The following is a 128117-nucleotide window of genomic DNA, read 5'->3' on the forward strand; positions in this document are numbered from 1 at the left end:
TTTGAAAAGTTTGAATTCTACACACATGTAGAATGCAGATTGGTGAATGATAGAGCATGCGACAGTCTAGACTCAAGGTATACGCATATCTGAAATGTCCTTTTTGTATCATATATCTGAACAGTGCATCAAATATATCCTGTTTTCATGATCAAAGAATATACACGACTGAAGCTAAAATGTTGAAGAACTAAAGTGTTGAGTTGTTGGCCTGTAGCCCCATGGTCTTAATATGCCAGCCATATGTACTTAAATATTCCTCCATTAGATCTGTTTGTTAGTGAAGCCTTTTCCATAATTAAAAATTATTCAACAATTAATCATCAATTAGTTGCAACCTATGTAATGCCGAGTTACCCATCTGACAAAACATTTTGGGTTAATATAGAATTAATCAAGTCACCAAGATGTCACATTTCTTATGCCGTAAGATTGTCCAAATATCTCTCTTGTTGCCTTGTCTAAACTGTATTTTAGCCTTACAAGTTACAACACTGGAAAATCCATAAAGGTCCTGTACTCCTATCCTATGTACCAGAAATATTGAAACTCCACTCCCTAAGTGTGATAACCAATATCAAAACTAAAATTATTTTAGTTGTTTATCCATGTGAGAAGGAAATCATCCTCGGATAACTGAATTAGTACAAACTGAATTAGTACAACATGTCAATTAATCACCTTATACTAATGTGTACAAAACTCACATACATGGAAAAGAGCATGTAAACAAAAGATTGCAACAAAACAAAACTGTGGATATGCAGAGAAGCGACTTTTTACTTTCCCCACTTTGAGAGGATCAAGATACCAACTATTGTGAAGCATACCGTGGCCACAGATCCAATCACAAGTGCAAAGGCATACATCTGGGTTGGAAGGTTAAGTTTCTCCTGGACACCCTTCAAGCCCTTGTCAATCACCGGGGCCAAAGCAGTTGCACCAGCGACTCGGAATGGCCTTGTAACGTTGTTACCAGTCCACATTAGGATAACAATCTGACAAAAAGAAAGCAGATGAACATCGATCTTAGGACACTAACACTTCTGCATTTGGGGAAATATGCAGACAGTAACATGGCTAATGACAACTACAACTAAAACTTGGCACCTGGGAATAACTAGAAAAAATTGAATCTAATACAGAAAGAAAATAGGCGTCTTTTGTCAAAGAACTTCAGATGAGCGTGAGCCCGATTTTGGCAAGTCATCTGCTAGCAAACAATCTCAGAACTGTTCTGTACCAACTTACAAACATCAAGGGTGCAAATGATTTCAGTTATTCGTGGTTGTCAACTGTGGACTTCTCCATCTAATTTGCCACTAGCAATAGCAATGGAGATCGAAAAGTGGATTGCAGTACCTAGCTGAAAGATACTACACCATCAAACAACACAGCAAAGCCACAGGGAACATACCCCGAGCAGAGCCTTGAGATTGGCCGCAGGGTTCTTGCCGGTGCTCTTCTCGTAGCCGAGGAAGGCGAGCACGAAGAAGGTGGTGTAGGTGACGGCGTCGAACAGCCCGTAGGCCAGCACGGCGGCCAGGCCGAGCTTGGCCACCCTGGCCCTCGCCTCCGCGCTCCCCACCTGCGCGCACATTCAGTCACACCGGATTCCCACCAAGCCAATCAGCAACTCCCCTTGATTCAATAGTGACCACGAACTCACCATCCACTTGGTCCAGAACCCACCATTCCGTCCGGGCTCGCCCTCGCCCGGGTCGGGGCGTGGGCTTCCGGTGGCCGACGCGCGGGGCACGCAGGCGAATCTGCTGCTCTCCGCGTGGAGTAGGAGTGGTGGCGCGAAGCGGCGGCGGCGCGGCAGCTTTGCTTGTCTGTGTGGCGCGGTGACGCGGGCTTGTAGGCGGCTTGGGTGTAGAGTGACCGCCTGGTGCTGCAGGTGAAGGTTATACATGGCGGCGGGCGGTGGAGGACGAGGAAGCACAGCAGATTGGGCGCCCCTGATGGCGAGAGGGGTGGGCGAAGTTTTTGTACGGTAGCCACCTGACTGCTACTGTCTGCCACTGCCATTTGGACAAACAAAAATTGCGGCCATCCGTTGCATTAGCCACCGTCCAAAGTGCATCAAACACCATTTTTTTTTGAAGTTAAGACACCCTAATTTTAAACTAAAGAAAAGGCAACCAATTATCACAATCAATCATTTGCAATCCAAGATGCGACCTGAGTGCCTGATGCAGAAATTGCACATATCAGATCAAAGAGTCAATTCAGCTAAAAGGGCCAACAGAGGAACTTCAAGTGAAAAGCATTCGCAATCCAAGATATGAGCCAAGTGTCTACATATCAGATCAACATCAGATAGCCAATTCAGGTGAAATGACAGAACAGACGAACTCCAAGTGAAAAACGCCCAAAAAGCACCTGTACATAGCTATGTAGATTAATCTTTTTCCCCCAATAAAAGACTAAGGTGTAAATAGGTTTCACTCTTAAAGAAATGGTTCAAACATATCCTGCTTGCAGTAGTAATACTCATAACTCATCAGCACGCTTTCCCTTAAAAACAAAACGCTCATTTTCTTATTAGCGATGCAAAATTCAGCAGAGCGCAATCAGCCTCAGTGGTATCCGATCGGCGCAGGGGACTCCTTCAGCTGCATGCCCTGGCAGTGGATGTCCTGCACGCCACAATCAAAGACCGAATCAGACATCAGAAGTTCAGAACCAATCCATAAACACAAGTAAACATCTGTGACCAAATGACATGAAACAGTGATGCTGATATCAAGCATTAATTCGTACCGATGCGAAGTGGTTGACATCACGGTGGTGAGCCTCGTCAGCGCGCACCACGGTCACGACGTCCTTGAGCGTGGCGTTGGCGGGGAGGCGCCAGTAGTCGATGGCGATGGCCGGGGCGGGGACGTTGTCGATCTTGCCGGCCTCCAGGTCCTTGAGGTACTCGGTGTACGAGTGGATGGCCTCCTCCTCGAGGTAGCCGACGACGCGGTGCGCGAACTTGGGGGAGAGGAGGTAGCCGAGGAAGTAGGCGTTGAAGAAGACGCCCTGGACGGTGATCACCAGCGCGCGCTCGTACCACCTCGGCTTGGCCACCTCCATGAAGGTCATGAGGTGCATGCGCTCGTTCTCGGCCTCCTCAAGCAGCGCGCGGATCCAGCCGCCGCTCTGCTCGAAGCGGCGGAGCGAGCGCAGGTGGAGCAGCATGCCGCCCACCATCCCCGGCACCGCGGCCACGGTCTCTAGCATCATCGCCCGGCAGCCATACCGCCTCTGCAGACAATTCGCAAAATTCGTCGGTGTCAGCTTACAAGTTTGCAACACATAACCATGATGATCGGCCTTTGAAAGTACTCATATTATTTTCACACTAAAACGAATGGAACGTGTTCTTCTTCTAAAGTGATCAGTGGTAATTAAAGTAGAAACCGTGGTTGCGCTAAAATACTCAATTTTATCCAAGTTGCACATACAAGTTGCCACTTCCCAGAAAGCAGGAAAGCAGAACAAAAATATCCAAGCGCCATTGATACTTAAACCCCATGCCACGCCATGTAACTAGTAAAGCAGTACAGCTAGAAACACCGAACTGATGATCAATTGAACAGCAAAGGCGAACCTGGAAGAAGACGTCGGTGGGGAAGCGCAGTGACTTGACGGTCCAGTAGGCGATCTTGTCGAGCATCGTCTTGGGCTCGTGGTGCCTGGTCAGATCGATGGAGGTGTCCGCCGTGTACGTCTCCCATGGCTGAGGCAGATAAACAAATTAATCACGCACTGTTAGCATGACGAGTTAGCCCCGGCGCTTGCTGCATGAACCGATCTAGAGATCCGTCCACCGCCAGGACGAATCGACAGGGGCAAAGGCAAACAAGGCGAACAATAATCAGAGCGTGTAGGAACGCAGAGCACGTACCCTAAAGCACGTCCACTTCCACTCGGTGCCGTCCTCCCGCACCAGCTTGTTCGTCTGCTCGATGCCCCAGTAGCTGTTGATCACCACGGCCTTCTTGTCCCCTCCGTCCTTGGCCGCCTTCACCGCCTCCTCCTTCGCCTTCTGCGTTGCTGCCGCCGCCGCGGCGGGAGAGGAGGAGGACGTGGACATCAACCGCACCATGACCGCCGGCGGGACGCCGTCGCAGCCAGCGAGCAGTGCCGGCCTCGCGGCCGCCGCCGCTGGGGAGACCGCCCCCGCGGTGAACAAGCGGGCGCCGGCGTGGCGGAGGAGGAGGGATCCGGCCATCCGGGAGCTCATCGCCGGTGATCGCCGACCTCGCGAGCCGCAAGTTTGGGAGCAGATGCGACGTGAGTCGTGGTGGGCCGCTTGTGTTGACGGTGATTGTTTTCTGGTTGGAGATTGGAAATGGAGCGGGGATTTTTGGAGTGATTATTATATAGGGTATGTGGGGCCGCTCCGTCAGCGACAGGCGAGGTGCCTTGCTTCCCCGGGCTTCCAGAAACTCAGGAGGTCCTTTCTTCTTCTCCAAGTCGACCAGCTGGATGTTAATTAATTACCCGTGACGATATTTTCTCTCGTTGGAAACAGCCTGTGATTTAGATTCACGTGTCTGCACGCTGAAACCTACTCCTATATCTGTTTGTGATGCGAAATTCGTACACGCATCAGATTTCCCTGCAAGACTTTTTCATTTTTTTTCATTTTCTTTTTCCCGATTGATGATGATAGACAAAAGTGGTCTTATTTTTCTTCTAGTATTAGATGCTCTGTCAAGGTGATTAATGGGAATATATTCAGTATATCGGTTGAATATTCCTTTCACACCATACTAGTGCTACTGTACCAGTATATACGTGTAGTATAAAGAAATCAAAGCAAAACGGGACATGTTTTCCGTTCTGTTGTTTGTCTTGTTGACCAAGAAAAACTCCAACCATCCAAGACCAGGTTGTCAGTCAAATGAGGTAGCTACTAGTAGTTCGCTATATTTAGGATTTTTTATTTGCAAAAAATTGCTGTGATTAGATCCGTAACCCAAACTACGTACAGGAGTTTACAGGATAAACTAAGCATAAGCCAGAAACTTCCCGCACCTTTGCTTAATTATATTAATCCTTGCTGGCATTGTGCATGACACGCGAACCATTTGGCTGGATAGACAATCATGCTGTCAAATGATAGGCTTCGATTCCAAGTGGCAAACAAAGTAGTTAAGTTGCTATTTGTGTCTTTGTAGTGTAGTGGTAAACTCCTGAATCGAAGGAGACACCATCCACTCCAAATTTTTTAGCTCCACTCCTGAACCATCTTGCCAAATATCTCTAGCTCCAACAATTCAAAAAAAGGTGGATCTCGAAGCTAACTCTAAATTTTTTCTGGAGTTCCTCAGAGAGTGCTCTAGAAACCATCATTTTAACTACCTCATGAAGTTATGAGGTAATTATCCACTAACACCACTATTTACATATTTCTCGATACCGTTTCACCAGAAAATATTATTAGAAAGTCCGTCCGCCCCTTCCTCCGCCGCTACTCTTGGCCTCATTGGCTCGAGTCACCGTCGGTCGTCCTAACCTACGGAATGGATCCCCCTGGACACCCTATTCAAGATTTATGTCCAGATAGATTGGGACTGGACGGGTTTCAACACCCAGGTCGCCGGCCATGGCTGACTGTCGTCCATGGCGTGGTCGTCCTGTCTTGGCCGGTGGCCGTTGCCCGCTGTCCTCGTCGGCTTGAGTCGCCGTCGGCCTGGGGGACTTCCATCCGCCCGCCATTGTATCACCATGCACAGCTCCTCGCCTCTCCTTCCTCCGTGTTGCATGCATGCTCTTGCTGCCTAGATGCAAATATGGTGCGCACAGCTCATCCATCGCCAGCCACCTTTCATGCACGGTGCACCTGCAGATGCAAATATGCAATCCCAGCCTGCTCTCGCTGCCTCTAGCGAAGCTAGAGCAAATTGAAGGGGTGCGCTTGCCTTGTGGATGCAGAATCAAATTTTGGAGGGTGCACATATGGTGAAATTTTAAACCTAATCACTGATTTTTCTTTTTTTTGGGGGGTGCATTAGCACCCTAAGGACACTCTACCTTCGCCCTGCTTGCTGCCCAGATGAGTACGCGATGATGATGCTGCGGTTGTTGCCGGAATGATTTACCGTTCGAGGCTTTTTATTGACAGAAGGGGATAATAATCAGATAGCCAATTGCTTTGGGAGCGTAACAGCCCTTCGTTTTGGCATGGTTAATCTTGCTCTTGAATCGATTCGAGCACCTAAATTTGCCCCGGGCTTGATCTTTCTCTTGGATCGATTCGAGCAGAGGAGGAAAGGACGGATGGAATCGCATGGGCAGAGTGCGAGCGTAGCTGCAATCGATGCTGGCGAGCGCGAGCAGAGAGGAGGTGAAAAGAAGGGATAAAAATGCAGAGGCTGACATGTGGATCCCATTCACATGTTTAAGAAAGATTATTCCTACCAAATCTATAATTTTTAGAGCTGGAGTCACATTGTTTGTCAAATATGTTGATCAGCTCCCATGTTTTTTCTGGAGTTGGTCGAATAGAACTGGAGAAAAGTGGAGTTGGTGGAGCAAATCTATTTTTTCTGAAGTGGAGTGCTCCCAAACAGGCTCCAAATAGGGTTCAAATCCTGGTGGCAGCAAAATTAGAAAAAAACTCCCTCGCTAGCAACCCAAAAAAATAGTGGTAGGGTGCCGACATGTTGCATCTATGGTTGGTTTGGGTCCTCCTACTAGGGGTAGTTGTCGTGGTTGGCTAGATCGACCCTATAAACCCTATAAAGGGAAGTTGAGGGGTTCGGAGGTTTTCTCGACCGACTGAGCTGAAGTTTTTTTAGTACAATAACGTGGGGTGGTCTTTCCCCAGCCAATCGAGTTTTTATTTGTATCTCCCTGATAATGGTAGCATGACTACTCACGCTATGGTTTGGTTCAACTAAACTATTTGGTTTGACTTGTGGATCCCCTAATTTGACGGTAGTTTGGTGTCAAGGATAACTTTCATAGCTTGCTCTATCCGTTGATTTTTCTCGTTTGCTAAGAAAACTCAACTCAATTTTTGTTCCTCAAATTTACCCCCTTATATTTTTAAATAGATGACATCATTGGCTCCTTTATGAAACTTTGACCAACAACATTTATTTAATGAATCAGTTGGGTACCACCGTGTCTAACATTTATTTAATGAATCAGTTGGGTATCACCGTGTCTAGCATCAAAGTATTTTAGATTTGGAGGTTAGGTAATATAAACCTCAATTAAGCAAAGGCACAGCAATAGGTTTGGAGGTGGAGAGATGGGAGTACACCAATCTAGTTCATTCAGACGTATCCCTGTAAATAATAAACGTGTGCTACTTGCAATGCAGGGCATATTTCAACTACTCGTACTGAAGAATAATTCTTACTTACAAATGTCTCTCGTTAATATGTACAGACTGACAGATTACATACAGACACAACCAACTCATTCGCGTATAGGTGGTAAATCGGACTCGAATGTGTGGCACAAACTATGCAAATACTGATCATTTACGCGTAAACCATGCAGACAAAATGATCCCAAACAAGGCGTCCGAGGGGTAGCAGGTAATGTCGAGCATTGCTGAATCGAGCAGGCCATGTCGACCGATCAGTGGTACCCGAGCGGCGCAGGCGTGTCCTTCAGCTTCATCCCCTGGTAATGGATGTCCTGCACGACGTATCCATCAAGACGAACCGGTTAATTAGCTGATGAGATTGGTCAAGTTTGTTCACAGAGCAGGTGGAAATCCTTGCAAGCTGCAGAGGAATATGCACGTACCGACGCGAAGTGGTTGACGTCGCGGTGGTGCGCCTCGTCGGCGCGCACGACGGTGACGACGTCCTTGAGCCTGGCGTCGGCGGGGAGGCGCCAGTAGTCGATGGCGATGGCCGGCGCCGGCGTGTTCTCGATGAGGCCGGCCTCGAGGTCCTTGAGGTACTCGGTGTACGAGTGCACGGCCTCCTCCTCGAGGTAGCCGACGAAGCGGTGCGCGAACTTGGGCGACGCGAGGTAGGCGACGAAGTAGGCGTTGAAGTAGACGCCCTGCGCGGCGAGCACGAGCGCGCGCTCCCACCACCGCGGCTGCGCCACCTCCAGGAACGTCATGAGGTGCATGCGCTCGTTCTCGGCCTCCTCCAGCAGCGCCCGGATCCAGCCGCCGCTGTGCTCGAAGCGGCGGAGCGAGCGCAGGTGGAGGAGCATGCCGCCCACCATGCCCGGCACGGCGGCCACCGTCTCCAGGAGCAGCGCGTGGCTCGCGTGCCGCCGCTGGAAGAAGAGCTGCTTGGGCACGATCAGCGACCGGACCAGCAAGTAGGCCAGCTTGTCGGGAAGCGCCCTCGGCTCGTGGTGCTTCTTCATGTCGATCGACGTGTCGGCTCTGTACGTGTCCCATGGCTGCACATGCACATCAACCAACAGCAAACGATATCAGTGTCAGATACTCAGATCACAAATCGGAAGGCGTGCACCGAGAAAATCGTGCGTGGTTTCAGTAAAAAAAATGCGTTGGTTGGTCAGTGCTCTGCTCTGCTCACCCTGAAGCAGAACCACCTCCACTCCGTGCCGTCCTCCTTCGCGAGCTTCCGCGGCTCGATGCCCCAGTAGCTGACGATGCCCTTCTTGCTGTCCTGCCCATCTGGCGCCGCGGGCTTCGGCTTGTTGGTGCTGCCGCCGTGCTGCTCCGTCGCGGCTGGTTCTTTGGCGGCCTCCGCGGCGGTGCTGGACATCCGCGCGGGGAGAATCCTGGCGGCCGCGGGCACGAGCCCTCTCCCGGCGAGCCCGGACACCGGCTCGGCCGTGAAGAGGCGGGGACCCAGGTGGCGCAGGAGCGCGGTTCCGGCCATTCGGCAGCTCATGGTTGTGCAACTACAAAACCTGCTTCAGAGCCGGCCGGCAAGTGGCGCGAGAAATCTTCGGTGAAGGAACGGGAACAAAACTATCAGTGAGTGTGTTTGTGGCTGTGTTGAGATCAGATGGCTTAGTGCTTTTGCTGTTCTGGTACAGCGAAACATCCTTAGATTGTGGAGTGGTTTTATAAGGGAGCAGGGGAGGCTCTTGGCCGCTTGGGCTCCATCACCCGGCAGTGAAGCTTCTCCGACAGATCGAGCAGCGCCGCCGCGCGCGAGGTGGTTGCGCGCTGAGGCGAGCTCGATCCAGCCCGGTGCTACTATGATTTGACCGGCCAAACGGAGCACGACAGGTAGGCGTCGTGGCGCGGGACGGGATATTTCTATTCTACTGCTCGCAAGGTAAACGACAAGGTCAGCGACTACTGTACGTAAACAATCGCAATTCTATGACGCGTAAAAAAGAATAGGGTGGCTACCCAATGAAGCATGTGCCACCGTGCCAGTATAAAGTCATGGGTCAATACTAGAATCCTCCGGACCTCCGCTAAAAAAAATTGCAATACAGACACCACCACCAGTAGTATAGCATAATCTTCAGGGCTAGAAGCCTTTTTTAGCTCATTTCAAAGACGGATATTTTAAAACACGCACTGAATTTAAACCTTTGCTTGGATAGTTCTCTATATGTGGTCGACATTTTCTTTAAGATTTCTCTCAAATGCCAACTGGTCCCTCAGGATTTGAACCCGGCATTATGCTTGCACGCATAATGTTCTGTTCACAGAATCTCTCCACGGTGTAAAGAAAGAAAGCAAACCAAAACTGGCGACGCGTGCTCTCACCTCTGTTGTTTGTCTTGTGGATCAAGGAAGGCGTACTACACCCTTCCGCTACTTGCCACAATTAATTAGTGGACCCTTAATCTAATCACTAACAATACAGAACGTGATTAAAAGCGTACCCAAAGCATAAGCCAGAAACTTCCAGGACCCTACTTGCCACAATTATCCTCCTATCTTGCTGGAGCTGCCCTAGAGCTAGAGTGCAGAATTAAGGACGATGTCACTCTCACCACTTGGGCACTCATCAGATGAATATTTTTTGAGGCAATGGTTACAACATGCAGGATTGCAGGAACAAATCATATAAATCATCTAGTCTTAGGAAAGACTAGATGATTTATATGAAGTCTAGGTACTCTTTATGGCGTATCATTTGCGTAAGCTTTATGTGTCCATCTTCTGAACTTTCGCCTGGTTCCTTCAAGGGTATCTACAATAATCATCTCTGTGTGCGTTGTCTTTGCCTCTGGCGAAGATGCTGTCATCTAAGAGCATGGCAAGGTTTGAGTTAGCTCGACTACTCGAGTACCAACATTATCATAATGGTTTGAAGGCATCACCACAACAACGATGATAGGGTTGGAGCTAACTAGAGCAGTGGCAAAATTTTATGAATTTCTTGAAATTTCGGTCTTTTTTCATGATGGAAATTACTGTTCACCGAAAGATCTCACTTTTTAACTCAAATTTCGGCCGTAATTTCATGAATTTCGCTCATTTTGATGTGGACAAAAAAAGGGGAAACGAAATTTGAAACCGTGAACTCGAGTACCAACCTTACTACCATGGTGTGGAGTCATCACAAAGAGAAAATGGGGCAATGGTGCTTTTTGTTCTATTAGGTGGCCATAGACAGATGATTTAGATGGTGTCATTGACAGTTGCGATGACTGAAGGAGGACAATGGAAAATTGTGGTGAATCCTATAACACAACAACCTTCGATAAATTATATGAAACTTCATTAGAAATTTCTTATAATTTGTGATCCGACGTAACTCAGCAGGTAAGGTTCCTTCTCACCAAAGTTCGAGTCCTCGACTCGGCGCTAGTGATCGTATTTTTCTGAATTTATTTCAGGATTTAATCCTTGATATTCCTTCAGTGGTATGCGCCCGTCGATAGAGAAGCGTCATGATGCCTTCATCAATCTCGAAGATCTACTGATTCAGTCTCGCGGAGGTGCTCATAGGGTAGGGTTGCGTGCATGTATTCACAGGGTTGAGGGCGCATGCGTGTATGGGAGCATCTGCGTTTGTAATGTGTTTTGCCAAAAAAAAGAACTTTCTTATAATTTACTCTAAAAATTAAGTGTAAAAATTTATGGAGAAAAAGGTTTATGGAAAAAGTTTATAAAAATAGAAAGTTGGGGAGGAGAAAAGTTATGGGAAAGTTTATAAAAACAGAAAGTTACGAGGCCAGAATCATGAAGTATTTGTTATTTTGTTGTCACGGAACTTGCTCCCGTGCGCTAGATAGCTGGCTCCCAATGCTTAGGACGGAACCAAATGATGTTATTGTTTCTTATAATGTTTTCTTTATTTTAAATAGCTTTAAATATGTACAAAGTACAACCTATATAACCAACTGGTTCACTTACAAGTACAGTTGGGCGGAACCAGTCCTGATCTGCTAAGCAACTTCGGCTAGCACAAAATATTGCATGAACGATATGAGCGAGCTAGATTAGTGATAGCTGAGTGGCGCGGGCGTGTCCTTGAGCTTCATCCCCTGGTAATGGATGTCCTGCGAAACGTATCAAACCACTAAATCAGTTCAAACTGCTCATAGTTGCTCAACACATACAGTGAAAATGTTCTTGGCGACATGGTGTATCGTACGTACCGATGCGAAGTGGTTGACATCGCGGTGGTGCGCCTCGTCGGCGCGCACGACGGTGACGACGTCCTTGAGCTTTGCGTCGGCGGGGAGGCGCCAGTAGTCGATGGCGATGGCCGGCGCCGGCGTGTTGTCGATGACGCCGGCCTCGAGGTCCTTGAGGTACTCTGTGTACGAGTGCACTGCCTCCTCCTCGAGGTACCCGACGACGCGGTGCGCGAACTTGGGGGAGAGCAGGTACCCGACGAAGTAGGCGTTGAAGAAGACGCCCTGCGCCGCGAGCACGAGCGCGCGCTCCCACCACCGCGGTTGCGTCACCTCGAGGAACGTCATGAGGTGCATCCGCTCATTCTCGGCCTCCTCCAGCAGCGCTCGGATCCAGCCGCCGCTGTGCTCGAAGCGGCGGAGCGAGCGCAGGTGGAGGAGCATGCCGCCCACCATGCCCGGCACGGCCGCCACCGTCTCCAGCAGCAGCGCGTGGCTCGCGTGCCGGCGCTGGAAGAAGAGGTCCATGGGCACCCGCAGCGACTTGACCATCAGGTACGCCGCCTTGTCCGGGAGCGTCGTCGGCTCGTGGTGCTTCTTCACGTCGATCGACGTGTCCGACGTGTACGTGTCCCACGGCTGCACGAGTCGTCACACGCTGTTAGAGATCGCAATTGCTAAAATCATGTGCAATGCAAGCGTTGTCATGAAACAGAGTGTGGTTGCAGAATGAATAATGCGCGGCGCTCACCCTGAAGCAGGACCACTTCCACTCCGTGCCGTCGGCCTTCACGAGCTTCGGCGAGTCGATGCCCCAGTAGCTGACGATGGCCTTCTTGCTCTGCCCGCCGGCTGCCTCCTCCGGCTTCTCGGCGCCGCCGCCGCCGCCGCCGCCTGTGCTCCCGTTGTGTTTCGCACCGGCGTCCTCTCTGGCGGCCTCCGCTGCCGTGCTGGCCATCCGCGCGGGGAGGATTCTCGCCGCCGCGGGCATGACGCCCCTCACGGCGAGCCCGGACACGGCCGGCTCGGCCGCGAACAGGCGCGGGCCCAGGTGGCGCAGAAGCGCTGCCCCGGCCATGCGAGAGCTCATGGCTTGCGATCAACTAATCACGATCCACTCCTTTCCCTGTGGGACAATAGGCCGCTCGAAAGGGAGATCCTTTTTTTTTCCCCTGCGAGTTTCGGGACTGCTGATCTGTATGTGTTTTGTTGGCTGGTTGCTGTTAACATAGGACGATGATGCTTTCCGTTGGGGTGGGGTTTTTTATACAGGCGCGTCTTGGCCTCGGGCGCTCGGCCGGGCGGCCGGTCCGGCGGGATGCTTCCCGGACGGAGCGCCGTCGCGGGCGGTGGCTAGCCGTGCTCTCCAAGTGCCGTGCCCGTGCAGGAACGCGACGTGACCGAAGCAACCAAGCAACAGAGAGAGACCAACCCACCAACGGCTGCGCGCACGCGCGCGTGACCAGCTGAGCGAACCTTTGACGGCTTCCAGGGTCATTCGCGAGAACTCTTGATTGGTTTTGCCGTGGTTGACCTCAACGCGAGCGATGAGGTTTCTGCTGCTGCCTGCTGGATCCCATTCCCAATCACATCCGTTGAGGCGAGCACGGGGCTATGCGAGGACGGGTCCTGGCCGTCAGTGCCCGTGAGGTGAACGTGGACTAGTCGTCCTCGTCCGGCTGGCGGCGACTTGACCATTCGCCGTGGCTGGAAAAATGGCGATCGGATACGGAAACGTGCACTGGATCCAATCGGAAAGAAATGGAAGTAGAAGGCGGTCAAGCTCAAGCAGGTCTACTGAGAATTCGAGAACAGGTGGAAATTGGAATCGTTCTCATCGGTTGGGAAAATTCAGTGTTCTTTCCAAGGAAATTGCTCTCTTCTAAAGGATTCTAGACATGCCATAAGACGAATTTAGCTTGGCCGAAAAAAGAATCAGGCTGTAGCAGCAACAGAATTTTCTCTGACGAATGCAGCAGCAGTCGTTTACTACTTTACTGCGAAGTTCATGTCTCAGGTATTCCAAACATGCTGAGCACTTTTGTCAGGTATTCCAAACATACTGAATTCGAACATGTACTATAGTGGACTACGGTGATCACTTCGACAGAATTCTGCAACTAGATCTGCATGGCCGCAGGCAGAGCAATTTGTCATGTTCGAATTCGTTTGATCCCAGCTTGAGCACGCAGAAACGAATCGCAATTCCCAACGAACGAATTCAAATCCGACGAGGACGTCTGCCGAAGACGATCTCGACAGAAAGGGAAGGCGCAATGAAGAGGAAGTTGGTTGGTGAACAAGGAGAGACAGCCAGAGAGGGGAGGCAGAGGTAGTGCTTTCGGGAGGTGCTTGAAGCCCTTGAAGATGAAGTTGGTTGGTGAACAAGCGACGGCATTGAGGCGGCCATTGTACGTGGGCGCGGTGCTGCTGCCTGCGTGCTCGCCGCCGCCGTCATTTCGTCTGCTATCTTCTACTCGCTCGAATGCTGGGGCCTCGGGGGGGTTGTGAATCGCGCGAATTCCCTGTATGGATGGGTCCTGGAGGCGATCTGCTCTGATCGTCAGGGCGGGTTCACGGCGGCCGGAGCCGCCATAGCCACGCCGACTGGCGAGGTCGTGGCACTTTTTCACAAAGTCCCATCGCGATCCAAATTAGGGGGGTTTGTGTAAATAATATTCACAATATTTTACTTTAACCCCCTATCAGGCCATGACTTTTTCCAACATAGTCCTCCAATGCGCTGGCGTCGTCCACGCTCTCTCCCCGTCCCCGATGGATCCCGGTCCCCGTCCGGCGACGGCGACGGCTGCCTTGCCGTTGAGGATAGGATTCTTCTCCTCCTGGGTTGTCTCTTCCCGGTGACGAAGAGAAGCGGCGCGGCAGAAGGAAGACGAGAGGTTCCGTTCCGGAAGATGGCGGTGGGCGACCTGGCTACGGCGTCTCTAGTCTACCTCGCCGCCGCCGCAGACCTCTCATGGCACGCCGAGCAATCCGTAAGCGGCCCCCTCGCCCTAACCCCTGTTCCCCTCATCTTACGGCTGGATCGAGGATCCCAAACTCCGCCTGACCAAATTGCTGCCCATTTGCGCAGGCTGAATTCGATCGAACTGATGCTCATGTTGCAAGTAAGCCATGCTCCTTCACAAGTGTGAGCTTTCTCCTTCCACGATCCCATCAATTGGGCATAACTCACACTATTCGCTGTTCTGTATACATTACAGAAGCAACAGATACTTGATGTGAATTACGGCATTCAGCAGTGGATCTACAGATAATTGGTTCGGATAGCGGTTGTTGGTCAGATTGGATGTCAGTGTACACTGCAGAAGCTTTGAGTTAGTTTTGGATGCCATTGCCAAATGTCGGGGAAAAGAAGGAGCTTGGAAAATTGGAAGTGGATCCTAAATGTCCTGCTTGTGCGAGATTTGTTCGATGATGGTGCCAGACTGGAGTAGTATCTATTGTCAAAAGGCTAACGGTACTTCAAGAATCCACCTGCTTACAGCTTGAGGAGTGTGGCGAAGCGGTTTTCAGAACTGTGCAGCTTGAAGGTAACGCGAAGTCATTACCATGTTATGATTATGGCTTTGGTGAATGGAGAGTAAGAAAACAATTGAATCAGTGGATGAATTTCAGTTTACTCTAAGTAGCTGTATGCATTTTTTTTTTTTGCATCACCTCATAAGCCTGCTAGTGACTGAGCTCTTAGATGGAGCCATTGGCCTCCATATTTTATTAAAATCAATTTTGATGGAGCTTACTCAGAAAGCAATCATACAGGTGGCCGGGGGTTTGTGCGTGATCAAGAAGCCCAAATTGTTGCTGGGGGTTCAGGAGCTCTCAGTTTCTACCATGTTTATGGTGCTCTCCAAATTGAAGCTACCACTATGAGTCATGCGATCTCCAGAGCTGCAGAACTGGGAGTAATTTGGAAACTGATGATGCAACTGTTCTGAAACCGGATGTTACAGCCAACAATTTCAACCTGACGGTGCACAGGGTACTATTTGGCGAGGGTGAAGGGAAAATTAGGCTTGTATTAGTGAGCTGTCTTTTTATTGAACTTGTAAGAATGTTGCTGATGCCACTGCTGCTCATGATATGCAGCTGGGGGCTTCGAGTAATGTATTCTGGCTCAACGCCTTCTCTGAATTTGTTACTATGTCCTTTGCTAGCACTGCCAAGCTTGTCATTGTAATGGAAGTAACGTGTTCAATAAATAAAATTTGAAAACCAGTGTATCCCTGATTAAGGATATATGCATCGGATGTTCCTCACAGGTCCAATATTAGGACCATATGGTGCTTGGAATTTGAAAGCATGCCTGATTTTAGGCTACAATTTTCAAAATTCAAACTAGGTGCTGAATGCTGATACCTTTTGAGCTAGAGCGTCAACTAAAGCCAGCACCTGCTAATGATTAGGTGAATCCTACTACCAATCAGAAGGGTTCAGATAATTATCTACAGTTTGAGTTCTTATGAGGTTGTTTTCTTTAAGTTTACAAATATGGCTTGAACACTTTCAGCAGTTATTGCAATGGTCTTGAGCTCCATCCGGACTTCACCATCCACAATAACGATTTCGAAATTCACTTCTCTGTAGCAAAATCAAGTTCAGTTTTCAGGTTTGCTAAAACATGTAAGAATTAGGCAATTCAAATTATGCACCCTAGGATCTGTATGGTCCAAAATGTGCATGGAGCAAAGACAGAAACAGCTCTGATTACAGCAGAACCGTGTCATTGCCATGGCGGTTCAAGACTTGGACACACGACAGGATGAGAATCATAGTTCGGATGCTGGCAAATAAGCATCGTAAATTATTTCATTTCCTGCTCTCGGAAAATCATGTGGACTATAATGATCACTTGAGCAGAACTGGCACCACTACAACTCTGCAAATTATACACGCCGAAGGACTTGACAAACAGAGCAGGTGGCTGGGTGGCTATGGCCATAGATGAACAACACAGAGGAGACGGGAGGCCGGAGGGAGGGGGAGATGGTGCTTACCGGACATGGTTGAACGCGAATCAGACCATGAGGGCGGCGACGCTGTGGCTATCCGTATTCTCGCCTCCGCCTCCATCTCGTCTCCTACCTTGTTCTCGTTTGAGTGCGGGGGATATGAGGATGTCAAGGCGAGCGGATGCTCCGGGTCGGTGGGTCATGGAGGCGGTCTGCTCTGAGCGCCGGGGTGGGCGGTGGCCGGAGCCGGCTTTGGCGAGGTCGTAGCATTTTTCATAAAACCCCCTATCGCGATCAATAATCGCGATCCATATATTTACATATACCCCTAATTTGGTTCGTGATTAATAGGTGCGATCCAAGTATTATCAGAAAACCCCCTATGTAACCTGACATTTCGCAAAATAGCCCTCCTTGGCGCCCGGCATCCTCCGCGCTCCCCCGATCGCTGATGGCTCCCCCTCCAGGTCCGGCGACGGCGACGGCAACGGCTGCCTCGTCGTCGCGGACAGGCTTCCATTCCCCTCGGTCTCAAACCACCTGGTGGGGAAGAGAAGCGGCACGGCGGAAGGGAGAGGAGGAGGGTACTGTTCCGGAAAAGTGAGGTGCGCGACCTGGTGTAGGAGGCGCTTTACGGCAGCTCTGTACTCTTCCTCGCCACTAAGGGGGTGTTTGGGAGCACTCCACTCCAGAAAAACCAGCTCCACTCCACCAGCTCCACATTTTCCTAGCTCCACTCCACCAACTCAAAAAAATATGGAGCTGCTGCACGTGTTTGGCTAATGGCAGTACTCCAGCTCCAAAAACATTAGCACTTGTTGTGAATGGTCTATTATACCCATGTGAATGGATCCCACTTATCAGCCTCCTTTTCTTCTCCTTCTCCTTTCTTCTCCTTCTCCTTTCTTCTCCTTTCTTCTCCTTTTCTTCAGCAGTACATGGACACCTTGCGCTTCCGATCCATCCTGCTCATGGATGTTGGCGCAGCTGCCCACAGTCCAAACTCCAGACTTCCAAATACCGAAAAAGTGACGAGGTGGTCAACACTTTTCCATGACCAACGCCACACCTAGCGTACTCCCTCAAGTCATCATCTCCGTCTCCATCTGTATAACATGCTCTGCTGCAGCTGAACAGCCCTGCATACTTGGGCGGAGGGGAAAGGTAGGCGACGGAACCAACGCAATCTCTGACCTCTCTTTTCGGCAAACCATGGCGTCGCGGCTGTTGCTCCAGAGGATCCAGTCGGCTGGCAGTCTGTCCGGCGGCCATGGCCGGCGGCAGCTGCTCAGCTTCAGCTGCGGCGAGGGGCTCTGCAGTCCTCTTCCACCGGCCGGTGATCGATCGGTCTGCAGCAGTGCCTACGGGCAAATCAAGATGGACACCAGGATCACGGTTCGTTCCTTTTTCTCCCTTTCTCAAGTTCAATTCCAGAATCTAAACAAGTCTAACATGTTTTCCATAAACAAATAAGAACTAGGTACAGGGGAAGCGCACGAGAACCCTCAGTCTCAGCTGCTAGCTTATAGGGTACTCGTGGTAATGTAGAGTAAATTTGAGAAATCAGAATATTATCATGCACTACAATTGCCAGGCACAGCACATTTGGAATTCGGATTTGTGGATTGTGAACTGTTCAGGTTACGTTTGTACCTTTTGTTAGGTACGTCAATATTCATTCCAAAAGTTCCTAGATGACAATTTGCAGATGTAGTTACCAAATCTTGCAACATATAACAAGAGCTATCAATTCTATGAGATGTTTCTGGGCAAATAATTAGGTTATTCTAAACACCTTCCTACTCCATCAGCTGACAATGAATTTGACAGTCTACAAAGTTAGCAAGTGGTCCTATTCAAATATGAATCGGCGCCAACTGCAGGTCAGGACAGCAGACCAACAATCCCCAGCAGGACAACCATAATTTTGGCAGAAACCAATCGGACAGTGGTTCCACAACCAACGCAACCATGTAACAGTGCTATAATCTCAAATAATCAAATGCACCACAAACTTCTCAATCAAACAAACCATATCAACTACCATTGTCGACATCAACAGAGTTCCTAGGTGGCTAGGTCAACCTGTTGAAGCACGAACCCCCAGTGCATCAACTAGTTACTAGTCCACGATTTAAAACCAAGGCATGTCGAATTCACCGCGCCGCTGCTAAACCATGTGTAGCCCGCCCCAATTCTAGACAAAGTTGCAAACCATCGAGCTCAGCATTACAAGCTCAACTCACTGGAACCCGAATGGGAACTCCCAATTGAGCACGCCTGGCCACAGGAATCAACCTGCATTTCGCATCACACAACCCAACAGCTCCATCCCACAACAGCCTCACCAAACGCACAAGGTGAACACATCGCAAGCGACCTGCAAACACCCCACCCTTACACCCAAGCAGCAGGCAGCAACGCACGCCACTCACCTCCGCCCCAGGGGTCGGCGCGCGCCTCCTCGTCCCTCCGCCGCCGCGCGGCGAACGGCGGCAGCCAGAACAGCGCCGACAGCACGACGGCGGCGCCGAGCAGAACCGCGGCCGCGCAGCACCACCACCGGGGGGGAGGGAGAAGAGATTGGGGGTTGGATGCGCTAGTGAGCGAGCGAGCGCGCGAGAGAGAAGGACAGCGAGGAGGCGGAGGTCACTACCGCCGAAGCGCAGCGGCAGCGAGCGAGTGCTCGGGTACTGCCGCGAGTTAAATCCCGGAGCGGCTTCCGAGCGGGCGGGCGGCGCGGCGGGCGCGCGGCGGCGGCCGGGCGAGCCGCGCGCCGGCGGGCGGGCGGCGCGGCGGCGGCCGAGCGGGCGGGCGGCGCGGCGGCGGCCAAGCAGGCGGTGCGGCAGCAGCTCGGACGGGAGCTTTTTTTTTTTACGAACCGGTAACCTGTGTAACGAGTGGCAATGGTGGGTAAATACCCACCAACTCCACGAGAAGGTCTGTAAAGTGGGTTTTTGGAGCACCTCTTGAGGTACTCCACAAAAAACGTGGATCTACCCCCTGCTCCACCTTTTTTCTGGAGCCGGAGTTGCTGGAGCTAGACGCGTTTGGCTGCGAAATTTTCGGAGTTGGTGGAGTGGAGCAGTTTTTCGTGAAGTGGAGTGCTCCCAAACACCCCCTAAATCCTTCGTCAATGTCTACCGAGGAGGGTCCCTCGTCAATGAACAAAAATGAATTCAGCTCAAATTATGATTATCTGTGACGTTAGCTAGCTATGCATATGCTTGATGAACTGGAGCAACGAAACACTGTAGGAACATAAGATGCAGCTGGTGCGAAGCAGAATATTTTTTTTTAAATGAACCGCAAGAGAGCTGCCAATTATATTAAAAAGGAGCTTCCAGATGGGAGGGATTACAAACTAAACACTCTAAATAAAGATTTAGAGAAAAAATTTTTAAAACATCTCATAGATCCGGCCGGACAGAGATGATATGTGCTTAGCGCCCGCCATCATCCAGTTGTTTAACTCATCCTTAATTTTGTAGCGTATTGTGGCAACGGTAGACTCTTTGTGGTTGAAAATCCTTACATTTCTCTCCTTCCACTCCTTCCAGATTATCCACGAGATCAGCATGATCAGTGAACGGAAGCCTTTCCTCGAGTTGCACGGCCTACTCACCATGGCCGTCCACCAGTCCTGTAGGTTGTCCGGCATCGGCCCGTCCGCCGGCTGCAGAGCCGGGATGGCCATCCTTTCCGAAATATTCGTCCAAACCCTCTTCGTGAATCTGCATTGCGCAAATAGATGTAGGACTGTTTCCGACGACTAGCGACACAGTAGGCATGTTGTTTGGTTTGGCCATTGCCTCGCTTGTAATCTATCTGCGGTCCACAACCTATTCTGCAGCACCAGCCATGAAAAGATTTTGCAGCTAGTAGGTGCCCACACTTTCCATACTAGCATGTCAAAACTTGTTGCTGCCGAACCAAGGAAATTGTATGCTGACTTTGCCGAGTAGTTCCCATCTATGCTGAATTTCCATTGAATTTCATCCATGATCCCTGGGGACAGCTCGATGTTCTGGACCGCACGCCAAAGCGCGATGAACTCCTCAAGGTGGTGCACCGAGAAACTTTCATGCTGGATGTTTAGATCCCTGATCCAGTTTTGGTTCATTAAGGCCGCTTTCAATGTTCTAGTTTTCTTCTTCGATATTACGAACAGGTGTGGCGCCAAGTCAGCCGGCCTCTGCCCATGAATCCATCCACTATTCCGGAAGGAAATTTTTTCTCCGTCGCCATACTTATGGTCGTGGCTGCAGCGAAGAGGAGTTTATCAGTTCTAGTGCATGGGGTTTCTGACCCTATCTATGTTTTATCCGGCGCTTTCCACTCTTGCCACAGCCAGCACAGCCGGAGGCTTCTCGCAAATCTTTTCAAATTGAGGATTCCCAGACCCCAAGCCTTTTGGTCGCGCAGAACGAGTCCAGTTCACCTTGCATTTGCCACCCGTGAGAGCTGCCGCACCTGCCAAAAAAACCTTCTGCGTTTTGCGTCGATTTCCTCCGGTACTTCGTTGGGAGCGTTCAGGGCGGTGAGAAGGTAAATTGGTTGAGAGGTGAGAACTGTTTTGGCCAAAGTGAGACGCCCTGCTGGTGCAATGTTTCGTGCATTCCATGCTGTAAGCTTTCGGTTGAAAGTGGACGCGTCTCAGCCGCCCCGTGGTCAACGGCAAGCCCAAATATTTCGTTGGGAAATGAGCCCGTAGAGCTGGCATGCCAAGCACATGATCGAGATCAATCCCGCCGCATCGGATGGGGATGACACTTGATTTTTCGAAATTTGTCTTCAGACCCGTGGCGTCACCAAAGCTACGCAGTAGAGTGGTTAGAGCGTCGAGGTCTTCCCTGGGTTCATAAAGGTTGCTGTGTCGTCCGCGTACATTGAGACTCTAATGTTGAGACTCCGCCCTCGCAGCTTGCTTATGAGGCCTTGCTCGGTTGCCAATGCTAGAAGGTTTCGCAATGGTTCAATGGCTATGACGAATAGAAGTGGAGATAGCGGGTCCCCTGCCGTAGACCCCTACCATGGTTGATTGGTGCATTTGGGATTCCATTGAGAAGTACCCTGGATGAGGAAGTTGAAAGTAGCACGGCTATCCAGTCCCTCCACCGTGCGGGAAAGCCCAATCGCTGAATCAGGATTAGTAGGTAATCCAATCTTACGGAGTCAAAAGCTTTAGCAATGTCGAGCTTAAAAAAAAGGGGCCGGTATTCTGTTTCGGTGAGAGCGCCTTGCCATGTTGCAAACTGTTAGAAAGTTGTCATGTATGCCTCGACGCTTGATGAACGCGCTTTGCGTCGGCGAGATAATGTCCTTCATTTGTGGGGCTAGCCTGAGAGCCAGGGCCTTTGTGATGATCTTTATGGGAATGGATCATACTGATTGGTCGAAAGTCCGCCCCATCTTTCTTTGGCAGGAGGGCGATGTTTGCCGTGTTAATAATGGAGAGGCTTGTTATCCGCAGATTGTGAAAAGCATTTGCCGCCTCCAAAACATCATGCTTAATTATTTTCGAGCAATTCCTGAAGACGCCCATGTAAAGCCATCCGGACCGGGTGCTTTGTCTGCCGGGTGAGCAAAAACGGCATGCTTGAGCTCCTCCTCAGTGAAAGGATCCCCCAATCCTTGCAACTCAACTTGTGGCAGCGGCAGCTTGTCCCAGTCAAGATCAATGCTGCGCTGATTTGGCCTACTCATGACCTTTTCGAAGTGATCCTGTATCAGCATGGCTTTCTCCTCATGCTTTAAAGCCCAGCCAGCTCCTTGCTTGAGCCTTTGTATGTGGTTCCTTCGCCTTCTAGCATTTACTTTACGGTGGAAAAAATTTGTGTTTGCGTCCCCCAGCTTGAGATTTGTTATCCGCGATGCTTGCCTTTTCCTGGCTCTTTCAACCACAGCCCATCCCAACACTCTACGTTGTAGCTTATGCCTTAGGTTGATTTCAGCAGGGGAAAGTGCTCTGTGTTCTTGCGCCATGTCGAGCCTCATAATGATGTCTGAAGCCATTAACAGTTGCATCTTTGCATCCGAGCAGAAGCTCTTACTCCATTCTCTTAGGCTCCTCGCCACAGCACCAAGGTTGTGGTAGAGCCGGTGGAAAGGTAAGCTTGTGGTGGAGCCGGTGGAAAGGTTCATGGTGGTCAGTAGGCGCATTCCAGACGGACTGGACGGTCTCGATGAAGCGTGGCATCTTGGGCCAATAATTTTCAAATTTGAAAGTACGTGGTCTTCGCGGTCCATTTTGGTCTGTAAGAAGTAGAGGGCAATAATCCGAGTGCGTCGTGGATAGAGCGTGAAGGACATGCGTCCCAAAGCAGGCATCCCATTCCGCGTTACCGAAGAGGCGGTCTAATTTAACAAGAGTTGGATTTTGTTGCTCGTTGCTCCAGGTGAACTTTCTATTCTGCAAATGTATCTCTTGTAGTTCGCAGTCACTCAGCGCTTCACGGAATTGCGCCATCAGTTGCCGGTTAAGGTTGGAATTGTTCTTGTCTGTGGCCTTGTAGATTAGGTTGAAATCTCCTAAAATCAACCATTTTGTTCCCCTTGTTGGAGTTATGGATCTCATCTCTTATAGGAACGCGATTTTGCGGTTGTATCTCGATGGGCCGTAGACATTGGAAAGGCGGAAGGAAGTGCCACATTCATGAAGTGTTATCGTCGCAGAGAGGTGAAATTTCCCAATCGTTACTTCTGAAACTTCTACATAGTTGTCGTTCCAGAGGAGCAGTAGGCCTCCTCTATTGCCAAGTACCCATGTGGCCGGCTTGTAAGTGTATCCAGCCATTCTGTGGCCGCCCAGATATGATGCGCAGTGGGAGCTAACTTCACGTAGCTTTGTTTCTTGTAAACACGCTATGTGACAGAAAGTATTTGCAATGACCTGAGCCTGTTGGTTAAGTCCTCGAACATTCCAACAGAGCAACTCCATATCAGAACATTAGGAACGCCGGCCAAATCAGAAAAGGCCAAAAGGTCGAGCAAAGTCTATTCAGAATTGGTAATCAAGTATTCAAGTGGAATCATTCCCAGCAGTTTGCAGCATACAATTCTTTCCATTCTCCAACGGAAAAAGATGCATCATCCGTGACTTTAGCTAGCTATCCTTGATAAACTGTGGCACGCAAGACGTGTCTGCGACATAGCAGCAGCGTTCCTGGCATGCACATCCTAGCACAGCACTACAACAGAGGATTGGTTCAAGGTCAACCGAAAAGACCTCTTCCTTGAGAACCGAGTGGTATTACAAGTACAATATACAAGGGCATACATCTACAGTTCAGAAGAACCTCTCCATGAGTTCAGAATCCGACAACAGTTCTTTCAATCCAATAAATTTGCTATACTGCAAGGTAATCCAACCAACAGCAGATACATATGCGACAAGAAGGCAGGCACGCTTCAGCCGGCTAGCAAATACCCTGATGCTATGCTTCCTCACGGCCCACCTGACGGCAGCAAGCAATAATCCAAAGAAGCCTCTAAATAAGACGGTAATGATCATCGAACTCAACATGCCAAGCACAACACCTGCTGCTACATATCCAAGCATTCGTTCTGAACTGAAATCTTCTGACGTGTATGACTTTGAAAACCTGTAATATTGTTATGGAAAGTCAGCAAAAGGAAATGGAAAACAAATGCAGTATCCATCTAAATGAGAACAAGTAACCATTTTGTAATAATACATATGTGAAAGTAATTAGTGTAGGTCTAGAAAGAACATAAATAAGTTGCTAGTATCATTTAAAATATATTGAAAGTGCAGTACGGACATAACTGACTTTGTCTATCTCATCAAGTAACAAATTAGAAAAGAACCAGGAAGAAATCCGCGCAATAATCTAGCAACAGATTACACGATTCTAGCTATCTAAGTTTCATTGGGTGGTATTTAGATTAGCTCAATATTGTCATATGTTGCAGTGCCAAGTAGCTGACAAGCAAGATTTTCGGAGAGCATAATACTCACAGTGTAAGTATCCTTTTGAGAATCTCCCTTGTTGAAGGTTCCTCAGCAGAACAATTGAATAGCTTGTCCGAGTGAATATCAGCCTTGTTACTACCTAGTGTATATCTGCAGCTGTACGATTCATTGACCTACAAATGAAGGAGGTCAAGAAGCAACACTGAGGAAATGACAGTTGACAGCTGAACATGATACAAGCAAAAGGTGGCAGAATAATTGAAGATTCGCATAAAAACAGGAGAAATCATTAAAGAACTTATGATGTTTTAGGACATAGGAAGTAGATACTACATGTTACAAGGAACTAGATAACTCATAGTAAAATACCTTGAACTTTGATGTTGTCGACCATGCAGCACCAAAATCAGGTCGACAATTATGAGGAAGAGCCTCCTTCGGGGTCTCTGCCACAGCATAAGATAGTTGGCCAGAAAAATATTCTGTGTATTCAACCTACAATCCAATCCACAACACAAATGAAAACAGGTCAACTAAACACATTCCACAAGCCTTCATGAATATTAAAACCATGATAAAACATGAAACAGGCTATGCAAAACTGAAAATTGGTGCATAACATGTCAACATGTAAAGAAATTTTGCCTTTTTCTGCGTATTTTCAAGCTTTTTAAGCAAATTAGAAAGTATGCATAACATATAAACCTAGTTAACAAAATAGAGTACTGTACAGGCTAAATCTAGAGGAACTGAGTGCGGTAATGGTCTTAACTATACCCAGTTAACATTAGACTCAACGTGTAAAATTTAGCCAATCACAGCTTTGGCATTTTTAGAAGGTTGACTGGAGATGCAACATAGTCCATGGAAGTACATTATAGCACAAATTCTCACCTGGAAAACTGAAGCCCAGTAGTAGTCATCATGGCAGCGGAATCTTCTCTTACTCGATGGGTAAAAGACATGCTTAGCTCTATAGTTCAATAATCCAAGCTCACAAACTTTTGATGACCTGATGTCAACGCCTACAATGTAGTACCAGCAAACACATCAAGCACAAATAGTAGATATATATCAAGAGTAAAAATTTAATCTAAACAATTGAAAGGCTAAGCAAGCACATTATAAGCATACTAGATGTGGTACAATGAAATTTATCAAAATTTAATAGAAGGATACTAGTCGTGCATCACAATTCACAAGCTAACATAGCAAGTTCACACCATCTGAACTGTGTGAAATCAGACGAATGATAAAACATTATGTACATCACAAATAGACTAGGCTTGAACTTGCAGTTAGATCTTGGAGCTTATCACCAGAGCAGCTAATCTGTGGTATTAATTTCACCAACCTTAACAAATCACTAAAAGCTGCAGCTATCTTACTATTACTAATTGGAGGCTCCTTTTGAAGCCTCCAGGTGAAGCCACCTAGGATTCCTAGGTGGACACTCTAGAAAAAGAGAGAAATCCTAGAAATTCTCACAAAAAAGCAAAACATCTGACCATCAATCGATGAAATAAATCGGGAATGGAGTAGCGACTCACCAGTGGAGAGGATGCGGCAGGTGGAGGGCATGGAGACGGATGCAGTGGATGAGAGGCCACCAAGCGCGAGCCCAGCGAGCCCGACGAGGAAGGAGAAGAGGAACGAGGCCGCGATGGGGAAGGCCACCCCGAGGGCGCCACGGAGAGCAGACCTAGGTCGCCGCTGGCTCCGCTCCTCTGGTTGTGCCCCCTCGACCACAGGGGGCCGCGGCGAGGGTGCTGGCGGATCCATCACGTGGACGGATGATCCATCCTCGGATGCCGGCGATCGCCGGACGCCGGCGATGGGGGAGGTTGTGGGGAGGGGACGGTTGGTAGAGAGGACAGCCACTGTGGACCTGTGGTTTACTTGGGCTTTGGTGGCTGCGACTTGCAAGAGTATTTTGGGCCGTAGGTGGAATGGGCTAGCATGCCCACATAGCGTATGTCCCGCTGGACGGACATTTCTCCTTTAATCTTTGAAATTTTTTATTCTAACCCTTCTTAATCTAAAATTAAAAAAATATACCAACTAATATTTACAAGAAGTAGCCCTTCTGTTCGCATCAAAAGCCGCGACGTGATTAATATGGCGGTCGCGCCAAAGCATATGATGCGACCGGCCCTCCACACCGGCACAGCGCGCGTGGGGAGGACGACCTGAACGCTAACGTTGCGATGCTGAGTCGCGTCACATGCTTTGGTGTGACTCGATCTTATACATACCGCGTCGGCACTCCTTTTCTTTCTCCTCACTTCCTTTCCCCTTCCAACCCTAGCCCAAGTTCTCTCCCTCCTATGTGACCCTCCTCCTCCCCCTCTAGATCCACTCCGTTCCTTACAGAGGATTGGCTCGAAGCAAAAAAAAACATGCTGACTTCAAATCAATCAGGACAATGTGACATCTCCCACTTTTGTTCTAATGAGTCCAAGTTTGTTCAAGTTGCCGTGAGGACTGTCAACCGGATTGGCTTGAAGCCTTGAACTGCCAATATCACGACTTCACGAGTCAGTCGTTGCCTCTGTACATCCTTATCCCAATTTCCCTTCAAATCGGTACTTCATTCATCTTATTGAATCCTAACCGTGCTCTAGAGTTTAGAGAACATGAACATCTACATTCCTGCATTACTCAGAAACCCCACCACCATCTGCCATCATATATTTTCACCCACAACAAAATGAGGACTACTTACATAAACCCAAGCAAGAAAATGGACAAAGTTTAAACCAATTTAACCGACGGAAGGAACCAAAATCTGCATAACAAGGTAACTGAATGAGAGAGTAAGCACGTATCCACCTAGATACCCAAGTTGAACCAACGAAGCTCCATGTACACGCTTAGCCAAAGCCAAGTAGCATCACCTGTTTCTTTCACCCTTCACACTCTTTTCGCCACGTATAGCGGTATTATCTCCCTAATATCTAATATCCCCCCAACACGTTTGATTATCCCATCAGAGCCTGCAATTTTGCATTGATTTCTCTGTCGTCTCTCGCTACAGAAACTCCGCTTGTATCCTCTGTTTGTTCTGCTCCCACCACACCTTGGCCCTCTCCTCGCCGAACCTCTCCCGGCTGCAATGCGACACCAAACGGAAAACATGCATGAGGTGTGCGATCAAGAAGGATCGAATCCATGATGATTTTCGCAAGTCGTCCATGATTACTGATCAGTGGCATACCTGAAACGGATGCGGCGGAGCTCGCGGGAGCCGTCGCCGAGCTCGCGGATGGTGAGGCACACGCCCGGCTCGATCTCCTCGATCCACTCCATCGCTTCCAGGTCGCTCACGTTGCTGAGCGACACGGAGGCCTCGTCCCGGGACGAGGTGGTGGCGCGCGACGGGTCGTAGAACGAGGCCGCCCCGCCGCCCATCGCCGACGTGCCGGCAGCCGCCGCCGCGGAGTTGAGCATGTTGAAGTGGTGCGCCCAGACGTGGTCCGACGGGTCGGGCACGGCCGCGGACGGGTAGTACGCCGCCCTGGTGGACGGCGCGGCCGCGTACGGCGCCGCAGGCGTGGACCCCGGCGTTCCCTTGCACGACGCGCTCCGGGCGATCGGCTCTTTGCTCGCCGCCGCCGGAGCAGGAGGAGGTGGAGGAGGCAGCGCCGTTGTGATCGGGCTGCCCCTGCTCGTCGAGCCGCCATGGGAGTAGGACGACTCTCTCTGCGTGCATCGGCAACAACTTTTCACGTTGACATGGCGCTGCGATGATCAATTCAAGTGAACGAAGGATGCGCGCGTGTACCGACCAGCACGGAGTCGTCGACGGAGGACATCGGGGTGGAGCACCCCTGCTGCCGGCCGCTGAACGTCAGCACGTTGTAGAGCTCCACGATGCGGTCGTAGTTCTCGCCCCACCACCGCTGCGCCTCCCACTTGTTGAACATCTCCCGGCTACGCACGCACGCAGGCACAAAAGGGCGCGGCAACAAGGACACTTACGAGTTAGTCGCAAGAATCAATGATCACCTGATGCCGGTCACACAGCAAGCCGAACAAGGAAATTAAACAGTGATGAGAATTATAGCGACAGCACCTGAAGCGGATACGTTTGAGATCGTTGCCGCCGCCGGGGATGCTGCCGAAGGTGATCTGGACGCCGGGCTCCACCTGCGCCGTCCACTCCCTGGGCACATCATCAGCCTCCTCCACAGCGACGTCGGCGGCCGCCTCACCCTCTGCGCTCGGGATCCAGCCGCTACCGCCGGGGCTCTTGCCTACTTGCCTCTTGGTCACGTCCAACGTATCCTTGCCGCCTGCCGCTGCCAATCCGGTCCTGGGGTAATAGTCCTCGCCGGGAACCTTGCTCGCCGCCGGCGTGAAGCTGGTGTCGTCGATGAAGCCGGGGTAGGGGCGGCGGTAGCTACCCCCACCGCTCCTGAACGACGACGGGGTCCTGCCCGCCCCCTTGTAGTGATGATGCTTGCTGGAGCCGGTGAACTTGAGGAGCACCATGTCCTTGAGCTGAAGACAGCACATTGCATCGTGCGAGCCGAGTTAGCCACCACTCACTCAGAGTCTCACAGAGCCATATCATGGGTCAGAGCAGCGAATAAGTGTAACTCACGTAAGCACTGACTCGAACTAGCATATAAGTAGCTATCAAGTATCAAAGTATAGTGTACACTGTATACATATGTGAAAAACATATACCCAGTTCTGAAATGTAAATCGTCTTAGTTTTTTTTCTGAATCAAACTTTCTTCTAACTTTAACCAAACTGTATATAGAAAAAAAAAACATCAATGCAACATCTACAACGCATCAAATTATTCTCATTGAATTTAAGATAAAATATGTCATGACAGTGTATTTAATTTATTTGATACTGTAGATGAAATTTTACAAATTTAGTCAAAATTAAAAAAGATTGACTTAGAACAAACTTAATCGACCTAAGTACACGTAGAATTGCTAAGAACATAGCCTAAAAAGGAATGTTCTCCTACTACTGAACGAATCTTGCATGAGTATGTAGGTAGGTACGTACGTATGTACGGCTTTTGAGGTTTGCACATGACCAAGAAGGATGCTTGTTGACTAATATCTTCGTAACATGGCTATCGCCTAGCTAATGATGGAGCACTCAACAAAGCATACCCGTAACGCACACGCTTAAATCGAAGCAGCTACCAGTACACGCTGATTAGGCCGAACACGGCTACAGATAGAGAATTAGAGATAGAACTGCAAGTCTGCATTCCAATGGGACAGAGGACCACTCTAGCTTAGGGACACACAGGACGGTAGCAAGCAAATCTTTACCCTTTTGTCTGCAACAAGGAACCATGCCGTGCCACAGTCTCATGCATGCAAGGATTGCGGCCTCAAAGGCGCGTCTCATAATGGCAGCCACGCAGCAGCAAATGGCCATGGGCCATGGCCCCCCCTCCTGCGTGCTGAGCCGCTGCAGTTGTGCAACGCGTGCATGTGTGTTGTGCGTTGCGTGCGCCTCCGGAAAGACAGCGGCAGATCACAGATGCCTTCTCGGCCTTGGGTCGCCGCGGCACGGCGCGGCATGATCAGCGCTGCGTGTCTGCGTGGCCCGGGCTGCGCGGCCGGCCGGCCGGCAGGGGGAGGCCCAGGCGGCCGGGCCCTGGCTGGGGTGGGTCGCGTAGCCAGCAGGCCGAGGACCACGCGGCGCCGGGCTTTATTCGATGGCGAGCGAATGCCGAGAGCGAAAGCAAATCCCACCAGTCCCAGGTTACGTTGAAGTTGCAGCAGATACAGGAAAACACAAAAGAACACGGCCGCGGCATGGCTTTCCACGAGGGAAAACGGCAGCCGTGGCGTGATCCCCAGTTCCAGGGCGGGGCGCACACAGCGCGCGCCGTCACAGTGGCGGCAGGCCCGCAGCATAGCCCTGGGCCCTGGCCTTTTCCTTTCGGGCAAAGGGAATGAATGAGTGGTCGCGGCGACCAGCGATCGCCGCCGGTGGCGCGGGACTGGCTAGTGAATAAAGCGTAGGGGAATGTTTGGGAGCGAACTCAAATCCGGCGTAGGCAAAGGCTGCTGGCACCAAGCTGCAAAGGCGCCAAGGGGACGGTGACCGGCTTTATCTTGGGTTGCCGATGAGGCAGGCATGCAGGCAGGCAGGCGAGGGACGCCGTGAGCACGTCCTGCTTAGGCCGCGTTAAAGGGATAGGGATGGATTGATCGCTGTCACCCTCATCTCGCGCTGCGCTTTTGGGCGTGCATGGTTTAGCAACAGTCATATCGCTGCAGCAAATAAAGCTTGACAGAACAGCTGCTCTGTTCAAACACAGGGGTCTCCCTGTCCAGGCAGCGGCATGCATGCCGTCAGACTCAGAGCTCATCGATCTGGCTTCGAGTGTACTGTGACACGTACGTACAAAGGTGGATAGCTAGAGGCTGGCGCCGTGACACAGGAGCTCGTGGCTCAGCTGCAGCCTACTGCTGGGACATGGACAATGACGATGCATGTGGGATCGAGGACCTTCGAAGACGACGACGGCGAGGTAGCTGGGCGCGTGACCGGAACGGAACGGTTGAGGGTGACGTGTAGGCGTTCAATTGATGGCGGCTGCGTGGGGCGGCGGAACTACTCCTACGACTCGGCACTGAACGCTAGCGCCAAGTTAGGATGCGTGCAGAGAAGACAGCCAGGGAGTCGTCGTCGCGATGGCGTCCCTTGTCGTCTCATGCGCCCTCATCAACCACCCGCCCTTTTGGATGTATCGGCGCCTTCCCCTGCAGAGTTGGACTAGGTGGAATTCAATTCGGTCGCGACACGGCCCGGCGCCGGCCGCACGGCGTCCCGTGGCCTGCCCTGACCTGCTTCTGCTTGCTTGGGCAAATTCCTAGCTAGCCGCAGGTTAGCACAGTGCGCAGCAGGCCACGGTGTGCATAGCTCGTGACAGAGCGTGATAGCAGCAGGCGTTTCAAAACAGTATTGTGCTACACGTACGTATGGTAGCAGCAACATGTACTATAGCTGAGATAAAAAAAAAACCATGTACCATAGCTAGTAGAGAAGAGATTGATAGATAGAGGGATGGGTACCTGTGAGGTGAGAGACTTGACGGCATCTTTGCCGTTAGGCGTGGCAGCGGCACGGGAGCCGTCCTCCCCGCCTCCCTTGGAGGAGCACGCGATGCATGCCAGCATCTTCAGTTTCCGCTACTGCTAGTCACGCTGCTCTCTCTCTCTCTCTCTCTCTCTCTCAGTAGTGTTTCCTGGCCGTAGATCGATCGCGCTGCAGCCTGCAAACAGCAAAAGGAGGAGTAACTGAAGATAGCCCATGCAGCCAGTAGAAGTGGAATTGTAGAGACGCGTCCGCGTAATCTTCACGGTGAACGCATGCATGCAATTGATGGATCCATGGTCAAACTCGAACCAAGACAAAAACTAGCGCGTCCTAGAGATACTGAATGATACTGTGAACTAATGCAGCACGCAGGACCTGCATGCAGGCCATTTGTATGTCAGTGTGTCTAGCAACACAACACTACTATTCAAACTTGCCCTGCTTGCATCGATCATTGCACATAGGTAGAAGTACAACGACAAGTACTGTGACTGCGCACTATCACTGTATCACTATACTGAGTAGCACAACAGTGTAACAGGCTAACACAGCACCGGCCAGTGATGACCACGCACGGTGACCTCAAGCCGAGCCGAGAGCAGTACTGCACGCACCTGTGCGTGGACAAGGCCTCTGTGTGTCACGCACCGGCAAAGGCATCAGCCTTGTCCCGTCCAGGAGGCAACCCCAACTGTGCAGATGCGAGCTAGGCCGCGCTAGGGACCGGACCAGAGCTTGCATGCAGTTCCGCCGGCGCTAAACGGGGGCAGATCAGATCAGAATCAGATATCGACCGACCGCGAGGGGCATAAACAAATGAAAGCGAAGCGAGCAAGCAACCCATGCCGATGGCAGTGTATCATCAGCCTACACACACGCTGTTCCGAAACAGTAGAGGCACTATGCGATGCAGGCCATGGGCAGATGCAACAACTGTTTCTGTAGCTTCTCATCCGCGAGGCTGCATGCACGCCTGCATGTATACGATGCACAACAGCGGCAGGTTAAATACTCCACAGCGTGGATGCCGGGCAGCGAAGCTTCTGATGTTTTGTTTATGCCCGCGTGTAATCTAGCGGCCTTGCCTTGCCTGCCTGTACGCGGGCGCGGGGTGCCCCAAGAGTTCAAGGGCCAGGCAAGCACCACGCTGGACAGGCGGGTATGGGGAAGACTCCAAGCGACACCAACAGCAGCAGCAAGGCGCTCGCCGCACGAGGTGGCGTCGACAGTCTCAGTCGCAGTCTATGGTGCTGGGTCCCGCGCTCGTCCCCGAGATCAACGTATTGCCTGGACTTTATTGATCTCCTCCGTTCCCAGTCGCCGGCCAGCCGGCCCGGCCCGGGCCCCGTTAAAGCGCCCTACCGGCCAGTGAGCGAGGATCGTCGACTGGCTGCAGGGTGGGACCTGGCTAAGATCTACTACCAGCGGTTTTAGGACTTCCCCTCCTTTTTAGAAAAAAAAAACTTGAATTTTGAAACGTTTTTCAGTCCGTTGAACCTTAAAACATGCATGCGGATATACTACTTTTTTCTCAAAGAAAAAAGGAACATGCAGATATACTACTATACTAGTGCAAGCCTACTGATGCAGTATGTTGTATGGATCTGCCCGATCGATCGATCGATGTATCCGGCTTCTGCCTGCAATGCCAACCAACCTTAAACCCACGAAATGAATGTGGGTCCTTTGGCCAGGTGACAATTGAATACGAGAGGGGAGAGGGAGAGGGATATGCATTGATGGAGTTATAGCATACTCCGCGGCCGGCGACGGCGAGATACTTACAGCCAGGTAGTAACTGACAGCCACAGGCTAGGGAGTGTCCGCGGCGGCAGCGTCCGCGAAGTTACCCGCCGTGCAAACAGTGTGCGGCGGCCACACCCGCGCCGCGCCGCGCCGCACCACCAGCGGTTTGCCGGCCGCGTCTTCCTCCTCGAACGCGATCGGCCAAAACGATCTAAAAAATTATCGGAGGTATCACCACCCATTACCCAACCAGAGAGAATCACGAAATGCCCGGCTTCCCCGGCTCAACCCTGAACTGGGGGTAGAGTGGGCTTCAACTTGTAACCAAAGCATGCAGCCAAGAAAACAGCAAAAAAAAAAGGAGAGAAAACAACAGAAAGAGATAGAGAGAGAGAAAAAGAAATGGCGTGGGACGACTTACTATGGTGTCCAGTTGTGTGTCGATCTTGAGCGCCCAAGAACAACAGCGACGACGACCAAAGTCAAGCCATGGAGCTGAAACGGAGAGGATGAAAGGGAAAGATTTGGATTTGGTTCAGAACAAAAGCCACACTTGCAAGTTAGACCCAAGAGGTCATGGGTGAATCCATCCAAGCAAGCAAAGCTGGAACGACACGACGACTTACCAGCGGAAGAAGGAAGGAATCCACGTCGTTCCCGTCGGATGGGATCTCCACGGCGAGAAGGGAGAGAAGCGGCACGGGCGCGGTGGAGCGAGAGGAGGGAGGGAATGGGCGAATGGCGGCCTCGTGCGCTCGGCTGCGCTGCAGCTGCAGCCTCCCTTTTAAGCTGCGTCCTCTCCCTTGCGTGCGTCGAGGCTGTGACGCTGGCAGCCGGATTGCAGCCAGTCAGTCGGTTTGTTTGGTTTGGTTTTTGCAGCCTGTTCTCGTGCTAGTTAGTCCTTATGAATGTTGAATGGCTGCTACTGCTAGACTATATTACCTCGAGATAAAAAGACTGTTGCCTGTTGCCTGCAGCCTCTCAGTCTAGCTGAGCAATACAAGACTCGGTTTTTTTTCATACCACACAAATAATTTTGAATTATCAAAAATTGACACTGTTACCGAGCTTAGCCAATACCCAAGTATATGTATCAGCGTGGCACCAACAACAAACGTTACTAAACTTCACCAATGCTATGGCCTACGTATTAGTGTGGCGTCAAACATCGGCAGTTACCAAGCTTAGCCAATGCCACACTGTGCTAGGCAATCGCTCACCTTGAACGCACATATATAATTTTTTATCATAAGCGTTGCATTGGATCATCTGGTTACACCACCATTCCGTGTTGACTACAATATAGAATATTTATCGTTAGCGCGACATTGGCTTATTGTGTTAGCCAATCACTTCATTTTGCCAACATAGCATGTTTGCCATATGCTTAGCAAACACCAAGTTGTCGGATCCATCACTATGCCACAGAAAGCTCTTTGGGGCGCAGGCCACCTATGTGTCGACATAGTTCATCAAAGTTGTATTCTAGCTCAATTGTCGTGCTTAATCTTCTTCAACGTCTTTGTCGCAATCCTATAAAATTGGACCCACAAGGCTGGAAAGAATCCTTACTAGACGACAATGAAATGATAGTGCCAGTGAGTCACTGGCAGAATTAAAAAACTTTTAATCGGGGTGTTAAATCTAATTCAACCCTATTGTATCTATCCCTTGGATGGTAAAATAATATCGCAACTCCATACGAAGGCATAGACCAATAAAACTAAAACAATGGGATGAGAAAAATTAAGAACTCCATATTCTTGAGCTCATTTGAGGTGATGGATTACTCACCACGACTTGAGTGGTGGACAACCAATATTTTTTCAAGGTTTCATGTCTTCGGCTATATTGAATACTTGGAGTCACTAGGTAGGCTAGGTCATGCTACGTTGAAACTTGTTTCGTCATTCCTTGGCATTTCGCCGGGTAGGCAATGTAATGGATTTAAAGGAGATAACCTTTGTTGCCTTATACCTTTGAAAATAACTTGCTCGATTTTCATGGACGGGTTTGTAAAACTGGATTTTTAAGCATTCCTACAACCCTGGTAGTATCACATAAGGCTTCCACCCCCTTCCAAAAATAGAATATATGTGGATTTTCTTAGATAGAAGAGAATCAAATTATATGTTTCTAAATCGAAGTGTGTTTGCGAAGGTGTACTTTACAAGTGACCAAAATATACAACCATTTCTTCATCTATTTGTTACTGTAGTAATAAAATCTGACCTCGACTCGTTACAGCCATGTTGTCATCATAAAAAATTATATAGCAATGAATATTTTGAAAAGCAAGAACTTGCATCCAAAATGTTTGTTATGCATCCATGGACATACTAACGCGTCATGTATTGCTGAGTACCACTACTCAATATTCATTGAAACAAACATTACAAAGAATCTGTTAGAGGAGTAATAGATATGGATTGCCACGTAGTAGCGTGTGTTGGAGACCCTTTTGTTTGTTTTGGAGGTGTGACTCACCTGGCATGCTTTTTACTAGATGGGAGGGGAAGTAGACATTGAAGAACACATCATTAACCCTATCTGCTGTGTTAGTAAACAAAAGCAGTCCAACAATGGCAACTAAATTTGTCACCTTACAATTCGTGTTCCAACAAAATACAGCTGAAGGTTTGGCACTTGCATTTGCATCCAAATACACTCAATGCTTTTACGCCTCGTGGTCGTACGCTCCAACCGCACTTCTGTCGGGGACACACGTTCCCTTTCGTTTTGTTGCAAGTATTCTTCTTACAAACTGTTCAATACACGATTTAACCCACTCATTTAGCACTTTGACTTCTAGAACTCTTGAACGGGAGGAGAGAGGGACAGGGCAGCGGAGTGGACCTCAGCCGTCGGATCGTTCGCTCCCCGTACGGTCATTGCCAGTGCAAAAGCCGCAGACCATATGTGTGGGCACGAAGAACTGTGGGTCCATTGAGATCGCCGCCGTTCGATCTGGGGCGTGTGGCGAGTTCACGTCTTGACGGCTTCACCTGAGCCCGGACCCACCGAAGAAGGATTCGGTGTGGGGGTGGCAGCCGTGTGGGCTGGGCTGTCCCCACCTCACCTGAGCCTATGATAGAGTTGTAACGTTACGCCGTGGGCCCCGGCCGTAGCGATGGCGGAGCGTAGGAGAGCATGCGCCCGTGGCCGTGGCATCATCCTGCCTGGCTTCTGTGACCTGACGGTGAGGAGGGGGATAGGCCGTCGTACTCGTCTCCACGTCAACGGGCTTCCGTGACGGCGAGCGGAATGCTGGTCGTCCGAGGCGCTACGTGCATGCGGGCATGAACATACGATTTACGAACTGGACAGTTCGGGAAATCTCGTTGTTGCCGTCTGCAATGGAGTGACCGTTTTTTTCTTGGCATTGCAAAATGCAGCTCGTTTACTTCAGAAAAGATGCAGCTCGTCATTAATTTTTGCTTCCATGAACGAACGAAACATTCGACTTTGTTAAGTGTTTTTTTCCCCATTGCTAAAATGGATACGATTAGCAAGCGCCACTGCTCCTGTAAAAAGAAGCATTTTTTATGTAGTAAGTACATTGGCAGCACTGATCCCTACTGATTACCGAAGCAGCGCTGAGGAAAGGCTACTAGTCTAATCCGTTCGAGTTCGACGAGCCGTCGCACACATCTGATCTGATCAGTTAGATTCCCACTTAAATGCACGAGCCTACGACGCATGTACTCTCGTGCGCCATTGGCTCCAACATTTTTTAAGTGAACTTGTCGTCCCGGCTGCATGCTCATGTCATGTGCTCGATCACAAGACAAATAGACAATATTTGGGACCCTTCTTTCCTGTACGGCGTCGCAGGCCGCCGCTGCAAACGTGTAATGCCCCTACAGGGACCGAGCAGGCTGGACGGCGCTTCGTCCAGAACTCCAGATACTGCTTGACCGTGACCAACGACCCAAGACAAAAAGGAACGAAAAACCATAAAAAATAGTCCAGAAATAGTATTTCCACATCGCTTTCTGCTTTCGTCCAGTCAGCAGAGAGAGCTCAGCGTTCGAAAAGGCCACGGTGAATATTTGGGCCGTGGTGGTCTAGTCTTGGTGGCGTGCATGGTTTCCGGAGAAAGGTCGAGGGAATGAAGTAAAGCATATACTTGTGTGCCAACGTTGGGACGACAGAGCAAAAGCTAAAGATGAAAGGTGGCAATGTGACTGAATGATAGTTTCTTGAGAAGGCAAAAAGGAGCAGCTCGCGTTGCATTGCATTATCACCGCACGGCATCATCATCAGTTTCTGAGTTTAATTTCCCCCTCTAATAACCTCTGCGCCACTGCAATCACGAAATGGTAAGTTTTCAGAGGAAAAGGAACAGACAAACAAATACTACTCTTCCCAGGTGGAGGATCGATCCCGAGTTCACAACTCCCCAACCCCAAACAGAAATGTTTTGTGATCCCGACAAGCATCGCGACTCGCGAGCAGGCAGGCGAAAGCAGATTCCCCAGTCAGAGACACCGAGACCGAGCCGGCAGATCGATCACCTCGCACAGGCGGCCGGCCGGCCTGCCACGGGGCCGACGCATGCTGGGGGGGGGGGGGGGGGGTGGGGGGGGGGGGGGGGCCTAGCACGGCCATTCGCCCGCCCCGCATTTTGATGCCGTCGCCATCCAATCCAATACAAGCAGCGAGGAGCGAGCCCCCCACCCAGCACACGGGTGGCCGGGCGTGGGCGGGCACACCGCGTACGGCTACCCGGCTCGGCGCGCGCCCCGGCGCCGCGGGGCGCGGTCAAATTGGCAAATCAGGCGCGTCAGTGCCGGGTACGGATGGACCTCGCCGCGCGCGTCGGGTTCCACGGCGATTTGGATCGTGCCGGGCGGGCAGGCGCGCAGAGCGCAGGCGAGACCGCGAGAGCGAGTTTGGCCTTCTGCCCAGCCGCGCCGGCAAGCGGCAACGGCCGAGAGCGGCTGACTGGCAGAGCGGGGGCAGGCGCACCATGCATGCAGCGAGATGCAATGCGATGCAAGCAAGCGCGGCCAGGGCCAGTGATCCAGCTGAGACACGCTGCGTGCATGCCGTGGTCGCAACTTTTGATGCGTCGTACGTAGGCCGGGGCTACGTACCCTGGCTCGGTCTGCTTCTGGAGCCTAGCACCCTCGTAGCCCCCTGTGCCGAGCTTTGACTCCAGCGGCCGCTGGGCATCTAGCTCCCTGCTCTCCTCTCCGCTACTACCAACTGCTGTAGCCACCCGGCGTCTAGCGCCTCGCCAGTCGCCACGGATCGGATCGATCGGGACGGAGTTTCTGGTAGTACCTCCTGACGGCGCCCGGATGGGGGTAGGCCGGTAGGGTACTGGACCGCGCTATTGGAGGCTGGAAAGTAGATGTGCATCGACGCGTCATGCCATGCATGCCCCTGGTTGGCCGTGTTTGTTCTCTCTGTTTTCGCGCTCGGCGATGCGGCGCCAAAGGGAAGCGGATCGGGGCCGAAAACGACTAGACGTCGCGGTGGAGGCGCGTGTTGTTGGTGGAGCGGACAAATCGAGGTTTTTTCTCGGTGACCAGAAAGCAGGGGACGCGAGGCCGGGCGGAGATCCTTGTGGCTGCCCGGAAAGGAGGCGTGGCGAGAGCAGCGAGGCGAGGGAGATAAAGCTCCCCGCGCGGCGGCACGTTGCGACGAGCCCGAGCGGTGTGCGTGGGTGGGGGCTGGAGCTGGGCTGGAGCCTGGAGGGATGGCCGGATGGGTCGCGCGCCGCGCGTGGGTGCTGCCGCCGGGTGGATGGAATGGTGGTGGATCACGTTGCCGGGAGCAGCCTTTGGCAAAAGGCCACTCGAGTCCAGTCCAGCTCAATCGAGTCGTGTTGGCTCGCTCGGCGGCCGCGCGCGCGCGCGCGCGTTCCCAGCGGGACTGGACTGACTGTTGCCACGAGCGTGACTGATTGGAGTCCACTCGTGCCGTCGTCCGGCCGGTCCAGAGCGCCCCACCCGGCGTCCCCCAGGTGCCGTGATGACACGCATTTGAGCACGAGACAGGCATGCACATGTCTAAAGGGGTATTTGGGAACACACTATTAAAGTTTAACATCTATCATATCGGATGTTTCGATGCTAATTAGGAGTACTAAAAATAAGCTAATTATAAAACTAATTGCACAGATGAAGTATAATTCGCGAGACGAATCTATTAAGCCCAATTAGTCCATGATTTGACAATGTGGTGCTACAGATAACCATTTACTAATGATGGATTAATTAGGCTTAATAGATTCGTCTCACGAATTAGCATAAGGCTCTGCAATTAGTTTTATAATTAGCTCATGTTTAGTCCTCCTAATTAGCATCCTAACATTTGATGTGACACTGTTAGAGTTTAGCACCTCGTATCAAACCGACGTCGCCTCAGGCCGCGCGCACGCGCGTCTCGTTCGCGCGCCTTTTCCCTCGCGACGCGAGCGAGGCTGCCCGGCTTTGCGTCTTGGCCAAACGACGCGCGCGCTAGGTCGATCCACGCCGTACCACCGGAGGATCAGCTGTAATCCCTCCGGCCGTGCTCCTTAGATCGCGCTCGCAGCCTTTGGGCGAGAGTGACCTCGCTAATGAACACCACAGCCGGCAGCAGCAGCCATGGACCATGGCACCTGATGTGCTGGAGTGCTTGTTCCCTTTGTGTGTTTTCTTAATGACTTTGCCCGATTGCTCTGCGATCCACTGGCACGGGCGTCAAATCGGTCGCGCCATTTTTGAGGGGGTACTTCCCCCTGCGAGAAGTGCTGACGGCTTGATGATGGCCGATGCAGCATTGACCGTGTCAGGCGACACGCACGGCCCTGGGAGCGAAGCGAAAGTCGCTGCTGCGCGCACCCGTGTCGCTCGCTTTCGCGTCGCTTAACTACACCACTTCGATCATCTTTCCCTTTCCCCTGCCACAAAAGTACCTCAGCTCCCGTACGCGCGTGCTTCAAAAGGGGGCAGCGCCGGCCCAGTCGTATCGCTGCGAGCATCAGTAGCGGGGGCCGTCAATGCGAGCGTGCATGCATGAAGACGACTGGACCGTGCACTCGCGGTGGATCGACGCAGCTTCTTTTTTTCATCGAGAAGACGTGTATGGCGCTCAGGTAGTCAGGTGGTGGCAGGTCTGCCATAGCCACTCAGGCACTCAGCGGCGTTGGCCGTGTCTCTTCAGAATTGCAGATTCACAAAACTGGACACATATCGGTCGGCACTTGCGCGGCACAAGCAGCATAGCACGGGGACAAGTAGTGCAGTGATGCTACTGGTGTTACTGGTGTCATGGTGCGCCAGTGTCAAGTCATCCCGTGCTATTGTCTCCACTGCCCGGCAAGGGCTCTGGGAAACCGGGAGTCTGGGACATGTACTCTTTGAGAGATTTCTTGCTCAGCGATGGATGCTGAAATCGGCATGTACCTGCCTGTAGCCTGTAGGTGGGAGATGCAGGCATTGGGTGGGTACGAACCAAAACTTGCTGAACCATCTCTAGATCGTTCCACTATCTATCAAGCACAAACTGCAGTATTTACAGCAACCAACTTCTTGCATGGAAACTGAACAAAACGTGGAGGGAAGCAGTCAAACAGACAAAAATCCGGAAAAAAAGTTTCTCCAGCGAACTGGATAAATGATTAGATATTTAGATTACAAACAAATGGGGGCTCATACAGAGATCAAGGACAAGAATAATGGGTTATCTCCGCATACAAAACTTGGATATTTTTTTCCATTACATGATAAGGAATTCAAATAGATAGAAGAAAAAAAAGACTTCTGTGTAGCATTTTTGTGTGTACGTATGATTATGGAGAGGAGGTATTGACACGGAAGAAGACATCGTCAGTGCAATGGATTTTCTTACAGATTACTTCAAGTACCATACAAGGATTCAGCTGGAGACATCGTCCTGAAGAAAACCACTTGAATAATAGATCTACGTACCAAAGTTGTGTCAAATGTTACATATAACAGCCAAAAGAATCATCAAACCCATACAATCTAGCACGCTAGTCTCAAGCTATTTTACAAAGTCATACTCCATTCCTAATATGGGATTCCTCAGTTGTCTTCGGAAAAAAAAAAGTGTACTATCGTGTGCTGACAACATTACAACGGATCCCATTACAGCATCACCACAGATGATTCGGATGATTGCTATAGACGTGCAGGATTGGCAGAAAAGTAAACTTCCATACGGAGGAACTGTTTACCATGAATCGTGCTGCCGGGAAACATATTATGAAATAAAGAGATCCATTCAATTAACTGATGTATTATGTTCTGTAACTGTGTATGGAGGTCTAGGGAGAAACAGTGCCTTTGCTAACTGTGGTACAAAAAATGGGTCAACCTGACAAAACAAGCAGGATAATATCAACAGAAGCTAGAACAGTCAATTGGTGCAGTGTAGGGGATAACCACATACCTCGGATAAATAGTGGTTAAAAGACTATGCACAGAAGGGGGACAGATGCATCAATCGATTGGATGCTTGTCTGTTTGCCTGGTGGTGTATTGGGCTGAAATAAGAAGCAAGGACAGGAACGCACTTGCCACGAATATAGCATCAAACCAGCGGTGGTAGAAGTCAAATTGGATATCACCACCCAAAACATCAGTAATGATCACCCTGAGCACAAATGCATTAACAGACATAAATTATGTTGATGGAACTTGATCATGATTGAAAGTTTCAAACTATGAAACATAAAAGACATCAAAAGAAGCATAGCATCATTTCATTCAACAAGGTTATTCTTAAGGGGCCCAGAAAGCCAGAATCGCTTTATTTGTGACATCAATTGTTAAATTGACATATTTACTGTTCTTTAAATCTTCATATAAACTATCACATTTTAAACATCACTTCCTGATCGTACTGGATTTTAAAAACGTAGTCAGGGATCATTACTGCAAATATAAAATGAAAATCAAGCTAAATTAATGCAACATGTTCAGTTATGGAATACCTATATTCATTTGCCAGGCTTTTCCTTATAAGAAGAATGGAAGATATGAAGTACATGCCCATAATCTCTGATAGGAAAAGAACAACATTGGTTGTCGAGCCACTCCCAACCCTAGAGACAGCAAAGAAGAACTGCACATAAAATGAGACACGACAGCTCAAGTTTAGAATAGATGCTAAATACAAGAGAAATCAAGACCCCAGATCAATGGATGGCACCATAAAGTCATAAAACAGAAGTAGCATGCACAAATTATACTCACCTTCATAACATTTGCCAAGAAACCTCGAACAGATATGACAACCAACATTCCGATGAACATCAAAGATATGTACTGCAAGTACAAGGCAGAAGCAGGACAATGTCAGAAACTCGATGAAAAAACAAGGCAATCCAATATTACATATAAGAAGAACAGAACGAGTCATTCATATTCTATCTATATAAAGTATACTGCATACAGGCAGTTCGAAATTCATTTTACAATTATTTAAGCTTCAGTACACTTACCTGCGATAAAAGTGCAACATCAATGCCAATGTCAAAATGCCTCAGGAAAATCGTTATTGTCATTGTTACAGGATCAACAGAGCCTGACTGCGAGAAATAAAATGTAGGTAAAATAATTAAAATGTTCATGGATTGAAAAATAGAAGGACTTGGATGTAGATCCACAAACGCCATGAAGTTCGTACCTCCTTAAAGACTACACTCTGCAAGGACTGCAAAAGAAAAGTAATACACTTGAGGTTAATTCACAAGTGCGATGTGCGAACATAAGACTGAAAACAAGGTTCCATAAAATAAAATAATCTTTGCAGCAAAATGGTTGAGCTAGATACAGCTGTTCCAAAATGGAGTGATTAAACAGGTAATAATGGTGGTTTGTTTCATGACTGTCATGGACTTAAGATACATGAAATACGATGATTTGATGATGCGTAAATCAAAATAATACATGCAAGATTATGTATAATGCAATTTAGAGTAATACCTTAAGCATCTTATAAACAGAATAGCGAACCTAAGACTGAAAACAAGGTTCCATAAAACAATCTTTGCAGCAAAATGGTTGAGCTAGATACAACTGTTCCAAAATGGAGTGATTAAACAGGTACTAATGGTGGTTTTTTTCATGACTGTCATGGACTTATGGTACATGAAAGACGATGATTAAACCGGTACTAATGGTGGTTTTTTCTCATGACTGTCATGGACTTGTGGTACATGAAAGACGATGATTTGATGACGTGTCAATCAAAATAATACATGCAAGATTATGTATATTGCAATTTTCAGAAATACCTTAAGCATCTTATAAACACAATACACTGACAAAGCATATCCAAGTAGATTCTGAAGATGCCCTCTCCATGTTCGGGAATATGCAGCAGCTATCTGCAAAGCAAATGTAGACCACAGAAACACTTAGATTAATTAGCCTAAGAAAGATCTGCTGCAAGAAAACATGCCCAATAGTCGCTACTGTCATATGACATGCAACATGCAAAGGACTGCAATGTTAGCAACTTATTCTCCCTGAACACTTACGAGAGGTCAAGAGACATGGCAAAAAGAAAAAGAGTAAAAACAGTCATGTTATAAGCTTATAGGACACAAAACAAGAAAATAACCCATCTACATGCGAAGAGACAGTGAAGTTGTATTAGAATGTTTTTTTTACTGGGATTTTACGGCATAGAGTAGTAACAGCTACCTCACTTATTAATCACCGAATACTTATGAAAGCATCAATACCAATATCAAATGAGAATTGCAGCTACTAGATGATTTGTCTGATAAACAACATAAGGTTGAGAAAGTAGTTGCGTGTATCCCAATAACTAGTAGAAAATGTTATCATCGATCGTACATGACACACTAAAAAATACCTTAGCTTGACGGAGTTCATATATCTCAAGAAACAGCTGTTTGGAAAGCTCTTCCAGTGCCTGGACTTCTGCTTCTAAGTTCTTTATATCTACAAGATTGATCTGGGAATTAATGCTTATCACCAGCAAATAAACACATAAAGCAAACAGAAGAAGGAAACAAGGATACAAATACCCTGCTCAGTTTGATCTTCCTGCACAGATCGAACAACTGTTCCCACTATACGCTTCAGAAACGATCTGGCCTTTAGCTTCTGCATGTAAATGTCTGTATTCAATCATGCTGTACATGTATACATCAAACAATAAAAGAGTATGCCACTAGAAAGTTGCAACCCTAAGTTTGTTATGACTTTTTCCATTGCGTGTTAGTTAGAGTGAACTTTTGCTCCTTCGATGCCACTAAATGATCACATAACAAAATACGTAGTTAAATCTTTTAATTTCTAACATTTTGTACCTAGAGTATATTCCAATGTTAACCCAGTGTGAAGATTGGATTCTTTTCTCTGAAACATAAGGCAGTGAGTAGTGAAATAAGTACCTCCTCGGATCCTTGAATCCTCTCCATTTCCATTTGGGACAAAATAATTTTCTTTTTCTTAGCAGTACATGACTCGATGGATTGCATCAGCTGCCGTTCCAAAGTTTTGATGTCTGTTTCATCAATTTCCCTGCAAATCATGATTGTTAAAATGACCAGCATAACAACGCAAAGATTTTAATCAGAAGTGAAAATATAATGTTGATGAAAGATATGCTCCAAACCTGATGAACAGCGACAGATAACTGTATGGCAGATTGACGGCACCAAAACCAGAAAGAACAGCCATGACAGACACTCCTATAACACCAATCCTACTGACCAGCTGTGGCATTGTAAAAAAGCCTGCAAGATGAGCAAGGAAGTCAAACCCAATGACACAACTAGGTCCGAATTAAGCAACAAACAGTTGGCTAGCATATAATGAGTCAGAGCTAGAAATCCTCAGCTGTACGAATTAGTACTATCAATAATAACATTGTAGGTTTGCAACGTCAGACCTTTCTCAGGTGAAGGCATGGGGAAGTGAATCCCCATGCGCCAGAATCCGTAGAGGAATACCAGTAGGAAGAGCGCCGCGACAAGCCACGCCCGCTCTCTTCTCACCCCTGCAACCACCAACCGAACCGATCAGCCGATCAGGACAGCCACACACCGCACAGAGGCAGACAGCAATCGAGGCAATGGGAGATTGATTTAGGGCCGGAACCTGAGTTGCGGAGCAGCAGGTAGCAGTGGTAGTAGGGGAGGACGAAGACGAGGAGGAGGATGAGGCAGAAGAGGTCGAGGTGCCAGTTGAGGAAGCGCGCGTGCTTGGAGAGGACGGGGAGGATCTCGAAGAGGACGAGCTGGAAGAGGTTGCAGGAGAAGGCGAAGACGAGGCCGAAGAGGATCTGCACCAGCACCCGCCGCTCCTCGTACTCCTTGTACAGCCGCCGGTTCAGGAACCACAGCCCCGCCCAGCCCAGCCCCACCAGCGACGAGCCCACCACCGCGCCCTCGTAGACCACGGTGCCCCACCCCATCGCTCCTCGCTATTCCTCGCGCGCCGCGGCTTCCCGGAGCGGAGCCGGCTGCCGCGACGGTGGCCGGCGAGAGGGGGGTTTCGGTCGGAGTCGGATCTCGTTGGAATGGGAAGGAGGCGTCGGCTAGACTCTGCCGGTGGCGTCTCCCCCACCGGGAACCCCTGCCGCGGTGTTGCGCTCGCTCTTCGTGGGCCGGGCTGTATTTTAAGCCTAATGGACAGCGGTTAAGTAACTGCAACTTTGCAAGGCCTTTTTGCGTGCCCGTGTTCCTTTCTTATGGGACCTGGGCCTAATGGAGGCCCATCTATGTTTTAGTGGACTCGGTGGACCGACCCAACAAGATGGGACCAGGCTCTTGTGGTGCTGTGGTCCATGCCGCCGTGTTGTCGTCTGAGTGAGAGTCGTCGTCACTGGGCCAAGTTGAGTCCGGGCCCGTTGATCTTCACGTGGACTTCTTGTCGTCGACACTTGCATGAATCATCGCCGCCGGGACCAACCCCCGTCCGTACACCGGAGACCACCACTGCTCCATGCCGCGAGACGCAACGAGGCGGCTTTTCTCCCTTGTCGCCAACGGCGGATACCACATCATTCCAGCCCCGCCGGCCTCCCACCCAGATCCAGCCTACCCTACCCAGCGTCCGGCCGCCGGGCAGCGTCGCACGCGACACAATGCAGCGGCTCGAAGCAATCTGGATGGATGGATCGCACGCTCCATCAATCCGGGGGACCGTTCGTGCTTTCTAGTCACCACCAACCAAAAAAAGCCCCGGCGACCTAACTCCGTCCAACACTAGGCAAGCCAGTGTCATCGACGTGCCCTCCTCCGATCCCGGCAGGCCCGCACTAGCCTCCGCCCCTACGCGACCCCGCCCTTGGCGCCGTTGGTCGTGCCGGGAGACGCGAGACGACCACCGGCTCGCCAGAACGCGCTCCAACGCTCACATGCGTCGGCACCAGGTACCCACGAAACCATGTGTCGTGTCCGTGTCCAAGGTGATCCACTCCCGACTCCCCCAAGGACAAAGGCGTTAAGGCGCCCTACCCTATCGATAGGACACGCGCGCGATGCGAATCGCACCAGGCAGGTCTCCACCTGCCGTTGCCGATTTGCCATCGTCGCAGTACAGTGGCACCGCCCCGTGCCGGGGCTCATCGCAACAGTGCCGCGCGCCCCTCTGCTCCCCGGATCAGGGAACAGGTGCGCGCGTGGCCCCGCCCCGTCCCGGGGTTCCAGCCTGTTCGTCCACCAACTCTGGAAGAAGCCTTTTGCGGGCAGATCCAGCATTATTGCGCTTTTTCTACCCCAAACAGCCAGCCCCGGCCCCCTTTTCGATCTGACCCGTGCCCATACGAGCGAGCTTGGCCTTGTGTGTATCATGTTCCCTTCCGCCTCGGCACGTCAAGGCGATCACCGAAGGAAAGGAAGCATGGCGGTTGAGTTTGCCCATAACCACAAGCAACAGGCAAAGCGCAGCTGGGTTGGGAGATGCCATGTCGCTTTTGGTTCGAGGATTGCAACTTAAGCTATCTATATGTGCAGATACGCAAAGTTTTGTTTTCAGTGACCAATATTAGGTCGAGCCGAAAGGCCCCAAACCCGTCTAGAAATTATGGCTTGCCGCCCCCAGCAAGGCAAGAGGCTCTACTGTTTCTACTTTCCAGTCATGTGAAGTACAGTATTGGAATATCTTCGATTTGCTGAAGCACGCGGCGAAAATCCTCACATGCAGCGGAGACGGGGACAGAGAAGGAGACACTGATCATGGATGGAGTAACTCGAAACTGAGCTTTCGATATTAAACAGGTCAAATAAACAACGGCGCCACGCCGACCATGAACTTCATACAATTCAGATAGGGCAAAGAGTGTAACTTGGGGAGGAGAAGAAAAAAAAAATATTACAGAAGCATCGTTCGAAAATTTAAAGGAGCATAATAGTGGTAGTGAACGTGTTTGTTGACGCCTCACGATCAGATGAGGTCAGCACCAAAGAGTCGTCAGCTCTGAGACGTCGGAATCCACATGGTACGATCGCTCATCTGCAACGATTTCGGGCCTGCCTCGTTAAATTTTAGAAGGTTTGCAGATCAAAATACTCGAACCTGAGAAAGGAACTGTGTGCTCACCTTGATGGTATTCCGCTGGGCGATCGGGAGCTGGTGTTGGAGAAGTCGGAGGTCGCCATGGGGATGGAGATGGAGAGCTGCGTCGCCGAGAAGGACGCGAGGCTGTTGTCGTCGCCCAGCTCCGGCCACGAGTCCCTCGCCTTGGGCCACTCGTCGAAGAAGGGGCGCAGCGTCTGGTTCTCCTGCTTCGCGGCCGTCACGAAGTCGCTCCCGAAGAAGGAGAGCGGTTCCCGCTGGGTCTTGGGCAGTGAGGCGATGGTGCTCTCGTCCAGGCCGCTCAGCGTGCCGAACAGCGGGTAGCTTGTGGCCTGGAACGTCGAGGTCTGGGACGGCAGCAGGCGCCATGAGTTGTCCATCGAGGTGTCCATGGCGGCGGGCATCAGCTGGCTGTGCTCGTCCGACAGAGATCTCACCCCATAAGCAGAATACCTGAATTTCAGATGCCACAAGAAAGTGTCAGAAAAATGTGCATACAATCAGTCTAGAGATCATGATGATCCACCAGCAAATGAACAAACTGTCATTTTGTGCTGTGCAAAACATGAGTGTCAGATGTGTACTGCAGCAAGCGATTTTCTGAAGTGCTTAGCTGTGCACATATGCAAGGACAGAGAGAAAGCAGTCTAGGATATTCTCCAGGCTTACAGATTTTAACCCCATGAGAGGACACAGATATTATTGACTCTGACAACAGAAAGTGAGAAAAATAATACTTCGCAAGAGAAAGGGGAAAAAACAATGGGATAACCAATCATGTAAGCAAGCAAACATCATGTGCCAACACCTGCCCCGCAGGTAACCCTACAATCGCTGCGCTTGAGCTTGGGTAAAGGCCTAAAGCATTGTAAACTTGCAAAGTAGTGAGGGGTGCAAAAAAGCTTCGGCATGGGCGTGCAAAAGGAGACGGGCTTGGGATACTATCATGCTAGCCTTTTCAGATATAGATTTCCAGGCACATGGATGAGACGTTCCCCGGCCAGAAAAGCAAGAAACAGGCCAGTTTTCCGTCACCGAACAAGCAGCACAAGAAAAAACAGTGGCAGCATGCAGAAGAATAAATTTTGGAGGCCTAGGACGGCAGAGCAGTAGCCAGGGAGTTGCAGGCACTAGTTCTGAACATAGAACCCGGATGTGTTTCATCATCACGATCTAGTGAAGGATGGAACACCCTGCTCTGCAGTACCAGAAGAGCGTAATCTTCTCCTCTCAGATGAAATCCGGTCCCAGAAAGCGTGGCCAGATCAAAGGGAGCATAGATCACTGAGGTTTTGTGGCAGGGGGCAGAGCGCAGAGACAAAGCTTTCAGTTTTTCACTTCTAGTCTGATCACAGATCTCAGATAGTCTGAAGAGCAGAAAATAAAACGTGCTTCTGGTGCTGCACTGCTAGCCTGATCCACACTGCTGTCAAGTGCCTACTGACTACTGATGCAAACCAATCAAGCACAATGATGAAACAGTGCACCACACATTAGCAGCCATGGCATTCATCATCCAGTGCAGCCGTAATCCGTCTGACACCGATCAGGAGCTAAAAACTAATACTGGCACTAAACAGTTTGAGTATGTGACAGAGGTTGCAGAAACGCACCTGAGATCTTTGCTCCCTCCACCAGTAGCGGTCGCGTAAGCGGCGGCACTGTCCATGTGCAGCTGAGCGGTGGACCCCAGGCCGAACGTGCCAGTCGCGAGGCCACCTCCGCCACCGCCGCCGCCGCCTGCACGGCCGCCGTTTCCGGCGAGGACCGCCGGGTACAGCGATTGGTTCTGGAAGCCGGCTGCGGCCACCGGGGGCTGCTGCTGGGCGTGCGGCGGGGTGACGAGCTGCGCTTCCACAGGCTTTCTTGAACGGTTGCGGCCGCGGTGCATGTGGCGCTCGCAGTACTTGGAGTCCGGGGCGGCCTCCTTGGCGCACCGCCACTTCTTGCCGTCCGTACGCCGGCACCGCCCGGGCTCCGGGTCAACCTTCTTGCCGAAGTAAGGCCCGTACCCAACTGCAAGAACACCACACGCAAAGTGAGCAGAAGAAACCCCAGTCAATGGCTGGCGCGACGCGCAATATATTGTGTACGTGCGTACGAACGCGTCTGTGTCGATGCGTATTTGGAAGCCGGGGAGCGACCCCGGAATGGGTACTTTTCCAATAAATTCAGACGCAAAGAATCAAAAAGCAACGCGTCGCCGTCGAGAAGTTACAGTGCATCACAAGTAGATCTACTGAGTCTAATTAACTATGAAGAAAGCATCTGAAAGCGATATGGTTGGAACTGTATTCTTTTGGGGTCCAACTGATGCAGGATGGCTTCATCTCGCAGCAGCAGTGGGAGCGTGGTTAGGCTCCCAACAACCAGACAGAAATAATCCCCAAGAAAAGGACCAATCATCAATAAGCTAACCACCTCCTTTGGGCGGGGCCAAGCATAGCATCTAATTATCTAATCCCATCAGACCAATAAAAAACCCCATTAGAACATGAGGCTAAGCTATAGGGATGAGCAAATCTAGAGTTCTGGATTCTTTTTGGGCCCGAATCCGGGATGAGATTAACAAATGACCGGACCGGATTAACAAAGGAGTTCGAGGACACCTGAATCCCTCGATCCGAATAAACAACCAGATCGAGGGCATGGACTCCGACGCCATCGCTGCGCAATGCGAAACCGTGCATAGGATGATAGGAAGGAAGGCGGAGGAAGGGGCAGAGCGCTTACGGGCAGGCTGGTGGTAGACGAAGCCGCGGCGGATGGGGAGGAGGAGGTCCGGCGGGACGGGCACGCCGGCGACGAGGTACTTGTATATGAGCGCCTGGTGCTCCAGCTCCTCGTACTGCGCCGCCGTGAAGGGCACCGGCCTCGCTGCCCACCTCCCGCTCATCATCGCGTGCTGCTGCGCGTCGGCCTCCCCCACCCTGCAAAAGCAAGCAAAGCTCGTCGCATTAGATACCTGCACTGCGCGTCCCCGGAGCATAAAGAGGCAAGCGAATAAGAGCGGGGCGCTTCCGTGTGGGAGAAGACGGGCGGGGGCTTACGCGGAGAGCGGGGCGGCGCGGCAGAAGGGGAGGAGGGAGGAGGGGCGGTGGTCGGCTGCCGGAGACAGGGAGGCAAAGGGCATCGCCATATATGCTTCTCTCTCTGTTCTCTCTCTCCGCTCTGCCGCTGCTCGCGGCCTCTCTTTTAATGTGCTGTGCTTTTGCCTTTTACCTGGCTGTGGCTGGCTCTGTCTCTTTCCCTGTGTCTCGCTCGCTCTGGGCTGTGCCTGAGGCCTGAGCCTACGCCGGCCGAGCAGGGCGGCTCGCTGTGCTGTGCTGCTACCTGATGAGGGAGGGAAGGAGGGGGGCGCGGTGAGGTGAGGTGAGGGACGGACGGACGGACGGGGGGCAAGGGCAACGAGAGCTGGCTGGCGGGGTAGCTAGCCTTATAGGCGGCCGCAGCCGCGCAGGCAAGGGCAGGTCGGTGGGATGAGGCCGACACGGGAGGGTTCCAGCTAAGGGACAAGCACCTGCCCGCACTGCATCTCTCTCTCCCCCTCTCTGCCCTTTCTGATCGGTGATATTTCTCGGCCCCTCCCTCCCTCCCTGATCCCTCACCCTCTCCACATGCACCCCCTGCGCGGCTTGGCTCCGTTCGCGGTCGCCTTGGGCCGCGTGCTGCTCGCTTTTTCCCATCGGTTTTTTGTTGTGCGCAAGGGGAGCGAGGCTGGGAACCTGGGACGCCGGGCGCAGCACGCGCACGGGCCGGGGTAGGTTTGGCTCCTCGGTTTGGTTCTCCGGGTGGTTCTACACTTCTAGCCCTTGTTTACTTTGTGAATTTAGGAGGTGCCAAATTACTGTAGCAACACTGTAGCGTTTCGTTTGTATTTGTGAATTATTGTCCAAATATTGACTAATTAGGCTCAAAAGATTCGTCTCGCAAAGTACAATAAAACTGTGCAATTAGTTTTTGATTTCGTCTACATTTAGTACTCCATGCATGTACCGCAAGTTTGATGTGATGGGGAATCTTCTTTTTGCATAGTGCCAAAGTTGGGAGTTTGGTAGGAAGTGAACAAGGGCCTACTTACAGGGGGCCGAGCCGGGGGCAGCCGTTTCCTCTGCCTCCCCGCGGTTCACACCGTCTAGACTCTTAGAGATCACAGGCCCATACAGCCATACAGGTAGAATCATGCTAGCTGACCAAGACCAACTGGTACACGTCGTAGTAAATACAAGGGCAGCATTAGTAAACTGTGGTTAATATAAGAAATGGGTATGCGTTTGAACGTCGAGAGAAGTTTTGAACAACACTGGTAGCGATCGTACATCTCAGTCTCAGTCAATTTCAACTGAGCGGTGGACAAAGCCAAAACCGATGCGTACGGGGCTCTTCACGTGCAGGGCAGAACCGCAAAGGCAGGCGCCCGACCGCACTCGCCAGTCGCCACCACCAGCAGCGATCACAGGCGCACGACTAACCGCCGGATGTTTTCCCTCGCAAACAAGCTCTCGGCCCCGCGCGGTCGCAGCAGCAGCCCAGCAGAGGGGTACCCGAGCGACAAAGGTACGTGCAGGCTAGGCGCCAGGGCATCAGCTGACGCATGCGGCCGCCTCCCGTTGCCTTTGACGCCTTGTGCAGCTACGCGCCAACGCCCGACGGGGTGATCCATGCTAATCGCAGACCTTTCAAATGGTTCCGTGCTTGAGTTGCATGCCGGGAATGGACACTTCTTTGATCAGGTCATCACGAATTCACGATCAGAGCAGATCACAGGATGGCCGATGTTGGAGCTGAAAAATGAACGTGCCAAAGCACCCAAGCTCCAACCCATGTCGCTCTGCTGCGTGTTCCGTCTTATCGCCTTTACGATCGGGTGCATGCGAGCGGGCGCGAACTACTCAGATCAGATGGAAGTTGACGAACTGGAACCCAGATCCAAAAACAAGTGGTGGCAGCAGGCCAGTTCAAGGTGCCGATCGCCTCCTTACTGCGTCTTGTCAAATCCGCCTCGAAGCTGCTTGATCACTGATCAGGCAGGCTCCAGGCAGGCAGGCATTCACTTGCAAGTCAGAAGTCAGAACAGCATGGAGCCATGGAGTGATGGACGCATCATACAACGCAGCCGCGTACGTATGAAACCAGGCAGCAACTTCTGGTATGGAAACGAAACGTAAACGCTGCTCTTTATTTGGAGGACTGTGCAGTACGCGACATGTACCCGCACAAGACATGCATGTAGTATCGTCGCAGACGCGCAGCATCAGCTAGAGCTAGCTACAATTGTGTAGCAGTAGCCTGACCAGGCAGAGGGGCGGGCCTTGAAAAGCAACAGTACCGTAGCCCGGATTGACGTTGACCGCCAGTCAAACGCAGAGCTCTGCAGAGACAAATGTAAAAAGCTGGAACCAAACTGCGCGGCTAGTATTTTTGGATCGCTCATGTCACATCGAATATTTGACACTAATTAGAGGTATTAAACATAGGCTAATTACAAAACCAATTTCACAACCCATAGGCTAAATCGCGAGACAAATCTATTAATCCTAATTACTTCATGATTTGACAATATGGTGCTACAGTAAACATTCGCTAATGATGGATTAATTAGGTTTAGTAGATTCATCTCGCGATTTAGCCTAGGGGTTCTGCAATTAATTTTGTAATTAGTTCATATTTAATTCTTCTAATTAGCATCCGAATATTCGATGTGATACGGACTAAACTTTAGCTTCAGGATCCAAACACCCCTAATATCTTCTCGAGGAATAGCTTGCACTTGCTGCCAGTTGCCACGCCTCCAAAAGATCTGCATTGCAGTCGGATAAGATCATAACTCACAAAGAACAGATAGATTATCGACAGGGTTTTCTAAAGGAAAAAAAAAGGCAGATAGATAAGACGATAATGGACAGCGGCATGCATCGCATCCGGTTTCGAATTCCTGGATTAGCATGGTCCATTGAGCCCCACGGCCACCTCATCGCCGGGGGGTATGATTCGTGGTACGCCGCTGAGGGCACCTGTACGCGAGACGGGTCCGTGTGTCCTCCGCCCGCGACCATGTGGGCGCGCCGGGGAAGGTGTTGGCCGCTGGTTGGGCATCCCAGGACAGCTGGTACACGTGATGGGCCGGGAGGAGGCATGCTTCCTTCCAGCTGCGGACAAACGAGGCGAGCGCCGCCGCTACGGTCAGCCGCTGTTAATTTTGCTGATCCTTGTTCGTACGGTGGTTTACAGTTGCCAAATTGGCTGGTAAAAATGTTAAAATTCATCTTACCGTTTTACCACGTCCAGGGCATGCCATTACTTAATGGCATCACGCCAGGTCGCCTGGACTCGGTGGTTGAGAGGATGAAGAAAAAGGATGGTTCTAAAAGCAAGCCATCGCTCCTGGCTGTACCCAAGACCCACAGGCAAGGCAACTCATGTTCTTATCGAACCAAAGCTACAGGGCAGTACCACGTGTACTCCTACATCATGTTGCTTTCTCAGTGCATGCGCGACGAGAGCGACGCTACGTTCGTGACATCGAAGCCACACCCGCTTTTGTTGACTTGTAAGACAAGGGAGAACCCGGTGTGGTGTAGATGCCCAAGTTTCCATGTAGACAGTTGGCATGTTAAATTGGGGGGCACTGTGCGAGAGTAGACGGAATAACTTGGCCTTGCATCAATTTGAGGTCGTTTTGGGACGTCGTGGTCCAGCTGTTCTCACCGTAGGGGTGGGGCCAGCCCGACAGAGCCCACAGCCCTGCACCCGCGCACGTGGGCCCCGCGGTGATGTCCTCCTCGAGAACCGTGCATGTGTATTGACCGCCTTGACTTCTCGTGTGCAAACTCATGCGGTCCTGCTGCCCTCGCGCGTCCGATCAATCCATGGACCAGATCAACGACACGGCTGCGTGATCCAAGCCCGTGGTAAACCGGTTATTACTACCGCTAATACTGGGTGATCCAAGCCCGTGGTAAACCGCTTATTACTTATTACCGCTAGTACTCCAGAACCCTAGTAGAAGCCCGCCGCCGAACACATCCAGTAGTAGTAGACTATAGTAGTAGGACTGTAGCTAGCCAGAGGACTTGCACGTCTTGTTCTATTTGCCTCGGGCTGGGCATGTGGTCGCCGCCGGCTGGCAGCACGCGGCGGCGAGCAAGCGCGGCCCACGGGGCGCAGGGCCACAACACACAACTCACGAGCCTTCCGCGCTGCCAACCCCTCCACACGTCGACGTCGCCCAACCGCATCGGGTCGGGGCCTGAGCCCTCCTGCATGGCTGCATCTGCATGCCACGACAAGACCCAGCGAGCTGAGCTCGCGGCGGCGGCGCCCGGCGCGCGGTGGTTATAGCACGTCATGGTCTCATGGATTTCATTTCACGGTGGTTTGCCCGAGGGGCGTGGCGAAAACAGCGCCCCAGCAGGCCGCGGCGTCGCGTTCGCGTCTCGTTGGCGAGGTAGCGTCGTGGTGCGCCGTGCGCCCGCGGGGTGTGCTGCTGCCGGTGGCTGGCTGGCTGCGCTGCGGCGCGGGCCAGCCGATCACGTGACGCGCGCTAAAAGCCGAGGAGGAGGGTTGGGGGACTTGGGGTTCGGGCGGGGTGGGTGTGGGTGATTGCCTGATTGGATTGGATGGTTTGGTGCCTGCCGGGTTACTTCTCGTCTGGATGTCTGGTAGCAGGAGCGGGCGCCGGAGCTGGGGCCTGCCCGCCGGGGGAATCGAGTGGAGGCCGGTGTGCGTGTCCCCGGCCGGGCCGCGCACGTCGCTGCTGCCCGCGCGCCGACAAGCCGGTTGGCTACCGTTAGGGTTAAAAAAAAAAGGAAACCTCTCGCAATTCATAATCAAAGGACTGATAAAATTGAATTACACCTAGGACTAAATCGAAGGCGAACTAGATGCATCATTTGAACCAGGATCACAGTACACTTCGTGCAAGAAAAGGTTAGCATAAAATCGGAGGTACTCCGGTACATCTAGATCCAATTAGCCCTTGTTTAGTTTACCCCCAACTCTCAACTTTGACACTATGCAAAAAGAAGATTCCCTATCACATCAAACTTGCGGTACATGCATGGAGTATTAAATGTAGACGAAATTAAAAACTAATTGTACAGTTTTGTTGTACTTTGCGAGATGAATCTTTTAAGCCTAATTAGTCAATGTTTGGATAATAATTCACAAATACAAACGAAACGCTACAGTATGCTACAGTGCTGTAACATTAATTTGGTACCTCCAAACTTTGGCAACTAAATAAGGTCTTAGTTTATGATCGTTGTGACGGCAGGCAGTGATCATGGGACACACACTGTAGCTTTTTGAATGCCAGGAGAGACGCCACCCCGGGGGCCCTGGCCATGGCCGTACTTCGATCATCTTTACCGGGTTGCACACTGGCACTGCTAGCTCCTTTTCTTGCAGTCGTGATAGGAAGAGCCCGGCCTTCGCTGCAAATATGCAGGGGTTGTGGTCCAGACTCCAGAGAAGGGAGCGGCAAATCTTGCTGGCTCTGCACTACGCCGGGCGTCGCCCCACGGGCGCACAAGGGCCGAGAAGACTGCGCTGCGCTGCGCCTCCCTTCAGACCAAGCTGATGCGATCGATGCACCTGGAAAATACAAAAAGGGTTCCAAACACGAACGCGGTTTCACAAGCATGGCCAGGCCCCAGAAAAAGGCTGAGCACGCAGCGCTCCCTGCAGCGCGCACCCTGCCTCCTACAGCTATACTGACCTCTCTCTGCCCCTACGCTACCACCGGACACAAGCACTGCTAGAAAACAATTTGTAGGGCAATCCGTTTTTCTTCCAGCGGCGGGCTACTGTAGGGGCGGGTCCTCCCGTGACCGCCCCAGGAAATGAAATGGGAACCATTTCTCCTGAAATGATTTTCAGGAGTGGTGATGACACGTGCTTTGTTCGCTTCAGCTTATCAGTCACCGAATAGTGTTTTTCTCTCACAATAAATCAGTTGTTTCAGCTTTTTAGCCGACTTATAAGTCCAGCCGAACAGGGTGATGAACTACTCATAAAAGTGGTCCGTAGAAATAAATTTATAACTTTCTCATATGATCTCGAATGAAGACAAATTTTCAATCAAAATTGTATAGCTTGATAAGACCTAAAACTTTGTAGTTTGACAACTTTTTTATTTAAAATTATTTAATAGCTCAAAATGTCATTCTAAGCTCTCTAATTTTCATTTGATGTTAAGGACCGGAAGGATTAAGTTTAAAGTATGTATTTTTTGAATAATAGGTGAGTTCAAACTTTATATAAAGTTGTAGATTTAGATTAGATCTAAAACTTTGCGGTTGACATACTTTTCATTAAAATTGTTTAATAGCTCAAAACGTTATTCTAAACTCTCTAATTTTGAAATCTTCAATTTTAAATTTTTCAAACGATCTCAGATGTGAACAAGCTCTATATCAAAGTGGTAGTGTTTAATGAGATACAAAAATTCTGTAGTTGACAAGTTTTTCATTTAAAATCATCTAGTTGTCATAAACATACAAGTTTTTTTAATTGATGTTACGGATTGGAAGGGTTAAGTTTGAAGGATGTATTTTTTCCTTTTCATATGATCGCCGGTCGAGCGGCTTAGGAAGCGCAGGCGGTCGGCTCGGCCCCGGCGGCGAGGCCGGCCGGCGTGGCCTCGGCAGCCCGCCCGGCCAGCGGCAATTTCTCCTTTTTTTTTTAATCAGCCCCGCAGTGGGGGTGGCGCGGGTCCCAATGTCTCGGTCGGCCGGCTCCGTTGCAGCTTCGGGGGCAGCCGGTCGACACGGACTTGGCTGCTATTTTTTTTTAATCGGTTACTAGGGGCGGGTGATGGCATAATCCGCACATGCCATTTGCAGGAGTGGGTCATCCCCTCAACCGCCCCTTCAAATAGGGTTTCCAAAGACGGGCTACTTCATCATCCGCACCAGAAAATAGTTTGCAGGGACGATCCTGTTACCTGCTCCTGCAAACAGCTATTTGTTGCTGCGAAAGTTAGGTGCGGGTAGCAGGATCGCCACTTGAAATATTATTTCAACCGTTCCTAGACCCTTTTTGCAGCAGTGAAGATCAGATAAAAAAACTTCACGAGCCACGACCGACGACCGCAGGCGGCTGCTACGCGACATGGATGGTTACGTAATTTTCCCAGGTCAACGAGTGGTAAAAAGCTGATCGAGCACAGCCTCTCGTGAGATGCCGGCGTGCGTGGTGGATGGCCAATGATGCTCGCGTGGATACATGTTAAAGTAGCGTCCAAGCGAGCCTGTCCCTCCGAGGTTCTGAGCCATGCATGGACGTACGAAGCGCTCACATGTCCAGTGGCGTGCACAGTGTACAGTAGAGGTTAATCACGAGTTGGAAGCAGTAGCATGTGGCGGTACGAGCTCGAATCATCATTGGATGATGCGTGTCCAAAGATCTGAGTACAATGCGGTTCGTTAGGCATGACGTGGGGGTCCTGTACATCTGTGGAAGGTGTAGAAGAGATGTATCTATAAACCCCACGAAAATTCATTATTGCACGCCGCAGCATAGATCAGCAATTGCGCGTCACCCAACACCCTACCGAAAGCCCACCAATATCTATTTAACTGAAAAAATATTGTCAACATTTTTTTTAAAAAAAGTTACACCAACATTTGTTGAAAAAAATTGAACCAACATTTCTTCGAAAAAATTGATACAACATTTATTGGAAGAAAGTTGAGCCAAACATTTCTTTAGAAAAAGATGAATCCAACATTTTTTGAAAAAAACTTGCATCAACATTTTTTAAAAAAAGTTGATCCAACATTTTTTTCAACCTTCTTCTCCAGCTCCAGCAGCTGCCGGTGGGCGGGCAGCGGATGGCGATCCCACGCGGGGCCACGGTGGCGGGCGCCGCGCGCGGGGGCCGGCACGAGGAGGGGCGCCAGCCGGCCGTGGCGGCACGCGAGGCAGCAGGCCGGCCAGCGGCGCAAAGGCGCGCAGCCGCGGGGCCGGCGGCGCAAGGAGGGGAGAAAGGGAGTGAGGCTAGGGTTTGGATTTGATGCAGATCTGAAGGACCTCATTCGTTGCACGAATCTTAAACATTGGAAGATGGATAGGAATTCCGGGTGAGGTGTCCATGGAGTCCAAACATACAGTAGTAGTAGAAAGGCCGGTGGGCCCTGTGTGATGATGTGTATCAATACGCGGCGGGATAAGCCCAAGTTCTTCCCCCAAGCACCTGACGGCTCGGCCCAGGCCCATCAGTTAGGAACGGCACGCACGTGACGGTGCTCTGTGCATATCTGCATATCAGTGGCATGTGCAATGTTTACTGACACGTGGGCCTAATCTGACAGTTGGCTACATATTGCAAATTTTTTGCGGAACCGTACGTACCAGTAATCCAGTATCCCTGTGCCTAGAAGCGCAGGTGTAGCCGTGACTCAACTGCTCAAAAAAGGAAAAACTATTTGTTGGAGATTAGGAGGCATCTCTGAATCTTCAGTTTGATTGACTCAAAACAATGATCAGATGCTACCATACTACGGCTATAGGGAAAAAATAAGTTAATTAATACTATAAGAAACGACAAAATCGAAAACAACTCTCACCCATACTTAACTTCCCCCACCCTCATAGAGGACCCACCAGACAGACTAGGGGAGGACGAAAAGGATTGCCAAAAGGTGGGATGACGAAAATTTTGGATGAAGGAAAATGTTTCTGACGAAATCACCTATCCTTTTTCACCGCGCCCGCCCTTACCCGCCCGCCGTACCCACCCAACCCCGCCCGCAAATCATGCTTCTCTTTCATGTTTGTTTCCTTCCTGTCGCGCCCATCCATCCGCACCGCCCTCACCAGTCACCCCTTCCCTCCCCAGCCAATCTTGAGATCACCTCCATCCTGAAAGCCCAAAACGCGGGCAGGGTGGTGGCGGCGACGGGCGGCAGAAGTCGGTCCACTTCGACAAGATCACCGCGCGGGTCAAGAAGCTCAGCTACGGCCTCAGTGCCGCACACTGCGATGCACGCTCGTCGCACAAAAGTTTTGTGACGTCATCTAAAGGGCATCTCCACCAGACAAATCGGCGAACTTGTAGTGATGCTATGGAGAAGATTGAGGAATAACAACAATAATGGAATGGAGATTCATACATGTTTTGGTTATAAATGAGATTTGTCTTGTGTTGATTGTGAATGCTGGAAAAACATGTAATGGATAAAATTGTTGTGCCTGCAGACTTCTGTGAGGTCTTTTTTTTCTGGTTCGGATGGGAGGAGTGCTCAAAATGTTGCAGGTAGTTTTTGAATGGCAGCTATTTATGGATTATACATGATACAATCATCGTGCTCAAAATGTAGCAGGTGGTTTCTGAATGTCTGAAGCATAGTGTTGCTTTTATTTAACAATAATAAGAATGGTTGAAATATTATTATTTTTTATTTACTTATTAGGTCGCTGTCATAGTTCCGTAGTCATTAAAGGAGTGTTTTATTCCTATGTAAGCTATTTCTGCATGTTCCAGTCTTGTTCTTTCTGAACATGAGAAGAAGCTTGTGGCGGTGCGAACTTGACATTATGCAGCAGTATGAGCTGCCAAGCTCCAATCTTTCAAAAAATGAAAAGAAAGCCAAGCTCCATGTTGGAGATGGAGGCTCGCACCAAGCCACTGCCCTATAACACCCCTTAGCGTTAAGTCCCATCGGGATGCTTGCTGCTTGCAATAGTTTTTTTTATCATTTTCACAATCAATAGGTCTATATCAATAATTCTATTGGTTGTTTAACTATGCAGTTAGAATTTATTTTATTTGAGTTAAATTATAAACTTTGTCTACTTGTTATGTCTTTTTAACTCTAGATTGCAGTTTCATATGGTAGGTCATGATGAGAAAGTACACTAGAACTTCAACGTGATGCATCATTCTTACTCAGGATTTTGTGGGATTTGCTCAATTTTCTCTTTTAAAATAACCTTCGTAAAATGATTTCAGTGGAAAGAGTTCACGTGCTTTATAAAACTCCTTTTATAGATAATGTTTATAAATGAGAAGAGGTGTATCAGATTCACCTTTTTATTCTAGGGTTAGATGAAGAGAGGTGCTTGAGAGAGGAAAATAAAAGTTTTCCCACCAAGTAATATTTTGTTTCCTAATTACTTTGTGATATACATTGTCATATGCATTTTCAAGGAACATGATATTGATGGAAAATGTGGTGGACAAAGCACCAGAGAGAGGCTATCAGAAAGTGCAGATTTTTTGTAACTTTATTCAAATTAAGGACTCAACATTCTATGGATCATAGGCATCTCCCATCGACAGACTATTTTAGGACATGGTGGTTAGGATTTAGAAGTGTGGAACCTCTTGCTGTGACCTGACTTTGCGAATGACAATGAAAGAGTGTGTCAAAGTTTGGATGGTTGAATCTTGTGGTTACATAGATACCGAAATTTGTATTATTTTATTCGTATGTTGTTCAGGTACATGCCTCTAATTTAAATGGAAATATATTTATGATTTCCATGTGCTTAGAAATTCCATTTAAAATGTTGTGAGAAAATATCAGAATATTACGTAGTGATGCTAAAATTTATGATGTTTTTAGAATTCTTGCTTACTAGAATTTTTGAAATCATTTTTGAGGATCTTGTATAAATCATATGTTAAGTTTAACAAAGATACCTGCAAAATGGTTTGGATTAAGTTTTTTGATACTGTGGTTTCTAAATATAAAATTCTTCCTATCAAGTTTTTTGAAAATATGTTCTCACCGTTTGGACATCCTTGCTAAAGATATAAAATTATTATTTACTAGATTTTTTATAAATATACATTATTGTTTAATGATTCCACTAGGGGTAGAGTTTTATTTTGAATTGTTATATGTTATGATTTTTTCAATAATATAGTAAACATCCAATAAATGGTTGGAACCAGTTCTTAGTAAGTCTTGTAAAAGTTTAAGTGAAAGGATGCAAATAAGGACCATAGCTAATTATGATGGAATGTTGACATATCAATAATTATGATATATTATAGCTATATAAATATTTTGTATGTAATCTTTTTTATATCACGTGTGTGTTTCACTTCCACTAGTGAAATAGAAAAGGGAGTTGGGGCAGCTGGAGTTATGTCTGCAAGTCGGGAAACAAGAAAAGTACCAGTACCAACGTAGCCAGTCAGATGGTCAGATGCATCATCAGTGCCAGCCTGCTAGACATGTGAAGCAAAGCCCAATAAGCAAGTTAAGCCACGAGGACAGCGATCAACTCTGGCTATGGCTTGTAGTAGCTCTACCTCGCTGCTGTCCAGGTGTTCAGTTCTTCCACCCAGATTTAACACCGTGCTGTATTCGATGAACAACCCTTTTTACTATAACTTTTACCTAGATCTGCTATTAAAATCGAAGCAACAACCCAAGCTAATGATTCAACGCTTTGCCCCAAAGCTAGTGTCGCGCGGTACTCGCCTTTCACACTGCATCTGATCCCTGAACCACCCCAAGTTGACGGCACGTCCCTTCAAATGATCAGGGATGGCTGTGCAAGTCCCGTCAAAATGATGGTGAAATGGGCGGGGCGCTCAGCGCGGGGGCCACTCACGTGGATGGAAGGGAGCCGCCTTTGATCGTATCGTACCGCGACTGCTGCCTGCGCTGATCAGCAGGCCGGCAGCGCAGTGAAAGTGAAGGGGATCGGAGGCGCCGGGTTGGTTGGGGAATGGGGATCGTCTTGTCATCTCGCGTCGCGCGGCAGTTACGCTGCCGCTGAAGCACCGACAGGCTCTCTCGAGTCCCAGTTGACGGCCAGCCGGCCGGCGGCCTATCCCGCTGTTAGTTGGCTGTCCAGGCCACAAGCCACCTTTTTCAGTTGGGAGGAGCTAAACAACACTCGAGTGTTTTGAGAAGCTCCACCACTTGAATTTTTGACCAATCGACGAACGCCACGTAGCTGCGCTTCTCCTCCTCCAACAACAATGGAGGCCTCCTCCGGCGAGCTCCTCCGGCGAGCTTTTAGGGTTGGGGGTTTCGGTATTTGGGGCTGAGGGTTGGGGGTTACCTGTGCCCGCGGACCTAGAAGGAGTTCTGGGTGGCTCGTCGGCCGGCGGTGGAGGCGGGGGAGACGGCTGGATCGGAGGCGGCGAGGGCGCCGCCGGAGCTGGGCGGTGGGGACCCCCGGTGGGCTGTGGAGGCGGCGGGGGCGTAGGATTCCGACGATTTAGCGTCGGCGGTGGTCGCGGCGGTGGCGAAGGCGGCGTTGCGTCACCGGAGCCGGGCGGGGAGCCGTCGGCGGCGGGGGAGCTCAGCGGGAGTTGATGTAGATGTGGAGCGAGGAGCAAAACGGAGAGAGCTTCGTGTTAGGCCGCGGCAGAGGGTGGTTGCTCCCGCGGCGGGCCGCCGCCGCCGACGGGGGCGGCGAGGGCGAGGCGCCGAGAGTCGCACGGGAAGGAGATAAGGCCGGAGTGGATAAGGCTGGTTATTGGAAAGAGATGAGGGAGAGGGAGGTTCATCACAGCCTTCCGTTTTTTATCCTGTGGCTAGAAAAAAATCGAGTGCTACAAGCCCCTAAAACACCCGGGTATTACATAGACAGTCCCTTTCAGCTTCCTGGTTTCTGCAGTGTTGATCCCGCGGCAAATTCACTACTCCGTGAGAAAGCAAATCACATGGTTTACTGTTCAGCAAGCATAATAGTCACCGGACGCTTAATTACTGTGCAACATGTCACTCATGCTATTATTCAACGATAATTCATCCGGAGGCATAGCCTGCACCACTTCTCGTTGAATACTACTTTCTCCATTCCAAATTAATATTCGTTTTGACTTTTATAAATACATAACGTTTACTATGTATCTAGATATAATATATACTACATCTGTCTTTAAATATATGACATTTAAGATAAATTGATTGTCCTAAACGTCATACATTTAAGAAACATTTAAGAATGGAGGAAGTATTTAGATGCATGTTACGGACTACGTAGTTTGGGACGGAGCGGCGCCCCAATCCCTGCAACAACTAACGCGGACGTAGTACGACACGCGACAACGTAAACCCAAAGCTAGCATCAAACAGCGTACCCGTCGGATTCATGCTACAACTGCCTTAGCCCGATCGAGCGTGTCCCCGCACGTACCGCGGTACCGGTGGCCACGACGAGGTCAGGAAGGTGGTTAAAAATTGATTCGGACAATATCCATTAGTTGGACAGCCAAAAATTTGATTTCCTCCATTTTCACAGTGGCTACTCTTTCAAGAGGACGTGAAGCGGGCTTTCGCATTTCAGGTAGCTTTGTTCATGATTCGATGTCAAACCCAACTAAACCATGGAACCGAATCAAAGCAAACCACTTGGAGCGCGTACGTACGGGTTGGGAAGGGCTGGTTCTAAACCAGTTAACCCGTAGTTAGCAACACGATGTTTGACGACGGAAGGGGCTCACCGTCCTATAGCTTCGACTGTTGAGCACGCCATTGTCGTAGCTGTGCACGCACCACCAGCCCGAGCACCACCAACTGTATCCGACCTCGGTGGGCAGCTCGCCATCGTGGGGGTGCTGCTGATGCTGAGAGAGGCTCGATCTCGTCCGCAACTTTCCCAATCCTCCAATCTTTCACTCCGCGACATTGTTGAGCACCTGACATCCCTTTACATCCCCTACCGCAACAATCGACCACTGCCGGACAGCAAAACGACGTCGCTGCCGCCTTGCAGAACGACGAGCTCTGTAGCGCCAAGAAGGACCCAGCAGCGGACACACAAGTCCAGGACGGCAAGAAGCAGAGCAGCTTCAAGAAGCAGGACAAGAAGCAGAGAACGGTGATACGAAGCAGCATAGCTAGAGTCTGGAGTGGAGCGTGACCTGAATACCGGCCAGCTCATCAAGCTCTTCCTCCCGTTTTCTCTGCCTGCGGCTGGCGATAACTCATTCATGGCGCAGCTAACCGGTGAAACACATGTAACTCGCGGTTTCCAAACCGCTCGACTTGGCTGTCTACCGCATGGCTTGGTTTGGTTAAAAAAAACCCCGTGGAAACCGTATTTGTACAGGCCTACTTTCAGGAATACTGGGTCAGTCAGAGAGTGCGTGTGCGCTCAGATGGCCCCCTGGCCTTTCTATTATTACTTGGGAAAAATCTAGGCCTTTGGTTAGAAAAAACAATGCAAGCCCAAGTCTGCTGGTTGCATTTCTGAACAATTGCAAAAACCAAGCCCAAGAAAAGAGCCGAGAGCATTCTGCTGGCCCAATAGAACTCGGACAACAAAAGAAGGGTAGACAAAAGCTCTCTGAAGTTCATCAAAAGAATGGCCAAAGCAAAACTATATGAGTTCCATGCACATGGTAGTGGCGTTTTGAAGATCGTGTTGTGAGAGAGTTGAATCGAAAAGTGAGTGAGACTACTCTTCACGTCATGCTAGTTTCATATTATTGCACTGTTTAAATATTATTGCACTGTTCAACTAAGTAAAAAATTGACTGAGTTAGCTATAAGCTAGACCAGACGCCCTTTGTCTGCAACTTCCTAATAAATTGCTCATGACAAGACAATCCACGGGAACCCACACAATTCTGCAACCCAAACCAGAATAAAACACATCAGAATATGCATCCCATGAACAATTCGAAAGCAGCAACTTAACAATCCTAGATACCCTGCTGTCGCCTGCCTCGGCTACAGCCTACAGCACACACAACAACGGTGTGCCGCTGCTCTGCTTTGCGGACTCACTCGACGCCCTCGGTGGATTTCTGCACCAGCACGACGCCGAGGGTGATGGCGGAGGCGTAGAGCGCGTTGGGCACCTTGCGCACCACCTTGCCCACGCCGGGGACGCCCTCCGTCGCCCGCTTGGTCGCCATCGCAAGCGCGGGCGCGGCCACCAGCGTGATCGCGAGCTTCAGGCTGATGGAGCACAGCGAGTCCGCCGTCAGCTTCCGGATGAACTCCGCAAACTCCTCGCGGTCCAGCAGCCCGTCCAGGTTGACGTCGTACTCCTGCACATTTAAGAAACCAAACCTGTAATGCTAAGCAACCTGTAGCAGCTGATGCGATGGGGAATTTAAGAGGAAAAAGTTATGCTTCCATTGCAAAGTGCAAACCACTGACTCACTGGGAACAGGTAGCACTGTGCTATTATTTATCAATTCTATGATGCATCCTAGGCTTCCTAGCAAAGCTGATGGCACTGGAATTGAGGTTACTGAACATGGGAACCAAGAACACTTTGCTTTCAGTACAAGGAACAGCTGGAAGAAGAACACGATATTCGATCGGCTATACCGAAACAACAAAATTAAGCGAAAGGGAAAGCAAGGGGAGAGTCTTCTTACATCCATCATGGCCTTGAGCTTCTCCTTGGACGGGGGATCGTGGTGCGGCCCCGGCAAGTACTTGTTGATATCACTGCCCAACAAGAACAAAACCAATCAGAAATAGCGAAAAACCGCAGAGTATTACAGAACAGGGATATCGGCTGCTGTACTTGTAGACGCAGAGGACGGCGATGTAGACCTCCTCGAAGGTGAGTGCCTCCTTCTCGCGCTTCTGGGCGTCCTCCGTCAGGCGGTCGAACACCTTGTCGGTGATCTTCCGCACCTGCCGCTCCTTCCACCGCCGCCCTGCACCAATTCGATTCGTCGTTCATTCCCAAGAACACGAGTGCGGATCGATTGCTACGATCGAATACGATGCGAACCGATCGGTTGGAGGGGGTTGGAGGGACGGGTACCTTGGAGTTTATCGTGGAGGGAACCCCAGGCTTGCCCCATGGCCGACGGCGGAGGGGCTGGATGGGGCTTTGGAAAAGGGGAACACAAATAAAGGTATCTTCCTGGAGTGTGCGATTCTGGGTTAACGGACCCCTAATCTTGGACTAGGTCCATCTTCTCGTGAGAATCTGGTGGTTTCTTACGGGATTTTGCTACGGGTACCAGATATTTAGGTACCCAGAGATACAACTCTGCTCACAGAATTTGCCAAAAAAAAAAAACCCTCCGTTCACAGAATCACAGTGCTCACACAGTTTTTGTGAAAACAAATGAAAACTGACATTTACTCAACCAAGTGTGGTGTTGAACGTTTTTCCAAACTTGTGCAAGTTATGTATTTTATATTGAAAAACGCACTTCCATAGTCCCGTACTCTAATACGGACAGCCGGTCACACTATGTGCAATTGACATTGATTTTTCTTAAACATAGTCCCGTACTCTAATACGGACAGCCGGTCACACTATGTGCAATTGACATTGATTTTTCTTTAAGATAATAATGAAAACAAGAACGTTTCACTTTCGTCCTTCTCGGAGAGGAGGAATCACACCACACTTACAGTTCGTAGCATTCGATACTCACCCACCAATAGCACACTGCCCATGAAGAAATTTCAACTTAAAATTGATTCTAGAAGAAAATGGTCACCGGTGGGACAGAGAAACGCACTGCCGCTGTTTCAAGAGCGTGGTGGCATGCCTGGATGTGCGATTGGCATTGGTGCATCAGCATTTCAAATCACGGCATAATGCTACCGGGCACACTAGTTTCTTTAGACAAAAAGAAAACCACATATTAATCGTATAAATAAACCTGTATTAAGATTTAAGAACGAACGTCACCGTCCTTACAGTGCTCCCTTCCCATCATTGTCGCATACGTGCCATTCAGGTGCCAATTGCGTAACTTAAGCAATAGTACATCGCTATCGATCAGACTTTCAGCCTACCATCACGCAGCAGCAAAGCATTGGGACCATAACTGTCACTCTGTCAGCCAGTGCCTGAAAGCGAAAGCCTCCAGAGCGACGAGCGAGAGCGATCCAAAGCGATCTCTTTCAGTCCCTCTGCCTCCACAACCAGACGTCCTGCAGGAACAGGAGCCCGATGGAGAAGGCGGCGGCGATCAGCGGCGTGGGCACCTTGTCCACCGCGTCGCCGACCCTCGGCACCTGCCTGCCAGCGCTCTTGGCCGTCACGGCGAACAGCGGCGCGGCCATGATCGCGAAGCCGGCCTTGTTCACGAGCACCAGCCGCAGGTCCTTCTCCACCCACTTGAGGATCATCTCCTGGAACTCCGTGAACGCTATCCCTTCCTTGGCGCGGTACTCCTGCAGGCAGGCAGCGCGGTCAAGCGACCAACTGATCAGTTAGTTGTTTGGGCTTGCGAACACGTTTGTTTTTGATGGGCTGTCTATCGTGGGCTTAGGTTTTCTCGACCAACTTAAGAAACCTGAGTGGGCCGGAATAAGAAAAATAGTTGCGCTTTACCTCCACTTTTTCACCGATGATCTTCAGACAGGGAGGGTCCTTGTGAGGGCTGCCTAACTGCTTGTTGATCGAACTGACGAAATAACCAATCAGAACGGACAGATTACACAAAAAGATCCAGCGTCGAAACCGTTTAGTAAAGGGACGCAGTATCAATCAAGCAGATGTGGCATCCTCACTTGTAAACCATCAGGGTGGCGACGTGGAGGGAGTCGATGTGCAGGAGCTCCGTCTTCTCGTCCGCCAGGTCGTCGAAGACCTTCTTGCAGATCCTCTCCACATCCGACTTGCCTGCAAGCGGCGGGCCGCGTTAGGATGCATCGGTGTACATGATGAAGTGTCGTTTGATCTATGCTTGAATTCGCCAGCATGGGCAGAAAAAAGCAGACGGGAGGAGAACAGGAGAAGATCACGAGATTGCAGAAAATGGCGAGGCGAAATGCGTATGCAGGGCAGGGGGACGAGGCTACCGCGTGCTCTGTTCCAGGCGCGGCCGAAGAAGTTGGGCTTCGACGACGATGACATTGTTTGCGTTGCCCTGTCGGATGATCGATGCCGGGAGGAGAGCGACCACACGACGAGCAGAGAAGAGAGGATGAGGATGGTTTGCGTAGCATATCTATCATCTATGCGGCGGAATACCTTTTTCTGGTTGTGGATGAAGTCGTCGCTTGCAGGGTAGGTCAGAATCAGCAGGCTGTGACCTGGCGAACGGTGCCTTTGTCCTTTCTCTCCATTGCTGGTGGCGCTAGTACTTTCCTTGCTCCTCCAGCCATTAAAAAAAAATCTGGATTCCTACCTTACCTTACCTGCTGCTTCAAGCTCATACTTGGAACCAGTCCTGCCAAACACCAGCTTAATCGTCTCGTCTGGTCACTTCTTGCATTATTGGGCGAAAAATCATATTGGGCTGGCCCACACATATTGTTGACTCCAGCCGAGCGAGTTAGGTTTTTGGGCCCATGCGAACAAGGCCCATGTACACGATGAACCAACCGCCCGCTGCTTCGGCGACGTATATATTCACGCCCCCTTCCTCCCAAACGGCCTGTCCCTTCGTAACAAGAAGAACCGCCATTGTTCCTGCGACAGCATTACCATTTCGATTTCCTCCCCAAGCAGCTTTTCGCAAACTCTTTCTCTTGCTTCTGATTTCGATTCCTCGATCTTGATTTGATCTCACCCCCAAGAAGATGGATCAAGCAAAGACGTCGGTTTCCTCATCTCGCGACGGCGGTTAGTTTCTGATCGAATCTTCGTTCGTTGCTGTCGATCTTTGCCGTCTCTGCATTTTTCCTTTCGGGGAGAGGAGATACATGTCGGTGTGACGATGAGTTTCTTATTGCAATTTTGATTTGAAATGGAAGCGCCAGAAGAAACGGGGATGGAGCAAGTTATGTCTGATCTACAGGCGCTCAAGAGGCTATACGGTCTGCTTCACAGGGGTCCGGCAGATGAAAATGTAAGAATTCTTTTACGGCTTCACTGCTATTCTTGTGAGAACAAGTCAAAGATAGACCTCGTTTTTCAGTAGAATCGTGTTCAGATATATCTGAAGAGCGACGTATTGAAGATTAGGCATACTAAACCGAAGCTGTCGTTCTGCTTTCAGAACCTAACTGCAAGGATGAGGGAAACTGCAGCATTTTTTATGTCAAAGTTACAGTTTTTCTGCAGTAGCAAAATATGTTGGAAAATCTGACGCGTACGATCGCAAGTTTAATTTGTTCTTACATTTGTGCAGTTAGATGAGACATCCAGGGATCTACTGATGAAGATGCTAGATGATGCTACCCAGCAGACGCTCCTGAAGCAGGCAAAGGTAAATTTATTTCCGTGCCAGTAATCGTAAAGAACATCATTTCACCTTCACTTGTCTATGCTCTCTTGGCAAACGCTGATCAATAGGACACCTGTTTTTCAGATGCTATCAGGTTCTCTGATGTCGCCTGTGCTGGAGAGGAAGCTCTCCATCCGATCAGATCGCCGGACACGCGACGCCGAGCCACCCCTAACCCTGAGGCCACTGGTGTCACCGTCACCCAGCCCCAGCATCCCACCCGGCGAGCGATCCAGCCGGCTTAACCAACAGTACTCAACAGTGTCAAGCCGAGCCGGCGGCCACTTCGACGGCCATCGCCAGACGGCGGAAGAGCCTCTCCTTGCCCGTCTCGCCTCCTACCGCTCGTCGAGAACTGCGGTATCTGCATTGACGCCGCGGCACCGTCCAAGCGGAGAGCAGCGGAATTCCGGCCTCAGCCTCTACCGTTTGCCCGTGGCTGCGACGTCGCAGCATGGCACGGTGACCGGAAGCAACCGGCACGCTGATCGCCGGGACAGAACGCGCCAGAGCTCCGGCCGTGGTGACCTTTCGTCGCTGGAGGGCAGCAGCCGCCGGCGCTCCGTGTCGCGGGAGGTGTCCCTGGGTCGGGCATGGCTGCAGCACGGCCGCGGCACGGGGCGGCACCCGGGAGCGGAGAGCTCCTCCTCGACGCGCCGTTTCGGGAGGCTGGATTCCGGATTGTCCTTGGGCATGGCGTCGCGCCGTGGCTCGGAGCGAACCGGACGCGGCGTGGCTGCGATGTCGCGGCATGGCACGGTGACCGGAAGCAATCGGCACGCTGGCCATCGGGACAGGACGCGTCGCACCTCCGGGCGTGGTGACCAGTCGTCGTCGCTGGAGGGCAGCAGCAGCAGGCGCCGCTCCGTGTCGCGGGAGATGTCTCTTGCGCCGGCACGGCTGCATGGCCGCGGCACACCGCGGCACGTGGGACAAGAAGGTTCCTCCTATTCGACGCGTCGTTTTGGGAGATTGGACTCCGGGCTGTCCCTGGGCGTGGCGTCGCGCCGTGGCTCGGAGAGAACCGGACGCGGCGTGGCCTCGCCGGAACTCTCTTCCTCGAGCAACACGATGGTCACCGTACGCAGCCGCATCAGGCACAGGCAGGACCGGGACCTCAAGGAGCGCTGCCTGCGCCGAGCTGAAGAAGAAGCAGAAGAAGAGAACACTCCGCGGCGGCGAGGGAGGACGAACGCCTCCGTTTCCAGCGCGGGGCGGACAAGTAGCAGAATGCCCCGGCGAACGCTGAAACGCGTCGACTCCGGCAGCATGTACATCAGCAGGAGCAACAGCTCATCGGGCGCCGCCGTTTCGTATCCTTCCACGAGCCCTACAGCGTCACTGGAGTCGAGCGCTTCTGCTTCCTACTCACCGCCGCCGGTGTCGCGGCGAGGCATTGCGCCGCCGTTGTCGCTGCATGGCTTTGCACCCGCACCGCCGGTGTCGCTGCGTGGAATTGCGCCGCCTGTGTACGCACCTCGGGTGTCGAGATCCATGAGGAGGCGCCGCCGCCAGGAGATCCTGGAGAGGCGGGTGGGGCGGCTGCGGATGCTCAAGAACAAGATCGACATGGTGTTCCACCATCGCCACGACCACCACCACCACTTGGGACGCGGCCTGGAGGGCCCGTCTTCCAGGCTCATCCCCGGCGAACACCACCGCAAGTCGCCATGGAGGCATCTCGGGGAAATGTTCCACCGCACGAAACGCCAGGATAAGGAGATCACGAGCCGGACGGTGGTAGGCGGCGCACCGGCGAAGAGGCGCGGCGGCGGCGGGAACATGCACGCGTTGTTCGACGCCATGCGGCGGCACTTGCGGGGCAAGCGGAGAACTCCGGCAAGCGTGAAGATGCGGGGGGCGGCCAACCGGAGCCGGGTGCAGGCCAAGAAGATGCATTGGTGGCAGCGGCTGAGGAAACGGCGCGGCAGGAAAGATGTGACGGCGGGCATACCACGGCGCCGTTTAGGTCTTTAGGACGTGGAAACACAGTGTGAATGTAGAGCTTAGTTGCCTATTGCGGCATTGCCACTGCGCATTCACTCTCACTACTGTTTCCAGTTCATTGTTTCATGAGCTTGGATTGAGTTGGTGTATCATATATGTTCAGATTTTTGTCTCAGACAATTTCATTTTTTTTTTACAATTGCAAAAGATTTATTGTCTCAGCAAGTTTCGGTCTTCATTTCAACAGTAGCTTGTGGGTGTTTCAGTGTTGTGAATGTGGGTGTTTCAGTGTTGTGAATCTGCAGCTCTCATGTAAGAACGGCTACTCATAGTATGTGTATTAGCGCGAAAGAAGGTTCCAAAATCAATCATGTGCAGGAATCGCCTCTGCCATTGTTCTTGCATTTTGCCCCGTTTCCTTGTAAATTGTTTACATTGCTTCTGATTTCAACCCGTTTCGATTTGACTTTCCCAAAGAAGATGGATCAAGCAACTACATCAATTTCCCTCGTATTCGCAGTTTCTACCCTTTTCCTTTAATGATGATTCATGATTGCCAGAATATGTTCTTACTTTTTGTGCAGTAAAGTAAAATTTGTTTATTTCTATCAGCTCCAAAAGATCTCTCACAAATCTGCCTTTGTGCCTAAAATGTTGGAAGAAGATACTTATCAATTTATCATGTAAATAAAATACTTACCAATTTATCATGTAAATAAAATACTAGTGCATATAAAATCTATAAATTCATATTGATTGCAAAAAAAATTAAATGGTCACTACTATTTTGTGATCCATTATTAAATAATAATATGTTATAATATTTTTAACCAAAGAGGAAGATGCAAACAGATCAAACGGCGCCAGCACTCGATCGCCGCCAATGCCCCTCTAATCTCAAAAGCTCCGGAGAGAGAACCCTAACCAATCCAGGCCCTCAGGCGGCGGTGGGGAAAGCAAAGCAGGGTAGGCGGCGAGCTTCCGATGGAGGTGCCGTGGGAGACGGAGGCGGCGGGGGATCAGGTGAGGAGAAGCAGCCGCCTCCGCCGCAGCAAAGGGAGGCCATCTAGGAGCCGGCGTCGCGAGGAGAAGTTGCTTCTCAGCAGGACCGACAAAGAAAAGCCAGCGGAGGAGAAGAACAATCCACCTCCACCTGCTCGAGAGAAGGAAGAAAAGGGGGAGGAGGAGGGGAGATTGCTGGACGAGGACGAGGCCGCCCAGGATTGGATGCTTTCGTTCCGTCGCGGCTGGGAAGAGTGCTTTGCTGACCTCTATGGCTCCTTCGAAGACAACAGTAAGTTTAATTTACCATCCAAATTGATGAATTGTCGCGACGAGCCTGATCATTTTCTGTGGAAAGTACAGATAGATTAATTGGCTTTTGAGGTAGCAGTATCGACACGATTTGAACCCTGACGGTTCGTTTGGTTGGAAGTAAGTGGTCGGGAGGCCAGGAGTTTAGATGGAAGAGATTAAAGTTTTATTGTTTGTTTGGTGGGCACGAGAGTTTTAACGGGATGAGTAATGGAGGAAATTTAGAGGGGCAACTCGCACCGATCACTTCCCAGGAAGAGGGGTGGGAATTTATTTTAAGTGGAAGATACTTAAGATATAATTTCCCACCTCTAAACCGTCACACCAAACAAGGGATATCTAGTCTTACTTAAAACTCCCACTCTTAATTTTCTCAAAAAAAACAAACAAGGGAACGACACAAAAATCATATCCCAAGTGAATTACCTCCGCCAACTCCCACCACTAATTCCCATGCCCCTTCCCGTTAGTCGCCAAACACACCCTAATAGTCAAAGAAACTCGACCGCTTGTTTTGGTGATTCGCAACTGCGTATGCTTCAAATGGTTTATCCTGTTACGTCTTGTAATTACAGCCTCTGTTCCTCCCATGCGATATACGGAAGGAACTATCCCGAGATATGCTTCGTGCGAGGATGTCTTGCAGATCTTTTCAGTCGAAGTGATTGAAACAAAAGATGGCCTAGAGTGGCCACTGCATGTCTATGGCTGGGTTGCCACCAGGGACTCGGTAGATCAAAACCGGAACCTTCTTTTTAACCGCACAAGGGATAACTGCCAAGTCCTAACTCAAGAGGTGTGTGTATATATATATATATATATATATATATATGCATCGCTATGTATGCATTTTGCTTTGCCTTTTCTGATTTTCTTCAGCTGTTGTTGTGTATGCATGTTTATATATTTGCTGTAGGGGCTGGTGTTTCTTCTTCTTATGGATCTTCGGTATATCCACAGTTTGATCAAAAGGAGTTCCTGATCGAGTAATCAATAATCTTTCATCCTTAATGCTCTTTTTGTAGAGAACTCATTGGTAAAAACTGAATGCATGAAGTTGCTTGTTGTATAATCTATACAAAGTGAAGTTTGTGACTGATTTTTTACATGCTTATCACCTGATCCACTGTATAGTCAAGCAGACAATAATAACTATTGTTGTTGATGCGGGTTGGCTATACCATTTTTGTTTCTTATAAGGAAACATCAACCATCTTTTGATCAGTTAACTGTGACGCTTGCAGGATTCATATCTGCTGTTGACAGGCCCATCCCGTGCAGTTGTATTTATCGATCCAGTAGCGTTCGAAGTTCAGCTAAAAGTAAAGGGAGAAACAGAGTCTGAGGAGAAAGTTTTGTGCTTGGAAGTCTTCGAGCACTCTGCAGTTTATTCCTTTGCCCACGGCCCTTTCATAATTCGTAAACGTTACTCTAGCAAGCGTTGCACACTTGAGGTCAGATTTGCACCACTTGATAATACAGTTGAGGCCACTCTAGTCAGAGTCTGAGTTACCGATGGTTCATGGCCGGATCATCTTCGAGGAAAAGTTACTGCCCGTACTGCCAGCATACACATTGGGGATATCGTGGCTGCTTGATTCTCGAGATGGAAGAATGCCAACGAGTTGTGAAGGTGAAATCAATCTTTCAAGGAATGTTGTTTCTGTGGAATTAAGTGGGCAGCTGAAAGTTCGTGTGGTGGCTTCACAAGTTGATAACAGATCAGACGATGTTGTAGAAGGCAGCGTTGTCTTCACACCTTTGAAGGCCGGCTGTAGCAGCGCTACATGTGGGCTTGGCTTCTGTAAGGTGGAAATTACTGTGGCTTGGTCTCTTCTCGCGACTTTGGCGAAGATGCGCTTTCTATCTGTTTATTAGGCGTGGCTCTAGCCATAATACTTGAAGCTGGTCAGTGGCATTTCAAAGCTCTCATTTCAGAGCTCTCGATCTGTGTTTATTACTCGGCATGACGACCGTCGATCTGTTCAAGCTGGTGAGCTTATCTATTACTCGGCACGACGACCACAGGGACGTGCTCCAGGTGGCGCTCCACGGTGACGCCGGCGTGGTGACGCTGGCGTGGTCGCTTGGAGCACTGTCGGGAACGCCAGGTAAGTGGCAGGGGCGACTGCGTAGGGGTTCAAGAACAGGATATCTATGTCGGGCTAATTTCCATCGCAGGACAGGCCAGGAGAAGAAGACGACGCGAACGAGCGGGACGGCAAGGCGACGGCGCGGCTGGGCTGGTGGCAGGTTGCAGGCCACGGCGCCGTTTGGGACAGAGGAAGGCAGTGTCGGTACTGTCCACGGTTCCCTTTTTCATGAGCTTCGGTCGAGTCGTTGTATCAATTCAATACGCGATCAGAGTAATCAATTAACCTCAGCAAGTTCTATTCCCCATGTTAATCTGAATTCTGACAACACGACCTAAAGCTTCGTTTGGTCAACAAACAATAATTACAAGTTTCCTCAAAACTTCCTTTTGAGAACAACAGCAGTGTCAATAGTGTCTGTGGCTTATAAGCAGCTCTCTTATAACAGCAGGATGCTTTTCGTGCGCAGAAGCAGTTCGCCCCAGGGAGAGCTTCTGATTTGCGAGCCTCCAAGACTGCTCGTGAACCACTCAGAAGCCACGGGCGCGCGCGACACTGCAGGAGGCCAAGGAGCAGAGCCGCAGAGGTACCCGGCGATTAATCCGTATCCGAATCGTAACAGAGATCGTCGATTCACCCCTACGCCACGCCTACGAGGAAACGACCCACCGAATCCGACACGGGTGCGACTGCGAGACCGTATCACCGAGTCGAACAGCCGATACAACGCAAGCCGCTATAAAAAGCGAGCCCGCCCTGCGTTTCTTTCCACCGAACCAACCTGATCAAGACCAAGAGAAGCCGTAGTCATGGCGATCAGGGCGAAGCTTCCCCTGGCGCTCGCCATCTCGTGCCTCGCCGTCCTGCAGCTGCTCCTGCCGTGCGCGGCGCGCCCCGTTCGCGAAACGGGCACCATCGACGGCAGCCGGAGCCAGCACCTCAAGCTGCGCGGATCGTTCCTGCGCGGCCCGGAGAGCGTCGCCTTCGACGGCGCCGGCGCCGGCCCTTACAGCGGCGTCTCCGACGGCCGCGTCCTGAAGTGGAACGGGCACGCACGCGGGTGGTCGACCTACGCCTACAGCCCGGGGTACAACGCCAAGGCCTGCACCGCGTCCAGGGTCCGCCCGGCGGAAGTCACGGAGAGCATGTGCGGCCGCCCGTTGGGCCTGCGCTTCCACTACGGGTCTGGAGACCTCTACATCGCCGACGCGTACAAGGGGCTGATGCGCGTTGGACCCGGCGGCGGCGAGGCGACGGTGGTGGCCACGATGGTCGACGGCAAGCCGCTCCGCTTCACCAACGGCGTTGATGTCGACCAAGTCACCGGAGAGGTGTATTTTACGGATAGTAGCATGAAGTACTCACGGTCGCAGCACGAGAGGGTGACGGCGACCGGGGACTCGACTGGCCGCCTGATGAAGTACGATCCGAAAACGGATCATGTCACCGTGTTGCAATCCGGCATCACTTACCCCAATGGCCTTGCCATCAGTGCTGATCGGACGCACCTCGTGGTCGCGCTAACCGGACCGTGCAAGTTGATGAGGTACTGGATCACCGGCCCCAAGGTTGGCACATCGGAGACGCTTGCCGATCTACCGGGTTACCCTGATAATGTGAGGCCTGACGGAAGAGGTGGTTTTTGGGTGGCGCTGCACCGAGAGAAGATGGAGCTGCCATTTGGTCCTGATCGCCACCTACTTGCAGTAAGGATTGACGCTGACGGGAAGGTGCTTCAGGTGATGAGAGGACCAAAGAACGTGAGACCAACAGAGGTGGTGGAGAGGAAAGGTGGCAAGCTATATATGGGTTCGGTGGAATTACCTTATGTCGCTGTTGTTAGTGCTTAGGAAGTAATCATAATATTTACATGCATTTTTAGTTATTTTGTATCTTTAGACTTTAATGCTTGGCTCTATACTAAGGGCCTATTTGGCAACCACCTGTTAAAGTTTAACACCCGTCACATCGGATGTTTGGATGCTAATTAGGAGTATTAAATATAGGCTAATTACAAAACTAATTGCACAGATGGAGTATAATTCGCGAGACGAATCTATTAAGCCTAATTAGTCCATGATTTGACAATGTGGTGCTACAGTAACCATTTGCTAATGATGGATTAATTAGGCTTAATAGATTCGTCTCGCGAATTAACACAGGGTTCTGCAATTAGTTTTATAATTAGCTCATGTTTAGTTCTTCTAATTAGCATCCGAACATCCGATGTGACACTGTTAAAGTTTAACACCTCGTATCCAAACACCCCCTAAAATTATTAATGTTCAGCTTTTGGTTTCTACAAAATTTTGTCAATAGTATCCTTTCGATTTGTACGAAATTTATTAATGTTTGTTTTGCAAAATGAACTACTGATGGATCCCCGGACTTGCCTCAACTCTCAACCCCGGACTTGAATCCTGTGGTAGGCCATAGATTTCCTCACCATATCATGGGGCCGAAATTGGAATTGGTATACGAAAGGAAAAAATAATGGTAGATATCATACTCATATATGAACTAGCGGCCACAAAGTTGATCTTTCAGAAACACATGAAAAATAACATTTCCTCAAAAAGAAACAAGAAAAAGCAATATTTACTGTTACCAAATGATCACCAAGTTCTGATAGTACCAGGCAGGTTTGCTGCTAAACTGCAGCAGCTTATTCTGTGATCAAGAACATGGGATTACAGCTATAAGTGACAAATCATTTATTAACACTCTGATATAGATAAATATATAGAAAATACAAGGTTGCAATCATATTTGCCGCACATCAACGTTTAGTTCTTCACAGTGGTCACATGCCTCAGCAGCATCTGAATAACTTCAGGGGAGATGCTTGCAGCCTGTTGATTGAGTTGCTCGATTTTTGCTGCTGTCTCTTGATCAAGACGTTTAACATTTGCACCGGAATCACCACTTTTCTGAGAACAACAAAGAAATAGACTCATTCCCTGCAATCTTGTGAACAATCAAGCAGGATGGGTAAGTGACATACCTCTGCAACCTTTCTCTGGAATTCAGCCTCCATTTGGGAACGGTATTCAGCTATTTCCCTCTCAGCTTCCTCCTTGGCTTGCCTAAGCCTAGCCGACTTAGCTGTTGAACAGAAAACGTTCAAGTTCACATCACAACTCATCAAAATCAGATCCTTTTGCTTTAGTTTCATGAATCATAATCGCAGATATTACCCATTGAAGTTCAACAGATATTTCTAGACCAAGGGCTTCACAATGGAACATGATTCAGTCAAAGAAAAGTAATATTTTAAACTTTTGTTTTCTGACTTCGATTATGCAAATTTGTACAGCTAGTCAACATGTGGCTTTGGAGTGGTATGGTGTGTCCTAAGAAGTAAAAAGAGTCACTAGACTGAAGCAAAATAAGCAGTATACCAAAGGCAATTCTACAAACTAGATGCTGATCTCTCTAAGGCACAAAGTGAACATGGCTTTACCCACCATTTGAAATATGTCCATAAAGATTAATTGATATATCAAATACAAGGAGGAAGCTCTTAAGCACACGGTACTTGCTCTTGAACACTAACTTGATCTGTAATAATTTGTGCCAAAAATAAGATAGTACGTATTACCAGCTCTAGCTGCATTTACAATCTGCTGAGCCTCTTGCTCTGCAGCCAACAACTGCTGAATTCCACTCTGGCGCCTGTTCGCATCCATCTTTCAGCCGCTGCATCAGGAACGAAATTCAGAATCAGCAAAACATTGTAGCCTTGTAGGTGAAACGGTCATGAGATCGCCAGTTAAAAGACACCAGCTATGGCGCACAACTCCACATTCACGTTGAACGGAAGGGAAGAAGCTACTCTGCGTATTGCGTCCCTATATTATCTCAAATGGGGGAACTCAATTGAACTTGAACACACAAAAGATTCAGAAAAATAAACCGGTATTAGCACTCGTAGACGAATCATGTTTCGATTTCAGGACTAAATCCTGCAGACCAAAACGAGCGACCCGCCCAACCTAGCTACGCATCCTAACCAATCGAGGATGGATCTCCAACCAACCAACCCGCGCAAGTGCAGAGGATGATGAGGACGACGACGGGGGAAGGAAGAAAGGTGACCCTGTTGCGGAATCGATACCTGGATCTGGATCGAGGCGTGGAGGGCGCTGAAGATCCTGCAGGTTGCCAAGGTTGTGGGGAGGAACGCTCCAGATGTCCTTCAAACTCTTTTAAGATCTGGATATCCGAATCATTGAATCAAGTTATTAATATTTGAAAGCAACAGAAGAAAAAATAAAGAAGAAGTTGGAAAACAAAAACCAACGGGCCGGACGTATTGATTGGGCTGTTTATTTGGGCCTCCAGTCTGAGAGCGCGCTAGTAAGCAGGCTAACGGGCGGCCCACTGGAGGTTCACTGCCAACACGCTCTCACTCCTCAATCCGCAGCAAATATCTCCTCGTTCGTCCTCTTCCCTCATCAAAACCCCATCCAATTCGAAACCCCTCTCGCCTCGCCATTTCAGCTTCACCTACGCCCCTCCTCCACTTCGCGGCCGGCCAACCCACCTCTTCCCTCGGCAGCCATGGCCACCGCAGCGCGCGCCGTCGTCGCCGCCCGCCCGGCGCGGCCGCTCCTCCCGTCTCGGCGCCTCCCGTCCTATTCCTCCGCCCGCCCCCCGCGGCAAAGCGGCGGCGGAGTCGGGTCCGTCCGCTGCATGGCACGGCGGCCGGACTCCTCCTACTCGCCGCTGCGTTCGGGGCAGGGAGGTGACCGTGCGCCGACGGAGATGGCGCCGCTGTTCCCCGGGTGCGACTACGAGCACTGGCTCATCGTCATGGACAAGCCCGGGGGCGAGGGGGCCACCAAGCAGCAGATGATCGATTGCTACATACAGACCCTTGCCCAGGTCGTAGGGAGGTTAGATGTTCTTCCTGAGTCAATCAAATTTCTCCATGGGCTTGGATGCTCCGCGGAGGGAGAGTTAATTTTGGCTAATTGGGTGTCTGTTGTTGCAGTGAGGAGGAGGCGAAGAAGAGGATATACAACGTGTCCTGCGAGCGCTACTTCGGGTTCGGGTGCGAGATTGACGAGGAGACTTCCAACAAGCTCGAAGGTACCCTATTTTGTTTGTATGGATAGTTATATAACTTGATGACACAAAAATTTAGAATTCTGTACATGAAGAGGGCTTAATTATTTTCATATTACCAGTAAGTTATGTTGTGCTATACAGATTAGTATTGCTTAACTTGATAACAGAACTAAGACTTCTGTATATGAGGACCCTCAACTGCATTCTACTAGTTCAATCTTGTAGTCTTTATAATCCTTTACATAACTCATTCTCTTTATATTTTCACTTAGGTACTATTGCATTGTGTTCATTTTGGTCACATCAGGAAAAATGATGCGTTGCTTTCTTTAGTGACATGTTTTGCGAATATGTGCTTCTACAAGTAATTGCAGCTATAATAATGTGCTGAACATTCAGTAGCTAGATTGAACATCACTGGTTCAGTGTGCACTAACCATGCTTTGTGATTTCAATAAAACAGGCCTTCCAGGTGTTCTTTTTGTGCTTCCTGACTCTTATGTTGATGCTGAGAACAAAGACTATGGTGGTAAGCTTATTTCTTGAGTGTCCTGTATCTGTATGTTTTTGTTCAGTTGAGTCATTGAGTGTGTTCATTTCATGCTAGCTCTTGATAGATAACTGATTCAGCATTTGCCTGGCAGAAAACGTCAGTTTGTGATGTACGGTTCCGATTGACACTTTTGCAATAGTTTATGCATTGTTAGTTAGACAGAGTGCTACTTTCTGCATTCCTTTTGGTTTTTAGTCTGGCGATTATAGGTTTCAGTGTTGCTTGTCGTTCTAAGACGAATGATGAAATGAAGAAATTTTGTTGAAAGATGAGATATGAAAACGAAGTTGAATATACTTCTTAACTTTTCTGTCTTTCAATGTTATACAGTTACTTGAAACCCACATTTCCTGATATTTAGTTCGGTTTTGATAGTTGTATGAAATTTCACTTGTATTAAGAGCCAACCAGTCATTTTATTCTTTCACTTATACTGAAACACTCTACAATTCATTGCATTTCTGTCAATTGTCATGTTTCCTTCCCAATTTCCTTAAAGTCTTGTTTCCTTCCAAATTTCTTAAGTGCAGTACATTTCAATCCTTTTGGAGTTCGGACTGTTATCGATATTTTTAATTAATAATCATTTATTTCTGACCTTTGGGCTGTCCTCCAAAATGCGAAAACATATTGTCAGGTTTTCATGAAGCTCTCTCTCTTTGCAGCTGAGTTATTCGTAAATGGGGAAATCGTTCAGCGATCACCAGAGAGGCAGAGAAGGGTGGAGCCAGTACCTCAGAGAGCCCAAGATAGGCCACGGTACAGCGACCGGACCCGCTATGTGAAGCGGAGGGAGAACCAGTCTTACCAGCGGTGATGTTGCCCTTTTTGAAGATAGAAGATGTTGTCATTTCCACAAAGTGTCTAAATGCAATGCTGGAGGTGCAGCAGCAACTTCCACAAGGCCACAACCCACATGACAATCACTATTCACTCCCATTGTGTTAGCTGGCCCTTGTAACGTTGCGTGCTTATGCATTTGGACTTGTATCCCTAGTCTATATGAAGTTATTATGAACTCCTGAATGTTTTTAACCTCTGTCTGTCTGCCTCCTTGTCACCCTCCCTTTTGTGTACTTGCATTTGCATGTTGTAGCAAGTATTAATAATAATCAGATATTCAGATGACATGCTTTCGATACTGAGCTCAAATAAGCAGATGCTGTGACATCGTCAGGTTTCACAAGCTGCTCCACCCGTTCATTTCTGTTCTGCAGGAGCCGTGATGAACTGATGCTGCTGCCACATTGCTGCTGACAGTCGGATGCATCCTGTCCTGTCACCATCGAAAGCTTCTAGGCAGCTCCAGCTGAGCTGACAGCGTGGAGGCAATCGGACGCGGAGGATGCAGCCCGCGATATGCAACGTGTGGCGCAGACAGGTAACCTACGATTTCGCCGCCTTATCCTCGCGCGCCACTCCGGCACCGCCACGCCAGCCAGCAGCCTGAAGCACTGAAGCAGCCAAGCGTCATCATCTCTGCATCAGCCGCGCGCGAAGTGGCGAGCAGCTGAAAATGGCGGGGGCGGCCTTCCTCTCCACCGCGCTGCTCGGCGCCCGCGGCGTCGCTGCCTCCTCGTCCTCTTCCGTCTCGTCTCCGGCACGGAGGCACGCGCACGTACGCTTCTGAACTCTGCAAAATTCTCGCTGATTCAAGCTGTGCGTTTCGCGTGATTCTTAGTTGTTTTCCCCCCCACACGTTTGTATGTAGATTCAAGTCTGCTGCAAGGGCAATGTTGAGGGCCTCGAGGCTGCTGGTCATGACGAGCGTCTGCGATTCCGTAGGAGGGATTTCATCGGCAGCTGCGTCGGGACCGCCATTGGTCTGGTACGTGCTTGCTTTGTTAGCGGTCAATGCAGCTCTCGATTAGCGCAACAGAAGTGAACAACAAATGTAGCATAATGGGAAAGTTAGTTTTGTGAGGTAGCAAACTGAACTTGGTTTATGCCTTGGATTAGGAAATGATTGAGGGCTCTTCCAAATTCACGGGAGAGGCAACTGCAGCTGATCTCATTGAGCGTAGACAACGCTCTGAGTTCCAATGTAGGTCACGTAACACTGTTCTTTTCCCTTCAATGATACTCTATATTATGCTTCTTAAAAAAAGGTAACTGAAGTATTTGATTCTTTCTTCAGCAAGCATCAAGGATACCCTCTATACAGCCATAAAGGTGAGACACCTTAGCCCATTATACTCGGCATTTCTCCTTCACCTATCAATCACTCCTGTCGGCTGAAATAGTGAAACTGAAAATCTTTTGAAGGCTAAGCCAGAGCTCGTTCCATCTTTGTTGACCTTGGCACTGAATGATGCCATCACATATGACAAGGTCTGGTCTCTGAATGGCTTTCTGTCATTAGCATTTGGGCCTTTCTGTACGTGGTACACTTGGAAAGTTGGAAATAACCTTTGCCACTGGGCTGTTTAATTATTCCGCAGGCCACAAAAACTGGAGGTGCAAATGGATCTATCAGGCTAGGTAGCATCTTCTTTTTTTCTTCTGTTCTTTTTTTGTTTTGAGGGGAAAAATGCTCAGCTGAAGATGATCTAACAAGTAAATAGTTTCTTGACCTTGTTGCTCCATCATTTGATACTTATTTTTTCAAATAAAGCCCAGAAATAAGCAGACCTGAAAACAGTGGGCTCTCTGCTGCCTTGGATCTGCTGACTGAAGCCAAAAAGGAGATAGATTCCAATTCCAAGGGAGGTCCAATTTCATTTGCAGACCTGATCCAGTTTGCAGGTTTGGCAATTTCCAGTGTAACTATACTAGCATTATTGAACCTGTTGATCTTTACTGGCGAGCGCTTCTGCACTTCTGCTAGTGTTAAATTAAGAATCGTGTTTTTTCTTGAAACAGCACAATCAGCACTGAAGAGATCATTTCTTGATGCGGCCATTGCCAAATGTGGTGGAAATGAAGATAAGGGAAGAACCCTATACTCTGCATATGGTTCAAACGGGCAGGTATTCGCTGCGCCATATTGCTCCTTATGCCACATGATACTGCATATGTTCAGTCTGTCCTCGCTCCTAATTTAATGCGCTGATTTATTTTTCTTTTTGATTTTGTGTTGTGATTATTTAACATCGCAGTGGGGCCTGTTCGACAGAACATTTGGGAGAACAGATGCACAAGATGCTGACCCAGAGGGAAGGGTACCTGATTGGAGCAAAGCTTCTGTGCAGGAGATGAAGGATAGGTTCGTTGCTGTTGGGTTGGGTCCTCGCCAGGTGACCACTACTCCCTTCACAGTGATCACATTTTTCCATGAAAGAATGCAAAAACTGTCATCTAGTGTCATGCTTAACAGATAGGTCTCCTTTTGCAGCTTGCTGTGATGTCAGCCTTCCTCGGACCTGACCAAGCCGCTACCGAGGAACGACTGATTGCTGATCCAGATTGCCGCCCATGGGTCGAGAAGTACCAAAGGAGTCGTGAAACAGTATCCCGGACAGACTATGAAGTAAGCTACTGATTTTCGTTTGTGCACGAACTGCCAGTGTATCAGGAGGGTTCATCTCTCTCTTGATTGATGCTAACTTGTGCCTCTGTGTTCTGTATGACAGGTTGACCTGATAACCGCACTCACAAAGCTGGGCTCCCTAGGCCAGAAGATAAATTATGAAGCCTACACGTACCCTAAGCAAAAGATTGACCTGGGCAAATTGAAACTGTGAGAGAGATGCTTGCCGGGTATCTGCATTGGCCAGACTCTTCTCATGATCTGGTGGTTCCGTCTGCTCAAGAGTGACTCATTCGGCGGTGGTTCTGGTTCATGTATTGGCGGTTCATCAGCTGTCTGACTTCATTTTCGGACATTTCTCCATTGCAATTAGGACGGTCCGTCTACTAGATGGTTAGATTTCGAATTTCATTGTCTGGTTTCGTTTTCCGTGGACTTGAAAGTGCCAGCCATGATTGGGAGAAGCGAGGTGTTGTGTAAATTCTCTTCTTGTGCAGTATACATACATGTGACTCTGAGTATGTGACGACTGAAGAATCAAGAACAATAAAAATGTAAGATATATCTGAAGCCCCCTGAACTACCGATTCTGATCAGAAACAGCGCAGCGCAGCAGGCGCCCTTCTGCCTGCCTTTCCTGGCTGGCTCGGCATCTGTTTGCTCGACACATTCTCGATTTGGCCGGGCTGCCTACGATGATAACCGTGGCAAGGCCGGCCTCGCAATTTCAGATCTTTGGCGCACGAACGGAATACCCGCCCCCGTCTTCCTCTTGACGACTGATCAGCATCACTGACCCAACACAGAATTATGACAACAAGCAACACTACAACACAGAGAGCAAAAAGCTTGGTCAAGTGCAGTACACGAGCTCTATAATCTTGATTTCAAGTCCAATACACTCGATATCTTTTGCAACGCATTCCCGAACAGACCAAGCCGTGGTCTCTGCATCCTCGATACTAGCCACTGGTAATCCTCCAACGCCTTGCCCGACAGTGGTTCTAAGAACTCACATTTCTCCAGGATCTCAGGTGGAGGCACTCCCCTGACGATGTTCGTGTCCAGCTTCGGCTTCCTCTTGTTCTTGTCTTGAGGGACCTCCGGCACAGGGTTCTCCAGGTACAGAGGTGATGCTCCTGGGATGATGTCTTGGCGGAAGGGTAGGCTCCTAGCGCTCTGCAGGCAGAAGTCAAACCATTGGTGGATGAGTGGAGATGGGCCTCTGGTTCTGCCACCGATTTGGTCGGTCTGAAATCTAGACGCGCATGGTACCACCTACAATGCACAAAACAAGGCAATCAGTAAGATAGAGAGTTCGTTACCACAAATTCACAAGGCATTGTTCATGAGGCAACTGTATCATACCCATAGATCAGCCCATAGGCTGCTGCCTGACTTGGGAACTACCACAGCGACATTAGACATTCGCTTTGCAGCAGGGATCACATCACTGCTCCAGCCCACTGCAACCCATACATCTCCAACACTAAATGACTTCAGGTAGTTCATACTGTCGAATAGTTGGACCTACCAAAGGCAAAGAAAATCAGATCCAGCCCAGCAAATTATAATTCAGAATTTTGGGTGGTCAGCTACTATATCTGGGGCAAACCTGCTTTTGTAGTTGCGTAAAGCTTTTCAAGACTGCTTCTCTACCACCACTGACATCTGTTTCCATGTCAACTGTGTTGTATGATGAACCCAGATGCTTCAGAACTGCACCAATGACCTCTCTAGGAGAATCAACCATTGCAATCTTCCCAGCAAGTTCAGGCCTCCACAAATCCTCCCAATCCTGCGGATAACAACAAATCTATATAATTAACACCTACCAGGTTCATTAGTGATACATTACACAGGACACCACATCACAAGAAAAATGCCTGTTTCAGTACCTAGCTTCACATTTTTATTTCACCGAAGAAAAGGGAAGTTGTATGTCCCCAAAATAATTCAATTTACACATACTTGTCCTTGTAAGTTTAACATTGCACATTTACTCAAGAAAAATGTTCACCTGTATTGGTTTCAAATTATGCCTTTTGAACTTGTTTTTCTTGTACGCGATGACCATGGTACCCCATCGGTATGGAACTCCCCATACTGAGCCATTAGGATCTGCCTCTCCATTCTGGTTCCTGCACAAATGAACCTGATAGACTATAATGAAAATGCAAACTAAATAGCGGGGCATCTTCACAGCCAAGTTACAGAAAATCTTAAGGAATTGGAGATGCTGTTTAATGACTGCCTGACTGGTACCAAAAAACTAAAAGTAGAAATTCTATTAGTTAGTCCTACACCTAGCTGACTCCCCAATGTTTGCATACTAACAACTCAACAGAAAATTTTGCTATTGATTGCATGTAAGGACAGAAGGCTAACATAATGATTGAATCATAATTCTTGCGAACAATTCTAGAATGATTTATAAACAAAATCGAGACTATTAAGAAGAATACATAAGCATCCAGTCACAAGGCATAATGTTTTCTTTGCAAATATAATCTAATCAAATTTAACAATCTATTTTCCAAGAGCATGCGTCAATAGCCATTCATCGTCAGACTCAAGAGAATCTAAAAGGTTTCAGTTCTCACCTTCCATCTGTCACTCAGGCTGCGAAACCAATCCTGTTCTTCAGCATTCTTGACAGGTTCTAACAATCCCTTGCGTATGGCATAACCAAGCCAAGAGTCCCCAATCGACACAATATCAGCTGCCATTGCAGATTTTGGCTTAACTTGACCCTTGTCCATACATTGTGACATCTCAGAGAATATCCCATCAAGATTAGCACGGAGCTCGGGGCTGAATTTGATCCTCTTGCCCTGGGCCTTAACGAAATCCTACGAGCACCAAAAGAACGTATCAGAAAATCTGATAAGATACACCATACCATGCTTCCTTGCTCCCATGAACTTATAAAATCATGCTACGCCATGATTTTTCTATTGTGACAACGGGGAGGCTTTGCTTCTGGTGGATGAGGAAGATCGGACCTTAATCCACGAGGGAGGGAAGGAGCCGCGGAGCGCGACGACCCGGAGGGGCACCGAGAGCGCGTAGGTCTTGGTCTTCCACTTCTGCAGCGCGGCCTCCCACTCCTGGTCATCCTCCTCCTGCGTCGCCTCAACGGCCGCGGCGGCGGCTGCGGGGGGCGGGGGCGCGTGAGCTCGGGCGCGGGAGGGGAAGAAGAACAGGAGCGAGCACACGGCCAGCTGGAGCACCAGCGCCGCCGCGGCGTTCGGCGCCCACTCCCAGCCGGGCGCGTCGGCCTGGCTGCCGGGCGGACGCCGCGAAGGCACCGCGGCGAGCAGCTTCGGCCTGCGAAGGCGGACGCGGAGTCGGAGGCGGGAGGTGGGCAGGTAGTGGGTAGGGTGGTTGGGGAGGAGACCGGGGAGGCGAGGGTGGTGGGGCTGGGCGAGGAGGAGATGGAGCGGCTGCACCTCCATCGCCGCTGCCCGGTTCCCTCTCGGAGTCGCCGAGCCGGGCAATGGTCTCCTGGCCTCCGCCGATGAGCTTCTTATCTAGTTGTTCTCGCGCAAAGGCCCGGCTCCGAAACATAGGATTATCACGATTTACGAAGACTATCATCAAATCTTAGACTCACAAATTCAGGTCAATTTTTGAAATTTTTCTAATTTACTAGGCAATTAGGCATGTAACTGTGCGTTAGACGGCAAAATATTTCTAATGCACACTTAGGTCAGTCTCAGTGGGGTGTCCCGGATGGTTTTATAGGTATCATGTGCTCAGCAATTTTGCTGACATGTCAACCTAATTATGAGGAGAGAGAAGAGGGGAGTTTTATCCCATAAAACCTACCTAGCTGACATAGTTACCTAGTCTCATGAAACCTAATGAAACTTGCACTGATAATGTTATAGTATAATCGCAATACACATTTGATCATAACTACACGCAAAAAATAAATGATACAGGTCATCTATAAAACTGTGCAATGAAACTATGTATTGAGAGTGACAGTTTCATTTCATTGAAAAGATGACATGGCAGTTTTGATAACGGTATGATAAAACTATATACTGAGACTGATGTTAGAGAGACAAAAGAATGCCCTAGCACAAGCATCAACACGTTACAATAGATTTGTATGGTGGTATACTCTACGTTGCTAGATACTGACGGGTGAGTTCCTAAGCCTAATTAGTCCCTTCTTCTCGTTCTTCTCCCGTCGTAGGATAACTTGGCCACGAGCATGCCTTCTGACGCAGGGCGCAGCCGCAGATCGGACCACCAGCCCGCGGTCCGGGACCTCCGCGGCAAACGCGTATCCCACGCCCCCGTCCTTCCCGGCGATGGGCATGTCCACCATGCCATCGTCGTCGGTCCGTACACGGTAATGCCAAGAGCGCACTGCCGCATGGCCGAGGAGGGACCGCAACAGGCCAGTGAGCGACGGGGCTCAGACCGCGCCTCCATGCGGCCGCTGGGTGCCGGTCGTCTCTGCACCGCCGGCTGTGCTGATCGATCCTGCTCGCTTCCCCCGCCCCCTCTATCTATTTCCCTCATCTTCTAGCACGATTCCAGTATTCCACCATAGTCAAATACCAATCGGCCTGAAGCTCACGGGTACATGTATTTGATGAAGCTCCATCCGGCTTTGGCTCCACCTGACACAGCCACTGTGGTGTCAGAGAAGTCGGAGCTGGTGAAGCTAATTTTTTTGCCCCCAAGTTGCTTCCGAGCCCGTAGCCAACCGGATCCCCGTTGCTCCCTCCCTCCCTCTCTCTCAACGTCTGCCATCATTTTAATCACCGGTTGCAATCATTCAGAGGATAGTTATTAATTATGTGATATCTCACTGCAAAATATCAGGTGAAGTGATTCTGTCAACTTTTGAGGCTACCTCTCTTCCACGCCCTACTCCTTTCCCATTATGTAAAAACAACAAAATCGATTGTTTTTCCACCGGTCTTGATCCCATATCCCATCTAAACTTCACGTTGAAAACAATTAGAAATAAAATCACACAATATGTGAAAGTCAAATTCAAAAAAAAGAGCAGCTACAGCAGCTGAGGTTCCTTTGTTACATAGTTTTACAGAGTCAAAATAGGTTGATCAAGTGAATCATGTAATCAAACTCTGCCAAATAACTATAACACACACATCATGAGAGTAATCAAATGGTTGCATAGTCTTAGTCCTGATATTGAGGAACAACACTTGCATAAGCAATGCAAAAATGCTATCATATGTATTTTTGACAATGAAGATCTTAAATTACATTACTATTTCAAATTTCCTCAACATGCTCCTACTGCCTTTTTCTTAACATGTCCAACCATTCGAAACAGGTTCCCTTGGGAGTTCAGACAGATTCTAGGGTGAAGCAAGGCGAGTACTTTGTGGGAAATTCCTTCGCAACTTTAGCCTTTTTGAAATTGGTTGGTGCGGGTGTGAGTGTTTTTAGTTTTGGGATGCATTCTTGCTCCAAAATTGAAGTGCTTCATATGTATTTTTGACAATGAAAATCTTAAATTATATTACTATTTCAAATTTAATCAACATATTCTTGTTGCATTTTGTTAACATGCCAACCATTCAAACATGTTTACATTTTTACGGTGTATTTTTAGGTAAGATTTTTGGTATGGGTGCGCATAGCGCGCCAATTTGCCTAGTTTCTTTTCATTTTCCATGTATTTTTATGATAGAAAGCACATATTTACTGATCTGACGTAAAGTAGACACAAACCAGCATGGCACCATCTTTTACAGCGGCATATTTAACATGTTCAAAGCCATTAGCAGAACCCCAATGAAATTCCTTGATCAACAGTCAAATCAGATGCATCTCAAGTCAAATGCAAAACAGTTACAAACCGAATATCTGGATAAAAATTCCCACATCTCATGTTATAATACCTTCTGATCAACCATATGTTGCAGGTGAAAGAGGTTCCAGAGTTTTTTACATGTTCAAGTGATAAACAACAAGATAAATTTAGTTGAACTCATTGCTACAGAAGACTCTTATCTGCCAGCAATTTTTAGCTGTTCAAGTGATAAACAACCACAAGTAAAACACTGGATCCATGTTCTAGATGTTTGGGGGTAAGTAATGAAAAGAACTTGCATCATGATGTTCCAGTAGCATACCACTCTATATGTGTTCTAGAGAATAGTTAAAACATGAAAATGTCGAATAGAAGGAGCATTTTTTTTAAAAAGAAAAGAAGCTTAACACCATACAGTTCCTAATGCATTGCTCATCCCTAAATTGATAAGACTAGGTTTGTACCTTGCACTTATGTTGATAGTTACTGGACATGAAGAATTTTTCTTGGATGGTCATTAGAACCGACTAAATAAATCCTCTTATGCGGAGACTTATGTGGAGCTGCATAAAAATCTACCTTCTAGCACTCTCCTGTTCAACATATCAGCGAAGCATTGGCTCCCTGATGACTTTGATAATATGATCTCTAGCACTCTCCTGTTCAACAGATCAGTCGGGTATCTATCAGTACACAATGTAATATGACTTCAACAAACTACGAGCTTGACAAAGTAAAAATTCTTTGGAGAAACTTCCCCAAATTATCGCACAGCTATAGCTTCATATTGTCTTTCTTAATGTACTATTGAATCTAATAGATAATTTCCTGAAAAATATTTGTGTCATTTCTTGACTTCTTAATCACAAGTTTCAACCGCAACTAAGGATTTACCATAGATACTATGTGCGGGCACTCTGCTCATAAATACTGTCAATCTGTCATTTTAAAGAATAGTGATATTGATGTTTTCTAACTACAATCATATGCAGCAAGACTGAGTGTGACTAACCAGATGGAAACATTATATTTCATCCTACAAAATACTTTGTAACACTACAATGCTAATACCTTAAGAGTCAAGCATTTATGTATTAGCATAACTTACGAGTCAAGTACATGGAACCTAAGGGGCTGAGAGTTGTGAATTTCTCTGGCACAACCCAAAGGAGGCATAATTCATCATGCACCGGATGAGCGTTAAACAAAAATGTTGAAGATATTAATATGCATACAGCACAGGTTACAAACCTAGAGAATTCAAATGGGTATGAGAAATAGACATCACTCATTTCTAGAACAATGTCTGTAGTCTCTGGATATACTTTTTGATGCAACACCAGAGAAAGTATTTTCCACAGAATAGATAAATAAGCTCATTTTCTCATCAACTCCAGCCTGGATAAGTGCAAGGGCACTCCCAACATCACCAACCCTCTCCTGCAAAAATGCAGCAGCATCTGTAACTCCATAATCTAGGCAAAGATGCAAGCACCGCTCTAATCAGTAAATGTCAAAAGTCTGTAGAAACTTTCGACCTATTTATGCTGTGAAAGAAGATGTCTTGGATTAACAAAGAGGGTGAAGATCATGAGAAATATGCTGGATCAATTTCATTTTCCAATTTATTTTTTTAAAACAACAATTTTTCAACAGTTATAACAAAGCTTGTAGATAACAATGCATAAGTTTACACTATTTGCAAAGGGATATTGCTTTGTGATACCTTACCATTTCTAGCAATTCACTATTTAAGCTGCCTGATTTTCTTATAACATTCAATGTACAGTACAGCTACTCGCACTTAAATGTACAGTGATTATCAAATGTTCTATACTATTTGAAAGGTATCAAAGTTAAATAATCTATCGCCAAACTTACCTCGAGATATAGTTCAACTAATTTGTCGTCAATGGAAACAGGATTGTGGTCTAACTTTGAGAGATTTGATAACCTCTGCTGATAATTACACGATGCATGCCCATGAAAAGAGAGGTATAAATAGTGTTTACATGGCATTTCTCCATGAAGTCATAGGGAACAACAGGAGGATCTGAAGCATATGGGGCATATATATCATCCTGCACTAATGTTGATGATGCATGTGAGCATATGGGCTTACATATTATAAATTGACATGTCAGATTCCCACGACCTTTTTTAGGGCACCTATACCACAACCTAAAAACAAGCATATTGACTTAAAATGGATTTATACTTTAGAGCTGTTGATGCTCTTGTTTCTGAATAGCACATGAATAAATCAGAAGATATGTATATCTGCAGTTCTTAGATTGTACCCATGATTACAGGTCTTAGATTGTACTAATTCTTTCTTGTTCTTTCTGGTTACATACAATTGCACCACATTGTCTAGATTAGAAAAATCCATGTTAGGAATTGTATGCTCGCTAGAAGAACCACCATGTAAAAGCTGCACTCACCAGATGAAAGCTCTTGAGATCCTAGATTTCCGATACAATTCAGTCACCGAGTATTAGTGATGGTTGAATGCAAAATTGAGTACATGTCGGTGCTGTCCACGGTTAAATAGAATCAAATAACTTCATTGTAAAATTTTGAGGTGAGGAGTAAAGTTTAAAATCCCTAACTAGGAGATAAAATTGGTATCCATCTTACTCCTCACCTGGAAATTCCTCTATCACTGGAGTATGTAATCTTTCCTTAGCTTCTGAAGAAGGTACAAATTAAACACATCGACTACTATTTTCTACAAAACAATGCAAGGAGAAATTGAAGCGGCAGAAGTGGTGAGGCAAAATTCACATGATTATCTGGAGATTTAACCTTTCTATATTGGTTCCTTGTGGTTGCAGGATGGATCGACACGGTGACGATGTTGACAACGGCACCTGTTCCCAATTCCCATCGTCTGATGGTGATCCTTTGCCCAGGACGAAGGAGACGGCAGCGCGGGTTCGAGAGACATCCAAAATGGCTTGCTAAAATTGACAAATTAGTTGTTGCTAAAACATCTAACAAGAAGCAGAAGACAAGCTTAACTGCTAATCCGAGTGCAAGTTTACTAAGTGAAATAAGACAAGGTGAGGTTTAAGGCCTAGAGGATAATGTATTGACAAGGTCAATTGGTAAGAAGAAGGCGAAAGAAGTACTGCTGCAAGAGAAGAAAAATAGTGTAACAACAACCTTAGAAAATATGTGAGCACAGAAGAAAAACTGATGGGGAGAAAGAGCTAAAAAAGATGAGAGGTTCAACAAAGAATTTGCTCTTGGACAGGATCGGGGTTGCAAATGAAAAACTATTTCTTGAGGAGGTTTAGTTGCAGAAAAGAAGGATGAGCAGAGAATTATGATCATGGACCTTACTGCTATGTCAAATGAAACCCTAGTATCGCCTCACCTGACGAACACCAAAGGGGAAGATGAAATATCCTCAACGCTTCAAGTAAGGATGGCAATTAATTGGGTCTGGGTTCGAGACCCGCGAGTTTCAGATCCGACGAGGGTGGGGGCGGGTCCAGAATTCTCTCACGGATCTTGGGTTCAAGGATCCGATGACTTACAGAGAAGGGTTTATACTTCCCATGGATGATCCACGGGATCCCGAAGTGTAACTCTCCGTTCACCCCGTCCGTCTCCCACTCTCCCCGTCTCCCGGCCAGTGCGCCGCACGCCCGCACCCCCAAATCCCCCTCGCCCAGCCGCCTCCGCTAGCCCCCCTCGCCCTGTCGCCCGCGAGCGGCGAGCGCCGCCGGCGGCCGGCGGCGCTACCGGCCGCCCGCGCCGCCGCGTGCACGCGCTCCACCCGCTGTCCCTCCTCGGCTTCTTTCCCTCCACCGGAGGCTTCCACCCCGCGGCGGCGCCCCGGTCCTCCGCCGCCAGCGCCCGCGCCCTCTCCGCCGCCGCCGACTTCGCCTTCTCCTTCCTCCCCGGGCCGGGCCCCTGGCTGGTCCGCGACGCCCGCGGCGGCCGCTTCGTCCTTGACCGCATCAGTGGCGAGGCCGCTTCGTGCTTCTTCCTCCCATCCCCCAGGACCCGCCCGCGCCTCGCCCGCGGCACCGCCGCCGCCCCCTGACAGATCACTGTTTGCTCGGGTTTCGGGGCCCATCGGGTTTCGGGGGCGGTGCTCATTGCCGCCCGAAATGAGTTTCGGGGCGGGTTTTATTCTCGGGTTTCGGGGTGTGTCCGCGGAAGCTTCACCTAACTCCGACCTGTCTCGTTGCCATCCCTAGCTTCCATGCTTGAAGAACTTGCGGTGTTGCCATCCCTAGCTTCAATGCTTGAAGAACTTGCGGTGTTGCCATCCCTAGCTTCAACGCTTGAAGCCTAGCTTCAATGCTTGAAGAACTTGCGGTGCGGATGAAGAAGAACGGCGTGAACCTCAAAATACAATCAGTATTGAATGTGACAAGATACTATGCGCCAGTCAAGTAGTAAAAGATTGGAGAATGGAGGGAATCAGAATGGAAGGAAAAAGATCGGACCACCAGAAAATCAGTGACGGACAGACTCAAATCATCCAAGATTATAGCTTTCATAACAAAACACAGGGGAACACAGGTACGTAACTTTCACTTGATTCCTTCGATAGATTAACATAGAACATATTTTCTCGCACCAAATCCTGATCTCTCGACTCAAACTAGAACAACGGTGACACTACACAACGAACTAAGAAAGATAACAACATACCACAAGATACTAGATCATAAATAAAGATACTCGTGCCGTGATAGATCCAAACCATTACAGCAGTGATGACACTAGGAAACGAACTAAGATAGCAATAAATGGATAGATCATTAGTAAAGACACTCGTGCCGTGATAGATGCTCAAACGTCGAATGGGTTTAAGTCGGGAAGGTCCACAGGGGTAACCTTGAGGAGGATCTGGGTGTCGCGGTACGCATTCTTCATAGTCCTATGAAGCACTTTCGCTTCCAGGGGCGCCAGATGCCGCGGCCTCGTAGACTTCAGCCACCGCGACTGTAGCGACCTGGGCAACGGCCAACGCGTCCCGGCGCAGCTCGAGCAACTGACCAACAAGGCTGCTTCAGTTGCCTCCGGTAGCGCTTCATCGATCTTGGTGGATACTTCGATTAGCTTATTGCACAGTGGCTTCAGTTCATCTCCTTCAACTAGCCCCTTGCTCTTGATGAACTTGACCAGATTCCTGAGAACCCTGAGCTAGACCCTAACCTTCTAAAGAGTTGATGAGACTGTGCCCACCGCCTTGATGTGGCTGAGGTTGGGGACGTTTCACTCGGCGCCGCCGGTGGTCATTTTGCGCAGGAACTTCGCCATGGGGATCGCGTCAATGATGAGTATGATCGAGGGGGTGATAACCAGTAGCCCGCTCTCATGGCGGTAGTTGAGGCCGAGGGATGCGGTCTCGACGAAATTTGTCACCCGGCTGGTTTCAGGATCCTCTCCCTGAACCGCCGTGAGGAGGAAGTGGAAAAAGTCCCGGACCAACTCCAGATCGAAGGTCGGCGCCACCGCCCCCGCAATCATGCCCATCATCGACGCGATCCCCATGGCCAAGTTCCTGCGCAAGATGACCACCGGCGGTGCCGAGTGGAACGTCCCCAACCTCAGCCACATCGAGACGATGGGCACAGTCTCATCAGCTCTTCAGAAGGTTGGGGTCTAGCTCAGGGTTTTCAATAATTTGCTCAAGTTCATCGAGAGTAAGGGGCTAGTTCGAGGAGATGAATTGAAGCCGCTGTGCAAGAAGCTAATCGAAGCATCCACAAAGGTCGATGAAGCGCTACTGGAGGCAACTGAAGCAGCCTTGTTGGTTAGCTGCTCGAGCTGTGCCGGGATGCGTTGGCCGTTGCCCAGGTCGCTACGCCCGCGGTGGCTGAAGTCCGCGAGGCCGCAGCATCTGGCGCCCTAGAAGCGAAAGCGCTTCATAGGACTGTGAAGAATGCGTACCGCAAGGTTACCCCTGTGGACCTCCCCGACTTAAACCCGTTCGACGTTTGAGCATCTATCACGGCACGAGTGCCTTTACCAATGATCTATCCATTTATTGCTATCTTAGTTCGTTTCCTAGTGTCATCACTGCTGTAATGGTTTGGATCTATCACGGCACGAGTATCTTTATTTATGATCTAGTATCTTGTGGTATGTTGTTATCTTTCTTAGTTCGTTGTGTAGTGTCACCGTTGTTCTAGTTTGAGTCGAGAGGTCAGGATTTGATGCGAGAAAATGTGTTTTATGTTAATCTATCGAAGGAATTAAGTGAAAGTTACGTGCCTGTGTTCCCCTGTGTTTTGTTCTGAAAGTTATAATCTTGGGTGATTTGAGTCTGTCCGTCACTGATTTTCTGGCCGTCCGATCTTTTTCCTTCCGTTCTGATTCCCTCCATTCTCCAGTCTTTTGCTGTTTGAGTGACGCGTGGTGTCTTGTCACATTCAATGTTGCTTGTTTTTTTTTGGGTTCATGCCGTTCTTTATCCGCACCGCAAGTTCTTCAAGGCTTGAAGTGTCGAGAACATTTCGTCTTCCCCTTTGGTGTTCGTCAGGTGAGGCGATTCTAGGGTTTCTTCGACATCTCTTTCTACTTGTGATTCTGGCAGATTAGATTTGTTTTTGTACGTGTGTTTCACTCCTGTCGAGTTTGATTTCAATCTGATGTTTTTTTCATGTATTTTGCGATCCAGTAGTTGGGCGACTGGATCAAGTTCAATTCGTCCCCCTCCATTTCGATTTCATCTTTATGATTTCGTTCGATTCAGTGTTATTCGCCTCGCTAAATTTGATCGATTAGTTTGAGTGAATGGTTAATTTAATTTCATCTCCCCACCCATCTGTTCCCCGTTCCGTCGTCCTTTCCAGCAGTCCAACACGAACACAGCAACACCTAGCAGCAGCAGCAGAGCATTAGCTCTTTTTGCTTCTGGTTACTGTTGATCCAAGATAATATCACTTTTCTCTGACGATTTGTATGTACATATGTCTGAATAATCTATTTGACAATCTATATGTCTAGATGCATATATGTTTTACATAATCTAAATAATATGGTAATGGTTGCTCGGGCATGTTGGCGATTTGCTTCTATCCTCCTGTGAATTCCTAATCTGTTCCATGAGCTGCCCCGTGTATCCTTTGATCATGCAAACATGTCTTTGTTTTTACTTAGGCAGATTTTACTCTGAATTAGTACCTAGAGTTTTAGTGACAGTTCATATCTTCTAAGATTCAGTGGTTATTGTACTGTCGTTTGTTTGTGAACGTGGTGTAATTGTGCAATATTTGAAATAGTTCAGACAATTTAACTTTTTCTGACATTTCCATCTGACTAGAACTTAGGTCAAAGCTAATGTTAAGGTTAAGTTAAAGGTGGGATTTCATTTGTATGTGACCTTAGATCTATCTATTTTGTTGGTGAATTGGGTTGAGCATTCTCTGATCCTGATGATCCTTAGCAGTCACCTCTTGATATTCAAGCTTATATGTAAGTTGCCTGCACCGCATTGATGATCAGACACACATTGATATTCACTTAGTGGTTGCCTCTAGAATAACACACAAACACAAACTTCTTCCATGTTTGTTGCCAGTCTTTGTGAGCCACCTTTAATATGAACTTGTTCTTGTCATATACAGGATTCAATTCCAGGAGATGGCAATTTCTATCTTTAGATCTCTAGTGTTTTATGTCACTTCCTCCTTTTTTTTTTACCTTCAATCCTATAACTTCTGTAGACATCTCATATCCGAATGCTAGACTCGTCTGAATAAGGTGCAATTTAGTGGAGGGAGAGATCATGTTCTGGGAGGTTGCAAAGAAAAGTCAATGAAGAACATGCAAGAAGGATATTGATGCATCACACATCAAATTAACAGTGCACATGTTTTCTTCCAAATTCAGTGTCAAAGATCAAGAATGATCACCACCCTATCATTGTTTTATTTTGCTGTTGATAATTTAAAATTGAAAGGGTCCATAGATAATAGCATCTTCCTTGTTTTCCTCCAGCTCGCCAATAAGGGTACTTGCAAATTCTCGATATTGATTTTTGTTTACTGTTCAGTGGCATTGCTTTTCATTTACACATAATGCAGCTCAGATGTTTTGTTTGCTCTTCAAGACTTTGAGATGTTTTTGTTCACTATGGCTGGGCTTGTCCATGATTTTCCAGGTGGTTTGTGATTAAAATGTTAAGTGGTAGTGGTTATGGATCACAAGTGTGCAGCATAGTCAATCAGCTTTTGAATCTCACTTATTTTTCTGTAACCGTTCCATAATTGGTTTGTGATTAGAGGTGACCTGTGGCATTGTAGTATTTTGTTCTATTCAAATTTCTTTTTCTTGTAACTGCCGGGTCTTCATTTGGATGATTCCACTAACTTGCCACATTGTGGCATTATTTTTATTTTCATTAGTTCTTTCACTTCAGTGACTGCTTGATGGCAACTACTTATATTCATCAACACCATGTGCCTGGTTCATGCAGATTGGTGATAGTTATAATGTGCCTCTCATATATATTCAGGATTGCTAATCATTTATAATTTTATATAATTCCCAATTAGCAGTTAATCAAAAGATATGCTCCTGAGGCGGACTAAACTCTATTGAAATGTTGATATGGTGCATGCTTCCTTTCTAGTTTAAATATTGCATTGTTCTTATGTTTGATCATTTCTGGCAATGGGAACTGCAACCGGGCTCCTCGACTCAGCTACATCTTTCTAATGAATAGGATATCATAATTTGTGTCTGGGTATGTTGGGCTTAACGTGTAATCAATTTTGAATGGGATTTATATTTTTTTTTCCAATTAGATCTATTATTTATCTAAAGCATGCTGATAAGAGCCACTCTAGCCACACATCTCATCACCCGGTGACGGTTCTTACTCCCTATTCTCTGTTTTGGCGGTGATGGCCACACTGGTGTTGGACAGCCACCAGTTTTTGTAGAAACCTTTTTAGCCAAAACATATGTTATCTCTTATATGAGTTTTCTCATAATTGTATCACTTCCAAAGATGATAGCAGTTTTACTTGTCTATACATACTTTTTTCTTTGTTCAATTTATTAATATATTTTCAGTTCTCACTTCTCAATGTAGATCATAAGTACATCAGCATAGATGTCTTTGCAAGTACATTTGTTTTTATTTGCAATGAGGAACCTAATTTACTGATGTGAGATTTATAGTTTTTTTTGGTATGATAAGTTTATTAGCCATTACTAATTTCCCCGTGTGTGCACATTGGAGACCCTTTCCGTCAGACGGTGAGAGCACCTTCGACAGGAATCACCATGTGACTGCTCAACTAGAAGGTCCTTTCTTCCACAATATCCTTCTGTTATTTAACACTAGCTTAGTAAAATGGGTGTCTTGATAACTGCTTGATCAAATTTGGCATGTCCATATGACCTTCAGATTTTATTGCATTAGTAATTATAGTATATGAACAATCATTTGCTATGTGAGCAATACTTGTTTTTTTTCTTCAAAATGCCAGATTTTGATTGTTGTTTGCATTCAATACTTGATTTCTTTGTTCTCAGTGATCTCCGTCACTTGTGCATATTGCGTAGTCTGAGCACACAAGGATGTGCCGCGCCAGTTCGTGTCAGGTCCCGTCAGCTGGGTGCAGGGGAGGTGACAATGTTGCACCAGTTCGTGTCAGGTTCCGTCAGCTGGGTGCAAGGGAGCTGAAAAGGAACATATTCTGCTTCGCCTCCTGTCCAGGACTCCAGGTGCTCATGGCGCTCCTGGGGTAGCTCAGCCGTAGTCATGAGAGGTGTGTTCATCTCTTGTTCATAGGTCACTTTATGAGATGTTGATTGCTCCTAAGACAAAGGCATGCTTAACCTGTTTATTTGATTTACACTTGCAGTGATTCTATATTAACAATTCTTTTCTCAGTAGAAAAATTGTATCCTTATGTGTTGTCTAGCGAAAGAGGATTTCTTCAGCTAGGTCTGACACTATATTTTAGTAAATCTCCAGAATTCATTCTTTGCATGTGGCATATGGAGAAAGAATATGCAGAAATCAAGCACTTCGTTTGTGCTAATCATAGCTGTTTACTCAATATTTTCAATCTTTTGCTGCTGTATAGTAAATTTCGACATATAACAGAGCTGTAAATGGTTATCTAGCTGTTTGTTCCATTCATCAACTAGTGATAACCTTTTCTCGAAATTTGATAGAATATTTTAAATTTAGAGCTAGGTCTTAGCCTGTTAGTCAATAGCCTGATCTTTTTTTTTTGTCTAAACACATAATATAATTTTGATCTCATCATCAGTGTACTCCACTTTCAGAAACTGACAATTGTCTTAAAAAATTAATGTGGCTGACATGTAGGATTCAGCAAATATATGTTTTTTTGGCTGCCTCAATGTTTTTGCTTCTCTGAATATAACCCATGACGTGTGTTTCTGAAGCAAATTCATATTCACCTGCAGATGGCATCCATCTCTGATCCATCAGGTGCGGCAGGTGCAGTGGAACATAAGAGCAGTAGCGATGATGCGTCCGCAGGACATAGTTGCCAAGTACCCCTAGGTTGCCACCACCATGAGCTCAACCAGTTCATGGCGATGACAGCATGCACAAGTCTCTTTTAATCATCACACCAACAGTTCTGACCAATTGGTTTGAAATATAGTTAGATTAACATATGTAGATATCCTAGAAAACATGGTGCTTTTCTGTGTTGTTTCACGTATGCTGCTATTGTCAATCACTGGTGATAAAAGGCCTGGTCCTTTTTTTGGCTCCTCACACGTTTGAGCTAATCTTCAGTTTTCAGTGTAGGTTGTCTTGTGTCTGTATGCAGCAGCTTGAACTGAACCTGCCCAACGGGGATTGGGATCTGTGATCCAAATATACTGTTTCTGCAATTCTGTAGACTGTCGTACATGTACATTGGCAATGTGATTTGTATTTCTGAACTCTGAACGTTGTTGGGTGTACAGTGTACAGCATCTTGCAAATATTGTTGAATGTTTTTCCATATGTTCAAGTTGTTCTATTGTTTACTTAGAGCATGTGTGTTTTCAAGATTAATCATCATATTGATATTCCACTATAAAACATTTTGTTTTTTATGCATGACCACTTTCATGTCATGATGTGTCATCATTTTGACATCTATGCAAGTTATCTCATGCTCTTCTCTCTAAATAGTTCATTTTCTGATCTTCAAATTATCGTATGCCATTGCTTCTCTCTTTTACTTTTTAATATAAGGCAGATGAAAAGTTGACATGTGAAAGAAGTAAGCTTTACTCAATGAAACATTCAGTATTTTAGATTATTTTACCTTTAGTCCTCTACTCTTATGCAGGTATAAATGGCAACCCGAGTGGGCTTGTTCATGGTTAACTGATTTTCTTAATAGGTAGCAACATAACAGCATCCAATGCTTGATTTCCCACCTGTTGACTCAACGAGTGGGCTCTCTTCCTTTGCACTTTGTTAGCTGCATTGTAAAACCGAGTTGTTGATGCCACTATTGAAATGAAGCAACAGTGAACTGAGTATAGTAGATCAATGATCCAGAATCAATAGCCACTATGATTCATGCTTACCTATAATATCATGGTCCTTGAGTAGCCCTGTTTTTGCAAGGTGATGCTCCCTCAAATATTTAGTTTTTATTTAACCCAGTTCTTTTTGTTGTTGTTATCATGTTATTTTTTTCCTTTGATTGATTGGGCATAGAGAAGGGAACAAGGAAGGCTGACCAGCTTACTGAGGTTCAAAGAATTTCCTTGACTTTGTTGTTGCATATGAGACCATATATACCCTGAGATAAAATAGAATCTGGTTAATGTGTTTCTGGAGAGCATTTAATTTCTACTACAACTTTCAGGAAAGGCAGCAAGCATGAACGCTTGATACACGCCAAATGCTTGATTAGAGTGTTTAATCAAGGCCTTCTGCTACAGCGATTCATAGCCTTTTTGTTCTCAACCAAGGTAAGACGACTTTTCTTTTTTACTGCCATATGAATCGCTAGATCTGGGAGAGGATTACGTGACCTTTGCTTGATTTGTCGACAGATTTGACTGAATATTTGTGGATAAGTTTTTTATCGCTTGATCTCCTTGGTGACAAGGAAAAGCACTTCAACAAGCTTCCATTTACCAACTGCAGGGTGAGGAGGTAATTTGTTTGATTCAGTCGTACTGGTTTCAGGTGTGTGCTTCCTGTAAATGAAAAATGTTCATGCATGTACATCTTATACCCCATCATTATTCATTTTAAGACATGAAAGTAGGGAAGTTCATGTTACCTTTTGGAATTTTGATAGGCTACTGTCCTACAAGTTTGTTTTGGGAGTAAAAGGTCTGAACATTGAAGTTTCAGTTATTTCCATAGCAGTCATAGCATTAGTGGAAATTTGTACCCATAGACAATTGAGTATTCTTTTCATGTTGGTGATTTAGTGAAATGGAGAAAAGCAGTACATTTGTAAAATTAGTGTTTGTCTTATGCTTTTGCTTGATTCAATTAGTATTGCTTATTGCAAAAAAGAAAACAATTGCAACGGATGATAAAAGTACGTACGATGTAGTGATGATAATCAGCATTGGACCTTCGTTTTTCAAAGCTAATATATGACGATTTAATTAACTTTCTCATAGCAACTGGTTCTATCAATAGTTGGCATCTGACATTGCTTCCTGTAAGTTAATGTGCGTATCTGAAATCACAGTGAAGCCTTCTATGCTCGACTGCTCCTCTGGACAGCATGAAAAAGAGAATCTACTGTCGAGTTTTTTTAAAGTTTTGCTAACTGGGCCCTTCCATGGGACATACTCCACTCCACCTATCACTTTGTGTTATTTTGACTGAATATTTAGCCTCCCATCTGTTTCTTGTCCCTCCATCTTATATATGTTGAGCACGTCTTTGCTAGAACTACCAGAACTGTAGAAGGAAATAATTGGTATGAGATTCAATTTAAATTGGTGTCAATATTTTCTCCGTGATAGCACATAAAGAATAATCAAAGATTGATGAGGATATCCATACTGATTAAAGGGGCTTATTCTGGAAGTCACTTAATAAAAATGAGGGTAGCTTTTGTGGAATTACCTTTGGAAGTCTCAGAGTAGCTTTAGTGGCTAATGAGATAGGAGCCAACTAAATCCATTACTTTCTAAAATTTTGGAGTCTGAATTATTCTCTCTGTTTTTTTTTTGTTTCACAACCTGACAGATTGCATTGCGGCCTGAATTCTTCCCCTTTTTAGAACATACAAGCTCACATAGAATATCATTTGGTTTCAGCAGGGAGGATGTGGGGAAAACTCTTTTCATTTTGTTACCAGCAAAATCAGCATGCATTGGTGAAAATTCAAAACATTCTTGGTTTGTGTTAAAATTCAAAACGTTCATATATGTGACTGATTAGTGTTGATGGAAGAAGTTTAGTTCTTAAAGTCTATATCTCTTTATTAGAGGCATCAGGGTTGTCTTATGATGATAGGATGAGTTCTGTGATGCTGTGCTTTTGGTGTTCACAAACAAATAAGATCTTGCCAATGCCATGAACAAAACTGAAATGTTTGGCCTGCACTAGCCATGCCAGTGGCACCGGTATGCACAAATATTTAAGTGAAGATTGGTTAATGGAAAGTTGGAAACATACCTCCAATTACGTATGTTGATGCAGAAAATAGTACACTAAACTATATTTTTAAAGCAAGTAACGTTTCTGCCTGGATTTTTCGTCCGTCGGGCTATTTTTCAAAACCCCCCCTGACATTTCATGATATCAACCCGCAGTCCCGGGGTCGGATGCGCCCGACCCCTTGAGGGTGGAACTCCACCTCGCCCGACCCTTGGTCCCGGGGTCGGATGCGCCCGACCCCTTGAGGGTGGAACTCCGCCTCGCCCGACCCTTGGTCCCGGGGTCGGATGCGCCCGACCCTTGAGGGTGGAACTTCGCCTCGCCCGACCCCGAGTGAAGCTCCGCCTCGCCCGACCCTGAGTCCTGGGGTCGGGAGTGTCCGACCCCTGAGCGGAACGTTGGAGTAGTCCGAGGCTATTTTTCAAAAAAACCCCTGTATTTCGTGATATCAACCCACAATCCAATTTTGAGTATACGCCCGACCCTTGGTCCCGGGGTCGGATGCGCCCGACCCCTTGAGGGTGGAACTCCGCCTCGCTCGACCCTTAGTCCCGGGGTCGGATGCGCCCGACCCCTTGAGGGTGGAACTCCGCCTCGCCCGACCCTTTTTCCCGGGGTCGGATGCGCCCGACCCTTGAGGGTGGAACTCCGCCTCGCCCGACCCTTTTTCCCGGGGTCGGATGCGCCCGACCCCTTGAGGGTGGAACTCCGCCTCGCCCGACCCCGAGTGAAGCTCCGCCTCGCCTGACCCTGAGTCCTGGGGTCGGGAGTGTCCGACCCCTGAGCGGAACGTTGGAGTAGTCCGAGGCGAAGTCGAATCCGACGCGTAGTCGAACTCGAACTGGTTGACTTTGAACGTCTCCTCCTCCTCCACTTCCAGGAGGAGGCTCCTGCCCGTCGAGAATGGCCACAGCCACGACGGCGCGGCCGTCACCTCCAGGAGGTCCTCATGTCCACCGACGACATCCTGCCGTCCTCCAACATCGACGCCATCATCCTCCGATTCTTACGCCACTTCAGGGACCCGCACGACGCCAGCCGTGTCGACCAGGTAATGGCCACCGCATCCTCGAGGCGGCAGCGAAGCGGGCAGCGATTGGAGTGGAGGCCAGACTGCCAGGAGAGCTCGCTTCCGAATTGGATCGGAATCAAAGCTGACTCGGGGCCAGACTGCCAAGAGAGTTCGCTGCCGAACCGGATCGGAATCGAGGCCGACTCGGATAGAAATCGAGGTTGCGTTCTTGCCTGTATAAATAGCTGCGGGGTTGTGGCCAGGAGCCCAGGACCTCCTCGCCATCGAGAAACTGCTCAGCAACACGCGCATAGATCACCTCCATCAACGCCAACACGTGAGCAAGTAATGACCCATAGCAACGCACGGGCATTTCTGCTAGTAGTACACTAAATCATGCATAAATCAAATATTAAGCACTAAGTATTCTGCTCTCTTTGCAATATGAACTGATGTATAATTGGTCTTATTGATAATGACTCAATTGTTACTGCTTGTGCCTTGTACTTGAAGTGATGCAAATTATTGACCTTTTTACTTTACCTATTTTAGTTACAATTTCTCCCATGACAGGATTACCACTCCATGAATTCTTGATGGCCGTTCTTGTCATTTGGCAACCACTTTCTAGACGTTCCTGGTTTTGACATACAAATGAATAAGCACGTCTCTCTTCAGAGTTTAGTTCTCTCCATTATTCTCTAACATTCCTGAATGTCCATAAATGCTCTGATTGGCCTGCTCGTAAACTCAAAGTATTTCAGTTCACTGCTCAGAATGCGGATGCTTGGCAGAGGCTGCACTGCATTTAGACATCAACACAGGTATATGATTGGAGCTAGAATCATTATGCAGTTAAGTAGCTAGATCATCTTATTCTTACACCTCGATTTACTGAAGAAATCCCTTGATGGGCACTGTCATTCTAAATGGTTGTTATGGCCCTTGCAATTATTTTATCTCATTTGACCGGTCAAGGTTTGTTATGACCCTGGTAAGTAGCATTAAAAAAGACCAACCTGTTTATTGACTAGATACCAACCCATGTAAATTCATTGTGATTTTTAGAATAAAAAATAATATGGGTGGAGTGGACTTGATGTATGAAACACAATTCCTTCGTAAATCTTCTCAATTTCAGAGCATGGTTTTCTTGTGAGTATTAGATTAGATATATTTAAAGAGTTATTTTACCTTACAGTATATGTTTGGTAAGGTTCTCTTGTACTGAACCTCTTGACCTATCTGACTCCTTATGCTTTTGGCATACTTTTTAGTGAGCTAACCCAACGCTTGTTCTGATTGCAAAAGTCATTGAGGACTTGGAACCATGGAGGTGTTGTGGACGGGGTGCAATGGGTCTGGGAACTTCCTTCCTCGGGGTTGTAAAAGGCTCAATATGTTTGTACTCAACAACAGATCACATTGTTTGCTCTCTTCAGTTGGATCTCTCACCACCACTGCTGAGATTCATATGGTGATGGCAAACCATGTGCCGTCCTCTTCTATGCATATGAAATATTGCTTTTACTCTGATATTATCTTGCTGTTTCAAGTCCTATTGTTTTTAGAGTAACTTGAAACTTTAACAACACAATATGGTCCTAAATATAAGCCTCACTAACACAGCAAGCCATTTAGGATATGTTCGGAACTTCAGATTGCATTTTTATTTTTTCAACAAAGTTTCCGATTTTGTCAAATTGATAGAATGTTGTTTGCATAGCATTTCTGCTTATTGATACTTCATATTTTTGTCACAGATGATGCCATTCCATTGTGACATAGTATTCATATTTCAGATTTAATTTTTCATTTAGTAGTAGTGCTACATCATTCCATTGCTAAATTACTTGTATATAAGGTTACTGCTCCCATAAAGTTGGAACAGTAAAACATGAGACTGAGTGAGTACGAGGAGGGGTGCTGATCAGGGTTAGAATGGTGAGTGGGCACATTTTTTTTCTTGAATATCTGAATGAATCATGTTTGGTGGCCTCTGAGGCTCAGCACAACTGTCTCTGCCTAACCAGTTTCGTTGTTTTTTACCTGTAATACTAACTGGAACCTGAACCTGAACTTTTGACTACTATTCACACGTTCAGATATTGAGATTTAAATTACAAATCATTGAATATTTCTATATATGATGGTTCCAAAAAAATAGGAATATAATTTTAATGATGTACTGCAGTTACAAGTAGCTGAGAGTTGTGATGAGAGGAAAAAAAAAAAGAGTAAAATGCACTGGAGATTCTTCCACTTGTAATAAGGTGCATTTAGATCCACGAACTTCAAAAGTGCATTTCTAGATTCATATGTTTTTTAAGTTGTGTCACCTAGGTCCATAACCGTCCACATAAAGAGTTATTTCTTCTCTCCATGATCCTCTGTCCATGGTCTCTAGCTGGGGCTTCTCATCGAGCAGGTTGTGGGCGTCAGGGCGTGAATAGCTCCGACGGCGGCCGTCCCGCTCCCTCTCACGTCACCATCTCCACAGCCCGCACCAGCCCGTCTCCAATGCTCCATTCGCACGCTCTGCTCCCTGGCTGCGGCAGCATCCTCCCCTTGGGTGTTTGCCCTCCCGCCTGCTGCTAAGTCCGCAGCTGTGCTCAGGGACGGATTCAGAACGGAACTACGTCTCGGACTGAGCTGTTGATTCACACATCTTGAGATTCCTTTTCTCTAATTGAGATTATAGTTTTTTACTAAACACTACATATGTTAAGGGGGCTACAAGGGTTCGCTCGGGGCTGCAGCTCGGGCAGCCCAGGCCCTAGATCCGCCCGTGGCTGTACTCTCTGCTCCTTTGTCGTCGCACCTGTACTCTGCCATATTTTTGGCGTTGCGTAGCCAGGCTCCTGGACGAAGCACAGCGACTGGCCGAGCGAATGCTTGATGGCGAGGTTGGTGGCCCTCCTCGTCCTTCACCTTGGTGCTGTATTGTTGTGCCCCTTGTCCTTGTAGCTTACTAGCTTGTACCAATGCTGATGCTGCACGTCCTCGTAACAACCAAACTCATTAACATAGGCCACCAAGAGGTAGCGCCAGGCGCCGTGAACATCGAGGAGTGGCTCCAAGCTCCAGCACCAGCAAGTGGCCGTCAAGAGCTGGTGCGGCCTGGCGTTAAGCAACAAGAACGTCACTGTGGGATTCCGGCCCGTCCCTTGCCGTCGTGACGGACGAGTGGACGACGCGGAATCCTGCTGCTTCGTCGAGGCCACGGATGCTACGAGAGCGCGGCCAAGTCGTCCCAGGTGATCAAATGGGAGTGCTGCACGGGGGAGGCGTCGGGAGGCTGCTCGCGTGCATGACGGTAGCGCCGCCAGCGCCGCCCCACACTAGAAAAATCCGGCAAACAGCCGGAGGCGTTCCCGTGGCCCAATGAATTTTCACGCGTAATATGCACGTGCGTACTCCGTAGGATTCAAACACACGACCTCAAACCTCGTGCGAGCCTTCCTTATTATCTTACCTACACATCACATGTGATGGAGGTAGATATGCTTTCTTTTTTTTAAAGTAACCTGTGAGAAGATCTTTAGTACCAAGTCATAACACCATCCGGTACTAAAAGTGACCCTTGACCACCGGGTACTAAAGGTTGTCATGACACCGCTCGGTACTAAATGGTTACTTTTAGTACCGGGTGGTGTTATGACCCAGTACTAAAAGGCCTCCGAGGACCTCCAAATTTGGACCTGGTACTTACGGTTTAGGGTTTAGGACATGTCCTAAAGCTTTTAGTACTGGGTGGTGTTATGACCCAGTATTAAAAGTCTCGCCATGAGTTACTTCAAAAGGAAAGCATGTAGATATTAGTACCGGATCAAAATGCAACCGGTATTAAGGCTAAGGACGAATGCTCATATTTTTAGTAGTGGCAACTGTTGCATGCCAGCTTGCTCTGCTCGTCGGGCAATACTTAGCAGCAGGGCGGCAAAGCCTGAGAGGCCGTGGAACCATGCATCAGCCAGAGCTTATCTCGCCCACAATGTGCTTGATGAAATGCCCCAACCAAAGACCATGGAGGGAGGAAGATGGTAGAGGGATGAGAGTGGAGATGAACGATCAGCACGACACGTCAGCATTAGACACGTACGTGTAGGGTATAGATCTAGATGACACAATTTAAAAAGTTTATCAAAGTTTGTGGACTTAAGTGACACCTCCTTACAAGTTGATGGACCTCCGATGCATCATCAATATGTGACGGGCTTCATCAAGATATAAATTCTATGCAGCTTCTTATCTCCATCTCAATATGCAGGTTACCGTCACCTAGCTTTTTGTTTGGAAAATAGAAAATATTATAGCTTTTTCTTTGCTTTTGCTTGGAAGATAGAAATTTCAAAGGATTTACCATGTTGTCTATTTCCTACTACAGCAAATGACACCTACATTGTTACTTTGTAATTATTTCCAATTTAACATGTGGGATAAGGAGAACCTTTTTATTTTCCTTTGGTCGACAACACTGCCACCTTGCCTCTCTTTTCGCTACGACGCTACCATTTCATCCATATGACTCTACTAATGTATCGATCTTTAAGAGCACTGTTTTGATTTTGTAGTTGCAGCATGATGCTTAGCTGTAGTGCTGCTTGATTATTTTTTCTATAGCAACTCATGTTTAAAAAATTTCTCAGCTTTAATTCACTCCCAACTGTTTGGTGAATGCTTGGGAGAAAGGGGCTACCAAGGGTGGAGCCATGCAACAACAGTAAGGGTGGGGACACAAGCAGCGACGTGCAGACTGGCTTACAAGGTGAGGCTCTCTCGTGTAGTCTATTTGGAGGATTTTGGTAGTTCTGTTAAACAATAATATTTAGATAATTTTTCTATAATGTTATATGGCTAATTTATCACAAGAACTACTGCAGAAAATAAAACTATAACATCAATGGAAGAACTCATATGCATCTTACCATGTATATTCTTAGGCCAGAGAGATATATTGCTATTTGGACTTCTTAGTTTCTGACACTCTGTGTTCTTACTTTGAAACAGCCATAAATAAGCAAGCATTGTACATTGTTCCTCGTGACAGTTTGTTTCCAGTTTTTTTTTAAAAAAATTTTAACAAGCAAAGAGGATTGGATAGTAATGGTTGATGGACATGATAAATTACTCTATTTGTGAGCATTGACATGTTTTTACCCTTTTATCTTTGAAATCATGTGGTGGAAAAAACAATGGACCCCTGCTATTGTCATTAAACAATGCCCCATCTTTTTTTTTTAGGAATACAGCTCAGGTTTTAAATTTTATTAATTAGAATATCCATTACCATTGCACAAATATTATGCTCAGCTCAGGCTTTAAATTTTATTAATTAGAATAGCCATTACCATTGCACAAATATTATGCTGATCACAAAGCTTGATAATTGTCTGTATTCTTCATCTGTTAGGCCATACTTTCTTAGTCTGGCCAACTATGCTCTTTATCTATATTACCGAACAGGTTTATCTACATCATCATGGGCCTTGCTTGATTATACCTGTACTGCAATTGTGTTTTTTATTTGAAATGCTTATTTATGTGAAATTACTATGTTCGCGTAGTTTTTGCTTAATCCAGTTGAATTTCTGATGGAGAGTATGACCATCTGTTTTTTCATTGTGGAAGTAGAGGCATTTGATCTGACCTGGTGGCTGATATTTGGTTTCTGCACTTAGAAACATATGTGAAGACTTAGAAACATATGTGAAGCTGATCCTCAGTTTAACCGATTTTTTTTTTTTGGTTTCCAAGGATGATTGGGAGCTCTTTGTTGTGGAGAGTATGCAGTGATCCTTCTCAAAGCTAATGATTTATTGTTCAAACATGTATGCTTCATAAGTTCATTTCTGAATTCCTGATCGGATAGTTTATATCCCGTTCTTTTAAAATCTGGTCCTTCTGTAATGTTACACATAAATTAGGTTACTTGGAATTTTCACGGTTTCAGACAAAATAGTTTGAATGGTAGTGCTAAAGGATGATGATTTAACTTTCTTCTTTTTTTCTCATTTCAGAATACTGGGAGAAAACGACTGCAAAATCTATGCAGAATGAGTACCACTGTCTCTACTCAGTGATTTGACTTTTTGGAGGTTAATGAAGCATGGTATGCGTAGGAGAAGCAACAAAGACTTTCTTTTTTTTTTGCTCATTTCAGATCTGCAATGCTTTCTGAATCAGATCCAGGCTTGAGTTGTCAAGTCAAATATTAAACTGCTGAAATGTCAATTTAGTTAATACTGTACAGATTTAGTTTGACTGCCTATCTTAATGAAAGTAACCAATGCATCTGCTGAGCTCTTTCTATGCCAAATTCCTTTTAAACTTTGAACATTTTCTTCTTTCTCTAGCTGTCTGTAGAGTGCTTTCCATCTTGGAAGGAGACAATGAAATACGATGGATTGAAATACAATGCCAAACAATAGAGTACTATAGATATTATTATGGTTTTCAATAATATAGTAGCATTCAATATATGGTTGGAACTAGGTCATGTATCTTTTTATTGATGAGTCTTGTAATGATTTATGTGGAAGGATGTAAACGAGTATCATAGCTAATTATGATGGAATGTTGACATATCAATAAATATGATGTTTTATAACTATATAAACATTTTGTATGTAATACTTTTTTATATCACGTGCGTGCTACACGTGCACTTCCACTTAAACTAGTAAATGGACAACTAAATGTCTAGAATCACACAAATCTGTACATGTTTGTATAAAAACTCAGCAATTATCGGGATTCAATGGCCATGATTATTTTTTAGATTAGGAAAAGAATATACTTCCATAATTATGGTCTATCCCACCAACATCCTGGATGCATGTGTAGGGAGTTTGTATGCCTTCAGTCATTTGATCGAATTTATCCCAATATAGTAATGAAAAACTGCCTAAGATTTGGTCCGATTTAGCATGTATCCATCCTGAACTACTACGTACGAATTGATCACGCGTATTGGAAATATTTTCCTTTTAGTACATCTGATTGAAGTTCTTGTATCGGCACCCTCTGTTCCTACCTCTGAACGAGATTTATTTGAGGCTTGATTTATTTTAGTCGTGAATTCGTGATTGAACCTCTGTCGCACGTATTCTCGAATCTGCAGGTGGCAGCGAACTGAATGGAGGGGGCGCTCAGTCAAACGGACGCCCGAACCTGCGCGCCCGAGAAACAACTTAACTATTAATATGGATCTTGCCTTTGGTTGGTTAGTCTTTCCGTCGATCTACACCCTACATATGGCTATATATATGTATCTATACCTGGCCGTTGCTTAACTTCGTGATCAGCGTGGCATGGACCATGCAGATCCAGAACTCCCCGTGCTCTTGGCAGCCGCCGGGGCCGCGGCAGCGGCGGCGATCGTACGCAAACACGAGTACGTGCCATGTTTTCCCTACCGACATCAATCAATTACATAATTGCTATTGATTTGGAGTTTGAAGTTTGTTTTGTTGGTTTTGGTTCTTTCATCGTGTACTCCATGAAAAGTATTACTATTAATTATTCTCTTTGTTGGTCTGCTCCTGTGCCAAGGTTTCCAAAAATTTGTTGATCGTTAACTTGTTCTTCCTTCAATTATGCATAGAATTCAGCTGGTCGATCCATCTCAGGTGCGCGCCGGTCTGTGCGCGCTTCTTCTTCCTTCTCGTTTTATGACCTCTCGATCTTTGCCTTCATTTGCAGCAGATGGAACAAATGGCTCACCCTGCAGCAATCAACCACACCAAGCGACAGAGATTTCACAAGGCGCTGGCAGTGCGATACCACACGTTGATCTTCCAGAGGTGCGCGCGCGCAGCTAATTACCTTTTTTTAGTGGATAGCTAAATCCGTTTTATTTTGTGGCAGCTAGCCTCCATGGTGATAAATTGTCGCATAATTTTGTGGGTTACGATCTGGGGAAATTTGTACCATAGGATCTTTGTGATCTAATTAAATTTGAAACACCTGATTTTTGTTCCACCTCTAGAATATTCCATTTATACTGGAAAGTAACATTTTTTTAGTTTCCAAGTAAATGCTCATTCTGTTTCTCTATGTTTGTTTATAGCACACCATGTGCACAAATCAAGGAAATATGAGTTCTAAAAAAAAAAGTCAATGTGAATGAGTGAATGACCATGCATGCTCTTATTAAATAGCATGATACAACTGTCTCGTTTTTTTTCCGAAGCACTTAATTAGAGGGTGTATGGTAGCGCAATAACTATACTCTTGATATCCACAATGGATAAACATTATGAGACATATTCCCCCGAGGCCGCGGACAAACATAGCGAAACTGAGGGAGTACAGTGTGACTAAAAATCTAGATGTTGAACTCCTGAAAAGTACCCGAATATTTGCAACACTTTGATTTTGGTGTTAAAACACCTAAAAATACCAAAATTATTTTAAAAATTGAGTAGCATGGATGCTAGGAGGTCAAAAAGTACCAGGTGTTGTATTAGACAGCACAAGGAAAATCAGTTAAATTTGAGGATAAATCATGTCCTCGTTGTATTTGTTCAATTATGATTCTTTTTATTTAATTTCTTTATCTTTTTCGTTATGTGTTTTATTATTTAGTGACAAGGAAAACTCCTACGATTATATCTACAGTTGCATACGATGTTACCATTTCTCACATGCACTGCTTGTGCAGGATGTCTTGCAGCACATACATTCCTTGATGCCAATGCGAGATGCAGCTCGTGCAGCCTGTGTGTCCAGGAGATTCCTAGGATTTTGGAGTTGCTACCCAAACCTGGTATTCAGTCAAGAAAGTCTGGCCGCACGCAAACAACCACTGTTGTGGAGTAATGAACATAGAGGTCAGTACGTTATCAGAACAACAAAACAGGTTCTTGGGAACCACTCCGGCATTGGAGTGAAGACGCTCGAGCTTAAGCTCTCATCTTGTAACAAGGATGACATCAGCAGCAGCCTTCTGGATGCCTGGCTCCAAGCCTTCGTCAAGCCCGGAATCTCTGAGCTCGTTGTGTTGCTGCCGGAGTGTGATGCACCTGATCATCAATATAACTTTCCCTACTCGCTTCTATATGATGAAACTGGGAGCAGTTTAAACTCAATTCAGTCTCTTTGCCTCGCCTCATGTGGTTTTCATCCCATAAAAGGTCCAAGGATGCTTGGTTGCTCGAGGAGCTTGACAAAAGTGTGCTTGCAAAAAGTTGGCGTAACTGGAAACGAATTAGGCATTTTTCTTTCCATCTGCATCGCTCTGGAAAGGCTGAATCTCTCCAACTGTAGCATGATAACTTCATTGAAAATACCTTGTGTTCTACAAAATCTCAGGGTCCTGCGACTACGATTGTGCAGCGCTCTGCAGACTGTCGAGAGCGATGCTCCGAATCTCTCCACCATCAGGTACGAAGGATGCTGCCCTTTGCTGAAATTCTCACTTGGAGACTCATTGGAGACAAAGGGGCTGAAGATGCATGCCACAGGCATGGAAGATATGATTCAGTATACAGGCAGCAATCTTCCCTCCATTGCGCCAAATCTTGAAACGCTTGTTCTGTCAACAGTTGATGAGGTACCACCTTTATTTGCGCCATACATGCACGATGCAAACATCCACATGATAGAACCATACGAAACGTAATCACCATTTTGATGGTGTTTTTTTTTCAGAAGTTAAAAGCGCCGGTGATGAATGATAAATTTAAACACCTCAAGCATCTTGTTATCAGCCTTGGCAAATGGGGTCGATTCTGCGCAGGCTATGACTTCTTTTCTCTGGCTTGTTTTCTTGATGCTTGTATTGCCTTGGAGACTTTCATCTTACGTGTAAGTGCTTGATCAAATGATCATCTCCTCCAAACGAAACCTATATCTGTGGTACATCATATATTTTGATTTCTAGAGACATGCATCTTATTGACGAGTTAATGACTGTTTACTTGGCCATTACAAACGGTGACAACCAGCTTATTTGAAGAGTTTTATTTGTTTGTAGCTAGACTTGATCGAGGACCGGTTGGCGCTACCTAGCTGCATGAGTCCTACGTCCATACCACTAATATACTAACCCTATAGTTGCATTCGTGTGTGCAGATTGAAGATGGTTTCATATGGTACAAGAGGTACCTTGTTGTCGGGAAACCGGACGAAAATTCATTGCAATCCATGGAGGAGATCCCGGAACTCCGCCATGGTGGCCTTGGAAACTTGAGGAAGGCAACCATCACTGGCTTCTGCTCTGCCAAGAGCCTGGTTAAGCTGACATGCCACATCCTTGAGAGAGCATCGTCGCTTCAATGCCTCTTGCTGGACACCTCTCCCGGCTACGACAGGAAGGGTTCCTCCACGGACAGGTGCTGGCCGATGTGCCTGGAGGCTCTCCGGGATGCCGAGAGGGCGCTTTCCAACGTGAGGGAATACGTCGAGCCAAAAGTCCCCGCAGGCGTTGAGCTGAAGGTTCTTGGGCCCTGCAGCCGATGCCATGCCATGGATGCCAAGGCTATGGAGGAGGCAGAATCGAGAATTCCACGAGGTTGTTTTCAGTATCAGGAAGACGGCAGCCTTGCCTTGGTTTTTGTCCAGCCTCGGAGCTAATATGCCATCCCATATTCCCATCGCAAAACATGTTATGAGGCATAAAGCGAAACCCCATCACAAGATCATGTTCAAGGCATGTAGCCAAATCGATGGATCTATCGGCCAAGCAAGCGAGCCGCAGAAAGCTAGACATACTCCAGCTTGCACAAGCATTAGGGTCTGAATTGTATGCACGTTTAGGCAGAAGCTTTTTACCACTGTATTCTTGAAAGGGTGCTCAAAGTAGCAACTCTTATAACATAAATAAAGTCTACTAAAGTATTTTGTACTAACTATACTGAAAACCGATACCCAAATTTTAGTACCTATTGTTTGTCAGAGTTTGCCGGAGAAGCGATGCTGTGCAGACGCTGTGAGACACGTCTTGTTTTGTGCTGTAACTAACAGCCTTTTATTGGACTCTATTATCTTTGAAACAACGAGATTACAGCAACATAACCTGGCCACTTCGGCCGACATTCGCGCCACACCCTCCATGTGACAAGTGCCATCCCAAACGGCGGAGAATGTGGCGCGGACGACGACGCGCTCCCGTGCAGACTAGTGCACGTCAGAGCTCAACATGCGCACAGCCTTAAAACCCGGCCATGCGCCTAACTGAATGCTGAAACAAAACAGGAAGCTAACTAGCACAATAATTATTTCAACAAATCTCCGCCAAGTCTTGTGCAATTTCCCACTAAACCTGTTGTAATGTTATAGCCCAATCTGAACGTCTAGCTCCTTGAACTTGACTTTGCAAAGAGGCCTCAGTATATCACCAAGTTGCTTATCAGTTCGAATGAACCTCACCTCAATCAGCCCATCATGCGCATACTCCCGGATCTAAGTGAAACCTTGTATCCATATGCTTACTCGATCATGATGCATTGGATTTTTTATTAATGAGACGGTGGACTTGTCATTTACCCTTAAAAGCAACTCCAAAAGCTCCCTTAAAATTACCTCAAAACCTTCTTTAGAGGAAAAAAACTTACCTCCAACAACTCCCCCATCCTTCCTACAAAAATACGCGGATGCTAGAAACATCTCCGTCACCCGTATATATACGGGGATCGGTCCTTCCCCAATCCCGGAATTTCCTTGTCCGCACCATGGTGGACCTCTTCTTCCTCGTCCGCATCACGCTGCAGTTCCGCACCGCGTACATTAAGCCCTCGTCCCGGGTGTTCGGCCGCGGCGAGCTCGTCATCGACACCGCGCTGATCCTCCACGTGATCATATCCCGCATGAAGGCCCGGAAGACGGTGCAAACCTGCGTGCTGTCCCGCAGGTGGCGGCACCTCTGGCGCTCCGCCCCTTGCCTCGACCTCGATCGGACAGAGTTCTTCGAGAGCAGCTACGGGCTCCCGACCCAGGAGGAACTCCACCCGCCCCAGGAGAAGCTCGACAGGTTCCAAGATTTCCTGCACCGTTCCAAGGGCACCGCCGTGCTGGACACCAGGGACCGGCTGCTCTTCATCGTCTTCACCCAGCCCTTCATCGTCTTCACCCAGTACATCCCGCGCGTGGTGCGCATCTCCTCCGGACGGAGGAAGAACAAGAAAAAATGAGACCGGGAGAGAGCAGGGAGGCGGCATGCTGGGCTAATTATGATGATGTGACCTGTTTTGAAATATTGAGGGCTAGTTATTTACGATGTGCTGTGTGTTGATATGTTTTTAAAAAACTTTTTAAAGAACTCCTAATATTGGAAGATTTTTTTAGAAAACTCTTAGAGTTTTCCTCTAACACCAGTTTACTCACCTCGGACTCCCAAGATATCAGCTAGCAGCCGGGCCAATGAGATACCTTGACAACTGGTAGTTGCAGCAGCTATGTACTCAGCCTCACAACCTTCTGTTTTATAGATTGCCAACTTACTGGACTCTGGAGCTTCACCAACATTTCTAGCAAGATCACTGTCACTGAAACCTCTCAGTGCTGGACTTGAGACCCTCCCTCTTGGATCGTAGAGAACCCAGTACTTTGTTCCAGCCATAAACCTCAGGATGTGCTTCACTGCTGCCAGAATGCCAGATGTTCTTCATGGGGCTCCTCCGTAAATCTGATCATATAACCTGCTGAGAAAGCAAGATCAGGACGAGTGTCTACTTAGATACTTCAAGCTACCAACCACACTTCTATATTCTGTAGCATCAACACATGGACGGTTACCTTGATCGGCTTCAGTTTTGTCTTCATTGGCACTTGACAGAGATTACAATTCACCATGCTTCCCTTCTCAAGAATCTTTGCTGCATAATTTCCTTGAGATAGACTGATTCCCATTTTGCTTCACCTCAATGCCTAGATAATAAGCGAGCAACTCAAGGTCACTCATCTTAAACACCTCTGCCATCTATAGCTTGAATTTCTTGATGCTGCTACTGCTTGTACCACCAATAATGACCATATCATCTGTTGGACTAAATGTTCCTCCACACGAAGAAACAGTAAGCCCAAGAGTCTAATTCAGGCCCTGTTTGGAGTCGCTTTTCTGGAACTCGCTTATCTGGCAAGCAAGCTTATCTGATAAGCCTGCTGCCTGGAGAATCTGCTGTCTGAATAAGCAGGGTGTTTGGCAATCCTGATTATTTTGTGTCGATTGTCTGTCCTGGTTGGTAAATTGACCTGAATGCCCCTAAGGCTGATAATAGCTCATTTTTATTGTGAATCTGAGGAGAAGACAATAATTCTAATGCCTTTGGAGTTTGTTAAATAGAAATTACATTACAATAATATGAAATTCATACGATAGATCGGTCTAGTATGGAAACATCCATCATGTGATGTATATTATATAGTGACAGAGATGTGCGTTGCATTTCCTCCAATTGTGAGAGTTTGAAACTTTATTGAGTAAAAATATAACATTTCTCTGATACAACCTATGAGTATCTATATGCATTGATCAGTATCATTAAAGGTTCTGCGCTTGCTAGTGTGCATGTGTAAGCTAGCGCAGTAGAGGGTGCCCAGCTACCTGCAGATGTATCAAATATGTGCAGGTGTAGCTCCAGCAGGGGCCTCCGGCGGCGGGGCGGCGTCCAGGCGGGAGCGGCGGAGGCGGCGCCCAGGCGTCCCGCGGCGGGGGCCTCGCAGGGGCGGAGGTAGGGAGGCGGGCCGGCCGACCCCAGGGGCGGCGCCGGCGGGCCTGGATCCAGGGGGCAGGGGCGTCGAGCGGCGGAGGCGGCGGGGGCTTCCTGCGGGGGGGGGGGGGGGGGGCTTCCGGCGACGGGGGCATCCGGCGGCGGGGCGGCCCGCGGCGGGGGCCTGGCAGGGGCGGCGCCGGGATCTGGGCGAGCGGCGGCGGCGGGATCTGGAGTGGCGGCGGCTGCGGGAGGAGCGACGGCGGTCGCCTGGAGGCATGCTTGCCCGAGGGTACCGGGGAAAAATGCTCCGCTTGCGGGAGAAGCGTCTCCAGACCCGCGTAGGAGATAAGCCCAGTCCTAGTTCAATTCCAGATTTTCCACTAAGCGGCTTACGTGATAAGCAGGGAATAAGCGAGACGTTTGGGTGGGCTTATCGCTTATTTTCACCAATAAGCGGGAAATAAGCGACTCCAAACAGGCCCTCAGCCTACAATGTGTGAGCCATTGATTACCACCTAGATGGACGGTGGAGACGGGTTTGGGAGCAAACCCTAACCTCTTATATACTTTGCTCAGGTGTGTGAGTGAAGAGTCCATAGAATAACGAAGGAGAGACAAGAGAGAAGAGAGGAGAAGAAACTTGTTGTCAAGATTGGTGTCTTGTGCAACCATCGTCAAGCTTGTGATTGGAGGTACAAACGGAGTTGGATTGATGCCAAATTTAGTGAGCTTATTCCACACTTATAGCTCTCTAATCTATATGGTTGGTAGTGGAGCATCAGATTGGAGGGGGTGTTCATCAGCTCTGTTAGCAACATATTCAGTAATGCGCAGTTTTGATAGAAATATGATCTAAGAGGTCAAACGAGGTTCAATTTGGCTGAAACTTTGTCAGCTTGTGGGGGACTTTTTGAAGTTCAGTTCTACCAATTTTGAGAGCTTTATGATCTGTGCTTTGTTCGGTGTGAGTAGAACTCTAAAGGTGACAGGAGCTATTTTTTTTTTCTATTTGATCGTAGTAGCAGGGGAAATCCTTACCTATTTTTTATAATTTTTTTATTCCAAAGGCTGTTTTTCCGTAAAGCTGAAAGTGTTATCTCTTATTATAATCTTGTTTTGGTGTTGTTACTATTGTTATTGTATCAGGTTGCAATTTCCTTGTTGGTGTTGGTGCTGTTGAGATGTACCTCTAGTCTCTAGATGTTCTAGATAATACTCATTATACCCATTATTCAAATATATATAGTGGAAGAGGTTGGGAGTAGGCTGGTTGCCCTGTGATTTTTACTCCTCTTGTTTGGAGGAGGTTTTCAACGTAAAAATCATTGTATCACTTGCGCATTGTATATTGATTATTCCGCTGCAAGCTGCCGGTTGAAATTGTCCTCAAGTTCATCACAAAATGAGGGAGTAATTGTGCATTAGTGTTGCTTGTTATTCCCAACTTCGTCAACATAAATACCTAAAACCACCCTATCTGCACCACTACCACGACTGTAGATAGCATGCTCTAAAAGACTTTTCTTGAATCCCAGGTTATCTAATTTTCCATCCAGTTTTTTTATTCCAGGCTCGAGGTGCTTGATGCAAATCATACAGGCTGCGCGCGGTGCCAACGACCAACTCGTTCTGACGCTCAATATCGTCGTTCTGTTGGCAGGAGTACAGTGCTGTTAGCATTCGCCGGACACCATCAACCGTGCAGTACTCCAATCGAGGTGAACTCCCCGCCATGATCTGTGCGGAGTGCCATCGGCTTGCAGCCAGAATCTGCGTCCGCGCACACTTGGAAGTCCTGGATGGCTGCTGCCACTTGATCCTTTGAGGGCAGCAGGGATACCCACATGTGCCGGCTTCGATCGTTGACGAGAAGCAGGGAGTAGCTGTTCCTGCTCGGGTTGCCGGTGCCACTGGTCTGCACAGGTCACCGTGGACCAGTTCCAGGGAGCGCTCAGCTCTCCAACACAGTGCCAGAGTGCCTGGTCCCGAAATGGCGTCCGCTTCTCTTGACGGTGAAGCACGGCTCACACAACTGTCCACCTGCTCGATAGCAGGCAAACCTCGGGCCATACATTCGCATGCCATCTGGCACAGGCCGCCATGTTGATGTGGCCGAGCTTTGTGTGCTAATGGCAAGCGCTCTTCTTGCCACGTGCTGCCAGACAGATCGCCCGTGCAAGGTTCATGTCGAGCACGTACACCGATTCGCCCCTGGGCTCGCGCATACACATCACCCCCAGAATTAATGTTGATGTCTTACTCGACCTCGTCGAGCTGCCCAACACTCACTATATATATGTTGGTTGTGAATTGGGGGACGAAGCACACGACGATGAAGGAGCAGTGCTTGCCGTTCTTACACACAAACAACACCATGGGGATATGACCTCCGGGTACTATTCGGATGGTCCTAACCGCCCACTAGAGCGGGTAGGTCGGCCCATCTGGATGACTGGATGGTAGACGGAGATGTGCGAAGCAAAATGAAGCCTCGGCGCAAGAAGATAGGGATAGAGATATAATTAGTTTATATAAATTATAGTAAAAAAATAAATTTCAACTCAACGTGTGCAGAGAATATTAATATGCTGAATCTAGAAAGAGTGGTGTTCTTTTACTTTGGAGGCGATATCTTCACTTACGAAGTGCGTATGATAGGCGTACCCTGTTATTCTTCGATGAATACTTCTAGTTGCACTTACTAAATTAAAATTAGGAGTTTATAAGATAAATTACTAGATAAATGTTGGCAGAAGCTGAAGGGGCAATAAAACAAATTAGGAAATGTGCCAATAAAAATAGTGGCTTGCTTGGAAGCATAAAATTTGATCTTATCATGTTCTATCTATAGGTTGACACTGCATTTCAAGAGTTTAGAGACATATGTGACACCCAAAGTCAAGTTTAAGGAGTAAGATCTGCATTTTAAGAGTGTAGGGACCTAAATGACACCCGAGTCCAAACTTATGGAATTAGATATGCATTTTGAGAGTATGTGATTCTAAATGACATAGCCGGACAAATTTAAGAACTGTCGTTGCACTTTACTCCATGCCAAACCATAAGTCGCTATTCGTATTACATGCAGGCCATGGTGTTACGTTACGCATCGACCAAACGCTAGGTTCGTCCTATATAGGTGTACGTGGGCAACCACAATATTTTTTGCAAACTAGTCCATGTAAGTGAGGTCCACAACGGGGTAGTCCTTAGTTGTGGAAAGAGCTATAATGTTAGGAAATAAGACACTACCACATAAAAGGTTTCTAGCGCCGGGTGAAACGGCATTTGCAGGGTCGGGCACCCCGCCTGCTCCTACGTTTCGCAGCTAGAAATAGCTGTTTGTAGGGGCGGGCGTCGACCTGACCCAGCAAATGCTACTCTAGGGGCAGATAAGGCCATACCCCACCCTGCTGAGGCCCTTTCCACGAGCGGGGGAGGAGGTGACCCGCCCCGTCCTTGGAAATTGATTAAAAAAAGAAAAAAAGAAAAAGAAAAGCCAAGCCACCGCCCTGGACGCTGCCGCCGCCAGGTGGCCGCGCCCCCGAGCAGTGCTGCTGGGGCCAATATAGTAATGAAAAACTGCCTAAGATTTGGTCCGGTTTAGCATGTATCCATCCTGAACTACTACGTACGAATAGATCACGCGTATTGGAAATATTTTCCTTTTAGTACATCTGATTGAAGTTCTTTTATCTACACCCTACATATGGCTATATATATGTATCTATACCTGGCCGTTGCTTAACTCCGTGATCAGCGTGGCATGGACCATGCAGATCCAGAACTCCCCGTGCTCTTGGCAGCCGCCGGGGCCGCGGCAGCGGCGGCGATCGTACGCAAACACGAGTACGTGCCATGTTTTCCCTACCGACATCAATCAATTACATAATTGCTATTGATTTGGAGTTTGAAGTTTGCTTTGTTGGTTTTGGTTCTTCCATCGTGTACTCCATGAAAAATATTACTATTAATTATTCTCTTTATTGGTCTGCTCCTGTGCCAAGGTTTCCAAAAATTTGTTGATCGTTAATTTGTTCTTCCTTCAATTATGCATAGAATTCAGCTGGTCGATCCATCTCAGATGCGCGCCGGTCTGTGCGCGCTTCTTCTTCCTTCTCGTTTTATGACCTCTCGATCTTTGCCTTCATTTGCAGCAGATGGAACAAATGGCTCACCCTGCAGCAATCAACCACACCAAGCGACAGAGATTTCACAAGGCGTTGGCAGTGCGATACCACACGTTGATCTTCCAGAGGTGCGCGCGCGCAGCTAATTACCTTTTTTTAGTGGATAGCCAAATCCGTTTTATTTTGCGGCAGCTAGCCTCCATGGTGATAAATTGTCGCATAATTTTGTAGGTTACGATCCCGGGAAATTTGTACCATAAGATCTTTGTGATCTAATTAAATTTGAAACACCTGATTTTTGTTCCACCTCTAGGATATTCCATTTATACTGGAAAGTAACATTTTTTTAGTTTCCAAGTAAATGCTCATTCTGTTTCTCTATGTTTGTTTATAGCACACCATGTGCACAAATCAAGGAAATATGAGTTCTAACAAAAAAAATGTCAATGTGAATGAGTGAATGACCATGCATGCTCTTATTAAATAGCATGATACAACTGTCTCGTTTTTTTCCGAAGCACTTAATTAGAGGGTGTATGGTAGAAACATCGCAATTACTATACTCTTGATATCCACAATGGATAAACATTGTGAGACATATTCCCCCGAGGCCTCGGACAAACATAGCGAAACTGAGGGAGTATAGTGTGACTAAAAATCTAGATGTTGAACTCCTAAAAAGTACCCTAATATTTGCAACACTTTGATTTTAGTGTTAAAACACCTAAAAATACCAAAAATATTTTAAAAATTGAGTAGCATGGATGCTAGGAGGTCAAAAAGTACCAGGTGTTAAATTTGAGGATAAATCATGTCCTCGTTGTATTTCTTCAATTATGATTTTTTTATTTAATTTCTTTATCTTTTTCATTATGTGTTTTATTATTTAGTGACAAGGAAAACTCCTACGATTATATCTACAGTTGCATACGATGTTACCTTTTCTCACATGCACTGCTTGTGCAGGATGTCTTGCAGCACATACATTCCTTGATGCCAATGCGAGATGCAGCTCGTGCAGCCTGTGTGTCTAGGAGATTCCTAGGATTTTGGAGTTGCTACCCAAACCTGGTATTCAGTCAAGAAAGTCTGGCCGCACGCAAACAACCACTGTTGTGGAGTAATAAAGATAGACGTCAGTACGTTATCAGCACAACAAAACAGGTTCTTGGGAACCACTCCGGCATTGGAGTGAAGACGCTCGAGCTTAAGCTCTCATCTTGTCACAAGGATGACATCAGCAGCAGCCTTCTGGATGCCTGGCTCCAAGCCTTCGTCAAGCCCGGAATCTCTGAGCTCGTTGTGTTGCTGCCGGAGTGTCATGCACCTGATCATCAATATAACTTTCCCTACTCGCTTCTATATGATGAAACTGGGAGCAGTTTAAACTCAATTCAGTCTCTTTGCCTCGCCTCATGTGGTTTTCATCCCATAAAAGGTCCAAGGATGCTTGGTTGCTCGAGGAGCTTGACAAAAGTGTGCTTGCAAAAAGTTGGCGTAACTGGAAACGAATTAGGCATTTTTCTTTCCATCTGCATCGCTCTGGAAAGGCTGGATCTCTCCAACTGTGGCATGATAACTTCATTGAAAATACCTTGTGTTCTAAAAAATCTCAGCGTCATGCGACTACGATTGTGCAGCGCTCTGCAGACTGTCGAGAGCGATGCTCCGAATCTCTCCACCATCAGGTACGAAGGATGCCGCCCTTTGCTGAAATTCTCACTTGGAGACTCATTGGAGGCAAAGGGGCTGAAGATGCATGCCACACGCATGGAAGATATGATTCAGTATACAGGCAGCAATCTTCCCTCCATTGCGCCAAATCTTGAAACGCTTGTTCTGTCAACAGTTGATGAGGTACCACCTTTATTTGCGCCATACATGCACGATGCAAACATCCACATGATAGAACCATACGAAACGTAATCACCATTTTGATGGTGTCTTTTTTTTCAGAAGTTAAAAGCGCCGGTGATGAATGATAAATTTAAACACCTCAAGCATCTTGTTATCAGCCTTGGCAAATGGGGTCGATTCTGCGCAGGCTATGACTTCTTTTCTCTGGCTTGTTTTCTTGATGCTTGTATTGCCTTGGAGACTTTCATCTTACGTGTAAGTGCTTGATCAAATGATCATCTCCTCCAAACGAAACCTATATCTGTGGTACATCATATATTTTGATTTCTAGAGACATGCATCTTATTGACGAGTTAATGACTGTTTACTTGGCCATTACAAACGGTGACAACCAGCTTATTTGAAGAGTTTTATTTGTTTGTAGCTAGACTTGATCGAGGACCGGTTGGCGCTACCTAGCTGCATGAGTCCTACGTCCATACCACTAATATACTAACCCTATAGTTGCATTCGTGTGTGCAGATTGAAGATGGTTTCAGATGGTACAAGAGGTACCTTGTTGTCGGGAAACCGGACGAAAATTCATTGCAATCCATGGAGGAGATCCCGGAACTCCGCCATGGTGGCCTTGGAAACTTGAGGAAGGCAACCATCACTGGCTTCTGCTCTGCCAAGAGCCTGGTTAAGCTGACATGCCACATCCTTGAGAGCGCATCGTCGCTTCAATGCCTCTTGCTGGACACCTCTCCCGGCTACGACAGGAAGGGTTCCTCCACGGACAGGTGCTGGCCGATGTGCCTGGAGGCTCTCCGGGATGCCGAGAGGGCGCTTTCCAACGTGAGGGAATACGTCGAGCCAAAAGTCCCCGGAGGCGTTGAGCTGAAGGTTCTTGGGCCCTGCAGCCGATGCCATGCCATGGATGCCAAGGCTATGGAGGAGGCAGAATCGAGAATTCCACGAAGTTTTTTTCAGTGTCAGGAAGACGGCAGCGTTGCCTTGGTTTTTGTCCAGCCTCGGAGCTAATATGCCATCCCATATTCCCATCGCAAAACATGTTATGAGGCATAAAGCGAAACCCCATCACAAGATCATGTTCAAGGCATGTAGCCAAATCGATGGATCTATCGGCAAAGCAAGCGAGATAACCTGGCCACTACGGCCGACATTCGCGCCACACCCTCCATGTGACAAGTGCCATCCCAAACGGCGGAGAATGTGGCGCGGACGACGACGCGCTCCCGTGCAGACTAGTGCACGTCAGAGCTCAACATGCGCACAGCCTTAAAACCCGGCCATGCGCCTAACTGAATGCTGAAACAAAACAGGAAGCTAACTAGCACAATAATTATTTCAACAAATCTCCGCCAAGTCTTGTGCAATTTCCCACTAAACCTGTTGTAATGTTATAGCCCAATCTGAACGCCTAGCTCCTTGAACTTGACTTTGCAAAGAGGCCTCAGTATATCACCAAGTTGCTTATCAGTTCGAATGAACCTCACCTCAATCAGCCCATCATGCGCATACTCCCGGATCTAAGTGAAACCTTGTATCCATATGCTTACTCGATCATGATGCATTGGATTTTTTATTAATGAGACGGTGGACTTGTCATTTACCCTTAAAAGCAACTCCAAAAGCTCCCTTAAAATTACCTCAAAACCTTCTTTAGAGGAAAAAAACTTACCTCCAACAACTCCCCCATCCTTCCTACAAAAATACGCGGATGCTAGAAACATCTCCGTCACCCGTATATATACGGGGATCGGTCCTTCCCCAATCCCGGAATTTCCTTGTCCGCACCATGGTGGACCTCTTCTTCCTCGTCCGCATCACGCTGCAGTTCCGCACCGCGTACATTAAGCCCTCGTCCCGGGTGTTCGGCCGCGGCGAGCTCGTCATCGACACCGCGCTGATCCTCCACGTGATCATATCCCGCATGAAGGCCCGGAAGACGGTGCAAACCTGCGTGCTGTCCCGCAGGTGGCGGCACCTCTGGCGCTCCGCCCCTTGCCTCGACCTCGATCGGACAGAGTTCTTCGAGAGCAGCTACGGGCTCCCGACCCAGGAGGAACTCCACCCGCCCCAGGAGAAGCTCGACAGGTTCCAAGATTTCCTGCACCGTTCCAAGGGCACCGCCGTGCTGGACACCAGGGACCGGCTGCTCTTCATCGTCTTCACCCAGCCCTTCATCGTCTTCACCCAGTACATCCCGCGCGTGGTGCGCATCTCCTCCGGACGGAGGAAGAACAAGAAAAAATGAGACCGGGAGAGAGCAGGGAGGCGGCATGCTGGGCTAATTATGATGATGTGACCTGTTTTGAAATATTGAGGGCTAGTTATTTACGATGTGCTGTGTGTTGATATGTTTTTAAAAAACTTTTTAAAGAACTCCTAATATTGGAAGATTTTTTTAGAAAACTCTTAGAGTTTTCCTCTAACACCAGTTTACTCACCTCGGACTCCCAAGATATCAGCTAGCAGCCGGGCCAATGAGATACCTTGACAACTGGTAGTTGCAGCAGCTATGTACTCAGCCTCACAACCTTCTGTTTTATAGATTGCCAACTTACTGGACTCTGGAGCTTCACCAACATTTCTAGCAAGATCACTGTCACTGAAACCTCTCAGTGCTGGACTTGAGACCCTCCCTCTTGGATCGTAGAGAACCCAGTACTTTGTTCCAGCCATAAACCTCAGGATGTGCTTCACTGCTGCCAGAATGCCAGATGTTCTTCATGGGGCTCCTCCGTAAATCTGATCATATAACCTGCTGAGAAAGCAAGATCAGGACGAGTGTCTACTTAGATACTTCAAGCTACCAACCACACTTCTATATTCTGTAGCATCAACACATGGACGGTTACCTTGATCGGCTTCAGTTTTGTCTTCATTGGCACTTGACAGAGATTACAATTCACCATGCTTCCCTTCTCAAGAATCTTTGCTGCATAATTTCCTTGAGATAGACTGATTCCCATTTTGCTTCACCTCAATGCCTAGATAATAAGCGAGCAACTCAAGGTCACTCATCTTAAACACCTCTGCCATCTATAGCTTGAATTTCTTGATGCTGCTACTGCTTGTACCACCAATAATGACCATATCATCTGTTGGACTAAATGTTCCTCCACACGAAGAAACAGTAAGCCCAAGAGTCTAATTCAGGCCCTGTTTGGAGTCGCTTTTCTGGAACTCGCTTATCTGGCAAGCAAGCTTATCTGATAAGCCTGCTGCCTGGAGAATCTGCTGTCTGAATAAGCAGGGTGTTTGGCAATCCTGATTATTTTGTGTCGATTGTCTGTCCTGGTTGGTAAATTGACCTGAATGCCCCTAAGGCTGATAATAGCTCATTTTTATTGTGAATCTGAGGAGAAGACAATAATTCTAATGCCTTTGGAGTTTGTTAAATAGAAATTACATTACAATAATATGAAATTCATACGATAGATCGGTCTAGTATGGAAACATCCATCATGTGATGTATATTATATAGTGACAGAGATGTGCGTTGCATTTCCTCCAATTGTGAGAGTTTGAAACTTTATTGAGTAAAAATATAACATTTCTCTGATACAACCTATGAGTATCTATATGCATTGATCAGTATCATTAAAGGTTCTGCGCTTGCTAGTGTGCATGTGTAAGCTAGCGCAGTAGAGGGTGCCCAGCTACCTGCAGATGTATCAAATATGTGCAGGTGTAGCTCCAGCAGGGGCCTCCGGCGGCGGGGCGGCGTCCAGGCGGGAGCGGCGGAGGCGGCGCCC

At 47.9% G+C, this 128117-nt stretch overlaps 16 protein-coding genes, 3 long non-coding RNA genes and 1 pseudogene across 31 annotated transcripts in view; 8 read left to right on the forward strand and 12 right to left on the reverse strand.

Moving 5' to 3' along the window:
- Positions 1-2159, reverse strand: part of LOC101768464 — a 4406-nt gene extending 2247 nt beyond the window's left edge. For 2 of the 3 annotated variants that reach the window (XM_012847900.3, XM_012847899.3), the window contains exons 1-3: positions 1670-2159; positions 1418-1588; positions 831-998 (exon numbers count right to left, since the gene is read on the reverse strand). In XM_012847900.3, the coding sequence (XP_012703354.1) occupies positions 831-998; positions 1418-1588; positions 1670-1915 (585 nt within the window). In that variant the 5' untranslated portion in view covers positions 1916-2159. Of the gene's footprint in view, positions 1-611; positions 999-1417; positions 1589-1669 lie in introns of those variants that run through there. The other variant, XM_004976624.4, reaches the window with a different exon arrangement.
- Positions 2160-2288: 129 nt separating this feature from the next.
- Positions 2289-4337, reverse strand: LOC101769278 (ubiquinol oxidase 1a, mitochondrial). Its single transcript, XM_004976626.2, has 4 exons — positions 3899-4337; positions 3602-3730; positions 2767-3255; positions 2289-2642 (listed from the first exon to the last, which is right to left on the reverse strand). The coding sequence occupies exons 1-4, from the start codon at positions 4235-4237 to the stop codon at positions 2583-2585; spliced, it is 1017 nt and encodes a 338-aa protein (XP_004976683.1). The 5' UTR covers positions 4238-4337; the 3' UTR covers positions 2289-2582.
- A 2919-nt stretch (positions 4338-7256) lies between these two features.
- LOC101770088 (ubiquinol oxidase 1b, mitochondrial) lies at positions 7257-12946 on the reverse strand. Of its 3 annotated transcripts, none has more exons than XM_004976627.2 (3): positions 8523-9152; positions 7765-8382; positions 7257-7653 (listed from the first exon to the last, which is right to left on the reverse strand). In XM_004976627.2, the coding sequence occupies exons 1-3, from the start codon at positions 8841-8843 to the stop codon at positions 7594-7596; spliced, it is 999 nt and encodes a 332-aa protein (XP_004976684.1). In that variant the 5' UTR covers positions 8844-9152; the 3' UTR covers positions 7257-7593. The 3 variants fall into 3 exon arrangements, with proteins under 3 accessions (XP_004976684.1, XP_022684530.1, XP_004976685.1); XM_022828795.1 differs by lacking the exons at positions 7765-8382; positions 8523-9152 and adding exons at positions 11524-12141; positions 12254-12946 and having other exon boundaries at positions 7263-7653; XM_004976628.4 differs by lacking the exons at positions 7257-7653; positions 7765-8382; positions 8523-9152 and adding exons at positions 11193-11424; positions 11524-12141; positions 12254-12841.
- Positions 12947-13603: 657 nt separating this feature from the next.
- LOC101770484 lies at positions 13604-15741 on the forward strand. Its single transcript, XR_215559.3, has 4 exons — positions 13604-14498; positions 14597-14630; positions 14727-15056; positions 15286-15741. It is a non-coding gene; the product is annotated as an uncharacterized LOC101770484 (long non-coding RNA).
- Positions 15742-23442: 7701 nt separating this feature from the next.
- LOC101770779 lies at positions 23443-26317 on the reverse strand. The gene is made up of 5 exons (XM_004976629.4): positions 25962-26317; positions 25306-25436; positions 24781-24906; positions 24457-24584; positions 23443-24079 (listed from the first exon to the last, which is right to left on the reverse strand). The coding sequence occupies exons 1-5, from the start codon at positions 26191-26193 to the stop codon at positions 23764-23766; spliced, it is 933 nt and encodes a 310-aa protein (XP_004976686.1). The 5' UTR covers positions 26194-26317; the 3' UTR covers positions 23443-23763.
- A 751-nt stretch (positions 26318-27068) lies between these two features.
- LOC101771163 (protein Brevis radix-like 2) lies at positions 27069-34101 on the reverse strand. 2 transcript variants are annotated; one of them, XM_004976630.3, is made up of 8 exons: positions 33871-34101; positions 33666-33739; positions 33284-33455; positions 31474-31673; positions 28487-28914; positions 28200-28344; positions 27629-28113; positions 27069-27521 (listed from the first exon to the last, which is right to left on the reverse strand). In XM_004976630.3, the coding sequence occupies exons 4-8, from the start codon at positions 31576-31578 to the stop codon at positions 27443-27445; spliced, it is 1242 nt and encodes a 413-aa protein (XP_004976687.1). In that variant the 5' UTR covers positions 31579-31673; positions 33284-33455; positions 33666-33739; positions 33871-34101; the 3' UTR covers positions 27069-27442. The 2 variants fall into 2 exon arrangements, with proteins under 2 accessions (XP_004976687.1, XP_022683875.1); XM_022828140.1 differs by lacking the exon at positions 33284-33455.
- Positions 34102-40830: 6729 nt separating this feature from the next.
- On the reverse strand, positions 40831-45812 carry LOC101771561 (GPCR-type G protein COLD1). 3 transcript variants are annotated; one of them, XM_012847210.2, is made up of 13 exons: positions 45343-45812; positions 45134-45241; positions 44858-44978; positions 44634-44763; positions 44265-44343; positions 44090-44178; positions 43503-43595; positions 42893-42919; positions 42708-42794; positions 42460-42531; positions 42198-42328; positions 41654-41857; positions 40831-41134 (listed from the first exon to the last, which is right to left on the reverse strand). In XM_012847210.2, the coding sequence occupies exons 1-12, from the start codon at positions 45656-45658 to the stop codon at positions 41704-41706; spliced, it is 1407 nt and encodes a 468-aa protein (XP_012702664.1). In that variant the 5' UTR covers positions 45659-45812; the 3' UTR covers positions 40831-41134; positions 41654-41703. The 3 variants fall into 3 exon arrangements, with proteins under 3 accessions (XP_012702664.1, XP_012702663.1, XP_012702662.1); XM_012847209.2 differs by having other exon boundaries at positions 40831-41161; XM_012847208.2 differs by having other exon boundaries at positions 40849-41578; positions 45343-45810.
- A 1614-nt stretch (positions 45813-47426) lies between these two features.
- LOC101772365 (growth-regulating factor 3) lies at positions 47427-51243 on the reverse strand. Its single transcript, XM_004976632.3, has 5 exons — positions 50814-51243; positions 50497-50693; positions 49377-49779; positions 47788-48216; positions 47427-47700 (listed from the first exon to the last, which is right to left on the reverse strand). The coding sequence occupies exons 1-5, from the start codon at positions 50900-50902 to the stop codon at positions 47697-47699; spliced, it is 1122 nt and encodes a 373-aa protein (XP_004976689.1). The 5' UTR covers positions 50903-51243; the 3' UTR covers positions 47427-47696.
- A 10647-nt stretch (positions 51244-61890) lies between these two features.
- LOC111257866 lies at positions 61891-63215 on the reverse strand. The gene is made up of 2 exons (XR_002678460.1): positions 62030-63215; positions 61891-61945 (listed from the first exon to the last, which is right to left on the reverse strand). It is a non-coding gene; the product is annotated as an uncharacterized LOC111257866 (long non-coding RNA).
- A 1927-nt stretch (positions 63216-65142) lies between these two features.
- LOC101773320 lies at positions 65143-66625 on the reverse strand. The gene is made up of 4 exons (XM_004976635.3): positions 66469-66625; positions 66223-66358; positions 66071-66143; positions 65143-65734 (listed from the first exon to the last, which is right to left on the reverse strand). The coding sequence occupies exons 1-4, from the start codon at positions 66506-66508 to the stop codon at positions 65465-65467; spliced, it is 519 nt and encodes a 172-aa protein (XP_004976692.1). The 5' UTR covers positions 66509-66625; the 3' UTR covers positions 65143-65464.
- Positions 66626-67306: 681 nt separating this feature from the next.
- Positions 67307-68653, reverse strand: LOC101773732. The gene is made up of 4 exons (XM_004976636.3): positions 68472-68653; positions 68181-68292; positions 68002-68074; positions 67307-67841 (listed from the first exon to the last, which is right to left on the reverse strand). The coding sequence occupies exons 1-4, from the start codon at positions 68524-68526 to the stop codon at positions 67569-67571; spliced, it is 513 nt and encodes a 170-aa protein (XP_004976693.1). The 5' UTR covers positions 68527-68653; the 3' UTR covers positions 67307-67568.
- A 708-nt stretch (positions 68654-69361) lies between these two features.
- Positions 69362-71818, forward strand: LOC101754159 (serine/arginine repetitive matrix protein 1). The gene is made up of 4 exons (XM_004978152.3): positions 69362-69463; positions 69746-69823; positions 69926-70722; positions 71125-71818. The coding sequence occupies exons 1-4, from the start codon at positions 69362-69364 to the stop codon at positions 71816-71818; spliced, it is 1671 nt and encodes a 556-aa protein (XP_004978209.3).
- An 822-nt stretch (positions 71819-72640) lies between these two features.
- On the forward strand, positions 72641-75551 carry LOC101754550 (annotated as a pseudogene).
- Positions 75552-76004: 453 nt separating this feature from the next.
- On the forward strand, positions 76005-77045 carry LOC101754956 (protein STRICTOSIDINE SYNTHASE-LIKE 10). Its single transcript, XM_004978153.1, has one exon. It carries the CDS (start codon positions 76005-76007, stop codon positions 77043-77045), a length of 1041 nt encoding a protein of 346 aa, XP_004978210.1.
- Positions 77046-77711: 666 nt separating this feature from the next.
- On the reverse strand, positions 77712-79456 carry LOC101774139 (V-type proton ATPase subunit G1). 2 transcript variants are annotated; one of them, XM_004976638.4, is made up of 4 exons: positions 79313-79456; positions 78797-78894; positions 78200-78300; positions 77712-78125 (listed from the first exon to the last, which is right to left on the reverse strand). In XM_004976638.4, the coding sequence occupies exons 2-4, from the start codon at positions 78882-78884 to the stop codon at positions 77982-77984; spliced, it is 333 nt and encodes a 110-aa protein (XP_004976695.1). In that variant the 5' UTR covers positions 78885-78894; positions 79313-79456; the 3' UTR covers positions 77712-77981. The 2 variants fall into 2 exon arrangements, with proteins under 2 accessions (XP_004976695.1, XP_012703120.1); XM_012847666.3 differs by lacking the exon at positions 79313-79456 and adding an exon at positions 79239-79296.
- Positions 79457-79649: 193 nt separating this feature from the next.
- Positions 79650-81951, forward strand: LOC101774801 (multiple organellar RNA editing factor 2, chloroplastic). The gene is made up of 4 exons (XM_004976639.3): positions 79650-80093; positions 80192-80289; positions 80732-80797; positions 81487-81951. Exons 1-4 carry the CDS (start codon positions 79759-79761, stop codon positions 81636-81638), a joined length of 651 nt encoding a protein of 216 aa, XP_004976696.1. The 5' UTR covers positions 79650-79758; the 3' UTR covers positions 81639-81951.
- A 296-nt stretch (positions 81952-82247) lies between these two features.
- Positions 82248-84860, forward strand: LOC101775209 (thylakoid lumenal 29 kDa protein, chloroplastic). The gene is made up of 11 exons (XM_004976641.3): positions 82248-82439; positions 82533-82649; positions 82781-82865; positions 82959-82993; positions 83087-83152; positions 83263-83302; positions 83441-83566; positions 83684-83790; positions 83920-84057; positions 84156-84290; positions 84394-84860. The coding sequence occupies exons 1-11, from the start codon at positions 82338-82340 to the stop codon at positions 84502-84504; spliced, it is 1062 nt and encodes a 353-aa protein (XP_004976698.1). The 5' UTR covers positions 82248-82337; the 3' UTR covers positions 84505-84860.
- A 223-nt stretch (positions 84861-85083) lies between these two features.
- On the reverse strand, positions 85084-87843 carry LOC101775885. The gene is made up of 6 exons (XM_004976642.2): positions 87296-87843; positions 86894-87142; positions 86311-86445; positions 85906-86088; positions 85659-85820; positions 85084-85568 (listed from the first exon to the last, which is right to left on the reverse strand). The coding sequence occupies exons 1-6, from the start codon at positions 87746-87748 to the stop codon at positions 85164-85166; spliced, it is 1587 nt and encodes a 528-aa protein (XP_004976699.1). The 5' UTR covers positions 87749-87843; the 3' UTR covers positions 85084-85163.
- Positions 87844-95605: 7762 nt separating this feature from the next.
- Positions 95606-106249, forward strand: LOC101776292. 5 transcript variants are annotated; one of them, XR_002678607.1, is made up of 8 exons: positions 95607-99384; positions 99616-99851; positions 100522-101817; positions 101934-102039; positions 102124-102226; positions 105285-105390; positions 105488-105535; positions 106023-106249. It is a non-coding gene; the product is annotated as an uncharacterized LOC101776292 (long non-coding RNA). The 5 variants fall into 5 exon arrangements; XR_002678605.1 differs by having other exon boundaries at positions 95606-99384; positions 105285-105535; XR_002678606.1 differs by having other exon boundaries at positions 95609-99384; positions 105488-106249.
- Positions 106250-113409: 7160 nt separating this feature from the next.
- Positions 113410-115289, forward strand: LOC101755360. The gene is made up of 3 exons (XM_012847487.1): positions 113410-114267; positions 114366-114521; positions 114789-115289. The coding sequence occupies exons 1-3, from the start codon at positions 113410-113412 to the stop codon at positions 115287-115289; spliced, it is 1515 nt and encodes a 504-aa protein (XP_012702941.1).
- Positions 115290-128117: the final 12828 nt, after the last annotated feature.

The sequence above is a fragment of the Setaria italica genome, chromosome VII (genome assembly GCF_000263155.2).
Source record: "Setaria italica strain Yugu1 chromosome VII, Setaria_italica_v2.0, whole genome shotgun sequence".
In the NCBI taxonomy this organism is placed as follows: Eukaryota; Viridiplantae; Streptophyta; class Magnoliopsida; order Poales; family Poaceae; genus Setaria; species Setaria italica.

Coding starts and splice junctions, on each gene's coding strand:
- LOC101770779 (XM_004976629.4), bottom strand. CDS start 26,193: ATGGATCCGCCAGCACCCTCGCCGCGGCCCCCTGTGGTCGAGGGGGCA. Junction 24,907..25,305: donor ACTGGGCTTCAGTTTTCCAG/GTGAGAATTTGT, acceptor ATTGGATTGTAG/GTTGAATACACAGAATATTT. Junction 24,585..24,780: donor CGACAACATCAAAGTTCAAG/GTATTTTACTAT, acceptor CTTCATTTGTAG/GTCAATGAATCGTACAGCTG.
- LOC101771163 (XM_022828140.1), bottom strand. CDS start 31,578: ATGCTGGCATGCATCGCGTGCTCCTCCAAGGGAGGCGGGGAGGACGGC. Junction 28,915..31,473: donor TCAAGTCTCTCACCTCACAG/GTACCCATCCCT, acceptor TGCTGTCTTCAG/CTCAAGGACATGGTGCTCCT. Junction 27,522..27,628: donor CTCCGCCGCATCCGTTTCAG/GTATGCCACTGA, acceptor GTCGCATTGCAG/CCGGGAGAGGTTCGGCGAGG.
- LOC101771561 (XM_012847210.2), bottom strand. CDS start 45,658: ATGGGGTGGGGCACCGTGGTCTACGAGGGCGCGGTGGTGGGCTCGTCG. Junction 44,764..44,857: donor TATCTGTCGCTGTTCATCAG/GTTTGGAGCATA, acceptor CATGATTTGCAG/GGAAATTGATGAAACAGACA. Junction 43,596..44,089: donor ATGAACTCCGTCAAGCTAAG/GTATTTTTTAGT, acceptor TTTGCTTTGCAG/ATAGCTGCTGCATATTCCCG.
- LOC101772365 (XM_004976632.3), bottom strand. CDS start 50,902: ATGGCGATGCCCTTTGCCTCCCTGTCTCCGGCAGCCGACCACCGCCCC. Junction 50,694..50,813: donor CGCGCCGCCCCGCTCTCCGC/GTAAGCCCCCGC, acceptor TTGCTTTTGCAG/GGTGGGGGAGGCCGACGCGC. Junction 48,217..49,376: donor GGAGGGAGCAAAGATCTCAG/GTGCGTTTCTGC, acceptor TCTGAAATTCAG/GTATTCTGCTTATGGGGTGA.
- LOC101769278 (XM_004976626.2), bottom strand. CDS start 4,237: ATGAGCTCCCGGATGGCCGGATCCCTCCTCCTCCGCCACGCCGGCGCC. Junction 3,731..3,898: donor GGAAGTGGACGTGCTTTAGG/GTACGTGCTCTG, acceptor TATCTGCCTCAG/CCATGGGAGACGTACACGGC. Junction 2,643..2,766: donor ATGTCAACCACTTCGCATCG/GTACGAATTAAT, acceptor TGTGGCGTGCAG/GACATCCACTGCCAGGGCAT.
- LOC101773732 (XM_004976636.3), bottom strand. CDS start 68,526: ATGTCATCGTCGTCGAAGCCCAACTTCTTCGGCCGCGCCTGGAACAGA. Junction 68,075..68,180: donor GCCACCCTGATGGTTTACAA/GTGAGGATGCCA, acceptor TTATTTCGTCAG/TTCGATCAACAAGCAGTTAG. Junction 67,842..68,001: donor TCATCGGTGAAAAAGTGGAG/GTAAAGCGCAAC, acceptor GCCTGCCTGCAG/GAGTACCGCGCCAAGGAAGG.
- LOC101774801 (XM_004976639.3), top strand. CDS start 79,759: ATGGCCACCGCAGCGCGCGCCGTCGTCGCCGCCCGCCCGGCGCGGCCG. Junction 80,290..80,731: donor GACTTCCAACAAGCTCGAAG/GTACCCTATTTT, acceptor TCAATAAAACAG/GCCTTCCAGGTGTTCTTTTT. Junction 80,798..81,486: donor TGAGAACAAAGACTATGGTG/GTAAGCTTATTT, acceptor CTCTCTTTGCAG/CTGAGTTATTCGTAAATGGG.
- LOC101755360 (XM_012847487.1), top strand. CDS start 113,410: ATGCGAGATGCAGCTCGTGCAGCCTGTGTGTCCAGGAGATTCCTAGGA. Junction 114,268..114,365: donor TTCTGTCAACAGTTGATGAG/GTACCACCTTTA, acceptor TTTTTTTTTCAG/AAGTTAAAAGCGCCGGTGAT. Junction 114,522..114,788: donor TGGAGACTTTCATCTTACGT/GTAAGTGCTTGA, acceptor TCGTGTGTGCAG/ATTGAAGATGGTTTCATATG.
- LOC101775885 (XM_004976642.2), bottom strand. CDS start 87,748: ATGGAGGTGCAGCCGCTCCATCTCCTCCTCGCCCAGCCCCACCACCCT. Junction 87,143..87,295: donor TCCCTCCCTCGTGGATTAAG/GTCCGATCTTCC, acceptor TGGTGCTCGTAG/GATTTCGTTAAGGCCCAGGG. Junction 85,821..85,905: donor TTACGCAACTACAAAAGCAG/GTTTGCCCCAGA, acceptor TGCCTTTGGTAG/GTCCAACTATTCGACAGTAT.
- LOC101774139 (XM_004976638.4), bottom strand. CDS start 78,884: ATGGATGCGAACAGGCGCCAGAGTGGAATTCAGCAGTTGTTGGCTGCA. Junction 78,301..78,796: donor TGTAAATGCAGCTAGAGCTG/GTAATACGTACT, acceptor TCTGTTCAACAG/CTAAGTCGGCTAGGCTTAGG. Junction 78,126..78,199: donor TCCAGAGAAAGGTTGCAGAG/GTATGTCACTTA, acceptor TGTTGTTCTCAG/AAAAGTGGTGATTCCGGTGC.
- LOC101775209 (XM_004976641.3), top strand. CDS start 82,338: ATGGCGGGGGCGGCCTTCCTCTCCACCGCGCTGCTCGGCGCCCGCGGC. Junction 82,650..82,780: donor TCGGGACCGCCATTGGTCTG/GTACGTGCTTGC, acceptor GCCTTGGATTAG/GAAATGATTGAGGGCTCTTC. Junction 82,866..82,958: donor ACAACGCTCTGAGTTCCAAT/GTAGGTCACGTA, acceptor TTCTTTCTTCAG/CAAGCATCAAGGATACCCTC.
- LOC101754159 (XM_004978152.3), top strand. CDS start 69,362: ATGGAAGCGCCAGAAGAAACGGGGATGGAGCAAGTTATGTCTGATCTA. Junction 69,464..69,745: donor GGGGTCCGGCAGATGAAAAT/GTAAGAATTCTT, acceptor ACATTTGTGCAG/TTAGATGAGACATCCAGGGA. Junction 69,824..69,925: donor CGCTCCTGAAGCAGGCAAAG/GTAAATTTATTT, acceptor CCTGTTTTTCAG/ATGCTATCAGGTTCTCTGAT.
- LOC101773320 (XM_004976635.3), bottom strand. CDS start 66,508: ATGGGGCAAGCCTGGGGTTCCCTCCACGATAAACTCCAAG. Junction 66,359..66,468: donor CCTCCACGATAAACTCCAAG/GTACCCGTCCCT, acceptor GAATTGGTGCAG/GGCGGCGGTGGAAGGAGCGG. Junction 66,144..66,222: donor GCCGTCCTCTGCGTCTACAA/GTACAGCAGCCG, acceptor CTTGTTGGGCAG/TGATATCAACAAGTACTTGC.
- LOC101770088 (XM_022828795.1), bottom strand. CDS start 12,592: ATGAGCTCTCGCATGGCCGGGGCAGCGCTTCTGCGCCACCTGGGCCCG. Junction 12,142..12,253: donor GGAAGTGGTCCTGCTTCAGG/GTGAGCGCCGCG, acceptor CGACTCGTGCAG/CCGTGGGACACGTACACGTC. Junction 7,654..11,523: donor ATGTCAACCACTTCGCATCG/GTACGTACGATA, acceptor TACGTCGTGCAG/GACATCCATTACCAGGGGAT.
- LOC101754956 (XM_004978153.1), top strand. CDS start 76,005: ATGGCGATCAGGGCGAAGCTTCCCCTGGCGCTCGCCATCTCGTGCCTC.